The following is a 133,791-nucleotide window of genomic DNA, read 5'->3' on the forward strand; positions in this document are numbered from 1 at the left end:
CCAGGGGTGGTAGGTTTGTTCTATCTCCCTCCAGCTCTACTCTGGTCTCAAGCAAATCGACTCCATGTCCAATTCTTCAGCTTGAGCTAAAACTAGGACCCCTGCAACAAAAGTATTCATCTTTACACTTTATCAAAGTTATCTTAAATCTAATTTGATTCTCTCCAATGCCTCAGAGATGGAGGTATTGATTTCTCTGTTATACAGATAAGGACACAGATTTAGTCGCACAGCGTGTTAAAGTAGGAGATGGCAGGAGCCACAAATTATTTTAAAGTTGTATTGATACATATATAATAGACTCAGAGCTGGTCTCTGCAGTGCTAATCCAGAGGCACTCTAGAACCAGGGGTGATTTAATTGCAAGACTAGGAGACACTGGGGGGAAAAACATTATAAAAGATAAGAGAATTCAGTAAGGTATCTGGGTTTAATATTAATATATAGAAATCAAAATCTTCCACATATGGAAACAACCATTTAGAAATAGGAAGGGAAGATTATATTTTACTAGCAATAAAATATATTAAACATTATGGGAAAAGCTTAATAAGAAATGTACAATATCAACATTAAAAAAAAAACACCACAAGAAAGTTTAAACATCATTAATGCTACAAAAAGAAAAAAAACCTGAACAAATAAAAAGGCATATCAGCTCTAATTGGTTTGACTTAGTGGATAGAACATAGGCCTGTGGGCTGAAGGGTCCCCAGTTCCATTTTGGTCAAGGGTACATGCCCGGATTGCAGGCTCGATGCCCAGTAGGGGGCGTGCAGGACGAAACCGATCAGTGATTCTCACCATTACTGTTTCTCTCTCTTCCCCTCTGAAATCAATAAAAATATATATTTTTTAAAAGGCATATCATATTCAGGGTTGGGAAGACCTAATATCTCAAAGATGTTAGTTCTCTCTAAAATAACAGACAAGTTTAATTAAATCCCAATAAAAATTTTAACAAGAGCTTTTTAGAACAGACTAGGTAATTCTAAAGTTCAGAAGGAAAAATAAGAAAAGCTTAGAAAAATTTGAAGAATAGTAATGATTAGGGGTAGGTAGGAACAAATCCTACAATATATATAAAAACTAGAGACCCAGTGCACAAAATTAATGCATGGGTAGGGTTCCTAGGCCTGGTAGGCGATCAGGGCTGATCGGGGCCTTCTGGCTGCCAGCTGGGGCCTTCCTTCATTCCGCACTGCCCCTTGGTGGTCAGTGCACATCATAGCAAGCAATTGAACTCCTGGTCTCCCAGTCAAACTCCCAAGGGGACACTTTGCATATTAGGCTTTTATATATATAGATATGTAAAGTTACTACAGTTGAAACACTGTGTACTGGTATAATAGAATTGAAGACCAGATTAATGGAATGCAGTAAGAGATATAACAACAAGCTCAGTGTATTAAATAAATCTTGGTAATCCATATGACAGAATATTATAAATACATTTTTAAATATAAAGAAACTTTTGCCCTAGCTGGTTTGGCTCAGTGGATAGAGTGTCGGCCCTTGGACTGAAGGGTCCCGGGTTCGATTCTGGTCAAGGGCACATACCTGGCCCAGTCCGGGGCATGTGTGAGAGGCAACCAATTGATGTCTCACATTGATGTTTTTCTCTCTGTCTCTCTCTCTCCCTTCTACTCCCTCTAAAAATCAATGGGAAAATATCCTTGAGTGAGGATTAACAAAAATAAATAAATAAATAAAAATAAAGAAACTTAATGTACTGATATGAATTGATTTTTCAATATATATCATCCAGTACAAAAAGAAAGAAATAAAAGTAAAGAAAAACAAGGTAGAAAACAGTGTATGGTTTATGTGTTTAAAAAAGAAAAGAATATGCCCTGGTTGGTGTGGCCCAGTTGGTTGTAGCATCATCTGGTACTGAAAGGTCAAGCAGGTTCAGTTCCTGGTCACAGCACATACCTGGGTTTCAGGTTCATCCACGTGGGGTGATGTTTCTCTCTCACATGTCTCTCTCTCTCTCTCTCTCTCTCTCTCTCTCTCTCTCTCTCTCTCTCTCTCTCTCTCCTTCCTCTGTCTGGGAAAAAAAAAAAAAGGAAAGAATATATGTCTGAATAAATATATGTAATAAGCCCTGGCCAGGTAGCTTAGTTGGTGAGAGCGCTGGGGGAAGGAGAGGGGTAGGGGTAGGGGTAGAGGAAAGAAGAGGTCATTTTCCTGGAGGGAGAGCACGGCTGGGTCCTCTGTCCTAAGGATTTTAAGGGTGGAGATTTTAGGGGAGGTCCCAGGGGAAGATCTCAATAGAATATTCAGCAGCTTTCCAGGTGTGTCCTTTTAGGGTCAGGGTCTCCACTGATTGATTGGTCTGCACCAGGGCAGGGGGTCATTGGTCAATGCTGCTGATCCTGAGGTCATCCTTGGTGTCTCTTGTCTGCTTTTGCTGCTTTCCTGGGCCTGGAGCTGAAATACAGCCAAGGCCTAGATGATCTCTAGGGAGGAAAGGTCAGGTGGTCCAAACTGCATGACCTATTAGGGGAGGAAAGGTCACCCTGGCTGCAAGGTCCCACCCTACAGTTGTCCTTTGCTAGGCACCTGGAGCTTTCTACCCTGGCCTTCTGTACCTAGCTCATTATCCTTGCTCTGCTCATGTCTAACTGCCTATCTCAGAACCAGCATATCTGTGCTAGGACCCATTCCCTCTTCTCCCCTCCACCCAATGCATTGGTGTTTTTATTGAGAAAACACTACCTTTTCAAATTATGTTAGTGTTCTCTGTTATACAGATGAAGACACAGACTTGGTGATTAACAACTGGCATTTATTGACAAGCCAGGCACTTTAATCCATTCTCTCAGCTCCTATTCGCATCCTCTACGAGGTAGGCATTATTATACCAACTGGACAATAAAATTGAAGCTTAGAAAGATTAAGAAACTTTCACTCCACTATAATAAGTGGAGCCAGGATTTGAACCCAGGCGGGCCCCATTCTCAGTTCTGCACTCTCAACCTTAAAGCTGAGCTGAGCTACTCAGGCAAGGTGAACAGCTCCAGCTCCGGAGGCTGGGCAGAAAGACTGAAGAGACATACTATATATGTTTGCCGAATCAATTCCGGTGAACCAAGAGCACGGCTGTTGCAGCTGGTATCACAACCGATCAAGGTTGCAGCCTCTGCAGTGATCCATCCGGTCTGGCACCCCGGCTGCGGAGACACAGAATGGGCAGGTAAAGAAAAGCACCATCCCAATGTCTCCCGGGTCTTTGTCAGTAAGGGAGGAAAAGCTGTGCTGCCATCATGGCCCTTGATCCTGAGGTCAGGGAGCTGAGGTGGGGGTTCTGGAAATATCCATCCCAACCATACCCACCACCCTTTTTCAGGGAAGATGCCTGCAGGGGAAGTTCAAGGTTCTATTGGGCAGGAGTGATGCCAGAGCTCCTTCCCTCACCTGGCCTCCAATGAGCCTCCAGCTTATCCCTGGACCACGTGGTGCGGAAATTAGTCTGTTCAGACACCTAATCATCCCCTAAAGCTTGAGTGCTCCCATCTCCCCAGGGCGTGGACCAAGTCAGAAGCTCCAGGCCTGTTGGGGAAGGCTCACAGGGCACCCTGGCTCTCAGGATACCAGCTTTCATCAAGGCTTCTCAACCTCTTTCACAACGGTTCTTGGTCAATAAACTGATTAAATTTTTATCAATCACTTGAGGGGTCAAATCTAGGGTAGTGGCTCCCCATGTTGGGGTGTCCTGGCCCCCCAGGGAACATTTTTAAATGGCTGGAAAACTATATGGTTGTCACAACTGGGAGCAGGGAGAGGGGTTCTATGGGCATTTGGTGAGTCGAGGTCAGGGTGCTACTAAGCATCCTACAATTCACAGAATTATCCAGCCCAAAGCTGGGAAACCCTGTCTAGAGGGTTTCAGTAGCATAAGAACCCTTGGGAAACTTGAGTCCCAACTCTAAACCAGCAGGATCTGGAGTGGGCCCAGGAATCTGCATTTTCAAACAGTCCAGGTAATTATCGTATAGGTGGACTATATTCCACCCTGAGAAATGCCACTGCCTGATTCCAAAACTCTGATCCCTGGGACTGTGCCAGCCTGGTAACCATCAGGAGCACTTATTAAAAGTCTGGGAGCGGGTGAGGCCGCGCGCCCCTGGGTCCGGGGGAGGCCACGCGCCCCTGCGTCCAGGTGAGGCTGGGTCCCGGACCCGGGTGAGGCCGCGCGCCCCTGGGTCCGGGCGAGACCAAACCAGAGGGAGTCAGACCTGCATTACCACCATTTGTCCACCATCCAGAGCTGAAAAGTCAGTGCCGACATGTACACATAAGGAACTGGTGGACATTGAAATTGGGTCTCAAAAGAACTGTTGGTCCAGAAAGAAACTCACTACAGACTGATTCATTTGCCTGTCAGCATAATTATTATTGCTCGTCTCACATTCGGTTCTTGTAAGTATATTTCTAGTAACATATGATCTCACTCATCTAGGGGAAATGATGAACAACATAGACTGATGAACAAGAACAGACCCAGAAACAAGGAGGCATCGATCGGACTGTCGGGCCTCAGAGGGAGGGTAGGGGAGGGTGGGAGTAGGGGGGAGAGATCAACCAAAGGACTTGTGTGCAAGCATACGAGCCTAACCAATGGTTAAGGACAACAGGGGGGTGGGGGCATCAGTGGGGAGGGGTGTGGGATGGGAATGGGGGGATGAGGACAAATATGTGATACCTTAATCAATAAAGAAATTAAAAAAAAAAAGTCTGGGAGTCTTGCTCCATCCCTCTCCATTCTGTCGTAATGGATCTGGTCCAGTATTCTATGGGTTTGTTTTGTTCTGAGTGATTTTTATGCAGATTTAATATGCAGTGTGGTCATGTCAGTTTTCCTCACTCTTCTGATGGTGGTTGTCAACTGACTTTGTTCCTGGAAACTCCAAGGTTTATAAACAAAGGTCACTTCCAGGTGATTGAGGAGCAACCATAACCACCCCCATGGATTTCACATACACACACACCCTCACATTCCCATTGTTGTGAATGAATGATTCTATTTCTGTTCAAAGCAACTACAGTTCATCAAGGGGCCTTGCTTTAGGGGCTTCCTCAGGGTTGTGATGCTCCCCTCCCCATTGAGAATCTGGGCTGCTGGGTGTCCCTAGGACAAGTTGGAACTTGTCAGATCTATCAGGATGTTGAGGTGGGAAAGGTCAGAGAGGATAGTTGGGAAGCCTGGCATCAGAGCATCAAGTTGGTAAGGCACCTCAGCTCTTTGCCCTTTGTTTTCCCTAAGCAGTGGCTGGCACCTGGGAGACATCAGTTGTGGTTGTTGATGTTACATACGCTTGAAGGAAATTTCACCCAGGCTGTGGAATCATCCTGAGAACTGTCCCTGCTCCCTGCTAACAGGTCACTAAAGCCCCAGAACCTGTAAAATCATGCTCCCTTGGGTGGCCAGGTATAAACTGGTCTCTGGAGGCTTCCATCCTGCGTTTGGGTGCTGCCCCCTGCTGGCCATCTGTGTGTCTTACCTCACAGCCTGTCTTCTCCAGAGTCCACCATCCATCCTGGCCTCCTCCTCTCCCACGGCCAACACGCTGGTCATAGACCTTCAGTCTGCCCACTCGTCCTTACCACCGCTCACCTGGGCCCCTAGCACCAGGCTCCTGTCCATTATGCACCCTGTAGAGATTATCCCAGAAATCAAATTGGGTCATAACCCTCCCTGGCTTTCTTTTGTGGCTTTGCATTGCCCTTTGGGTGCACCCAAGCTCCTCAGCCATGGTCAGGTCCTCAGCGGTCTGGTCCCTCCGCTATGCACCTCCCCACCCTCAATTTCTTGTGCTGGCTCCTCACTGGTCTTGAAGTGCTAGTTCCTTCTGCTTGCTGTTTCCCTGCCCCATGCAGGATGTTCTCGCCCAGGACAGGTGCACAGCAGGCAGATTTGGGCCCTCGGGTATTTGGGAATGAGGCAGGCTACACTCCAGAAAGGTTGGAAACCTGCTTTATTGCACAGCCCAGGAACTGTTCACTCTGCAATCAGGGGCACAGATGAGTGGTGGTCAAAGTTCCACTTGAGCAAGTCTTCCACTTTTTCCTCCTGCCAGGCCTGGTTCTGGCAGAATCCAGACCGGCTGCACTTTCCTTCAGGTCTCAGGAAAATGTAGTTCCGTGTCCACATCCCAGAGCTGCAGCTCCAAGCCACTTCGAGCCCTCTTTCCTGTCCCCAACCTCACCCCCACCCTCTGAGGACATGGAAATCAGGTGGGCAGGGAAAGGGTGGCCAGCAAACTTGGCCTCAACCACCAAACAGTGATTTCCCATCACTCGTGAGTCACTAGATACAGATCGGGTTTTCTGTACAACCCACACGCAATACCCCCACTCCCGGAGGGCCACAGGGGTCAGGACAGGAAGGGAGTTTGAAAGGGGCCTGTAGGATGTCCAGGGGAGGCCCAGCCTGAGCTCTGAGCAACAGGCCAAGCCCCGACCAAGAAATCCAGGTGAGACACCTCACACCCTACCACAGGTCCAAAAACAATGCCCACTACGTGGGAGGAAGGCCAATCAAATAAATAGTCAATAAATACATGAAATTGGCTTCTTCCTCCAGGGAGGCCATGTGGCAGAGAGGAGACCCTGATTGGCTCTGAGGATGAGGGCAAATGTCTGAGATCTCAGCCTCAGCTCTCCTGGGAGTGAGGGCATGGGCTGGGGGTCCCAGGATCTCACTGGTCTGCTGCCTGCTCAGCCAGTCAGGGCCGATGCCCTTCCCTCCCTCACCATCCCAGCCCGCCCTCCGAAGCCCACAGTGCTGCCCAAACCTTGCCTACACCTGTCTCTCTTCACCCTCTGCAACTCAGGTGACCTAGAGGCTGCTGTGAGGGGCTCTGAAATCTGCCCTCACTGCAGCCTAATGAGTGGAGTCCAAACTGGGGTCAGGAGCTGCCTCGTTTCTGAGCCTCTGGGGAGGGAGGGGTGCTTATCCACAGAGTGGGGGGCAGGTACAGGAGGAGAGTGCAACAAGATATTCTGAGGAGGTACAACTTTCTGAGCAGGCCACTTAAGTGACTTTACAACTATAAGGAACGCTAAATATACAAGTTTCAATCTGGACCCAAATTACTATGGTGTTTTGGGTGTGAATGATTTTCCATTACTTCAACACAGAGGGATCACGAAACAGCTGTGGGGGTGGAACAAAGGGGTCTTCGGGGAGAGTTGAGCCAAGGTCATCCGGAGAGCTGGGGTACCTGCAAAGCACATCACATGAAAGGGTCACCTCCTCGCTGTGGAGACCCCCTCTCTCCCACCCCCTCCCTGCCTCTGCCCCAGTCACTCAGCTTATCTCAACTTCCTCTGTCCAGTTATTGCCTCAACGCTCCTGGGCCCCAGGCCTTCCTCTCTCAGGACAGGTTCTGTATCCCCGGCCATGCCCTCTGGGCCCTCTGAGGAAGCACCTCGAGGACTGTGGTTTGCCATCCATCTGGTGCCCAGCACAGTGCCAGGCAGGCAGAGAGTAGGTGCTCACCACTTTTTTTTTTTTGGTCTGATAAATGAACATCTGAATCCAAATGTAAACTCGTAAAACGGTCCTGCCTGTTCTCTTCCTCCACGCCCGGTGCCCCCTAACCACTGCCTGAGCCCCAGTACCTGGGCTGAAGCAGCAGCGGTCACTCCCACAGGAAGCGCACGTACCAGATGGTCTCGTTCTTCAGCTGTGGCCCAAACAGAGGGTTCAGCTGGGCCAGGATGGCGATGAGCCAGCTGCCAGGGACAGCACACTGAGGGTGAGCTGGGACACAGCAGGAACCTCCCGGGTATGTCTCCTGCGAGGCTTGTGGTCACATGACCCACCCAAACACCAGCTGCAGGGTCTGTGAGGGGCCCACAGAGCCACCCACACTCCAGCCGGCAGGTGGGCTGGGGCTGGGGTTCGTGGATTTTGGTTTAGATTCGGTTTGATTTGATGTTCTGTAGATTTATTAGGTCTCTGAGTTGAGGCTGGACTCTGGGATGAGGGAAGAGGGAAGACAGCCTCCTGGGCACATCGGGAGTGATTCCCAGCTGTGCCCCAATACATCCCTGGTGTGGGCCACTCCAGTCTGCACCTGGGAGCAGGACAGGGCTGTTCTGATGGGAGGCATGTCAGAATCACCCCCTTTTAGGAACAAGATGAAGGAACTACCCCAACATGAGGAAGTGATGAGCAGAATGCCCCACTCCCAGGCCTGCTGGGGACAGGACAGGGCCTGTCCCTCAGGCCAGTGAGCTTTCCAGCGACCACAGGCTGCACAGATGGGGTCGAGGGTGTCAGGCCCCATCATCAGGATGTCGTTTGCCCACAGAAGCAGCCCCAAAGACCCTGGAGGTGCACCACTTCACATGCCTCAAATGCTGGTACCAATGGGGCTCAGTCTGGTTTTGCAGGAAGGATCCAGCTCTTCCACCTCTGAATCCCCACGGCAGCCAGTCACCTGCCTGATGCCCAGGACACTGTCAGAAATGGTTGCCCACTTATCATTGGCATTACCCCAAGTTTATGTTTTGTAAATATAATTTCTAGGCATGGCATTTGCTTAAGTTGCCCCACCTTTCTGCCCATGTGCATCTGATCTGCAGCCCAGGTTACCTTCCCATATGCTGATTTGGTGTTTGCAATTACCCACACCCTGCCTATATTCTGTCTCCCACGTTCCCAGTCACTATCCTCTGTCCTGGTCTCTGAGCCTTCAAACCTCAGCCCCCACAGGCCCTCCCTGGGAGAGATGAGGACATCTGTCCAGCCCTCAAAGACCAAGAAACAGCACAGAGAAAGGGACTTAAGAGATGCTCTGTCCAGGGAGAATTCTGGAAAACCATATGCCTCATGTATTTAAACTAACCTCTGAAAGCCAGCGTTATTTTTTTAACAAGTTTTATTTTTTTGTTAATAGGAAGTAGAAATATTAAACATTATATAAAGTGAAATTAGAATTGACTAATATGAATAACTAGCTCATGATCTCATTAGACAAAACAGGTTTTAACTATGTAACAGGCACCAAATCTGAAATCAATCATGCAAATTTTTAAAAATGTGGGTATTAACCTATGCATTTGAAAAATTTGGCAGTCCTGAGAAATATCCTAGTTACTTTCAATAGAATCAGTTACCTTTTTAAAGAATCAGCATTTTATCATGCTACCTGTCCTACCCTGAACACCCAACTCACCAGTCTTAACCCAAAAAATAGTGTATGAGACCCAGGAAGATGGGAAGCCACAGAGGCCTCACATGGGCTTGATTGATAATGAGACAGGCCTCCCTAACACCAGAACGTGGACTTACTCCTCAGTTTGGCAGCCAGGATGATTTAAACATGAAGCAAGGAAACACTAAAGGATTGGAGATGGATGGAGGGGTGGGGGAGGGGCTATCATGAATAGCAGTTTTAGAAAGAGACCATCTAGGTGTTGAGGACCTGGAAATTGATTCCCTTGAACTGTCCAGGTTCTCATATCCCTCAGAATGCTCTTCTATGTACCTAGGGCCCCCTTTCCAAGTTTGGAGACTGCATCTGGTGGCTCTAACTGGCTGCATCACAACCACCCAGGGACGTGCATTATAAATTCGGATTCCGGAGAGCAGACCTTGAGCACTGTGATTTAGTGGGTCTCGGTGCAGCCCTCAGAGCCGTATTTCACAGTTTCTCCAGGTGATTCTGATGCCAAGTTGGGCATGAAAAGCACTGAGCTGGCCCAACTCACTCATTTCACACATGAGAAAGCCGCAGCCTGTGGACATTACAAAGCTTGTCCAGGTGACACATTTAGACCCAGAACCGGAGTTCATGACTTCCAGCCTATTGTTCTCTTTGCCATTCCAAACCACCTCCTTTCCTGTGTGTTACAGATCCAGCCTTTCACTATGGGAACAGAAGGGAGGGGAGGGGGAGGGGAGGAGAAAGGCACTGGCTGATTTTGAGCTGGGGAGAGAGGTACTTACAAGAGGTAACAGCAGACAGCAGTGGCTACCAGCATGGTGATGATCACTCTGCAATGGAAGAGAATGTCAGGTCAGGGCCAGGGATGGATCCATTGCCCTCAGAAGGCCAAGCCAGAGAAGGAGCTCCTGGTGTCAGCCCCTTTCCCATTGGTCTTCCCCATGTCACCTGAACACCGGAGGCTGAGTTCTCAGATGGAAAATAAAAATGCTAAGTGTCACCTCATGGGGAAGTGACATGAGGGAAGACCCAGTCACCTTATGATTCCTTCCCTTCATCTCCTTTCTCTATCACCCAATATGTCTCCATCTTAATGCAACCATGTTGGGACTAGACACTCACAGAGCTGCATTTGCAGCAACCCAATGTGGAGGAGTCTCTGCAATTCAAAATTCATTGGGCAAGGGGAAGGAAAACAGAAGACTAGAAGAAAGGACAGGAAGCAAGGAAACTGTGCGGCATCCCTGAGGCAGACTGAGTGGCTATGAGAGCAGAGGGGTGGCCACCTCGTGTCCACTCAGACCACTGGAGACAGAAGCTTATAATGCAGCAGGGGAGACTTCTGTTAGAAGAAAGATCTCACCAAGGTTAGCAGAGAGGTGAGATACTAAGAAGCTGTGGGTCCTCAGCCCTGCAGATCTTGGAAAACAGAGGTAACACCCATGTGTCCAAAACTCCAACCAGAGCTAAACTGAATCCAAACCAGACCCTATGACCTCTGACCCAAAGCACTTGAAGTCTGCACCAGAGAAATTAGCACTTGATCCATTCTTTTAACATTAACAAGCACAGTCCTGTGCTGGGCAATGGGGTCTACAGTGGCCAAGAAGCCCATCTGGAGCATGAAGGAACGTGTAATCAAGGGGAGACAGTACCTTATAACTGACAACAACATGAAGCAGAACCTGGTGAATGGTGTAACAGGCACAGAAATCTGCTCTGGGACCTCTCAGGCCAATGATACCGACCAAAACATTCAATACATAATACCAGTGATGCATCGTTAAGAGTTTTATAAGCGTATTTCGTGTGATCCTCACAGCAACCTTAGGCAGCCATCGCCCTGGCCAGGTGGCTCCACTGTTGGAGCGTCCTCCCATACACCTCCAGGTTGCTGGTTGGATTGCCTCAGGGCACATACCTAAGTTGCGGGTTCAGTCCCCCATAGGGGCGGTAGGGGAGGCAATCAATCGATGTTTCTCACATCATCTCTCTCTCTCTCTCTCTCTCTCTCTCTCTCTCTCTCTCTCTCTCTCTCTCTCTCTCTCTGTGTGTGTGTTTGTCTATGGAAATATGTCCTCAGGTAAGGATTAAAAAAAAAAAAAAAAAAGGCCGTCATCATCATCCCCATTTTACCTATTTAGAAAGGGAGGCTTGAGCGGTGACATTCGCTCAAGGTCACAGCCGGTGCGGTGTGAACAGCGGCTAGCCACAGCGTGACTGGCCAAAGGGGGTGACCCTCCAGCATCTCCCGCGACAGTCGGCTCTCCGCCTTCCTAAAGACGACCCTCTCTGCCCTTCCCGCGGCTGCACGGGGGCCGAGCGCAGACCCAGGAGGCGGGGCGGGAGCCGGGGTTCTCGGACCGCAGCTTGCGCACTCGCCCCTGGAGGGGTCCGCAGGGAGGCTGGGCCCGCGCGTCCCTTACCCGCGGTTGGGTCCTTTCGGCACGAACCAGGGCCCGGCGATGCCGATGAGGCCCCAGAACGTGGTGAAGATGATGACCGGGAGGGCGAAGGAGTGAGCCGTCATGGCGGGGCGCGGGACGCCCAGATCGGGGTGCTGGGTCAGCTGCAGATGCTCCCGGGTCCCGGCGGCTTAGTGGGCGTCCAAGCATGCGCACCAGGACCAGGCCGCCTGGGGGAGCGCACTCGGCAGGCCGACCTGCGCAGGCGCGCGCGCGCGCATCCTTAGGGAGAGGGGCTGGGGAGATGGGCTAAGGGCGGGCTTTCCGGGCAGCCAGATCTACTTAGCTTTGATCAGCTTCTCCAGTTTCCTAGTTCTGGCTAAAAGAATTTATAGGGCAGAGGCCTGTGTCTAATATGTTTTATTCAGAGCAAAACAGTGAGAATCAATCGTGGTTTTATAAACCTCATTTGCACATATTTGAAGGCGAGAGGACATTCCTGGGCCGTCATCCTCTTCCCCCACCACCCCGGAGTCCTTGGCTGACAGACACCTGGATGAGGGAATTGGCCAGTCTTCACACTGTCCTGCTAAACACTGAGCACGCCTGGGCTTGGGAGGGAAGCAATAGTCCGGTACGCCTTCTGCTCTCTAATGTATCCCGCGGGCAGGGAGAGGGGCGGGGCAAGGCTGAGGTCCCTCCCCCGCCCCCCAACCTGGTCTTTGTGGCTATCACCTACCTGTCAGTTACAATGCTGGCTCTTCAGGTCAGTCATGGGGCGCGGTGGGTGGGTGGGGAATGCCAGGATGGGTACATGGAGTTGCCATGAAGATTACAGGTAGGGGAGGAGGGTGGCGGCTTGTCCAGGACCCTGGGCAAAGACAGAGCACTTGCTCCTTCCATTCCCAATGCCCTTCAGCTTGGTTGCTTGTGAGGCAAAAATAGGAAGCCTCTCCAATCCAGGGATAGCCAGGCCCTGGGGTCTGAAACACAGCAGCTCTCTTGAAATGAAATGAGCTGGCCAGGCAACAGGTCTCCAGTAATGGCCTAAAGGCGCTCACCACATTTCAGCCCTGGGGCCCGCATTTCCGAGGGCTCCAGCTTTTTCATAGGCTGGCACTGGAAGCTTGTTCAGAGCACAGAGTGGCAAGGCAGGGTGTGTCCCTAGCGGGCCTCCACGCCAGCATCTAGACCTGCATCAGGAAGTAAGTGCATGGAACCCACATGCAACATTGCCCGCAGGACTAAATCTCGCTCTGAGGATCCTTAGAGGCTGGAAGACACCATGGGGAAAGTCCTTGCAGGAAAGTCCCCTCAATTTGGAATTCCTATGGATAAGGTGGGAACTACAACCCCCACTTTAGAGGGCCTCTCTCTCTTCCATCCTACCAATTCACCCCCACAGTACCTGGCCTAGGGCAGATTCCTGAACTGCACACAGAAACTTGTGTGAGTGGGCTCCCTCTTGGCCGTGTAACACACTGCCAAAGGTCCAGCCCCGAGGGCCTGTGGTACACCGCAGGGCAGGAGGAGACATGTCCACGGCTTCAAGGCAGAAAGTGAGCGTCAGAAACCCTGGGAACCAGGGGTCAGCCATCTAGTGAGCCTCTCAGCACCTTTAAGGAGGGGGAAGAGGGCAGACTGCTGGCTGAGGGTCAGACCACCTAGACTTGCAGCACAGAGCAGGGACCGGCAGCAAGGCCAGCAAGGAGCACTACTTCCTGCCTGTCTGAACAAGCCAGGCAGGGGCAAAGAAGCCCTGCCCCTGGTTCCCAGCAGTGGTTAGGTAGGCAGGACCGGACACACCATCTCCAGCCAGAGAAGCAGCCGAGGAGCCTGCTGAAGGAAGCTGCCCTGGAAGGAAAGTGTTTCACTTTGGGGTAGAAGGGGAGATGGGCAAGAGCACACAGGAACCTCACAGTGCGGGTGCCCTTCTGTGCCTGGAGTGGGCGCACGAAGTTCCTGGGGGACCTTACCGCCAGGCACTGAGCCCCAGTCCTGGGGGTCTGAGCAAGCAGGTCTGGATGGAGCATATTTCATAAGCACCATAAGGAGTCCCAGGCTGAATCCCCAGAGCAATGTTGGGCAGAATGGACTAGACCAGTGGTCGGCAAACTCATTAGTCAACAGAGCCAAATATCAACAGTACAACGATTGAAATTTCTTTTGAGCGCCAAATTTTTTAAACTTAAACTTCTTCTAACGCCACTTCAAAATAGACTCGCCCAGGCCGTGGTATTTTGTGAAAGAGCCACACTCAAGGGGCCAAAGAGCCACATGTGGCTCACGAGCTGCAGTTTGCCGACCATGGGACTAGACCATCATGCTGATGGCACGTCTTAGGAGCACCTCTTTCCACAGTAAAGACATGGGTGACAGGTGACGGGGGACGAAGGCTGAAAGCAGCTGAGTCCCCTCTGTAGTCTGAGGTCTGTCTTGCAGGTAGGTGGATGCGCTGTCATTCGTCTGTCCTGTGGCAGGCTGGGAACCAGCAGGCACTTGGACTCTCTGCTACTTAATGGAGAGGGAAACGGAGGCACAGCAAAGAGGCGTGGTTAATCATGGTTGAACTACTGCCTGTAGTAGAGCAGGGACCAGATCCCAGCCTCCTGAGGGCAACTTGGTCCAGTTTGCTCCTTAGGAAGGCACTCCAGCATGATGCCGGTCAGACTCAAGTGCCACAGCTGTGGGACTGGGTGGGACGCATGGGCTTGGCTCGCTGGCCTGGAGCTGCAGGAGAAGCTCTCTGGAGCGCTCTGTGCAAAGGGCTTTGCTTGTCTCACCCTAAAGGACGGTACTAGGAGGAGGTAGAGAGATTCTCTGATGAGAGTTTGCCATTTTGAAATCAGGCTGTACCTGCTTCTGTCATAGAGCCAGGGTGACATCCCAGAGCTAGGCCAGCTGAACCTGGAGCCTGGTCATCCTCTGCCCCTCACCCAGTGTCATCCCCAGGCCACTGGAACGCTCCCAATGTTCCAGGGGGCTGGGGTGCTCCTTTAAGTTCCTACCCGCAGTAGTCTCTCCCACTTCAGAAAAATCCTCTTGCCACTAGAATATGGGGTGAAATCTTTCACAATGGGATTATTTCCTGAAGCACCTTAAACATGAACTTGAGGTAAGAGCCTCTGCATATGTCAGTGCTGTGAGTCCCTGCTCCATTTAGAGGTGAACAAGTTGTGCGCCCCCTGATGGCCCTGCCCTCTGGCGTGTGGGTGTAACTACCTTGTCACTGCCCACTTCCTGTTCTTAGAGTCCCTACCAAAGGAAGATTCTAGGGCACAGAGCCTGTCAGCACAACCACAAGGGGCAGGGTAGGGGTCTCCAAGGCAATCCTAGGATTCCTGCTCCTGCAGAGCCTGTATCAGGACAGCACAGGGGCCTCCTGACTGGTGTGGGGGCACAGGAGTCTGTCGGGAGGGTCCATGAGGCAGTCTTCATGATCTCCACCCGTTCCCATAGGATGGGTGGGCGGCTTCTGGGTCACGGCCTCCTCCACATGGAGCACTCCCATCTTCTCCTTCCTGAGCACCGCCCCTCAAGTGGGAAGAAAGAGAAGGCACCATCAGAATTGGGGAAAACACATTACATGAGGATCCCCTTCCCATTGCCAACTGCACCCTAAGGTATATTCAGTGGAAAAAAACTGTGGCAGCACAGACTGGAGACATGACTAGGGCTGCAGGCTGATCTATGCCCACGCTGGGACACAGGATCTCCCCTAGGAGCTGTTGGTCCCTTGAAGTCTGAAGATACTTGGTTGCTACAACCAGGAGGGTACTACAGGTATCCAGTGGGTATGTAATGGGTAAAGGCGAAGGATGCTGCTGAAGACCCACCACCCACAGGACAGGCCCTCACAAAGATTTATTTGGCCTCAAATGTCAACAGTGCTGAGGCTGAGAAAGCCCGCCTGGGAAGGCTTGATCATACAACATCTGGTGGGGTTCACTGTTTGCTTCAGATGTACAAATTCCTTTGTCCCCAGGAGAACAACCTGCAAAAGGGCACAGCTGGTAGCATCTGTGTCTCCTCCCCCACAGGGCTGGACACGGACAACAAATGCTGGGATGAAGAACTCCCCTCCACCCAGCTACAGGTCAGGGCCACCCTACTTCCTACAGAGCCTCTGTCACCCCTGAGACCCATCCACTGCTGCTGACTATAGATGCAGAGGTGAAAAATGAGAGCAGAAGCCCTGGCTGGTGTTTCTCAGTGCTTAGAGCATCAGCCCATGCACCAAAGGGTCACGGGTTCAATTCCCGGTCAAGGGCACGTACCGTGGTTGCAAGTTTGATCTAGGGTCTCAATCAGGTGTGTATTTGAGGAAACCAATCGATGTGTCTCTCTCACATCAATGTTTCTCTCTTTCTATCCCCATCCCTCCCTTCCACTCTCTCTAAAGTATCAATGGGAAAAATATCCTCAGGTGAGAATTAACAGAGAGAGAGAGAGAGAGCGAAAGAGAGAGAAAGAAGAAGAAGAAGCAATAGGCAGGAGACCAGCTGGAAGAACAATCAAGAGACAAATCACAGCTCTTTCTCTGTTAAATAAGCCATGAAGAGCTTAGGGAACCTCTGTAACTATCATGTTTACTTCGGTTTTCAGTGACCACCTGCAAAGAAAACAATTTCTTGCTTCGGACTTCCAGTAAGTTGCCTCCCATATAATGTAACCTCCCCCTCAAGCCTTGTCCCTGGACTGGCCTCCAGGCCAGTAGGCAGTGCCCTCAGGACTGCCCCCCTGCCTGGACCACCCCCACCTTCTTCCCCAGCACCTTCGCAGCCCTCTGACCTGCACTGACCTCCTCCCTCTCCAACACCTCAACTCTGCATAGCCCATCCAGAATGTGATGTCACTGCCCCAACTGGTCCAATCATCTAGTTATACTCACTGGTCACTGTTCTAAGCACTTTACAGATGAAAACCAAAGCACAGAATGATTAACTTGCCCAAAGTCACACACTAGTTATCGGGCCGGAAGTTCGTGCTCTCAGCACTGTATATGTGCTTGAAGTGAGTGCCTCTTGCCCCTCTAGCTGGATCATAAGCGCCTTGAGGGCAGGGGTCATATCCCAAGCAGCCACTGGTTAGTAAATGGTTGGGCACACTACAGCAGCTCAACAATACCTCAGGCCAAGCCCACTGTGATGGCTGATTTTATCAGATGCTCCTGCTCACAGGGGACTGGGAAGATGAGATTCCCTTCCTTCGTGTGTCCCCATCCAGGAACTCTACCATGTAGACTTACTTGCATAGGAATGGGGTGGCACCGGGGCACAGGTGTAGACGTGGCTGAAGCGCCGGCCCGAGGAGGTTAGGTACCAGTGCTGGATGGCGGGCTGGGGGTCGTACTCGGTGACTGCCACACCATTCACTGCTGTCATCATGAGCATGTTGATCACCTCATTGGATAGCTTGGTCCTCTCGTCGGTCCTGATCCGGTTCATGGCACTGAATCCACGCTCACAGCAGGAGGTGGAGACGGGCACACAGACCACCACTGCCACCAGCCTGCTCAGCAAGGGGAAGCGGCCGTGCTGGGCCAGGGCGTTCTTACACAGCATGGAGAACGGCAGGTTCTTGGCCACGGCTTTCAGGCCCAGCCACTCCTCCAGGAGGGCTTGCTCGCTGTACCCTGGGGGCATTGAGAGCTCAAAGTACCTGGCAAGGGCAAGGATATCATCATTCCCAAAACTCGCCAGTTCAGTGCCACTTGGCCAGGTCGTGGTGTCAAACACCTCCATGTTTTTGAGTTGTGGGGAACCGTCTGTGTCAAACCTCTGCCGGAGGTACTCAGTCCCTGTCAGGATCACTCTCTCCCTGTCTGCCCGGAAACGCTGCTCTGCCATCTCCATTCTGTCTAAGGAAATGCCATGCAGCTGCCCATCCTTGAAGCAGGCATTGAACTCTTCCTCTTTGGGCCCCGCCTGGTGGCGGAGGGTCTCCAGAGCTACGTAGGCCTGTCCCAGCGTGGAGTTCACCTCCGTAATCAACACCATTTCTTTCTGGCACACCTCAGACAATGGCCTGTAAATGCTCAGGAAGTCCAGCAGGAAGTGGCAGAACTTGATGAAATGGAAGTTCTTCAGGAGCTTCAGCATGCCTTTGGCCCTGTGCCCAATCTGGCCCCCGGCCTCTGCCACACTCTGGAGGTGCCTAGCCAGGGCAGGCCAGCTCAAGATGAGCACATTCAGTGTGCGCCTCCTACTGGCCACCCACTTGACTGCATTCAAGTCCTTGAGGCGGGTGATTTCCTGCTCCAGTGCCGCAGCACCTTGCTGCAGCTCTGTCAGCCTTTTGTTTGAGGACTGATAAAACTTGAAGATGGTTCGGATGTGCCGGTCACACTTCTTCACCAGATCAATGCCCCCACAGGCATCCACCACAGCCAGGTGCAGCCGGTGGGCCACACAATGGACAGGCAGCAGCTGGGGGACGATCTCCTGGAACTTTTCCACAAGGCCTCCTCTGTGGCTCAGCATGGTTGAGCCATCGGTTCCCAAACCCACTACCCAACCAGGCTTCCGGAAGGGGATGTCCAGTTCATCCAGTGCAGAGACAATGGTCTCAAAGTACCCATCCACTGTCTCACTGTAGAGCGGGGCCAACATGATGTAAGACTCTTTCACCTCCATCCCCTTAAAGTAGCGGATGTAAATGCCCACACAGGCCGGGTCTGAGGTGTTGGTGGAGTTGTCCAACAGCATGCTCATGCAGGGGGAGTTCCGGACGTCCTCGAGGATCTCCTTCTTCAGAGTCTCAGAGATATATTTGATGAACTGGGTGCATGCAGTGCGGTTCCGGTACTTGCTCAAAATCACGGTCCCTGTGCTTTGGAGGAGTTCCAGGATCTTCTCAAAGTCATTCAGTGGCCTCGAGTGGTAGGCGATGGAGTAGGCTGCATTGAAGAAGTGCTCCATGTTGGCCATCAGGTCACTTGAGATCTCTGGGACTAGGGCAGCCTGAGGGGTGTCCTCCTTGATTTTAACAGTGTTGACGCAGAGCTTGTGTGCTTTGCTGACTTCATGGTATTTTAAAGTCTCCACTTTAAATGGCCCCGTGTAACCTTGGACTAACCGCGATGACTTGTCGTGGAGATTCGGTCTTTCTTTGCAAGCTGAGCAGAAGAGCTTGGTCTCTTCGGAGTCAATGATTAACCATGGGAACTGCCCAAACCACGACCTCTGAATGGAGCGGGGTCTGTAAGTCCTCTTGATTTTCCCAGGCCCATCTGCTTCCACGTCACAAAGGCTGGACCTGCAGTAGGAAGCACACGTCTCCACAGGAGGAGCTAGAAGCAATGCAGATTCAACAGCCGAGGCCTGCGGGTCTGCCTCTCCTGCAGCCACCATCTTCTTTTTCCCTTGGGAGCAAATCAAACTGTGCTTGATTTTGCTGCCCAGAACTCTGCAGTCCCCCATCAGCTAAGACACCCAATGTAATAAGTACCCTGATGCAAAGCAGAAAGGATGAATGTGATCCACCTTTCTAGAAAGCATTACTGGCTTCCCCGTTACTATCTATGGAAGTCAAGAATTGTTTGCTAATCCCTGTGGGCTCTTTAGCCAGCTTCCCCCTCTCTATCCACATAGTGACCCAGGATCATGTGACATCAGCTACTAATAAGCTTAATTAACCACCTTGGCCATAGATGCTATTGGATAAACAGGTGGCTTTAATCCTCTTCTGAGGCATCACAAAGAAATGAGGTTAAACATCCATAAGTGCTTATGAGCCTTTGAAAGAAGGGAGGCACAGAAGTATAAACAGCAGCTACTAGCCAACAAGTTACTACCGGAGATATGCAAAAAACTAACTCTTATAGGCTAGCAGTGCTAAAATCCAGAGGAGGAGGGAGAGAGTAGAGGCTCACAGGCCTGTGGACACATTGTTTATCAGAACCAGCATCTCCCACACCCCTCCTCCCATCAGCTCAATCACAGGTCCCTTTAGCACTTCTGCTCATCAAAGTTCCTTATTATTTCCATACTGTCCTGGTTTCCCAGTATTCTACACTCTGAGGGCAGGGTTAATTTCATATTCATCTCTGTTTACACAGTCTAATATAAGGCCTGTGCACAATAGGCTCAAGTTAAATATGGCTGAACTAACACGGTGTGACTTGCCACAGCTACCTGGGCCCCTGGACATGCCCTCCAGAACTCAGTAGGTCAATACTCACCTGGAGAATGACCTTTTCCCCACTTCATCCGCTTTGGATCCTTGATCCAGGGTGCAGCTCTATGCTCCAGTTTTGATATCAAGTCTGGCTTGGTAGCCACAGGCCCTATTGCAAGGACAAAGAGTCATACTGATGTCACTACTATGAACCATCAAGTCAAGTGGCCCGCCTAAAGCTATTTATGGTTTCTGAAATATTCAGGGATGCCTCCGGGTCTATATCTTAATAGTCTATTCAGCCAGGGGCATGATGGATGCACATTCATCTAGGGTGCCAATTTATTCTTAAAACCCAAGAGGTACCCAGATTCGGGTGTATCCATTAACCAGGATAAATAACTTCCTTAGATCCATGGGCCATGGGCCACGGGCCAGCCAAATGCATCTAGAGTGGAAAGCATGAAAATAGGAAGAACCATGGGGGGATAAAGTAGAGAGAAGACAAGGATGATAAAGAAAGGCAGCCGAGAAGTGGAAGAGTGCCCCATGCACTTGAAAGGCCCCTTAAAATGTCCACCACCTGCCACGAAACCTGAAATCTGACTAGAAGAGGTTCATGTCTTTGGGTTAAGCACTGCCCTTTATTTAAAATGTGAATATCCCTCATGGGTATATAAAGAAATCACTTTTTAAAAAAATATATTTTTATTGATTTCAGAGAGAAAGGGAGAGGGAGAGAGAGATAGAAACATCAATGATGAGAGAGAATCATTGATTGGCTGCCTCCTGCATGCCCCCTACTGGGGATCAAGCCCACAACCTGGGCATATGCCCTGAACCGGTGACTTCCCAGTTCCTGGGTCGACACTCAACCGCTGAGCTACACCCGGCCGGGCAAGAAATCACTTTCTTGATTTAAAATAAAATCCATTACTATATACTTACATGCTTCTGTATGTATCTATGTGAATGTGTATATAAACTTTGTTTGGATGGACATACAGACAACTGATGACTGTGGGGCTACTGGGAAGAGCAAAAGGTGAGGTTACAGGGAGCTTACTTTCACTAATCACCTTTTAGATGATTGAATATATGTATATTTACTATATGTGCATCTTTGTATCCAGATATTTACTATTAATAAAAATATAATAAAATATTAAAATATGGTGGGTTGAACACATATCCTTCTTAAAACAAGGCATAAGCCCAAGAGAAACACTGGATTAGAAATGTGAGTGTACTTTTCAAAGACGGAAAGATAAAAGAGCAAGAAAAATAACAGAACTGAACACTAAATGCTGGCAGAGGGGGTGAAGGAGAAGGATATGAATTTGGCCATAGAATTCCTGGAAGGTTTAGACCCGGAGGCCCCAGGTACAGTAAAAGGTAATGGGAAAAGGATGGGAGGACACGGGGTCAACTCAAAGTCTATACAGACCAACTCCACCCCAGGTCCTCTTACCCATTGCAGGAAACCAGAACACACCACCACCCTCACCCAAGGAGAAGAGAGATCGAGTCTATAGAAATCTTAACCAGAAAGGCTCGGACCCTGGGGTAGTGGGGAGAGTGGAAGAAAGGTGAAGAAGGGCTGCAATGCAGACAAGAGATGAAGACAGTCTAGCTTCTGGAAGGTGTGTTCCTCGGCTCCAAGACCATTGGCTCAGCTTATACCCTCCAAGCAGGGGACTGTAAGAGTTTTCTTTTAAGAAACTGAATTGCCCCTCCGCACCCTCTTCCTCCTCCAAACACCTATGCAGACTGACTTTTGTGGGCACTTCAGTGAGACATCCAGGTTCACAGCTGGTCGCCCTACAGTGAAGCCTACCCCTTAATGAGCCCCAGCCATGCACACAAAGCTTTCCATCAGTTTTCTTTTAAGGCTTTACTCTTACATATGTATGAACCTAATGATATCTATTTAAGACAAGTTTCTAACATAAAACAAGTAGGAAAAAGGATGGAAGAAAGTAGAGATAATGCAAGGAGCAAAACAGAACTTCAAAAACAAACAAAACAAACAAAGCAGAATTAATAATCCCAAAGAGAAAATACATGATAGTCATCCATGAAAAGAGCAATAAGGGCTCTTAGACTTAAAATGTGATAGAAGAAATTTAAAAAAATTAAATGGAATTGTTAGAAAATAAAATCGAGGAAATCTCTAAGGAAGCAGAACAAAGAAGTTCGAAACAGAAAATGGGAGAAAAAGAGAAAAATAAAACAAAACTAGAGGTTTAACTTAAAAAGTGTAATATCTAACAATTAGGACTTTTTGGAAGAAAGAGAGAAAATAGGTAGGAAGAAATAATAAAAGAAATTTTCCCCAAACTGGAAAAAGCGAGTTTCCAACACTTCAGAAGCCTGGAATAGATCTTAAAAAGAATATAAAAACAGGCTGTGTTCAAAGATTTAGGAATAAAAAGGCATTTATACGTCTCAATAGCACCTGTAAGACCTAAAAGCAATGCTTTCAAAATGCTGAGGAAAATTATTTCCAACCTGAAATTCTATACCAACCCAAATTATCAATTGTGAGGGCATTTTCTGATATGCAGAGTCTTAAAATACTTCTTCCCATGCACACTTTCTTAAGACAGTTACTGGAAGATGTGCTCCAACAAAGCAGAGATCTCACCTGAAAGAAGAGACAGATCCAGGAAACAGGGGAAAGACAAAGGACAGTGTGAGGCCACGGCTATACAGCAGGCCTGAAGGATCACCAGTTTAGACAGAGCAGAGGCAAATGGAAGACCCATGACCGAAGTCTCCAGACCAAGAGTGAAGCTGATAGGTCACTGGAGTTTGATCATGGGGAAAAGACTCTTCAGAGGAGTTGTGGAATTTCACTGGAGAGTTTCAGAAGAACTGGTGACAGGACAGAAAACTAGCAAAAGAAAAAATAAGAAAAAAATTCAATTCCAGGGGAAAATCCTACAACAAAGGAAATATCATAATATGCCACTTTGATCAGAAGTAAATCATATATAATCATAAACAGTTTACACTGAATTAACCAAAAAGAGTGGTGTACCTGTTCTGAGAGGATGGAGGGAAGAGAAGTGGGGGCCGGGGGTGAGGTAAGAGGACCATATCTTCATCTTCCACAGTAGGAATCAATAGATAATATCTAAAATCAATAAATCAGGAAGAGCAATAAACATATGCAACAGGATAGTCAAGTGTGATTCTGTCTGCCTGTTTTGGCTGAAGGCCCCCCCCTCCCCCCCCAAAATAGAAGCCAACTATCCCCATTCCAAAGCTAGACACAGAAGCCTAACTGGGAAGGAGGGTAACTAAAACACTGAGCTGTAACCCAAGCCCGCGCCTCAAAGAGGGAATCAAAGCACTTGGAGTGACAAGGTCAGGGAGTTCGATATTGGAGATGTTTCTGGAAAGAGCTGTCAAGTGCATTGTGAGCCTCCTTCACATACTACCATGGGGAGGGGGAGGGCGGGCTACTTTCCCCTGACCTTAAGCCTAGTGGGAATGACAACCTGACCTGTGTCTCCTGGGGCTACGGGGCTACCCATGAATCCAGGCCTGAAAAAGACGAACGGCAGAAACTGGCTGATGGGCTCCTTTGTGGTGGCCATCCTGGAAGAGCCTACTTTCCCAGGGTTTGTTGGAGCAAAGGATGTAAATGTTTTCCATGGTCCCTGCAGACGTGGGCCCCACAGGAAAAGAGAAGAGACCTGAGCCACTTAAAGGGACTTTGCCCACGGCTGTTTACATGGGAGCCAGGTAAAACCTTCATTGTACCTCTCCTCCCACCCACTCACCAGCGTTCCCACCCAGGTAGTGGCAGAGGTCCTGGAACAAGCTGGAAGGTAGGAGAATTCCTTCCTACTGCAAGATTCAGTTCCAGACCTGAAGCAGGTTCAGGTAGGAGAGGCAAGAAATTTTAGCTTGAAATGAAGTCCAAATTTTTGACTACTACACCAGGAATGGACTTTTGTTTCCTCGTCGTTTTTTAAGATTTTGCTATCATTTAAAACTTATAGAAAAATTCAACAATAATACAGGAAACTCCAATCATTAATTTTGTCCCATTTGCTTTATCATGCTCATGCATCATAGCTTAGCTAGCCTACTTTAAATGTGCTCAGAACACAATATCCAGAAAACATTGGCTACACAGCATACTGTATTTAGGGTATCCACTGTTTACCCTCATGATCAGGGGCTGGCTGGGAGATGTGACCGCCCAGCATCATGAGAGAATATCTTACTGAATATCGCTCACTCAGGAAAAGATCAAAATTCAAAATACAGCTTCTACTAAATGCATATTGCTTTTGCACCACCACAAAATAAAAAATCATAAGTCGAACTATTGTAAGTCGGGGACCATCTGTATATGTATAATATATAAATTATATGTATAATATATATACAATATTTTTCTGAACCATTGAGAGTAAATTGTTTTCACACCCCCTTTATCCCTAAATACTTCCATGTGTATTACTCAAGAAAAAGGACATTCTCTTACAGGGTAGGCAAAATTCTAAGAGGAGCTCCAGTGACCCCTGACCCTGCCTAATCTCTGCCCCTGGGAGTGTGGTGGAATCTGTGAACACAATATTACACTCATGATTATGTTACGTTACCTGGCAAAAGACAGGTTATCTGGATGACCTACCCTGATCACATCAGCCCTTTACAAGCAGGGGAAGTAAGAGCTCCAAAGTACCAGGAGGATCTGACACACTGCTGTTGGCCTGAGGATGGAGGCCACAGGTAAAGGACCTGACTGCAGCCTCTAGGAGCTGAGAATGACCCCTGGTCAGCAGCCAACAAGATAACAGGAACCTCGGTCCTACAACCACAAGGGATTGGATTTTGCCAGCTTGTGCAACCCTAAGGGAAGAACCCAGCTGAGCCCAGGTGAACGTCTGACTTACACAGCTGTGAGCCAATAAAAGGGTGTTTTTAGCCACTAACTTTGTGATAATTTGTTGTGTGGCAACTGAAAACTAGCATGTCTTATATAACCAAAGTATAAAGATCAAAATCAGAAAACAGAACATTGATATAATACTACTATCTAATCCACAGTCCACAACTACCTTTCTTCAATTGTCTCGAAATGTCCTATATAGCTATCTATATGTCTATTTTCCCCAGGTCAGCACCTATTCCAGGATCATAAGCTACACTTAGTTGGCACGTATCTTAGGTCCCATTTGTCAGCCCTTCTTTGTCTTTAGTTATCAGGGCATTCTTTTCTTTTTTTTTTCACTGTGGTAAAATATATGTAACATAAAATTGATCATTTTAAGTGTTCAGTGCAGAGATATTAAATATATTCATAATGTTGTACAACCATCATCACCATCCATCCCTAGAACTCTTTTTATCTCATAAAACTGAAACTCTATACCAACTAAATAATAACATCCCTATTCCCCTCAAACCAAGAACCCCGTACCCATCATTCTACTTTCTGTCTCTATGATTTTCACTACTCTAAGTATCTCAGCTAAAGGGAATCAAACAAATATCCATTTTTTGAGACTACCTTATTTCAACTAGCATAATGTCCTTAGGGTTCATCCACATCGTAGCATACTACAGAATTTCCTTCCTTTTTCAGGCTAAAATAATATTCCATTGTATGGATAGACCACATTATGCTTCTCTGTTCATCCGTTGACGGGCACTTAGGTTTCTTACATGTTTTAGCTATTGTGAATAACAGTGGTATGAACATTGGTGCACAAATATTATCTTCAACAACCTGTTTTCAATCCCAGAAGTAGAACTGTTGTATCATGTGGTAATTCTATTTTTAATATTTTTAGGAACTCCCTACTGTTTTCCACAATGACTATACCACTTCACCTTCCCACCAACAGTGCACAAGGGTTCTAATTTATCCGCATCCTCACCAACACCTGTAGTTTTTTATTTTTTGGCTAGTAGCTATCCTGATGGGTGTGAGGTAGTATCTCAATATAGTAGTTTTTATTTGCATTTCCCTAGTGATCAGTGATGTGGAGCATTTTTCATGTGCTTATTGGCCATTTGTATATCTTCTTTGGAGAAATGTCTATTCAAATCCTTTGTTCATTTTTTAAAAATCAGGAGAAATGTCTATTCAGGTCCTTTGTTCAGGTTGTTTGGCTTTTTGTTGCTGAGTTTTAAGAGTTATCTATATATTCTGGATATTAATTCCTTATCAGACGTATGATTTGCAAATATTTTCTCCTACTCTGAGTTGCCTTTTTATTCTGTTGATAGCATCTTCCAATACACAAAAAATTTTAATTTCATGAAGTCCAATTTGTCTACTTTTTCTTTTGTTACTTGTGCTTTGGCATCATATCCAAGAAATCACTGCCAAATACAATGTCATAAGCATTTGTCCTGTGTTTTCTTCTGAGAGTTTTTTATGTCACACATTTAGGTCTTTGATACATTGTGACTTAATGTTTATATGGTGTTAGATAAGGATTGAATTTCATTCTTTTGCATGTGGATGTCCATTTTTCCCAGGACCAATTGCTGAAAAGACTATCCTTTCCCCATTGAATGGTCCTGGCACCCTTGTCAAAAATCATCTGACCGTATACATGAGGTTATATTTCTTGGTCCTCTATTCTATTCCCTTAGTCCAGTGGTCGGCAAACTCATTAGTCAACAGAGCCAAATATCAACAGTACAACAATTGAAATTTCTTTTGAGAGCCAAATTTTTTAAACTTAAACTTCTTCTAACGCCACTTCAAAATAGACTTGCCCAGGCCGTGGTATTGTGTGGAAGAGCCACACTCAAGGGGCCAAAGAGCCATATGTGGCTCGTGAGCCGCAGTTTGCCGACCACAGCCTTAGTCTATATGTCTGTCTTTATGTCAGTACCACACTACTTTGAGTACTATAGCTTTGTGGTAAGTTCTAAAATCAGGAAATGTGAGTCCCTCAGCTTTGTTCTTTTTGGCCTAACATGTGGTCTATCCTGGAAAATGTTCCACGTGTAAGTAAGAAGAATATGTTTGCTGTTGTTGGGTAGAGTGCTCTGTATATATCTGTTAAACTAGCTGATTTATTGTGTTACATCCTCTATTTCCTAATTTATCTCTGTCTGGTTTTTCCATCCATTATTGTAAGTGGGGCACTAAGGTCTCCAACAATTACTGTAGAACTTTCTATTTCTTTCTTCAATTCTGTGTTTTATTTCATATATTCTGATAGTCTGTCATTAGGCACATAATAGTTTCTAATTGTTCTATCTTCTTGCTGTGTTAAACTTTTTATTAACATATAATGTTATTCTTTGTCTTTGGCAACCTTTTTTTATTTAAAGTCTACATTGTCTGGTATTAGTAGAGCCATGCCTGTCTTCTTTTGATTACTATTTGTATGGAATTATCTTTATCCATCAGTTAATTTTCAATCTATTTGTGTCTTTGGATATAAAGTGAATCTCTTATAGATGGCATATAGTTGGAATATGCATTTTAATCCATTCTACCAATCTCTGTCTTTTGGTTGGGGAATTTGATCTACTTTTACTTTTAAAGTAATTTCTGATAAGGAAGAACTTGCTTCTGTCATTTTGCTATTTGTTTTCTCTATGCCTTATAGTTATTTTGTCCCTTATTTCCAGGATTACTGTCTTCTTTTGTGTTTAGTTGACTTTTTGTAGTGAAATGTTTAAATTCCTTTCTCATTTTCTTTTGTGTATATTTTATAACTATTTTCTTTTTGGTTACTATGGGGATTCCATTTAATATCCTAAAGTTGTAATATTCTAATTTGAATTTATACCAGCTTAACTTCAATAGCACACAAAAATGCTGCTCCTTTACAGCTTCATCTCCTTTACCCCCATTGACTACTGATGTCACAAAATTACATCTATGTACATTGTACGCCCAAAACATAAACTAATAATTATTTTTAAAGCTTAGTCGCTGCTGAAATGCCTAAGTTATGCACAGCAGCCTGTTCTGTAAGGCTTCTGTTACTATATGTGCTAATATAAAAAAAGAAGTAAGTAAAAGCTTTATACCATGAAAAGTTGTCTTTCTATTTTGATGCATGAGAACCTTGGGTGCTTGACAGAAAAAGAACAGGAAGCAGATGGAGGAGATAATGATCTGGGAAGGTAAGAAACACTATGACCTTCATCATTCTCCCGTGCCTAATCTAGTGACACCTGGGCCACTCGGCCACCAACCCTTGGGGCCCCTGGAAAGATAAGGCAGCCTGGGCACAGACGAAGTGGAGGACACAATACACTTGGAGGCCCTTTCTTGCCCCCATGCCTCTGCTCACGCTGTCCCCTCCCTCTGTCATGTTTACATGCCCTTCCACCTCCCTGTCCAGCTAGTTTTCAACCGTTAAAACATTTCATACTCAGTGAAGACTTTGCTGATCTCTCCCTCTGTTGCCCAGGAAAATTAAGTCTCTCTCTTTAGCAGCCCTGGACACTTTTCCTGAACCTTTTTTTTTTTTAATCCTTACCCGAGGATAGTTTTCCATTGATTTTTAGAGAGAGTGGAAGAGAGAGGGAAAGACAGAGAGAAATATTGATGTGAGAGAGAAACATTGATTGGCTGCCTCCTGCACACGTCCCAACCAGGGCCCAGGCCAGGGAGAAGCCTGCAACCGAGGTACGTGCCCTTGACCATGCCCTTTGGTCCGCAGGCCAACACTCTATCCACTGAGCCAAACCGGCTAGGGCCTGAACCGCTTTTATGGAGCTTGTGTTATTTTATAGTTTCTTATTAAAGTATCTGTCTCTCCCAAAAACCTGCCAGCCTCTCGAAAGCAGAGACCTTGCTCAAGACCTTGAAAGCAGAACAAGTTCAGGTTCACCAGATACATAGTAGGTACTCAATAAACGTCTGGTGGAGGACGGGTGATAGATGGGTGAAGAGGGGATAAAGTACAGTATATCCCAAAGCAAGGCGAGTTCTGAGGTGCAGAAGACAGACTCATTCTCTGCCTATGAATACAGAAAGGGTGGAAATGGGAAGATGACCACAACCACAGTGCCCTTGTGGGTTTCTCACGTCAAATGATGGTGGTGAACAAAGGTCTACATGAACCTTTACCCAGGGAGGCCAACAGCTCATAATTCATCCGCATCACGTCTCTGTACAGCTCCTTCTGCTGCTTGTCTAGCACGCCCCACTCCTCCCGGGTGAAATACACTGCCACCTCCTCAAACACCACCGGGAGCTCCTGCAACAGAGAGCAGCAGTCACTCAGTGCGCCTCTTAACTCAGACACTGGCATGACACTTTCGGGTGCCTCTCAAGGCCTGCGTTTCCTAGGAAGCTCACCAAGAGGTAGATGTGCTCTGAGGAACTAATTTATCCATCGAACTAAAGCAAATTCATGAGGCCTGGAATTAGTGGGTAAAAACCAAATGAGCCTCAGTGGGATCCTAGGGTCTCCTGAGAGGAAATACGAACATGCTGGAAGAATAGGGGTCTTGGTAGAGCCCCATGGCTCACCCTGTCTCCTCCAGTCCTGAGAGGTGCCCTCTACTCAGCCATGACTACTAAGGTGACCTCTGCCTCTAGGAGCACCTGCTGAAATTTCCCACTGGGGTGGAAAGGAAGTTGTAAAAATCAACTAAAGATGTGACTAGGTTAACACATGCCTTACTGCTATAGGAATTTAGATTATAAAAGGTTTGGCCTGTTTATTAGCTTCCAATCTAAAAACTAGAAGGAACATGAATGTGAAGAGAAATAAGCCTTGTCACTTTTCTGGATTCTGGAAAAATTCGAGCTTACTAACTTAGCTGGGCCCTTCCAATGTTAGGTAAGAGGAACATCTGAGCTATTCTCCTTGGGATACTAGAGGGGGTACTCAAAAAGATTTGTAGCAAAATCCTACTTATATGGAACAGTGAAAAATGGGGAGGGTTCTAGTTACTCAAAGATTCCAGTTAACACAATTTTCTCACAGGCCAACCTTCCAAAGAATTAGAAAATTACAAAATAAACCTGAGAATTAGTCTTCTAGGACCCATGAGCGCTGCAGGGAGTGGAAGGAAAGCACTGCACTGGCGGTCAAGGCCTGGGGGAAGGTCAACCCCACGAGAGCCCCTGGACTCTGGACATGTCACTCCCAATGATGCGTCCAAAGAGGCTGCTCCCCCAGCCTCAGGGCAGCACTAAAATCACAACATGAAAGAACATGTGTGAAGAATCGGGGCAGTGTTTAAAAGTACTACATGAATCCAAGTTGAAAAGGAGATGTGAATTGGATGATTGAAGCATGCTGCAGTGTTGTTTTGTGGTTGTGGATCACTGACGGTGTTTTGTGGTTGTTCTGGATTCTGGATAAAGATTACTATTCTGAGCCTAGGTGTTTCCCTTCTATCAGAAGTTAGAATGTTCTGTTCCACTAATTATGTTTTGTTATCTGCAAAATGGAGATGATAATAATAGGGCTGTTGTCTTAAATAAATGAGAGCACATGTAGAGCACTTAAAACAATGCCTAAGACATGACAAGCATCTTAGCTTATGGTAACATTAGTAGCGGGTAAGCTAATATAATTTTTTCATCATCATCACGCAATATATGTTGTTCTCAGTATGGAATCCTCCCCTGGAGATATAGCAACCATTCTGAACATATTACCTTGCTGCAGGATTCAGCAGAGTCATTACGCACAATGTTAGTGTCTGAGGAGCTGCGGACGTCACCTGCGGTTTCTTTATGCCTCAAATGGGAAATGCAGTCTACATACAATGCAGGAAGTGCTCCATTCCCCCCAGGTTCCTCCAGTTCAGCTCGAGAGCTGGGCAGGAGCTGGGCCACATCCCCACAGGCTCCCAGAGGCACCGGGGGGTGCAGACTGGGATAATCTGCAGCGAAGAGATGCTCCGGGCTGGCATCTCCGATGTTCCGGAAATGGGCTGCCCAGATGTGGTCCTGTGCTGCCAAGGAATTAATGCAGAACAGGTGAGCTTTGCTCTTGGCATGATATTTGAGAGTCTCCACCTTGAATGGTCCTGTATAGCCTTCTATCAGTCTGGACCGTCTGTCCCTGGCAGAGGAGTGTTCTCGGCAAGCGGAGCAAAAGAGAGCCGTCTGCTCCTCATTCATGACCAGCCACGGGAACTGTGCAAACCAGGACTTCTGGATGGACCGGGGTTTCAAGGGCTTTTTGCCTTTTTCTGTACAGCCTTCCTTGATGGTGCCGCTCTCTGCTCTGAAGTGGGAAAGACAGGCTTTCTTCTGAGGGGGAAGGTACGGTCCAGCTCCTCTGGCTGGCCCGTGCATGTCCATTTCTTCCATGTAGCCCATCTTGTTTTTTCCTTTAGATAAAAGAGACAAATGGAATTGCCCTGAAGTCCTATAGTCAGAGCCACTGCCAATCATAGATACATCAACTACGAAAGCTGGAGATCACACGTACCAAAGTGACACAGCCTCTCCCCGCATTCTCTTCCTTCAGTCCCCCAGCTCCCAGGCCCACCTTACTGCCTCCAGGAGGAAATCAAGTTGGTTTAAGCAGATCGGGTTTTTTTTTGTGTGTGTGTTTTTTTTTTGTTTGTTTGCTTGTTTTTAAATATATATTTTATTGATTTTTTACAGAGAGGAAGGGAGAGGGAGAGAGAGTTAGAAACATCGATGAGAGAGAAACATCAATCAGCTACCTCCTGCACACCCCCTACTGGGGATGTGCCTGCAACCAAGGTATATGCCCTTGGCCGGAATCGAACCTGGTACCCTTGAGTCTGCAGGCCAATGCTCTATCCACTGAGCCAAACTGGTTAGGGCAAGCAGACCGTTCTTTGTTTTTTTCATTTAAAGGATAGACACACCTGACCAAAAGGAGATCGGTGCAATTTGATCTCTGCAACCTGAGACAGTGGCACAATCCTCAGGACTTCAAATCTGTTTATAGATAAGAAACTGAACTAATAGAACATAGGGTTAAAAAAGAGATTTAAAGCCAAATATAGCTGTATCTCAGACATAGTGTGGGTTCGGTTCCAGACCACCACAAGAAAGTGAATATTGCAATAAAGTGAGTCACACAAATTTTTTAAATTCCCAATGCATATACTAGTAAAAGTTATGTTTACACTATACTGTAATCTATTAAGTGTGCAATAGCATTATGTCTAAAAAGTGTATGTACCTTAATTAAAGAATACTTTATTGCTTAAAAAAAGCCAATCGTTCCCCAGCCAGCTTGGCTCAGTGGTTGAGCATCGACCTATGAACCAGATCACAGTTCGATTCCCAGTCAGGGCACATGCCCAGGTTGTGGGCTTGATCCCCAGTGTGGGGCATGCAGGAGGCAGCTGATCAATGATTCTCTCTCATCATTGATGTTTCTCTCTCTCCCTCTCCCTTCTTCTCTGAAATAAATAAAAAGCCAACCATCACCTGAGCCTGGAAAAATGAGGCTGATAGATCTGCTTGATGCAGGACTGCTATAAGCCTTCAGTTTATTTTTTTAAACAAAGCAGCATCTGTTAAGTTCAAGAAAGCAAGGTTTGCCTGTTCTGCAACTCCATACTCAGCAGGAGTCCCCTTCCACAGGATTCTGACAGACAGGCATCTGCACTTTGCTCAAGTGCATTTGGGATAAGAGGACAACCTACCTCCTGGGCAGACAGCTTTGGCCCGAGTTTCCTTAAGCTCTATCCATCTTTGTATAACTCCCACCTTGGGTGGCTGTTTCAGCCCTCAAGAGAAACAAAGTCCATTCCTCTGTTACACCACAACCCTTCAAAGAGGTGGAAACCCTCATAACCTCACTAAGATTTTCCTTCTTCAAGTTTCTTTATTCGCTCCTCAGTTGAAATGCAGCTTAGACAACTCAAACTCCTCTGGAGACATTTTTTTATGCATCAGTGTAAGTTCTGATGCCCAGTGCTGGAGGCTAGGAATAGTAGTTAGCATAATAAATGCAGGAGGTCCATCAAAAGGTTGATGGACAGCTTCAGCAGGGCTGAAAATTTGCTTTATTATTGCCTGCTGCCAGACAGCTGAGGGCAGTTTCCCCCAACCTGACAGTCCTTTATTGTTTACCAGGCCTTACCTTTGATATGTATATCTGCTTTGCTTGAGGGCAAAATGTGTGAATAAAAAGCCCTGGGTTCGGAGATTCGAAGAACTTAGTCACTAGAACTAAGCTTCCTCTGGCTCCCCCAAAATGCCTTTTAAATTTATATTTCATGTCCAGTCTCTTTATTCAATGTACTCGCAGCCCCTTCTCCAGATTCCTGAACCCTCCTAGATGCAGCAGGACGACCCCGTCAGCCCAGGGCCAGGAACGTAAGAGACCAGTCTACAGAACTGTAGCTAACCCAGGCGTACAAAACTACAAATAAGAGCAAGCATGGAAAAACAAAACAAATAGTATAAATAGTATCAAGAAGTCTAGGGCTTGCCCTGACCAGTGTTGCTCAGTAGTTAGAGCGTTGGCCCAAGCACCGAAGGGTCTTGAGTTCAATTCCAGGTCAAGGGCACATACCTCGGTTGCAGGTTCAATCCCCGGCCTGGGTCAGGGCACATGCTGGAGGAAACCAATTGATGTGTCTCTCTCACATCAATGTTTCTCTCTTTCTCCTCCTCCCTCCCTCCCTTCCACTCTCTCTAAAAGTCAATGGAAAAAATATCCTTAAGTAAGGATTAAAAAAAAAAGAAGAAGTCTAGGGCTCCTGTGGTCCATCTGAGAGAGATCATGAGAGAGAGCAAACTTCTGTGATTCAATTCACAGAGGAGCTTGTTCCCACCCCCTTTTCCTCCCTCAGGAGGGGCTGGGTTAACTCAGTCTCTTACTCAGTGACAGGTTACCACAAGGCCTGGCTCTGCTTGAGCCAAGCCAATACCTGGACAGGACAGGTTTATCTAAGGAGTGAAACATAGCTACATCCTTAGAACTTAGTAAATGGCTGTTCATTCATTCATCCATCCATCCATTATTCAATGGTTATCTACTGTGCAACTACTATGTGCCAGGCATTGTTCTTGGCACTAGGAATACAGTAGTAAAGAAGTGCAAGTCATGCCTTCATAGAACTTATGCCAGGGGAGGTGTGTGTATTTTAGTTATGGTGAAGTTGGGGCGGGGGTGGGGGGTGGGGAGCATTCATGTGTAAGTTGGTAGAGAACGGGAAGAAGCAGAGGATGAGACAGGAGTCCTCTCTCCAGCTAAGACCCCTGCCCCCGGTGCAGGTCCACACTCACCTGGGTGGTGGCTCAGGAGACTCCTCTGGCCCTGGACATTGCCTTGCCATGGTTCTGACCCTTGCTCAAACTTATAGAACAGCTCTGGGTTGGCAATAGTTGGTCCTGAGTCAGGAAGAGAGAGAGAGAGAAGCACTGAGATCTTGGATCTAGATTGCAACACTAAGGAAAGATCCATCTGTGACATCCTCTCAGCATTGTAGGGTAATTGGTTAAGGAGGCAAATATAAACCTCAATGTTTTAGCATAACGGTTTAGAAATGCAGGTATCCATGAGGCCCCTAAAAGAATGGGGAACCAGTGAAAGCAATGAGGGGCACAGCAAGGTATGAAAACTATTGGTTCAGAACAGAGTCTCAATCTCAAAGGCTGAGAAGGAGCAGAGTGATAACACAACTGGGAAAACTGTGGCCAACCGGGTACCAGGACAGCTGCTACTCCACTCCAGGAGGAGGCCACCATGCGGACGCAGGGCCAGCACTGCCTGCCGGTCCCATTTTTCAAGAGAAGCCAGAAATCCATAGTTTTATGTGAAAACTCCCAATGGTTAAATACTGATAACTTATATAGTCTTTTTTAAGAAGCCAAACAAAAGTGTTGAAAGCAAAAAAATAAAATAAAATAATCTGCAGACCAAATCTGGCCCATGAGCTACTACTTTGCCACTTCTGGTTTAGAAGAATTAGTGGTTTTCAAGCGTTTTAGTACAGGAAGAAGACCCAACCCAGCAACAATCCCCCCACCCACAGAGAGTGAAGACTGTCATTCTCATAACTCTTAGACACAGGCCAAGATGAAAAGAAGAAAGGACAGGCATGACAGATGGCCATCAAATTGAAATCAGAAAATAGTACCTATGCGAGCACACACCTGAAATACAATTGCCGCTGTCCATGGTACACAGAGTCTACCCATAGAAGCAGAGAAAGGACATTCAGAAAATAGAAAAATACCCACATGAGCACAACATTTTAAGTTGTTTTATCTTATTCAACCTCTATGACAATCCTTTGAAGAGGGAAGTTAAGGCTGAAAAAGGTTAAAGAGCTTGGTCAAAGGCACACCAGTATCATATGGGAGAGCTGGGACTGAGAACAGATTTCCACACTCCAGGTCTGACACTCTTTCTACCTCGTGTCCTGTGGGCAACAGAATTCACCTTGCAGTCAACACAACACAGGTAGGGCTTCCCACCTGGCAACTTGGGATATCCTGAAGCATCATGGTCTAGCCCCATTTTTCCAAATTCTCTTGGCCAATTTAAAGTAAGGGTAGTAAGTGACCATGACCAGGTAGAAAAGGTAAGTTAGGTAAGTTAGAAAAGGAACTGAGCAGATGTATAGTAAATAGTATGAAGATGCCTGGGAAAAAGTGGTAGGATTCCCTAAAATTGTCAAGTATGTCACAGTCGGATGCAGTTGGGAATACCAATCCAGACTCACTCAGGTGGGGGGAGTGAACCCATACCCTGGGGTGCCACCAGCCTGTCAGAACCACAGATCGCCTTCTGTTGCTGACTCAGCAGCATCCATTCCTCCTGAAGCAAGTACAACGTGATGTCATCAAATGTCACAGGAGCCTGAAAGGAAAAATTACACCAACTAAGGACCAACTTCATCCTTAGATCCGTCTTTCATACCTGTGTTCATGATTACCTAAGGTCATCTCCTACTCTGAGAATGTATCAGATTGGAGGAGGGGGCACTGTCAATCAACATACAAGACTATATCCCATGTCTCACCACCTGGGTTCAAGTCACAATGTCAGTTGAGGCTCAGTCTTCTAGGAAAGGCAATGCACTGAAACAAGAGTCATAAAGAATGCTGAATCGGGAATTCCATAATCCTTTCCCTGTGTGTTCTTCAAGGACTTCCCATGGGAACCATTAGTTCTCAGCCTCAGCAACAACTCAGGGCACATTCTAGTTAAAATTTTATTTATTGATTTGAGAGAGATGAGGGGGGGAGAGAGAGAGAGAGAGAGAGAGAGAGAGAGAGAGAGAGAGAGAGAAATATCCATTTTGTTGTTCCACTTATTTATGCATTCATTGATTGATTATTGTATGTACCCTGACCAGTACTCAAACCCACAACCTTAGCATATCAGGATGATGCTCTAATCAACTGAGCTACCACGGCCTCAGGGCATATTCTTTTGCAAAATCTTGAACCATGTAAGCTTCTCTGAGGAAGATGTACCTGAACCTAGAACTAATTGAAAGTCATGCAGAATTATGTCTGAATGAAGTTGATGATCAAGACAGGAAAAGCTTTAGAGCTGAGAACCACATCCTATCAGCTTATAAAGCAGCTTTGACCCACCAAGAAGAGGCGACAGAGAATGCAGGCAATGATTTGGGGATTAAGAAAGAGCAATAACTGCCCAGCTGGTGTTGCTCAGTAGTTGAGTGTCGACCTGTGAACCAGGAGGTCACGGTTTGATTCCCAAACAGGGCACATGCCCCAATGAGGGCATGCCAGAGGCAGCTGATCAATGTTTCTCTCTCTCCCTCTCTCTGAAATCAATAAAAATATTTTTAATTTTTTAATAAAAGAGCAATAACTAGCTGATCCAAGAAAATGGAATCCTCACCCAGCAGTGGGCAAAATGAGAAACAACTCAATTTATACCACCAATTTCTCAAAAGACTCAGGATCAGGCAGCACTGAGAACCTCTGGCCTGGGAACGAAGGCAGTGAGGCTACAATTTTAAGAATTTCGGGGAAATCTGTTTGCCAACAAATGCCTACTCAGAGTCCCCTACAAGAGGCAGTAAGATGACAGAAGCTGACAAGGCCCTCCCCCCCTACTACATGCTCAGAGCTTCCAGGTAGAATTTTGTTTTTCCATTGTGGAGTGTTAGCCAACAACTGGACTTCCAGAATTCTAAGGATAAACTCTAACAGAGACCAAAACAGGTTGGGATAGGAGGTGGGAGGACAGGAGAGGAACCGAGGAAATGGAGGTGAGACATGGAGAAGAAAAACTGACACACACACACACAATATATATATATATATCATTAATAGCCTCAGAGAGCTAAGATATCGCAGCCATCAAACAGTTATAAAAAAATAATCAGAAAAGGAAGTAGTCAGATAAATTTGCTGTTTATCCTTCTAAATTTTATACCATGAACATCTATCACCTAGTCAAAGAAATAAAAAATAAAATTATCAACAAAAAATAATTCCTCACCCCCAAATAAAAAGAACATTTTGGGAAATAGCTCCCTTGGTATAAGTCCTTCCATAGAAGTGACTCTGAGGGGGACACATTCATTTTCATTTATAACAAGTTCTAATAGGTTTATTTAAAATTGCCTTGTAACTTTATACTCAAATTTTAAGCACATGAAATATCTATTTTAACTTCAAAAGTAAAAGCATCTTAAGAAAAACAATACAGATAACTCTTATCAGTCACTATTGGATTGTATATTTAAAAAACAATTTGAGTATTTTCCTTATAAGTCAATACATGTTCACTGCAGAAAGTTTAAAAATAAGCAGAAAACGTGATTTAAGATCACCCACAGTCGCCTTGGAGCTCTAGCAATCCTGCCAAACCCACTTAACTCTAACTTCAAGCATTTTTCCCCACCTTTCTTCAAACTCACAGCCTCCTGCCCAAAGCCTGAAGCAAGATTATGGAATATGATTTTGAGCAATGCTCAGATTCTCCACTGAGTAGAGATAAGCTAGAAACAGAAGTCGGCAAGAAATAAGCCAGATGCTTTCTTTTTCTTTTCAGCCCTTTCTCGGGAACAGGGAGCCAGGCAGGTCCAAGCCCTCACCTGCCTCTGGGTGATCCCTACCCCTTGGCTCCCACAGGCGTCTGTCTCATCCAGCCTCAAACCCTTGTAACAAGCTGGGCCTCTTCCAAACGCCAGAGCTGCTGTGGGAAAACAACGCACTTTTCCACCATTACCCTGAGCGGGTCACCCACCCCCAACGTCAACCGAGCGGCCACTGGGCAGCGGTGGTTTGGCTGGAGGAGAAGGAGGGGGCGCTGGCGGCTGCGCGGGGCTCGCAGCGGTGGTGTCCGCAGATCCCGGCGCAATCCGCCCAGAGGCAGCGCCAGTGGCGTCAGAAGAGGCAGCGGGCGAGCAGGCGAGTCCTCCCCTGCAAGGCTGGCTCACCGGCAGGGACTCCGCCCTTGCCGCCCGCCTCGCGGGCGCCCAGATCAGGGACTTACGGGAGGGGAGGGGGCAGCTCTAGGGCCCTTCCAGGCCTACCTTCCCCGATTCCCTGGGCTCCATGGCCCTGCTTTCGGTGGCCCGTGCGGACCCCGCCACTGCCTCCGGGCCGCCTCCTCCCCCCGCGGGCCGGCCAGTGGAAGCCACCGCCGCGGCCACCTAGGGGACAGGGCCCCCGGGAGGGGCGGGCTCTCCAGTAAGGAGGGAGCGCGTGCCTCTCCCACGTCTGGGTCGTGGTAGCGCCCTAGGATCCTAGAGGCCCGTAGATGGGCCCACAGTCGTGCTGAGTGAACCACTTTACGGCAGCTGCTTAGGCCAAGGCGGCGGGGCTCCCGGGATGCGGGGTCCTGATTGGACGCCGAGGAGCTCGCTCTCTGCCCTTCCCGCCCTCCTCCTGCATACTGGTTACCAGGTAACGTCTCCAAGACGCTCTCTCAAATCCTGCAGTAAAGGCAAGGCGCTCTGATTGGGCTATGAGATTTCCTGTTCTTTCACCTGTTTCCCTCCCATTTTTAGGGCCAATGTCAACCTTGAAGGTTCTAGACTTTATTTAATCAAGGAGGGCAATACTTTTTCTTACATTCATTCAAAAAACATCACTGGTTGCTTACCAGGCACTGTGCAAGGTTAGGGAATACATACTAGAATAAAACAAAACTCATAGTCTACTAGGGAAACAGACTACAAACATAATTACAAAATAAAGAGACAAGTGCAATGAAAAAGGTAAGGTGAAGACCCTGTTAAAGCAACCTTTGTCACCTTAGAGTGTGCTGATTCCCGAGGAGGTGGTGCCTGAGGTGAATTAAAACAAGAGGTAGGAATTAACCAAGTAAAGGAGGTGCTATGGATGGATTTGCTCCCCACCCCCGCCATTCATAAGTTGAAGGAAGTACAGTCATTAAATTTAAAGAGGTATAAGGGTGGGGCTATAATGATGGGATTAGTGCCCTTATAAGAAAGAGACACTAAGGCAGCTGCCTGTAAGCCAGGAATAGAGTCCTTACTAGACCCTGACAATGCTGGCACCTTGTTCTCAAATTTCCAGCCTCCATGACTGTGAGAAAATTAATTTTTGTTGTTTAAGCCACCTGATCTATGGTATTTTATTATGGCACCCCGATCCAGGTAAGACAGGAAAGGAAGAAAGGTGTTGCTAGGGAGGGTAGTTGGGCATAAGAAACAGCATGAGCAAAAACAGAGAAGTGAGCAAATGGTGTGTGCATGGACGGTGTGTAAGACAGGAAGTTATGGGAAATAATGCTGAAGGGATACAGGGGGTGCTGGATGTGGAAGGCATTGTAGCTGCCTTAGGAATTTGAAATGAGTTTTAAGCTGGTGACTAGTGTGGGCAAATTTGCACTTCAGTTGGATCCATCCTATTGCAGAGTAGAGGATGAATTTAAAGTGGAAAAGACTGGAAGAGAGAAGACCAAACTCTATAAATATATACCCATTGTCTTTTCTTCTCTCAAGTTCTTTTAAAATTATAAAATTATATAAAGTAATAATTATAACTATGTATTATTTAGTTATATATATGGATATAGTATGTTTAATAATAGTACAAATAATGTATAGTGCAGAAATCTTAAGTATACAACTTGATGTATTTTTTTTATTGATTTCAGAGAGGAAGGGAGAGGGAGAGATAGATAGAAACATCAATGATGAGTATCCGCATTATTAACCGGTATTGGCATTTTTAACCGGTAAACAAACTGGTTAATAAATAATGCAGATCAACCCTTTACTGGTTAAAAATGCGGATTAACCGGTATTGGCATTTTTAACCGGTAACAGGTTAAAAATGGGGATCAACCCTTAACCGATTAATAGTGCGGATTTTGTAATCAAAGAAAACACAGTAATTTCAAGAGAAACATCAAAAATGCTTTATTCAAAGTAATGTCCATCGCTAGCTACACATTTCCCCCATCTTTCAGGTAATTTGTGGATACCGTCCCAATAGAACTTTTCTTGTTTTGAGGCAGACCATTCAGAGACCCAATTTTCCACTTCTTCGTACATTTTGAAGTGCTGCTCAGAAAGTTCGTTGTGCCATCGATCAGAACAAGTGGTAATCTGAAGTAGCAAGGTCGGGTGAATACGGCGGGTGGGTTAATACTTCCCAGGCAAGATCTTTTAACATGTCTGTAACTGGTTTTGAAGTGTGTGATGGTGCGTCATCATGAAGTAAAATTACTTTGCTGTGTCTTCTGGCCCATTCTGGTTGTTTTACGATCAAAGCGTGGTTCAAACTGATTATTTGTTGTCAGTAGTGATCAGTATTAACGGTTTTAACTGGTTTTAGAAGGTCATAATACACCACACCTTCCCGATCCCACCAAACGCAGAGCATTGTCTTCTTTCCGAAGCAATTTGGCCTTGTAGTAGATGTTGATGGTTGACCTGGATCAACCCATGATTTTGTGCATTTGGGATTCTCAAAATAAATCCACTTTTCATCGCCAGTCACAATTTGAAGCAACGTTTTACTGATGACTTTTTGGTTTTCCATTTGTCTTTCGTTCAGTTGATGTGGCACCCATTTTCCTTCCTTTAAAATCTTTCCCATTGCTTGTAAACGATCGGAAATTGTTTGCTGAGCAACGCTTAATCTTTCTGCAAGTTGTTTTTGAGTTTGACATGCATCTTCATCCAATAATGCTTGTAATTGTTGGTCTTCAAACTTTTTTGGTTGACTTGGACATTCTTTGTCTTTCACATCGAAATCATCACTTTTAAAGCATTTAAACCAGCGTTCATAAGTATCTTGAGATGGAGCATGTTCACCATAAGCTTCCCGAAGTATACGATAACTTTCAGCAGCACTTTTCTTCAAAATAAAGTCATGAATTAAAACTTCCCGCAAATGCTCTTTTTTTGGCACGAAATTTGACATTTTTAAGCGTAAAAATATCTATGATGTTAACACCTTCAGAAAATTTGACATATAAAATTTTGAAGCTTGTTGTCAATACAACAAAATAGCATACATATCAAATCGCATATATATCAACATATGTGTAACTCCATCTATTGAAAAAAACCCGCATTAACAACTGGTACACCTAGTAGGTGTTCAATAAATAACACAAGAGAACAGACTATTCAATCAGGCATGAAGCCTAAAGACCTTCTAGGCCTACGACCATTTCACAAATGGAAAAATAGAGGCGTAGGGAGGCATGAACGTGACTGGCCCAAGCCACCTGCTGGCTGCTGGCAGAGCTGGGCCACCACCCCTGAGTTCAGTGCTCTCTCCTCAGCCAGCTGTACTGAAGACCCTCTCAGGATCTCCCTGTCTCTAGCCCCATACCCTTGGCTCTGTCTCTGCCCAGGCCCCACCTGTCTTCCCAGTCCCCAGGGAGGTCAGGCAGGGAGGACGCTCACCAGCAGGAGGATCCCGATGGGGCAGTAACAGCCAGGCAGGCAGCTCTGGTTAGTTCTTCCAGGGGCGTTGAGCTCTGCACAGGAGGCAGGGCCCTGGGCACAATCCAGCCACTGCTTGTCGCTGGGACATACACCAGGCATTGGGCCTGAGGACACAGAAATTGACAGCCCAGCCCAGACTCACTCAACTCTCCCCCGGGCTCCCAACCTGGGAGAGGTACTAGCTCCCGGTACAGCCGGGGAGGTCACAGGGCTGCACAGGAGCTCAGGGAGAGGGGTCCCTGGGGTGACAGGGAAGGGTTGACAGGGCCCTGGGTCAGGTGGGGATGAGAACATGGGTGCAATGGAGAGGTGAGTCCCCAGGGCAGCCCTCACCTGCACAGGGCTGCAGGCCACAGGTGGAGAAGTCCACAGGGCTGTTCGGGCCGCTGCCTCGGGTGCGGTTCCGGAAGCCACCACCACAGGGCATGGAGCACCGAGACCAGGGGCCCCCCTCCCCACTGGGACCTGGAGTCGCCCCTGGTCACTGTGGGCCCTGCCCTCTGACAGCCAGCCCACCTTCTCCTCACACCTACACACCTGGGCACATTCTCCCCCTGGATCCCAGACACCCTAGGGCACCCCCTACCTTCCCACATCCATCCCTAGGGGACCTCACACCTCTGGGATTCGGCCTGGAGCAAGGCTGGCCTCCAGGGAGGTCCCCTCTCAGGGCTCCCTGGGGACCACATCTTTGTGGCATCTCTTAGGGGGGGCCCTTGTACCTCTCTTGGGGTGCACAGGGGGTGGGGGGATTTGACTGGAAGTGTTCTCGTCTCCTCTCTGGGGGGTTCCTGGACCTCAGCCCCAGCACTCACCTTAACATGGCCGCAGGCTACAGAATTCAGCCTCCATATTGGGGCCCTGGCATGCAGCACCCCCAAAGGCTGCCGGGGGCTCAGTGCCTGCCCGGAAACGCCGCCGGATCCCTACGTTGCAGCTGTGGCTGCAGAAACTCCACGGGGTCCAGGGGCTCCAGCCACAGGCCACTGCCAGGGTTGGAGTGGGGCGAGGGGCACAGAGGTGTGAAAGCAGGTCAAGCCATCCCTGCACACCCACTTCCCTGGGGAATCATTGAGGAAGCCCAGAGTTGATCTCTGAATGGGGTCAGCATCCCCTCTGGTCCCTGAGGGCCCTGCGGGTACCTGGGCAGGGCTCCGAGGTTTATGCCATCTCGCCAGAGACACAGGTGCTGCAGAGAGAGGGCCCATCATGGCCACAGTCAGTCCCTGCCCCTGGAGCTCTGGGTAGCTGCCCCAGGGGAGGCGGCTAGGCTACCATGTCCACCGCAGAGGACAGAAACTGGGGGTCTGGGCAGTAGCGCGAGTTGCCCATGTCCTACATGAATTTCACGTATGACCCAGGATTGTCACTAGGAGCAGCAGCCCACCTTCTGTGAGCTCCCAGACGCCCTGGCACCGGGCAGCCCTTGAACTCGTGATTTTATCACGGCGTTACCTTTTCATACTCTATATCCATTTGTATTTATTACACAGTGTTTAGAAATAACTTTGAGTGACTCTCCAGGGCCAGGGAGGAGCAATTTAGAGAGAGCAGGTCCTAACTTGAATCTCCTGGGGAGGAAAATGGTGTACTTTTCTTCCCTTTCACTTTTCTCCGGTAAATGTTTTAAAGCCCACTTGTCAAAGAAAAACAGTCTGAGAGAAAAAATCAAAAAGGAACGGGGCAGGGGAAGGAAGGATGAAGGAGGAAATTGAGGGAGGAGCGGGATGATAAAAAATAAAAAGGAAAATGAAGAAAATGACATGACATTGAGAGAAAGGAAAATGAGAAAAGAGGGAACGGGGTTAGCTTGCCCTCTGGTGGCAGGGCCTGGTATACGCTTTGAATACAGGGTGCTTCTAGGTTTCTGATTGGAAATCAGTGGAAATTCAGGAAAGAGAAGCAAAAGTAACTGGAGGAATAGAAGCCCCTACCCAGACGCTAGTCCTATCATAAATCGCTTCACTTATCTGAGCCTCAGTCTTCCCATAAGTCAAATGGGCATGACAATTCCTTACAGACTCCTGCCCCTCCAGGCCAGGCAGCATCTCATTCACTCTGGTATTCACAGGGCCTAGGCCTGGCACCATGGAGGCATGCTGAACACACTCTCCCACCCCCATCTCCAGTGCGTGTGAGTCCACACCTGCTCATCTCTGGAACCTCCAAGCCCCTGTCCCTCCTCTGCCACCTTTTGCCCTGACTCTGGTGGCCTACCAGTTGTTACAGGAGTCAAGGTGAGCCACCGCTCCCGGTTTGTAGACACGCCCATGCATCTGGCAGGGGCACCGAGTGCGGGGTAGGCAGCTGGCGTTGTGCAGGAAGAGGCCGGGGCGGGGGGGGGGGGGGCAGGTGCAGCCAGGGGCACAGAAACTGGTACATTCCACCCCTGGGCCCTGAGCCAGGCACAGCCGAGAGCACGGACCCCCCTCCAGGTGACATTGCTCGGCTGAGCGGAACACCATGTCCCCTGGGCACTGGGCTGGATGGGAAGACAGAGCTGGTCTCAGCAGGAGTGAAGGCAAGGGCTGGGGAGGGAAGGACAGAGAGGGACCTGCATGCAGGTGACTGGTGAGGGCCTGTTGATAGGATTGAGAAGCCGGAGGAGGCCCCCTCCCTTGGGCCACAGCTGGTACCTGGTCTCCAGTGGGTAGGAGCTGGAGGAGACACAGGAAATCCAGCAAAGTCTCTTAGCTCAAGAGAGGTGTGCGAAGGTGGGGCTAAGGAAAGGTCAAAACCCCAGGGACTTGCGGGAGAACATCTGGGAGGGGATCTGGCACCTGTGCACGGCTGCGTGTTGCAGTCCCTGGTCTGGCTGTGGGGTCCCTGGCATTCGGTGTCCGCAGCAGCCGAGCCAGTAGCCGAGCCAGAGCAGCTGCGCCCACGTGTCTGGATGCCTCCATCACAGGGGGCTGAGCAGGTGGACCAGGGGGCCCACAGACCCCAGGCCTTTGGCACTGTCAGGAAGAGGCAAGTCCGCCATCAGGACAGGACAGAGACGTGGCAGGGAATGAAGCACGGGAGGGGCTGAAGCTGTGTGGTACGCAGGGTCTTCACCAAAGCTTCACCCCACAAACACCCACACCTCCCAGGCTGCCCCAAACTCTGTTTCAGGCCAGGCCCACCCTGTTAATCTCATGCTGGGCTTCCGGGGTGGGGGGGGAGGCTGGGGTGGGGCGAAGCTTTGGGACTGTCCCCTCCCAGGTTTGCCCCCTCCCGCTCCAGGTGCTTACACCCTGCCCACAGGGTCATTCTTCTCCTTTGCTCCTCACCCGGCCCTGACGCCCAGGCCACCCCCGGGGCAGGACATACCTGGGCACACAGGGGGACTGCAGGGCTCCTCCTGAGTGGCCTCTCCTGGGCAGGATGTGTTCCCCAGGCTGGGGCAGAGCCGGGACCGACTACGCCGGCCTGGGCTCCCTCCAGGGCACGGCAGCTCTGGGAGCAGGTGGACCAGGGTGCCCAGGGCGCCCAGCCCAGCGCCTCTGGAGGGGGCGGGGCTGCTGCAGAGAGGTCCTGGCAGGGCTGGGGAGGCTTGGGGGCCTGGGTCAGGTCTGAGAAGCTACAAGTCAGACAAGGGCTGCTCTTCTGAGACCCCCACCTCGACATGTCTGCTCCCCATCCTCTTATTCCCCCCATCAACTCTTCCAGAGCCTTCTAACCCACTGTCCTTCATTTGGCTTCCACGTTGGAAACTGTAGCGTCCCCATGGACCCATCAGTTCACCAGCAGCCACTTTCCACCGCCCCTCCTCCCTCTCCCTGTGAGAGCCTGGCCCAACCCCCCCCCCCGGGACCTATGCCTGCCCCCCCACTCTCCTGCCCTCTCCTCTGCCCCATCGACTCTGTACACAGCGAGGCACAGAGACCTCTGCTGGCCCAGCTTTGCCTGAGCGGGTTCAGTCTCACCCCCACGCCCTGCTCCCCCAGGCAGAGCTGCTCGTGGCCCCTGGGCTGTGTGGCAGAAGGTCGCTGCTGGGCCCTGGCCTCCCACCCAAGCCCACACATCAAGGCCAGTAAGTTCCAGGGCTGCCTCTGGGACGGATGGGGAGCCTTCGCTGATGCCCATGCCAATCCCGCCATGTTCCCAGGACAGGAATTGGGAGAGAAAGGTCGGCATCGGGAGGGGGTGGCCCCTGACCTTACCCGTCCTGCACTCGGTGTGGCAGGCCTGCAGCTCCTGCGTGTCGCCCTCACAAGGGGCACCCCCGGAAGCAGCCGGAGGGTGGGAGGGAGACCTGGGGAGAAGGCCCGCCTGGGCAGCTGCTCTCCTGTCCCTGCCCCTCACTCCTGCCTTCTTCATCCGTCCATCCACCCTCCCACCACCGCACCCTTCCCTGCCACACCCCTTCCCTTCCCTCTCCCTTTTCCTCCCTCTCTGCCCGGCACACCTGAACCGGGCCCTCACTCCGGAGCCACAGGAGCGGTCGCAGGGACCAGCCGCTGCTTACAACATACGGGTTCTGCAGGGCAGCAAACATAGCGTGTTTGGCTGGGCGTGGTGGGACTGGGCATCAGGGACTGAGGGCAGGGCACACGCACGGCAGAGCTCCTGGCTGCGCCAGCGCACCTGGAGCCCGTGTGGGAGCATTCGTCTGCGTAGGTGGCAGTGGCCGAGCAGAGACACTCACAGTCGCCTCCTGAATCCCAGCTGTGGGAGGGAGGGGTCCGCCTCAGCAGCCGCCCTCCACCGCCACACACCCCTCCCACCCTGACCCCAGGCCTGGTGCTCTCACCCTCCGCTTGGCACCAGGCACAGAGTGGCTGCAGCAGCACCCCGCAGCGGAGCGAGCCCAGGCGGCCCGGTGGGCATTCACCTGTGGGTCCAGCACTGTGGACCAGATCCCTCCGCAGCGCCCAGCCTCCGTTTCCCCCAGCTTTCTGCAGCTGCACCCACTCCCGTTCCCGTCTCCCGTCCTTGCTCACAGTGCAGGGGTGTGGCAGGTCCCCTGGCCCAGGGCACAGAGGACTGAGGCGCCAGGAGTGGGCGGCCAGCTCGGCAGTGGGCTCCAGGACTCCCTGCGGCTCCGCAGGTCCTCACTGGCATCTGCATCAAAGTCTCCACACAGCCCAGCCACACGGCCGCGGAGCTGCGGGGACCGCTGCACCAGGACCCGGGTGCCTGAAAAAAGGCAGCAGGGGGCCGATTGTGCAAAGAAATGACCCGCTGGCCTTCGTGGGGGCCCAGAGGAGGGAAGGACCAAGGACGCTATTGTTTGGGCCGCCTGACCATCTGCGTGAGTACCGCCAGCCAATAGGAGGCGCTGCTTCACTCTCTTTTTGGCGGGGGGAAGTGGGAGCCTACTTCCCTAACTGCACCCAGGTTGGGGGACAGGAAAATTCTCCAAATGGGCAGATTCCAGCCAGGCTCCAGGGCAGGCTGTGACACCCTCCAGCCTTAGGGGACTGTGGCTGGAGGTCAGATGTCACCCGCTGTGCTGACCACCAGACTCCCTCCCACAGGGGTTATTTTGGTTTCCAATTTCTCAGTAACAGTCATTTCTAAAACACCAACCACTTCGTTTGGGTGGTGGACTGTTAGGAAATTTGGTATTTTCTAAATGTCTCTTCAGTGAGGAGGTACTGATTTCATAAGTAACAGGAACACAACTCTGACCACTGAAAACTCCGACCACTTTGTAGGGAGGAGGAGTCTGGGGGAGTTAGACCCCTGGGAAAGGCAGGAGAAGGTCAGAGGGTTAGGGATGGGGCCTGACCTCCATCCCAGAGCAGAGTGAGGCCCAGGCGGTGGTGAGCAGCGGGAAGAGGCCAGCCCGGCCAAGGCTCAGCCCAGGGCCTGTGTAGACCATGGGGGGTGTTACGCGCACCCCATTCACTCTCACTGCCCGGCCTGAGGAGGAAGAGGGAGGCCATCAGGCTCGGCCTTGGAGTAAGGGGCCTCCCAGATCCCCCTGGGGTCGTGCCAGCCTCCCCTCCAACCTTCCTTTTGCTTCTCTAGCTATGTGACCTTGGGCAAGCCATTAGCCCTGTCTGGGCCTTAATTTCTTAGAGCCTTCCAGAATGATGATTCCCAGCCAAGAGAGGAGGCGCCAGCTGCAGGGCACTGATACAAGCAGGGGAGACATGGAGAGCCCGGGGCCTCAGCCACCCCTGTAGAGCTGTGAGGCCATCAGCGTGCCCCTCCCTGGCAATGCCACCCTTCAGTGTCACCGTCACCTCTGAGCATGTGGACACCGGTGCTCTGCAGCCGCACAGTCAGTGCCTTGGTGCAGGGGAGGGTGCAGGGGAGGCCGCTGGCCCCGCAGGGCAGGCTCTGGGCCGAGACTGTGAACTGGCCACTGGCCTCTCGCACCAGCAGGTATTCGCAGGCCCCGGGGAAGGTGAGGGTTAGCCCATCAAATGTCACATAATGGGGGGCACCCGATGCCTGGCACCGTCCACCACACCGCTGGCCCGCGCAGTGCCACTGCCTGCCTGACACACGCCGTGGGCAAGGGGAAGAGGGGAAACAGTCACGAGGACGGGGATCGGCAGCTGTATCCAGGGGAGACAACTGGTCAGGTTCCAAGCAACTCCAGAAAGACCCTCAGCTTGGGGATCCTGGAGGACTCCCATTGCCCAGGCAGTCTGGTTCTCCCACCCCACCCATTGCTCCAGCCCCAGCCAGGGGTCACAAGGTCAAAAGCTACAGGTCACAGGGCTGGGCATACCAAATGTTGCAGTCCTCGTGGATGGTAGCATTGGGTGGATACCACCTGCCGCCGTGACGGCTCGTCCTGGGCAGAGGCCATGGACAAAGGGGCACCTTAGAGGACAACCCAATGCCCCTCACACTCTTTCAGACAGCCAGGGGAGCAGGGCAGTGCCCTATGCAGCTCCCCCCCCCCCAGACTTACCAGCAACACGGTGCCTGGGGGACAGGCCCAGTCCCCTGTGCTGCCTGGGGGCAGGAGTGGTTGGCACTGGGGCCTTCACAGGTGAGGAGGCAGGCACCAGGGACATAGACAAGCTCGTGGGGACAGAATGCCCGCTGGGGGGTGCAGCGGCGATCGCTGCAGTTCCAGAGGCCCCTGTCCTGGCACACACTGCGGACACAGAAGGAAGTGAGAGGCAGTCCAAGGCTGGCCTCATCTCCAGGGGCCCGGTCTGACCTAAGAGAGGCTCAGGATCCCAGGGGTCCCCAGCCCCTAACGTCTACTCCGGAGATCTGAGTGTCCTCCCCCAACACCCCAGTTGTTACAAGCACAGGGATTGGGGCTGTTCCCAGTTCCCAGCCATACCTGGGCTGGATATTGTCACCCTTTCCTGCCCCGGATCCAATGGGGCCATTCTCTGGGCTCTGGGGAGGGGCAGAGATAGTGAACTACGCACTCCCAGCCCAGGTAGGAGGGGGATTTCACTGAAGTCTCACATTCACCCACCAAGCCCTGGCCCCTGGCCCCACCTCCATAGCTATGTAACTTGCTTTTACTTCTCCCTAACCCTTGGAAGAGCCTCTGGACCACACTCAGCTGGAATTCAGAGGTCTGGGTTCTAGATCTTCATCATGAACAAGCTGTGTGACTCTGCAAGCCATTTACCCTATCTGAGCCTCAGTTTGCTCGCCTGCAAAATGGGAACAATTCTTCTACTTCCTACTTCACTAGGTTATTGTAGGAATGAAGGACAAATGAATAAGATCATGTACATTAAAGTGCTCCACTACTGAGTAACAGTTACCAGTGCTATGTCATCCCCACGTGCATGCCATGCTGAAACCCACCGGGCTACAAGCCCTTTTCTCTAAGTTCCATCTCCTCACCCCCAAACCTTCACCCCCCACAAAGGTTGCTGCCCTCACCAGCGGTTGCAGTCCTTCATGGTGGCACTGCCAGGGGCATAACGATGGGCTTCAAGCTGGCAGGGGCACAAGCTGGGGGGCACACACTGGCCCGAGGGGTCCCACAGCAGCCCCAAGGGGCAGTTACAGCCAGCCACACAGCCGCCCAGCTCCCCACCGTCCTCTGGCTCCCCACATTTCTGACCGCACACTGGGGCACACTCCTGCTACTCCTGGCCCCCAGGACACAGGACAGCTGGGCACAGAGACACAAGAAGGTCAGGGGCATAGCCACTGCTGCTCTGCCCACCCCCCTGGACCCCACCACCACTTCCTATACCTCTGAAAGAAGGTAAGCCAGCAGCCCTAACCGGTTTGGCTCAGTGGATAGAGCGTCAGCCTGCGGACTCAAGGGTCCCAGGTTCAATTCCGGTCAAGGGCATGTACCTTGGTTGTGGGCCACATCCCCAGTAGGAGGTGTGCAGGAGGCAGCTGATTGATGTTTCAAATCTCTCTCCCTCTCCCTTCCTCTTTGTAAAAAAATCAATAAAATATATTTTAAAAAGAAAAAAAAGGTAAGCCAGCAGTCTGCCAAGGTCAGAGGTCCTCCTGAGGCCCCACCCCCAACTCCCCTCAAAGCTCTTGGATCCCTTCTAGCTGGGAGGAGGAGACTGGAAATTGGGGGCTGGCTGAGCTGACTCACGGCAGAGGGTCTGGTTCCTCCAGGGAGCTGGGGCATCCTCCTGGGCACGGCAGTCTCTGCCAGGGGCACAGCCACACGGCTGCCAAGCAGCGCACGTGGAAAGGCTTCCTGTCCACCAGCCTGTGGCACTCCTTGGGGGAAGGAGGGGAAATGGATCAGCTGCTCGCCCCCAGATTCCCCGTTCCCTCTTGTCCCCACTGTCACCTCCCTGCGCTCAGAAGCCCTGTCAGAGCAGGGCCTTCCCAATAGCCCAGGAGGAGGACAGGGAAGGTAGTGACCCCATCTTACAGGTGTGAACAGGAGGAGAGCCCCAACCAGCTACCTGGAAGACTGGGCCATGCAGGATGGCACAAGCTGCCTCTGCGAAAACGTGGCGCTCAGTGTGGGTGCTGCAGGTGAGGGCTGCAGGGGGAAAGAGGGGTGCTGTCCTCTGAGGGGCACCTTCCCTTGCCTGCCAGCTGGAACTTCCTAGCAAAGGCAGCAATGCTGGTCTCCACGTCACCGGCAGGTGTCAGGAAGTTGTCCTGCTGGTTCCAGGTGAAGGTGCCGCATAGCCCCTGCACCTAGGTCACCCGAGTAGGCAGAAATGGTCAAATCCGGCCCACTGTGGCCTCGCCCAGCCACTCACCTGCCCCCTGGCACACCTGGTGGGCATGGCAGGGGTCCAGGGTGATGTAGGCTGCAGTGTCAGACACCCCCCAGAGGACCTGGGCGCCAGGCCAGCGCAGCAGCAGGAAGGTGGAGGAGGCTTGGGAGACGCTGAGGCCCTCGGGGCTGCTCCAGGGCAGGCCCACATCCTGCCCATTGGCCAGGACAGCTCCTGGAATAGGGGGCCTGTGAGGGGGCTGCCACGCAGGGCTGGGCTGGGCTGATAAGGTTAAGGGGACAACATATGGCAGGATGGGGCTGTAAAAAGGGGAAGGACTGGGCAGGAGATGGGAGGCCTGCCCACACTGAGTGAGGGGAGCCCTGGGCGATCACCCATCCCCCCCTGAGCACCCCCCACGTGCGCTGAGGACCACCCTCAGCACCTACTTTGCCTTTGAAGTCAGTTCATAGGAGGAGCAGATGCAGGGAAGGGAGATGGAGAGACTGTTGGCTCAGCATCCGAACTGAGAGGGACCTATCTGGCCTGGTGTCCGACTGCTCAGAACTTGCACTCCCCACCCCCAAGGATGGAGCGGAAGATGCCTTGGAAGTTTCCCAAAGGACTGTGTCTGCTTCAGAGATGGGGAGTTTAGGGGAAATGGAAGCAACGAGTTTGGTTTGGGGAACCTGAGGGGAGGTTTGGGATTCAGAAACCACAGGGCAGTGTGGACAGAAAGTGCTGGAATGAGCCAGAGTCTGCAGGGTGAGGAGCAGTAACAGGAGGCTGCTAGTGCCTGGGCCACAGTTCTGAGGGCTGTCGGGAAAGAAGGCCTAGTAGGTAGGTACCCTGTGAGCCGAGGCTACCTGAGTCCCTGAGCTGGATGTGGGCGTACCCCAGGGAGACAGAGATGGCGTGGAGGCAGCTCCCAGAGTCGCAGGCTCCATGCTCCAGCACCATCAACAGCTGCTCCTTGGCCAAGTCCTGGGGCAGATGGTGAGGAATAGGGGGAGAGGCACACCTGAGAACAGGTGTTCTACAGGACACCTCCAGTACGCACCTGGAGGTAGATCCCACTAATGTGTGCTGACCACTTTCCAGCCAGCCAGACTCACATGTGCATTGGCACATGTGAATGTGTGTGTGTACACACATACGTGTTAATACATATGTCTGCATGTTGGGGTGAGATGGCTCCCTTCTTTACTCCCCCTGGGTATGTATGCTCATGTCTGTGTGTGTCTATGTGTATACACATGCTAAATCAATCTATATGCATATGCCTGAGCATATGTCATCTGTGTACACCTGTTTGTGCTTTTGTGTGCAAGAACATGCCTAAGCCTGAACTTGAGATGTCATTCAGTTTTACTAGGGGACCAAGAAGGGCCCTTATTGGCCCTAGGATTATTTTGCACGAAGTAGCTTGTGACAAACCCTCCCTGTCCAATTTGTGAGAAAGGACTGTAGCATGGATTTTGCTTTGTGCCCCCGGATTGTGGTGGCGATGACAGCAGTACGTTCACAGGAACCTCAGGAGGAGGAGGAGGCGAGAACCCAAAGGGGAGGCTTCACGGTGTCTGCTGCAGCCATCCTCCCTCCAGAATCGGTTCTCCCTCAGCTTTTCCCTGGACAACTGTGTGCGTTTGGTTCACTTATTTAGTGGTTTCTTGCAGGGGTGGGGAACCTTTTTTCTGCCCAGGGCCATTTGGGTATTTACAACATCATTCTGGAGCCATACAAAATTATCAGTTTTAAAATTAGCCTGCTGCCCTAGCCGGTTTGGCTCAGTGGATAGAGCGTCGGCCTGTGACTGAAGGTTCGGGGGTTCGATTCCTGTCAATGGCACATGCCCGGTTTGCAGACTCGATCCCCAGTAGGGGGCGTGCAGGAGGCAGCCAATCAATGATTCTCTCTCATCATTGATCTCTCTCTCTCTCTCTCTCTCTCTCTCTCTCTCTCTCTCTCTCTCTCTCTCTCCCCCCCCTCTCCTATAAATATATTTTTAAAAATTAGCCTGCTATGTTTGTTCAAACATTTAATTAACTCACCTCTAATGCCCTGGCAGGGACAGGCTAAATGATTTAGCAGGCCCTATACGGCCACAGCCCCACCCTTGCACGGTCACTTTTCCCTCACAGCAGCCCTAGGAAGGGCCCAGCTCTAGTCAAATTCGCCAACCCGCCTTCCCCGCCCCCAGTTAGTCCCCCTCTCACCTGCACCAGGATGGAGCGGCAACCTGGGTGGCCGCGGAAGGAGAAGCCCCGCCCATCCAAGGTGTGGTAGTGCCCGTCCCCGCCCACTGCGCACTCGGAAGGGCAGAGCCAGCGGCCGTCCTGGCACACGCTGTGAGCACAGGGGGTGAGAGGGCCCCCTCTGGATCAGCCCGGGGGAGCTGGAGACGACCTCCGGTCCCCCAACACCCAGGTGTCTCCCTCCCCCGGCACCTCCTCCTCCCATCAGACTTAGAGTCAGCTGGGGGAGGTCGCCTGCTAGGTCTTGAAGCAGGGCCACCACTGATGCCATGAGAGGGCGCAGGTCACTGGTGAGAGGTCCCCAGAAGGAAAAGCAGGCTGAGGAGATAGCATATGGGAGGGAGCAGAGTGGATCGGGCGGTCTCCAACCCCAGCGGAAGGGCCAGCAACACCTGCGGACCCACCACGGGTTGCACAGCTGGCGCACGGTGTCCCCGGGGCGTAGCGCTGGCGTGGGTAATAGCAGGGACATCGGGAGGCAGGCACACAGGGGGCGCCGTCCCAGAAGAGGCCGGCGGGCACTCGCAGCCGCTCAAGCATTCTCCGCCAGACCCCGCCCCTCCCTCGCCCCCCGTGGAGCCGCTGGGCGGGCAGGCCGAGGCGCAGTCAGAGCACAGTTGGTCTCCGGGGCACAGGCGCTCTGCAGGCACAGGAGGGGGCTGTGAGGCCCAGGAGCCCCCCTCCTCCCGCCAGACACCGCTGGGCTGAGGAGCCTGGAGGCCACGCTGGGGGCTCAGCGGGTGCCAGAGCACTCAGAAGTAGGGGTCACACGACGGCCCTCCCTCAATTCCTAATCCTGCAGGGCGGGGAGGCCTGGAGGCACAGGCAGGAACCCTACCACAGAAGCCGGGCTTCCTCCAGAGCACGTGGATGTGATGCGTGGCACAGTTCTGGGCATAGTTGGCCAAGGTGGCACACACAGCCTCCTGGGGCCCTCTCAGCCAGGGCCTGCTGGGGCCCCAGCACAGAAGGCAAAGAGGCGGGCCTCATGGTACTCAGCAGGGGAACCTTCCAAGAAAGGACAGCCCCTCAGCCAACCAGCATCCCCCTCCTCTTGCCTCTATCTCGCCCACCCTGGTTTAGAGCCAAACAGATGAGGGCTGTAAAGGACCTCACAGATCATACATATGAGCTCTCTCATTTCCCAGAGGTAAAACCCAGGACAGAGAGTAGGATGGCTTGACCAATGGCCCAAAGCACTCTAAAGGCAGGACCAGATTCCCCATTTGGCACCTCCCCAGCACCCCCTCTTTTCAGCCCCTCTGATGCCAGACACTATCTCCACCCCCACCTATACCTGGACATGGCATTCTCTGAATGAGCCATCCAGCAGCTGGTGGCATACATCTTGGGCTTCGGCCCGCACCTGGCCAGCCTCCATGCCCACCTCGGTGCCCCTCAGAGGCTCCTCGCAGCCCTGGGCTGCCTCCGCCGCATCCAGACACCCAGGCTGGGGACACCTGGAGTCAGGACAGGGGGCAGGGATGAGGCACATTAACAAGGACACCAGGAAAATAGCCACTGCTTTCATAGCTGCTTCGGAGCTCCACTGTCATGACACGCAACCATCCTGGTTATGATGGGGAGGGGCAGCAAAGTGGCAAGCCAGGGGTTGGGGCAGGGGAGCTGGCGTCACTGTCAACCCACAGGCAGGAGGTTCGATGACTAGCTAATTAACCAAAACTGGTTGGTAATCAGGTCAGTGAGTGTGTCTCCTGGGTGTAGGCAGCCGGGGCTGTGGACAGCACCTTACACTGAGCTCCTGTGGGACCCTGAGCCTGCCTTTCCTTCCCTGAGGGTCTGGGAGAGGCCCAGGAACGGTCTCTTGCAGGAGACAGAACAGAGGCTTGAAGGTGTCAGAGAAGCCAGGCGTGGGTGGGCAGGTGGAGAGCAAGGGAGCCCAGGCTCCCTGAGGGCTGCATCTCACCTCTGAGTCAGGCAGCTTCCAGGAATTCCCAAAGGTGGCAGCGAATGCAGCCAGCCCCCCTCCTGGCTCCGAGAAGTCATCTGGGGGAGGGAGAAAGCAGAGGTCTGAGGCCTCAGGTCTCTCCTTCCCTCCTACACCAGCCACAACACCACACCCACTTACCTTCATGCTGACCATGGTAGAGCCCACAGAGGCCTTGAGTCTGTCCCTGGAGCTCGTGGTCCACAGAAACGGAGATCGACCTGGCCCTATCCAGCCGCACGACGACCCCCAGGCCCCCTGACAGCACCAGCCAGTCCCCTTGCCACTGCAAGCTCAGCCCTGGGCAGGGAAAGTGGGGGTCACACTGCCCACCCCTCCCACCATCACACTAGGGCTCAGACTGCCCAGGGAAGGGAGAAATGAGGGATTCTCACCATTCTGGAGAGTTCTGCACTTTATATTCTTTAAAGAAACCCCACTGGTTTCCCATCACAGCCCTCCTTGGGTTCATGAATGCTGGCTTTGGTGCTAGGAGATGGGACAGTTTCTTACCAGAATTTTTGTCCTGGTTGGGGTCCATGGAGTGAGATGGGAGTGGGGTTGTGTGTGTGTGTGTGTGTGTGTGTGTGTGTGTGTGTGTGTGAGTGTGAGTGTGTGTCCCATCTCCTAGCACCAAGGCCTTCCTCACAACACTGTGGGAGGCAGGTGGGGGAAACTGAAGCTCAGAGAGGTTAAGTGGTTAAGTAGAAGGACTCGCCCCAGGTCACCTTGTGAGGGAGCTGGTGGGGGTTGGTTGCAGGTGTGGGGGCGGGGACTAGGTCCTTAACACCTGGCTCCTCAGCTGGCTCCCTCATTTCCAAATGCCTCCCAACAACAGTGAGGGTTGAGGAGACAGCAGCAAGCTCAGTCCCCAGCTGCCCCTTCTGAGCCCCACCCTGGGGGTGGGCAGACTGTCCCTCACCGGAGAGCAGCTGAGACGCCCCATCAGGTACCAGCTGCCCAGTCACAGAGACAGTTCCGCCCTGAATCAGCACTTCCTCTGGCCCCATCATCACCCGGACCTGGGAGGAGACCAGTAATGGGTGAGGTGGTCAGCAGCTCTCCTCCTCCCACACCCAGACTCCTCCCTGTCTCCATCCCCATCTCCCTCCCTCACCTGCTGACAGTGCCCAGGCTGGGGGCAATGGCCCCTGGGCCTGATGTGGACAGCCCAAGTGGAGTCAGCAGCACCTGCCAGCAGGTAAGTGCAGTGGCCCAGGAAGTGGTAATGGCGCCTGTCAAAGGTGCGGTAGTGGAAGCCGGACCAGGTGGCACAGGTGGCCGAGGGACGCTGGCTCCAGCTCCAGAGTTGGGCCACAGTCCCTGCCAAGGGCTGCAGCAGGGCTGGAGACTGGGTGCTGCCTGGGGGAGAGGCACCACCGTGAACCTCTAAATGTGGGGGCAGAGGGTGGAGGAAGCAGGTGGACAGTCATGGTCACTCTGGTGGGCAGGGGATGGGAGGTGACTCATCTGAGAGGACAGAGGAGTGGACTTGGGCCCTGTGGAAAGGTCCAGAGCTCAAGAACTCCATGTGGGAGTGCCTAGGGAGCGGGTGACAGCCGGGACTGTGCTGTTGACAGGCTTGGGACCCACCTGGAAGCCGTTGGCTGGAGCAGCTGAGGCAGGCTGGGAGCATTCATCCCACCAGCTGTGTCCCCAAGGCTGGGCACAGCATTCCTCCAGGCTTCCAGCAGATGCATTAGCTGAGCCTGCCCAAGGCTGGCACTGCCATGTGGCAAAGCAGTAGCCCTTGGGGCTGGCTTCTGCAAGGGCTGTGGTGGATACAGGGAGAGAATGGGGTGGACCCAGTCAGTCTGGACCCAGCTTCCCTCCCCAAGCAGCCTGCTACCTCCATGACACTACAGATCTGGGCTAATCTCAGGCACTTACCCAGGGTGCAGTGGGTGCCTCCCCAGCCTGGGCAGCAGGCCCTCACTGTCCTGTTCCATGCCATAGGTCATGTTTCCCTGGGCCTGGGTCCATGGAGCAGGCAGAGGGAGGAGATGTTAGTGTTCAGCCCATCCCCATCCCTGGGAATGGCCTGGATGGTCATTCAATCTGGTCACCTACTCTCTGAGTGAACTTATCGTGTGATTTCCCTTCTTGGTCTTCATTTCCCCATAAGATGACCTTGGGGAGGCCAACTGGAGGGTAGACACGGGCAGGAGGCATCAAGCATCTCCATGGGCTGCTCTTAGTGGTGTCCACTCATCCACTACCCCCATCTCTCACGCTCTGCCCTTTGAGAGCCCCCCCAGACCTACTTCCCAAATGCCTGCTTCTCCAGATCACCACCAGCCCTCCCCCAGTCTGCGGATGTGGCCCCTTCGCTCTCTCCTGCTGGGCAGCCAGCCCAGACTCCGACCCTCACTCACTTGTAGATGGGACAGAGCCCTGCACGTCCACTCCAGGACAGGTCCAGCCGCCAGCCCAGGCGCCGGTAATGATAGAGGCTGGTGCAAGGCACCAGGTCCTCCTGACGTGATGTCACTTCCTCCTCCACCAGAATGGTGTCCCCGTGCTCACACCGTCGCCTGCCCCAGGATGGGGAATGAGAGAGCAGCTGCCACTGTCCCTTGTCACCAAGAAGCCCTGTCCTGAGATCCCGTTCCTGAAAAAGCCAACTCCCAGGGAAGTTAGTGAACTGAGGAGGAGGCTGAGGTGGGGAGGAGGTCTGGCTGCTCCAGGGGGTCCCAGTCATGGGGCAGGAGGAAAAGGACCTTAGTGGGAGGGTCCCTGGGGTGGGCGGCTTACCCATTAGTAAGTGCCCATGCCATCCCAAAGAGGAGGGCAGGGAGCAGCATGGTGCCTCCACAGCTCAACTTTGGGGGGACTTCGAGGCTTGGGCTGATGGGAGGCAGTGTGCAGCAGGTGAGCAGAGGGGCCAGGACTGGCCTCCCCCACCACAGGGCAGTCGACTGCAGCCCAGCCTCAGTGTGTCCAGCCAGCTTCAGAGCACTGGAGCTGGGAGGCTTTATCTCATCTCCATGCCCCCAGGCACCAGCTGCTTGGAACTGGATTGGACCTGCCTGCACATCTCACAATCCCCTCAGAGGCTCACTCTCCCTGGAAACAGTCCCCTTCCTGCCTGTCTAGTGCGTGTGTGTGTGTGTGTGTGTGTGTGTGTGTGTGTGTAAGTAATGAGGGGAGAGGGGGAATGCATGTGTCCCAAGCCACAGTCAAACACTCTGAGCCTCTGATATTTCCACACTCTCAGGCCCTACCACAAGTTAACATGAACTCTGGCAAGCCACCCTCCCTCTCTAGGCCTTGATTTCCTTACCAGTAAAAACTCCAGGGGCCTCCCAGGGATGCTCAGGTGGGACTCAGGGGCCGCATGAATGGTATGAAATTGTGTGTGCGCACATTTTTCTGAGGACAGTTCCATAACTTCTATTAGATTCCCAGGGGGGCCATGGCCCCACAAAATGTTTACAGGACCAAATGAGGAATATGGTTTTCCAGCCCTAAAATTCTGACTTCATGATTGTCTCCTGTTCCCTTTCCTGCCTCCTCCAGCCCCTCTCCCACCAGGAACTATGGAAGTGAGGGTCAGTAAGCAGGTGGAGCCATTTCCAGGGAGGTTGGATGCTGTGGGGACAGAGGAACGACCTGTGCCCTCCCCTCTGTGGTCCCACTTCTTACTGGGGCTGGTTCTGTATGGCTGCTTGGATCCACTCTAGTTTCCTTCTGAGTCTCCTAGGGTTCCTGAGGTCCAGAACCAGGAAGCCCTGGCCAGGGGATGAGAGCAAGCCTCAGGGAGGAGTGCCTGGGGTGGGAAGTAGGGGAGGGGGGCGTGGCAGGAGACAGAGGGGCCCTGGGGGCAAGGCAGCCAGATGGAATAATCCCAGCATCCATCTGGTTGGGAGGGGGCAGCAGCAGGTGTTCCAGGGGTAATCCTGGTTGCATCCTGGTTACCAGCTCCGAGGACACCCAGGCTGGAATGTGGCCTCCACCCTCTAAACCTGATGTCCCTCATGCATCCCACATAGTCCTCCCCCCACCCCCACCCCCGACCTGGGGAACCAGAGCCTCACTAGGCACTTCTTCTGGGCCCACCGCTGGTCCTGGGACCAACAGAGGGTGCTGTGAGTTCCTCAGGGAGCTCCCCAAAGGGGTCCTCGGAAAGGGCATGGACACTCTGCCAGTCCCAGTCTCACACACACACCCGGATGCTCTCTCCCGCACACCTCACACTTCCACTGCAGGTCTCACGAGGAGACACACAGGTGCTGGTGCCCCACCCCAGCACACAGCGACACGCTCTGCTCCCAGGCCACGAGGTAGAAAAGCCTTTCACAGATGATTCCTAGGAACACCATGCCCCCTCTTCCAGGTACCACCTGTTCCATCCAGTGTCTCTCCTCCCGTCCTAAATATCAGCAAATATGGATGGCACCCCACTGTGTGCCCCTTGGGATGAGGTATGTGCAAAGGCTCCTTGCTCTGCTCTCCACGGGCCACCCACCTGGCCCCAGCTCTGGATTCTGGATCCAACCACTGCAGATAAGGCAGCGCTTGGACTGGGAGAAACTGGAGTCACAGGCGCCCTTTCCCCTAAAGGCGGCAGGAGGGAGGAAGCTGGAACCAGGGGAGATTGGAGGAAGAGATTAGGGAGAGGGGCCTGGAATAACCAGCCCACATTTCAGCTCAGGACAGGACGTGGGGAGCTCCCAGGTGCCCAGGTGGTAAAGCGGAGGAGAAACATCCTAACCCCGGACGGGGACGGGGAGAAGCCGGACTTGAGGGCTGAGAGCAGCCAGACTGGGAGAGCTCTCCGGAGCTGTCGAGAACCCGCCCCTCCCCGGGCCCAGGGAACTCCCTCCCCGCAGCCCCCTCACCTGGACCCGCCCTCAGGCTCCGCCCAGTTCCCCCCAGGCCTCGCCCCTGGGTGCCTCCCCGCCAGCCCTGCCTTCTTTCCAGTGACTGGACCCAAAGCCCCCACCCAATTTCCTCCGGGGAGGGCCCTTCTCAGCAGACACCGAGGCCCCGTCCTGGCTCCTCCGGCCTCGCCCACGGTCCCCAGGGACCCGGCCCCAGAAGCAGGTCTCAGGTCGCCCGACTTAGGGCCGCAGGGTGTGGGTCGGGGTGGATCCCGGTGGGATCGAGGTTGAGAGCGGGGAGGGGATGGAGTTTCCGACCCCGAGTGGAGGCTGGATCCCACCGCGGAAACGTGGGGCAGACACGCTCCCGCGGGCACTCGCCGTTCAAAGAAAGCAGCCCCAACCCTGACACCCCTCCCCGTCCCCCCAACTCCTCACCCACCCCCAGCCCCCGCCCCGAGCTCCACCTTTCCCCTGGCTCCGCCCACGGCTCCCGCGAGCACCCTCCCAGGCAGCCCGAGCGCCCGTCCTCCCGGCCTCCTCTCCCTCCTCCATCTCCCCTCCCCTCCCCTCCCCTCCCCCCTCTCCCCTTCCCCGTTCCTAGCTCCCCATTCCCAGCACCTACTCCTGCCGACGTCCCTCCAACCTTCACCTGCCCACCTGCCGCTGCTGCTGCGCCCCCCCCCCCGCGACCTCCCTCCAGGACACCCCTGCCCCGGCCTCCCCCGCCGGTGTCCTCGCTCCCCTTCCCCTGCCGGGCGCGGTTCCTCCTCCCGCTCCCCCCCCCCCCCCCCGCCCCGCGTCTTTTCCTCTCCCCTCCCCGCGAAGTTTCGGGGCTGTCAGTCTGTCAGTCAGTCCGCGCCAGAGCTGCGGGCAGCGGACGCCATTGAGAGCAGAGCCGCCCGGGACCGGAGGCCAGGACGCCGGGGTCCCGGCAGCAGCGGGGAGACCCGGCCGGCTGGCCGCCAGGTACAAGCCCTGGAGGCGCCCCGCAGCCGGCGACTCCGCCCGCCCCCCCGCCCCCCGCACGGGCTCCGTCACAGCCCGCTCCCCGCAGGTGATAGCCCCGGGGTGGGGGCGCGCGGGAGGGGGTGGGGAGGGTGGAAGGGAATGGAAGGGCAGGGGAGGGGCGGGCGCTGGGGGAGGGAGGACTTGTCGGGGGAGTCAGGGTTGTCGAGAGGAGAGAAGTGACCGGACCCTGGAGGGAAGGGCAGGGGCCAGGAGAGGGGCGGGGCGGGGGGGGAGTACTCAGGTGGGAAGGGGTGCAAGGCTCCGAGGGGAGGGTCCTAAGAGGGAGGGGGAGTGAGGGAGGGGGCGGGGGAAGGAACCCCCGGCTCAGGGATCGGGTTGTTGGGGGGAGGGGCAGGAGGGTGCTGACAGGTGAGCCGGGAACTGGGGAGAAGTAGGGGCGTGGAGTGAGGTCAGGGTGCAGAGGCTCGGGGAACGAAGGAAGCGGGGAGGTGGGACGGGAGGGACCTGGTCGGGAGGCAAACTTGGGAGCGGGTGGAGAAGTCACTGGGGTGCAGAAATGGGGAAGGGAGCCACTGATGGGAGGGGAGGGGGAACGGAGGTGTGTTGGAGGCAGCGGTGGGCAGGGCAGGGCCGAGCAGAAGGTCCGGAGTGAGTGGCCAGGGGGACGGGGGCTGGGGGGGCGGGGGACACGGGGTAAGCTTGGGGACTGGACTGGGAGGGGGAGGGGAAGAGCGGGTCTGGGGACGGGGGACCGGGAGGGAGGGGAAGCGAGAGCCTGCTGGGGAGGCCGAGGGGGAGGGGAGCCGGGGGCCTCGGAAAGGAAGGAGAGCGGCAGGAGGGAGGGAGGGAGGGGAGGAGGGCGGAGCGGGTGTGGGGAGAGGGGAAGGGGGGCAGGGGAGACAGGAGGAGGGAGGGAACTGAGGTGAAGAGAGGAAAGGAGAAGGAAGGGAGACCAGAGTGGGGGAGGAGAGGGAGGAGGAGGGGAGAGCGGAGTGGCGGGGAGCCGCGGGGAGAAGGGCAGTGTAGGGAGGAAGGAAAGAGGAGGGGTAGAGGAAGGGAGAGGGTGTGCACCGGGGAGGGGGATGGAGTCGGGGAGAGCCGGAGGGAAGGGAAAGGCGGCCGGGGGAGGGGGAGGGGAGCGCTGCGGAGCGGAGTCGAGGGTCGCGGGGCGGAGGAGGGGCGGGGAGGGGTTGGCCCGCAGGCTGTGTGCAGGGGGAGGAGCCGGAGGGGCGAGGCAGGGGGCGGAGCTGGGAAGCCAGCCAGATTCAGTGGGGAGAGAGGGCGGAAGGCAGAGGGAACCGGAGAAGGGAGGGGAGAGGGATGGCTGCCAGAAAGATTTCGGGGGAGCGCAGTCTGCTGGGAGGGGGCAGGGCGCCCGCAGGCGGAGGAGCGGGGCTGGGGGCGCTAGGGCGGGGTGGCCCTGGGGGGGGGGGAGGGAAACCCTGCGGGGGAGGGGCAATGGTTTGAGGTAGGGTTTTGGGAGAGGAAGCAAGAGCCATTTCCTGCCTTCAGCGAGGACCGTCCTCGAGGGCCTCCCCACCAGCTGTCCAATATGACACTCACCTCCGCCCCTCCGCTGGCTCCTATTCCACCAGCTCCCGCAGTGACAGCTGGAGGGCTAGGGGGTGTGTTCTTGCTCCCCAGTCTGGTCTCCCACCATCCACCCTCCACTCTCTACCCAGAGAATCGACTTGTCTCTGACACCCCTCCTCCCGGGCAGGATCACTGAGGGGCTGAGGCTGGCCTTGAGAGACCCGCCAGGTGAGGGGGTGCTGCTCACTTCTGGAACTGACTAGAGGTTGCAGCAATGGCTTCAAGATCTTCTCCTTGGGCCCCCTGTAAAGATCTCTTTACTGTCTGAAATCCACCTCCCCGCTTTTCCCTCACCTGTGCCTGGCTGGGGACATCACATTTGTAGCTCCTGGGGATAGCTGATGGGGAGAGGTTGGGCAGAGCCAGGGCCCAGGTAGAAGCTGCCATGAGAAGAATGTGAGCAAGGATGTATTTTCTCCTTAGGGTGTGTGGCCCGAGCCCCAGAAGAAGCTACCTGGGGTTGCCATGAGAGAGACCTTGGAGGCCCTCAGCTCCCTGGGTGAGCCAGCAGAACCTGGGAGGAACCTGGGGTGGGGGTGGGGATTCAGAAGCCTGTTGGGCTTGTTGCTTCTCTACTATAAAGAAAGGAGAGCCATCCTCAGAGACTGCAACCCCAAGACTCCTGAGGCCCCTGGAACCTTTAGGGCAGTATCCTTCTGGGCTTCTTCAGGGTGTTTGTGAATACCTGCCTACGCTGGAGGTTGTGCTAGACTGTACGTGCACATGTGTACTCACAGAGCGTCAGGATATTGAATCCACCGTATCCTTCCTTCACCTGTGCTTTCTTTACTCAACTCAAAGGCGCTCAGGTTGACACCTGGCCAGACTGCTGGGAGCCTGGCTGTCCCTTGCCCATGCTGACTAGGGACCCTCCCTTCTGGAGCAGGTTGGGGAAAGTCCCCTGGGTGGGCTGGGGGGAAGGGGAAGAGCCCTGCCTTTGGTCGCCGCTCTCTACTGGATGCTTACTTGGACCCATCCTTCTACCTGTAACAGGATTCTCTGTGGGACAGCCGGAGATGGCCCCCCAAAGTGAGCCTGGGGAAGGGTCCCATAATGCCCAGGAGCAGATGTGCCCTCCCAGGGAAGAGAGAGCGCTGGGCTCCTCTTCATGTTCGGGTAAGTAAGTGGGGACCCTGGATGGTGGCTCAGGGCGGGAATCATCCTTCATCTTCCTTTCTTCATCAAATATGCGTTGAGCACCTGCTTAATGCCAAGTGCCATTCTAGATATTTGGCATACCTCAGTGACCAAATGGACAAAGACCCCTACCTTCCAGGAGATTAGTCCTGGTGAGGGCAGGGAGTCCAACCAATGTAAAAGCAAGTGCACTTACAAACCCTGTTAGAAGAGGATGCGTGCCAGGAGGGGATAAAGCAGAGTGAGAACTGAGACTACTATAGGTGGGTGGAGCAGAATAAGCCTAAATAGGGTGGTGACAATAGGCCTCCTTGGGAAGCTAAATTTTGAGCAAGATTTAAAACAGGGAAGTGGCTAAACAGATACCAAGAGAAGATACCTAAGAAAGGGATGTGCCTGGCTTTTTGACACCACTGTCTTCTCCAATGATTTGCCATGGAACAGGGTCCATCTGGTGGCAGGGAGGTCCCCAGCCCTCCTCCGAGGAACCTCATGGAGCCTCATGTAAGCTGAAGGGCAGGGCCTGTACTTGCACACACACACACACACACACACACACACACACACACACGTATATTCCCGAAACTCCTCACGGTTGTGGCTTTAGCAGCCATGCAGTGCCTAAGCAGCTGCCCTGCTTGAAGGAGCCTGAAGCTGCTCCAGGCCGCCGTGAACTCAGCCCCTGCAGGTATGAGATGGGCTGGGTGCAGTCCCTGCCTATAGGGCTGGGACTGGGGTTTCAGACTCCCCTGCTTCCTAGCATCAGTGGGGCTCTCATCGGTGATGTCGGCAGTGGCTTGAGGTAGCTTGTTCTCTGCCAGGGCACAAGGCCCCCAGCCCGGAGGAAGATGCCCACCCTGAACAGGCCAAGGCTCCCTGCAGAGGAAGCCAGGCACACACACCACGGAAGGCTGAGCCTGTGGGCTCCTGCCCAGGTGAGTCTTCCCTGTGAAGGGGACCAGGTGGAGGGAACAGGGGCCCTGCAAGCTCCAGAGCTGCTGTCTGATGTGGCAGCCACTCCAGGCCCTTCCAACACAAGATGAACCAGGCCCTGGCACTGCTGGTAGAGCTTCAGCACCCAGAGGGAATTCTGCATCCACAGACAACAGGAATCAGAGAGGCCGATCCAAGAGAAACACACCATCATGTCAGCGTACTCTAGAAGTCCTAGCTTCCCCCATCTCTGCCCCAGTCTAAGTACAGACTTGTAGATGGCTTGAATTATAATTTCCATGAAAACATACGGTGCGTTGATCAACTTTTTTATTGTCTCTGCCCAGACTTGCTCCCTCCCCCACATCTCCACTGATCTCAGTGGTACCCAACTGCTCCAAATCTGTTGTGTTTGACTCATCTCCCCCATACCTAGGGCGATGGAACAGTTGATTCTCTCTCTACAATCCAGCCCATCACTTCCTTCCACGAGCACCAACCTTATCATCATTTGCCTGAGTGATGTCATTTATTCCACAAGGATTTATTTAACGTCTACTAGGTCTAGGCTGTTAGGTAGAGTGGAAAGAGATGGGCTCTAAAGCGATGCAGACCTGTTTGAATCCTTGTTCCACATCCCCCAGCTGAGTAATCTTGGATTGGCTATCTCACCTCTAGGAGCCTCAGTTTGTTCATCTGTAAACAGGGTAATTTAATGTTTGTTGTGAAGGCTTGTGATCAGGCATACACAGTACATCTATAATTGGCATTCAATAAATGGTGGCCATCCTCATTTTTATTAGACACAAAAGACACATTTTTATTCGATACATAGGAAGTAGAACACAAGGTGTCTGCCCTCCAGAAGCTTAAACCTAGTTGACACTAATATGAGCTACAGTAAAGAATTAACATAACAATAAAGCCTTGTCACAATGAATATTAACAGTAAGTGCTACAGGCATTTATATGGGATCCTCACGCAGTGGATTTGTGGAAGATTTTGATTTGTGCTGCATTTTGAGAAAGGTGTAGCCTTCAGCTCTGATGAGGGTGGGTGGAGGATGGGAAAACATTCTAGACTGAGAAAAGGCTTCAAGGCAAGAAAGTTGATGTGTGACTAGAGTTAGAGCAGACCAGCCTGGCTAAAGTAAAGGGCTTATGTCTGGGAGTAGTAAGAAAGTTGCACCTCAGAGGCAGCTAGAACTTACTTTATCCTGTTAATAGGGAGTTACTGCTGGTTCTTGAGTAGAAGAGTGGCACAATAAAAAAAGAAAGCAATATCACAACAGGAAAAATAGTTGTTTGGAATTGAGGGGTGGATAAAAGAGACTGGGAATAAATGTAATTGTGACAGTCCATGTGTAATGTAACCAAGGCTCAGGCTATTACAGACTTTTATAGCGAGACAGGAACTCAGATAATCTGGTTCAATGGTTCTCAAACAAGAATCACTTCAGGAGCTTTAGAGAGAACAGATTCGCCCTCACCAGTGTGGCTCAGCGGATAGGGCGTCGGCCTTCGGTCTCAAGGGTCCCAGGTTCGATTCCGGTCAGGGGCATGTACCTTGGTTGTGGGCGCATCCCCAGGTGGGGGTGTGCAGGAGGCAGCTGATCAACGTTTCTCTCTCATGGATATTTCTGACTCTCTATCCCTCTCCCTTCCTCTTTGTAAAAAAAAAAAAAAAAAAAAAAAAATCAATAAAATATATTTAAAAAAAAAAGAGAGAGAGAGAGAGAGAACAGATTCATGTGCTCTGCTCCCATAGATGCATTCTGTAAAAGTTCCCCAAGAGATTACGATGTGGCACCAGGTTTAGGAACTATGAACTAGTCCAACCCTTCCACCTAAGCAAACTAACAAACTTAGCTCAAAGAGGTAAGTTAACCAGGGTTACATTGCTGGTTAATGGCAGAGGAGAACCCAAGGGGACACTGGGTCTTGGGCCTTGAGCTCCTTCCTCTCGACTGGGCCATTCCATTTCCCAAGAGGGGCCAAGCTCCAGGAAAACCCACCTCAAATCTGCTCCCCAAGAGGCCCTCCTGCTTCTCCAGAGGTTAGCACCATTCAGTGGTTCCCTGTACACACAAACCTCTTCTAAACTGGGACTTGTAGAAGCAAGAATGAAGGGAGTTGGAGGGAAGGGGACTTGAGAGACAGCAGGAAGGAATACAAAGTCCACTGTGGAAAGCTGAGAGTAGGGGAAGCTCAAAGGTGAGAGTCAAGGTCTCAAGGTTCTGGGCCCAGCATTTGGGAGAAGGAAGCTGCAGTTCTCACATCAAAGTAAGCGGGTCCGTCTAACAGTGATGGCGAACTTATGACACGCGTGTCAGCACTAAATATTTAGTTTTTGGTTTATTAAATACAATTATATATAACAATTATACATTTATGTTATTTAAACTATAAATATCGCGGAATAATGTTTTTTCCTCAAAGTGACACACTACCCGAGTTATGCTCAGTTTTTTGGCGAAGTTTGATATACCAGGCTCAAAAGGTTGCCCATCACTGGCAGAGAAGCTGTTTGGAGCAACAGCCAATTTTCAGGATTCAGGAGCGGAGCTGCTCAACCGAAGTTGAGAGACTGTGGTTCCAGAAAGGAGCCTGCCAGACAGGAAGGTCTGGGACCGTTGCCATGGGCATATGAACCCAGAGTGATGCCTGAGGTCTGAACCTTGAACAACATTCATGTTCAGAGGGAGGGAAAGTGCTCTTATCAGCGTTCTTATCGACGTGGGAGAAAGCCCCCTGTAAGGGAGGCGGGGGAGGGGGGGGCGTTACCAGGCGTCCTGTCTGCAGAGAGGGAAAGATATTCGGATTGGTCATTCCCCAGTGGACAGAACAGAAGCCAGAATGCGGGGCTCCAGGAGGTGGTGGTCTACTGGCAAGTGAACGTTGCATAAATAAACGTGGAGCTTAAGAGACTTGTCTTGTTTTGACTTTTCAGGAGAGGAGTGGATGATTCGGAAGGTGAAGGTGGAGGAGGAGGACCAGGAGGCAGGAGACAAAGTCGAATGGCCCCAGCATCTGTCATTACTGCCCGGCCCCTTTCCCGCACCTGACCTGGGGCCTCTGGCCGCCGCCTATAAGCTGGAGCCGGGGATCCCAGGGGCACTGGCTGGGCTCTCGCTGGCCGGGTGGACTCCAGCCTCAGAGAAGCCCTATGGCTGCACCGAGTGCGAGCGACGATTCAGGGACCAGCTGACCTTGCGGCTGCATCAGCGGCTGCACCGCGGCGAGGGCCCGTCCGCGTGCCCCGACTGCGGCCGCAGCTTCACGCAGCGCGCGCACATGCTGCTGCACCAGCGCAGCCACCGCGGCGAGCGGCCGTTCCCGTGCTCCGAGTGCGACAAGCGCTTCAGCAAGAAGGCCCACCTGACCCGCCACCTGCGCACGCACACGGGCGAGCGGCCCTACCCTTGCACCGAGTGCGGCAAGTGCTTCAGCCAGAAGATACACCTGGGCTCGCACCAGAAGACGCACACGGGCGAGCGGCCCTTCCCCTGCCCCGAGTGCGAGAAACGCTTTCGCAAAAAGACGCACTTGATCCGCCACCAGCGCATCCACACGGGCGAGAGGCCCTACCAGTGCGCGCAGTGCTCACGCAGCTTCACGCACAAGCAGCACTTGGCGCGGCACCAAAGGGTGCACGAGGCGGCCTGCCGCGCCCCGCTGGCTCCCGATGTGCCCGCCTCTCCAGGTTCTCCTGCCCAGACCCTGACCCCCTCCCCTCCGGGACCTAAGCCTTTCGTCTGCTCTGATTGCGGACTGAGCTTCGGCTGGAAGAAGAACCTCGCCACGCACCAGCGTCTGCACGGCAGCGAGGGGCGCCCCTTCGGATGTGACGAGTGCGCTCTGGGCGGTGCCACCGAACCCCTGGCCTGCGGGCATCGCTGCACACAGGCGCCCCAGGGCGCTCCCGCCAGCGAGCGGTCCTTTTCCTGCCCAGACTGTGGACGCGGCTTTGCCCACGGGCAGCATCTAGCGCGGCATCGGAGGGTGCACACGGGCGAACGCCCCTTCGCCTGCGCGCAGTGTGGCCGTCGCTTCGGCTCGCGGCCAAACCTGGTCGCCCATTCCAGGGCCCATAGCGGCGCCAGGCCTTTCGCCTGTGCGCAGTGCGGCCGCCGCTTCAGCCGCAAGTCTCACTTGGGCCGCCATCAAGCGGTGCACACGGGCAGTCGGCCCCACGCTTGTACCGTCTGCGCCCGTAGCTTCAGCTCCAAAACCAACCTGGTCCGCCATCAAGCCATCCACACGGGCTCTCGCCCCTTCTCCTGCCCGCAGTGCGGCAAGAGCTTCAGCCGCAAGACTCACCTGGTGCGGCACCAGCGCATCCACGGCGAAGCGGCCCCCCTGGCCTCCGACGCTGACCTCCCGGCCCCAGCCTGGCCCACTCCCGCGGAGGTGGCAGCGCCCCCACTCTTCTTCTGAGCCTCCTTCTTGTCCAGGCCCTTGCTTTGCCTTCTCTTGCTTCCTGGTTGGAGAGACCCAAGTCCAATCGGGTGAGCACTGTGGCAGGATGGCCTAGGCCCCTGACGGCTGTTTTTCTTCCTTCTCCATCTTGCTGGGGAGATGGCTGGAAAGGTTAACCGGCTTTAACATTCTGTAACAAAGACAGTGCTGAGTGAACCCTTGCTGGGAGTAATTCCTGCCTGAGTCCTTGGAAGGCCCCACCGAGGGAAGCCCTGGAAAGTTGACGTTTCCTGGACCCCCCCGTCCCCCCCCCCCCCTGGCCAAGGCGGGAACCTCTACAGGGGGAGGGAAAGAATGGTTATCTGAGTACTTACAGTGTCATTAAAATTTAAATCTGAAGTTTCCAGGACTTTTAAATGAGCTGGGGGAGGGAACCCCTGACTAATCCACACACAGAGGACCTTCCTTTACCTACCCTGGGTGAGTTCCGCTTATCCAGCTGCTGGTAATCGCGCTACCAAATCAAAATAGAATACAGCTCATTTCCAAACCACTCCCCTGCTCCCTGCTGCTAGCTCAGAAATATGACGAGGAAGAAACATTAGCATACATTTCCCATGCCAGGTGTTGAAGGCTGGAACGTGGGGAATACACAGAGAGGGGGCAGGTGCCCTTTGGCTGGGCTGTCCCCGCTGGCCTCTGGAGCTCTAGAACTTCTGCTCTGTCTGCAGCTCTCCCAAGGGGCTCTCAGAAAAGCAGTCCCACCTTCCACCCTGCCTGGCACCATGAGGAAGGACCTTAATGGTATATGAAATTTCTTTCCCATCATACTTTTAAGTTCTGTCTTTATGATGGATGCTTGATCCAGAGGTCTCTGTAGCTGTGCCTCCCCAGCCTAGGCAGCTAGGAGAGCTAGCTGTCAGTAAAGGGAAGGGGTGGGGTGATGGGGAACAAGTTGAACCTGGAGTGAGGAGTCTTGGGTTTGACCCCTCCTGTGCCTCTTGTAGACTTGGGGCAGCACATTCATTTTCCTGGGCCTCTGCTTTCTCATTACAATAAGATTACAGATGTTGATGAGGGGCAAGGGAGAAGGAGAGGGGGGTTTGAACGCAGTGAGTTTTAAGTTTCCTGGTCACGCGTAGGAGTAGGTGGTCACAGTAAATATGACAGTGTGGCTATAAATAGGGGCCATTGCGTTGCCACAGCAGCATTTTACATACTTGGATATTTCACATAAAAATCTGGACTTCCAGCTTCTCTCATGAAAAGTCAGACCATCTGGCAGCTCATGACTGGGGCTGAGCAGAAATTGGCCTCATTCAACCAAGGGACACTGACCCCCAACTGGAGGGGGCTTCCACCCCTCACCCTCCACTCCCTCCCCTGAGGTCCCTCTCCCTGTTCCACTCATTACAGTGAACTTCTGATATCTGATGGAGGTGCATGAAGCCCACCTGGGGCTCCCGGCACAGCAATGACACTCTGTATATCAATTTGGAATTAAATAAATACTTGAGATGCTGCCGGTTGTGGGTCGATGCAGAAGCTCTTTGTGGTAAGTAGAGAGGTTGAAGGGAAACAGTGGGAAAGGCCCACTGTTTGTTCTACAGTTTTGCCAACAAGAATGGTTCGCAACACATTAGAATCTCCTGGAAATGTAAAAATATACCAATAGACATGTGCACTTTTCTGTATATTTGTTATATTTCAACAAAGAGTTTATATATGTCTAGATAGGTAGATATAAAGATGGATGGATGGATAGATATAGATAGACAGATGACAGACGCCAATTAGAATCTGCATAAATGGGGCCCGAACCTGATTTTCAAAACTTGCCCCAAGTGATCCCAATGTGCACCCAGGGATGAGGACCACGGCTGTAGGGTCTGGTCCATCACCTTAAAGTCCAGGTTCAGGCTACCACCAAGCCAGAAACATTTAAAATGGAAAAGATGGAGTGTCTGAGGACATGCTGGGCAGACACAGATGCTCGAGAATAAGAAAGAACAAACACTTTTCTAACTTCCTTCCTGTAGTAATGTCTGAGCAGCCTATTAGCCCAAGAGAAACAGGCACAGCGCTGAGCCCCAGATGTCAATGCACACAGTTTCAATGAGACTCCAAGGGTTCTATGAACACTTGGGAAATTTCAATAAATTTATTCGAACAGCCTCACTCTTTGGTGTCTCAAATCCAAATAAATGCACTATTCATTCAGATATTCAGTTCATGTTTGTTGAACGCCGCCCCTCTGTCCCTGACCCAGTGCACAGATACAATATGTATCTGCCCTTACTCAGAGCTTACAAGTGATTGTTGCAGGTAAGTAAATTTAAAAATAATTTTTTTTCTGCCTCAGACTGCACACACCTACTTTGAGGGTGCAGCTTTCAGTGTCCTCTTGCTCTGCGTGTTTAAGGGCCTCACTTTGCTCTGAAGCCAATTGCCCCCGTCCCAAGTGCAGTTCAATCCCCTACAGGCTGTGTGACCTGGAGGAAGCTTATTATGCTCTCTGTGCTTCACTTTCCTCATTTGTAAAATAAGAATTATAACAATAGTATTAACATCTACCTTAACTGTTATGAGAAATGAGTGAAGGAAACTATTAAAAAGTGCTCAATAGCTTTCTCTATATAAATATTTTCTGATTTATTCCTAGATTATTGAATATTTTTTACCATAAATGACAGTTTTTTATTTTTAAAAATTTATTTTGATAGATTATAGATTCCTTTCAGTCTATGTGTATGGTCATATCAGTTGTAATGATTCCTTTCCTCCTTTTGGATTTTCATGCCTTCTCTTTCCCTTGCCTTACTGTCCTGGCTAGAACATCCACGCTAATGCTAAGTAATAGTGAAAGTGAATTTCCTCTCCTTGTTCCTGATCTGAAGAAACATTCATATGTCACCACTAAGTATCATGTTTGCTCTAAGTTATTTTTTTGGTAATATCTATCAAATTAAGAAATTTCCTATCATCCTAGCTGGTTTGGCTCAGTGAATAGTGTCAGCCTGTGGACTGAAGGGTACTGGGTTTGACTCTAGTCAAGGGCATGTACCTCAGTTGCAGGCTCAGCCCTAGCCCTGGTCTGTTGGGGTGCATGCAGAAGGCAACCAATCAATGTCTCTCTCACATTGATGTTTCTCTCCTTCTTTCCCCCTCCCTTCCAGTCTAAAAATCAATGGAAAAATATCCTCAGGTGAGGATTAACAAAAAAAGAAAAAAGAAGTTCCCTTTCTAACCCAAATTTAGAGTACTTATGGATGTTGGCTCTTATCAAGCCATCTTTCTGTGGCTATTGAGATGATCAGATGACTTTTCTCCTTTATTATTGTGGTGGGTGACTACTAGTGATTTTCAAATGTAAAAACCAGCCTTGAATCTCTGAGATAAACCCAATTTGGTCATGCTGTTTTATTTCTCTTTATAAATTGCCAGATTGTTTGAAAATACTTATTTAGGATTTTTGCTTCTTTGCACATTTTTGGAGGTTGGCTTCTGGTTGTCTTCTTGTACTGTCCTTCTCAACTTTTGGTATTCAATATTTTTCTGTCCTCTGGAGTAGTTTGTGTATTACTGAAATGATCTCCTTAAATACAAGGTAGAACTTATCAGTGAAGCTCTCTGGGTCTGCAGTTTTCTTTATGGGAAGATGTCCCATTCTATGTAATTTTTCTACTTCTTCTTGAATCTGTTTTGTCTTCTGAGAGTTGTAAAGTTCAATAGAATTTTCAAATTTTCGGCCAAGTTGCTCGAAATATCTTTTTTTTACATAGTCCGTAGCAGCATCTACAATGATGTCACTTTCTTCATTCCTGAGATTGGTTATTTGTGCTTTTTTATACTTGTACTTAGCCAAAAGGTGTGCCTACTTTTTTTTATTGATGAATTATACCACAAGCTGGTTAATTTCATTTTTTGTTAAAGAGACACTTTTTGGTTTTCTTGATTATATCTAATATATGAATGCCATTTCACTAATTTTTGTTCTTATATTTGCATGCCTTCAACTTTCATCTGGATTTCCTTTGCTGTCCTGTTTTTACCTTCCTGTAGATACTCAGCCATTTCTTTTTCATATACTCATTTATATCCACACATTTCTGAGTACTGATTTAGCTTTATCCTCAAAGTTTGATATATGGTACTTTCTTATAGCTCAGTTCAAAATATTTCTTCTTTCTTCATTGACACGTGCTTTATTAGGAACATAATTCTTATTTTTCCAATATATAAGAATTTCTCATTTTTTATTGGCTTCTGGTTTAGTATGGTCAAGAGAATATAATCAGTATAATACTGTCAAATTTGTTTAATCTTGCTCCAGGGATTACTATATGGTCAATTTTTGTGGCTGTCCTGCATATACTTGAGAATATATATTCTGTAGCTTATGGCCCAGTGTTGTATATATTCATCAACTGAGACAACTTTAATTAGCTTGTCCAAATTTTCTGTATCCTTCCTAATTTATTATTCTATGAACTTCTGGAAAAGGCATGCCAAAATCTCCCAAATATGACTGTAAATTTGGATGCTTTAAGTTCTTTAAACATTGAGGCCAGCAGAGGGAAAATGGAATGTATAAAAACAAACAAAACCCACAACATTGTCAACACAACAGAAGGCAGAAACGAAGGGGGAAATCTCCAGGACAAGTGGGACAAACATGAGAAAATAATGGTATATTCAAATGTTAGAAATTTTATTACATGTAAATGGATTCAGGGCTCCAATGAAAGAACAGAAATTTTGTCAAGCTGGATTAAAAAATAAAATCCAACTATAGGCTGTTTACAGAAGCCACATCTAAATCACAAAGACACACACAGTTGAATCAAGTCTGATCTGCCAATGAACCAAGCTCCTTACGGAGGCAGCAATGACATGGAGTATCATAGGCAGAAGACTGGCAACCTCCCATCCCCATTGCAGCTTCTCTTCCATTGGACCCCTCTGGGCTAGCCTGGAGCCCCTGGGGATCCCACTCTGATTCTGACAGGTTGAAATAGGACCTTCCCTTTCCTGCCTTACAGTGGACTCATGCTGGCAAATGGCTGATGGAGCAAGGATGGAGGGAAGTTCAAGCCCAGGTCAGCCAGGAGCCATCCTCCAGGCTACTTGCCAGGGTGGTGACAGGCCAAGCTAGAGCCTTCTGTGCCCCCCACCTCCAGACCTCTGGAATTCCTGAGTTAAAAAAGGCCCCTCAGTTTCTCCCACCAAAGTGACATTTCCCCATAAAGTAGGTGAAAGTGTTGAACACACTCCCAAAATCCTGAACTGCGCACAGATTTTTTACCAATGTAGATTCTAGAAGGCTTTCAGTGAACTGAAAGTTTCTGGTATGGCAGTGGACCTGTGGGACAAATGTAATTGCAGATGATGAAGCATCTTACCATTCACTTTATTACTTATTTTCCACACACAAAAATATTTGAACTTCCTGTAGGTTCTGATTGGACATGGACCACCTAGACTGGTCTGGGTACAAGCATTCTTGTCTGCCAAGCTCACCTGTCCCAGTACTGATACAAACCAGTCAGCCACGCCCTGGTGTGGACCCACCTAGCCCCCTTCTGTAGGCGCCAAGGGCCTTTCCCTCAGCAATTAACTTTGTAGTTTTAGAATCTAACTTAGACCAAGGAGTGGCATTCTCTCCAAATGAAATCTCTGCGTATTTAGCAGGAAAGTGAGAGCCACTGCTTTCCCAGCACTGAGCGCAGGAAGGTGTTAGACAGAAGGGCTCTCCTAGCCTCTCTGCAGCCACTTGGAGCGCCCGGGCACACGTGCTGTGTACAGGTGCGTATGCCACCATCTGCCTGAGTTGTGGCAGTTATGATGGCAAAGACGGGAGGGAGCAACATCTGAATGAACCTGAGCCAAGGAGGACAGAGGCGTGGCTGAGGAGTGCATCCCAAGCAATGCCCCCCCTGAGCAAACACATCCTGGAGTCTGGGGCAGTCAGGCCAAGAGAGATGCCTAGCTCTTCACAGCCCAGAGATGGGGAAAGTTTGGTTTGAACGATGTGCAGGGGCTGACTGGCCCCTAGGAGAGGCAGCCAGGGGCAGGGCATCCTCAGGGCGGAGCTGATGAAGGTGGTTAGAGACCTCCCACCTCGGGTCCCTATGTTCTCCACCATCCCAGAGTTCCTCCTCAAAGCCTCTCTGGACTCCCACCAATAAGCGGTTTGGGTCCTTGGGCCAGTTTCGGGGCCCAGTTGGAGCAGCTGCTGCAGCTGGTGGCTCTGCATCTGCACTGGTGGCAGGAGAGGCCATCTGCGGGGGGAAGGCAGCAGGCACTGAAGGGGCAGGGGGAGTCTGGGGGCCCCCAATGTGTCCAAGCAGGGGATGCACAGTGAGCACAGCACGGCTGCATGCTGAGGATGGTGGGTGCTGGGAAGGGCTGGAGCTGGTTCCAGAAGGTTCTGCCTGGGGGGCGCCTGGAGGCAGCTGAGGCACCAGGTGGAGCGTCCCAAGGGAGAGGCCTGAGGCCTCGCCAGCCCTGCAGCCGTCTGTCTGGCCACGCAGGATCTTTGGTTTTGGCCTGGTAGGGCCCTTCTGTCTCCAGTAGGGCAGGCGTCTGCGAGCAGGGCCATGAGCCCAGGGAGGTCCCCGGGGGAGGGCCCACGGCCAGGAAGCCTGGCCTTTTGGTCCAGGGCCCCTAGGGCACCTCCCTAGCCGATCCACTTGGGTCCTCATGGTGGCCACTTCCTGAGACAGGCCTGCCAGGGCCGAGGCGAGCTGATCCAGCTTCTCCGAGAGGGTGGCGCTGAGGCTGTGGAGCTCCTGCTGCAGAGAACTTCCACAGGGACACGGTGGCCGTGGGGAGGCAGGTGGCAAAGCAGGCGGGACGGTGGCCGTGGGGGGCGGTTCAGGCAGGCCTCTGGTAAGTGGCCTCCCTTCGGTCCTGGCTAAAACCAGAGCAGGAATGCAGGGTGAGAGTTCTCAGGCTATCAGGACCTTTCTCTCCCACTAGCCGTCCCCTGGATCAGTGTATTCAGCATCCTGCCCCACTACGGCCTGGCTTTAGATGGGAAGGAAGTGACTCAGGCTTGAGAACATCGATGACAATGTTCGTGACATCAACAGGGCCACATCCCCAGGCTGATTCCCAAATCATGAACAGGATAAACCACAGATTGGGTCTCCATGGTAACTAAGATTTCTTAGGACATAGGACTTTCTAGGAAAAGGATCAATAGGCTCTTGTGCCATCTTTGGGACCAAATGGCCCCTGAGGGCACCTAACCATGCCCTAGGGAGTCAGAGGCAAAGGCCTGGAGAAGCCTCAGCAGACAGCATGAGGCCAAGGCCACAGGCAGCATCTGGAAGAGGGCCCAGGAGGGCCAGTCCCACCTGGGACCTGGTGCTTCCAGTGGGGTGACCCAGTGCGAATGGTCATAAGCAAACCACCAGGGATCCCCCAATCCCAACTTTTGTCTTTCATATTCACAAGTTACAGATTCAGAAGGTCTTAAGTCTTTTTTTTTTTTTTTTCCACCCTAAGTTCTCTTAGAACTGGTCTCCACCTCAGGCAAACCTCACAAGAAAGCCCTGTTACCTGCTGTTCCCCAGCCCCCTGAGCCCTAGCCTGGCTCCTTCCTCTTATCAGCACCTCCAGGGCTTCAATCAGAAGAAAAAGTGAAGCTGGAGTGGCTGCAGGACCCCATCGCCCCAACCATGGAACCACCATGGGCCACACTTCCAGTCTGGTTCGAGGATCTCCGTGCAAATCCTAGAATCAGGAAACGCAGCCCATGTCTTAACGTGGTTAGGGAGGCGCTTCCTCTGGGCCAGGTGTGATGTGGAACCACATCTGCTCTCTCTCAGGATGCCCACGGCCAGATCACACAATGTGACTAGGCCTGTTTCCTCATCTATTCTCTAAAGTCCACTCAAACTCCGAACTTTGACTCTGGGTGTATCCATTCTGGTATGTCTTGATTTCTGTTTTGCCTCCGAAAGGTATCTATGCTTTTATGAAAAAGCCAGCTATTTCTGTAAGAAAATACTAAAATGAAATAAGCAACCTGAAGTGAGTTCAAGGTGAGACTCTTCCTACCTGTGACTCAATCCATCATGGAAGAGTGTTAACAAAACTTTCCCCCCGTGACCCCGCAGAAAGGAGCTGAGCAGCAGGAAGGGGCTGGGTGGCTGTACAGATGCTGACCCATGCCCACCCCTCTGCCCGGGGTTCCTGACAACTTGAGGGGACAGGGAGGCCACCATTTCACCTGCAACACTTGGTCCTCTGTGTCCAGGCACCAGCCCCCTGGATTCTTCACTAACCCTGAGCTTCCAGGACAGGGGCTGAGCGGGTGACCCAGGAGGCTGGCAGGGCCCCGGCACGGGCCTTTTCTCTGGCCGAGGGGCAGGGCAGATACTCCCAGCTGCCCCTGCAGAAAGAGCACAAAACACTTGGGGTGCACATTTATCATTTTGACAGGGTCATTCCAACATGGGAATATTTGGACACAACTTAAAAAAATCAAGCTTTCAACTCTCAAATATTGATTAAATGAGATGCAAGATGGACACACTTGGCCCACCAGGAAGCCCAACTCTGGTCTAATGGCTTGCTGGGGCCTGTGTGACTGGGGTTGGGAACCGGACTGTCTGGGGTCCTCTGCTGCTTGGGCATGACACCTCTGGCTCCACCAGGGGGTGGGGGCCGGGGAGAGCAGGTGGAAACGACATGATCTGCAGGTCCCACCACCAGTGAGACTCCACCAGGGACATGCTGGGGGCACCCTGTGGGCCATAAGAGACTATGGCCCATGCCCAGCCCACTGTGCTCTTTCCCACCAGCCCTACTGGGCAGTGAGGAATGTGGGGACAGCCTGGGCTGAGAAAGGCCAAAGACTTCCTGGGGCCACCAGCCTGAAATGGAACGATTCAGTGTCCCCAACACCCACCCCCTCCCCCTGCCGCCTTCCCCAACCAATCACCCCACCCGTACCTCCTTGGGTGCTGCCCAGGGGGCTAGGCCGGCCCAGGGTCTCCAAGCACACTTCTGTCCGGGGAACCTGGGACCTGGCTCCCGTCTTCTCCTCTGCTTTTCCTGCTGGTCAAACACTAGGTCAGGCTTGGACTGAGAAGCGTGGTGGCCTGGGGTAGCAGGCAGTGTTTCCAGCTTTCTTGGCAGGACAACCTCGAAGTTCTCCCAGGTGGAGTCCCACTTTTGACACTTTTATGTTTATTGCCAAATTTTAAAAATGTTTATTATTTACATGTAGTGTAAGACCCTGACATGAAGCTTTGGATTGCGGAGGCGTCCATTTCAGAAGACGTCCATCTTACATAAACATGCTGTGAGGGGTAGGACAGCTCCTAGCCAACAACCAGGAAGCAGCCAGGCTGCCCCACCCCCAGGAAGGTCCCTTTCCGAAAGCCCTGGGTGACCTAGATAACTGACCATCTGAGAGACCCTGCTTCTCCCTTCTTGCGTCCTGATTCCCACTCTCATGTTTCAAATTAGCCAACAAAGAGTGAACCCACCAAACCCTAGACGCCCACCACGACGGTGACCAAGACAGAGCACCAGGCCCTCGTGCTCTTTCCTCTCTCCTGTGACCTGAGTAATAAATCCTGCTCCTTAAAGTTCTCTGATGGTTTTGCTGAAGTGTGTCCTATGATCGTAAGAAGCACAGGGTGGCCCAGCCAGAACACTCGCCCACGTGGGGAAATGTCCATGGGGCTTGTACTGAGAAATAAGGCTGGGTGAGCGCCTCAGGCATTCCTAGTGAGAGTATCACTATCCACAGGCTGGACCCACACAACAGCGTGTGTGTGTGTGTGTGTGTGTGTGTGTGTGTGTGTGTGTGTGTGTATGCGTCTGTACACACATTAAGTGTATACAATGCATACATATTATAACACTAGAGGCCTGGTGCACAAATTCGTGCACAGGAGTGGGGAGGAGGGACTGAAGGAGGTTGGCCACAGGCTCCAAGGAGGGAGCCAGCCCTCGATTCCCCCTGGGAAAGGGGCCGCATCTGCCGCCACCCACCCCCAGTTCCTTGTCCCAGCCCGGGGTGGGTCGGGAGAGGAGACAATAGTCACCGGATGCTGACACCTACGCTGCCCCGCTACCATGCGGTTCCCTGCCTCCCACTTCCCCCCTCCTCCTTCCCTTGCTGCCACCACTGTGGGCAAATGGTCCCTGGGTAAGAGAGAGGACTGATGGGAGCGAGACAAATCCTTGTGTCCTTGTGTCGAGGGCTGACTTTCAATAGATCGCAGAGGGAGCTGCTCTGCTACTACGAAACCCCAACCCAGAGGTAGGTCGTTGGAATGGTTTAGCAGCAGGGGCAGATGCTAAACCATGGAGGGGGGAGGAGGGGTGGGGGAGAAGGGGAGGGACCTCAGGCAATTGGCCAGCCGCAGGAGGTTGGCTGTGGGAGCGCACTGACCACCAGGGGGCAGCTCCTGCATTGAGCGTCTGCCCCCCTGGTGGTCAGTGTGCATCATAGCAACTGGTGGCCCTCGTTCCTGTCATAAAGGTCACTTACGCTTTTATACATATAGATTATAACATATATATATTAAGCTCATTGCTAGGCTTTCTAATCAAACATACTCATTTAACTCCTGGAACCCTGAGTGCCTCAAAAGCCCCACCTTCTCTCTCGGATACAGTTCATCCTACAGGGAACTCAAGCATGACAAATTAGAGAATTTTCTGGCAAGCGTCAGACAAAGAGACAGGTGGGACTCAGACAACCCAGCCTCTGGACAGTGGTCCTCCTGGGGCCATGCCCCACTCAGGAGACCCCAGGCTCACCTGTCCTGAGACCGAAGTGGTCCCTGGGCTCTGTTCTCCTTGGGCCTTCACCAGGGCTTGGGGTCGGAGGGCCAGGACTCTTGCTGCTGGGAAGAGGGTCCCTCTCTGCATCACAAAGCTGGTATCAAGGTGGGGGCCCCAGCCTGGAGCATAGCTTCCTGTCTCCCTCTCCCCCACAAGCTTACCCTGCAGGAGCGGCTGCCAAAGCTCAGGCTCCAGCCTTGGGTCTTCCCCTTCTGAGCTGCTGAGGCTGGAGCTGGAGCTGGAGCCAGGGACGGTGCCGGGGCCGGGGCTGGGGCCGGGGCCAGGGCGGGCCAAGCATGTGAAGCGCAGGGGCCTCCCCGGCAAGATCCCCTTCAGAGAGTTCTCCAGGCAGTGAAGTGGGGAGGGCGTGGTGGCTGTCCCTGGGCAAATGACAGAAGAACCTTCGGACAATCAGCTTGACAGGTAGGCGGACCCTCTGCCTGAATGAACAGGCACACTGCCCAGTCAATGGCCCCAGACAAGCTCCGGTGGACCTGAACATCCTCTCTGCCATGATAGTGGACAAGAGTGAAGCCAGAGCCTGGCTAGGCCCCCACCCCTATGGAAATCCAGCTGGGGAACTTTCTGGAAGACTCAAGTCACTGAAGCCACTAGTAGTCGGTTCCAGCCAGGCCCTGGGTCCTCCTACTCCACTCCCTCAGGACCAGTGTCCAACAGCAGAGACTCAGTTAAGCTCACAGGAGGCCCCCAGAACCAGCTCTTGCCTGGTGGGAGTGTTAGACACACCATATTTATTCAAACAAGTCAGAGCCTACCAGCACTTCGGCAGGTCAAGAACAGAATTCTGCTGCAAGTTAAACTAGTGGCCACAGCAGCAGAGGGAGCCCCCTGCACTCACTCACGTGCTCAGCTGGCAGCCTGGGGAATGAATGGGTGTCTGACAGGGAAGGAACAGAGGAACAGAGAGGGAAGGGAAATCTATTCCCTCCTCAAAGACTTTGTTTGGAGCAAAAACTTCCCAGGAAGTGCTGAGGGCAGATGTCAGCTCACCATCCTGGAGCCACCTCCATGGTCCTGGCCTGGTGGCCACGTGGTCTTTGAGCCCTCGCTGGCAGCAGGCAGGGACACTGCTAGAGGTGAGTGCCTGTGGGCTGGCTGGCTGCAGGCTCCTGGTGGGCACGTCCGCCCTGAGGTGGACTGGTTCACACGCCTCTCTCCTCAGTCCTGTTTTAATGAGAGGCCCAGAGGCCTGTCTGCCCCAGGGCTCTGTGTTGGCACCAAGGAAAGGAAGTTAGTGGACAGAAAACTGTCATCGTTGTGTTCTCGGGCACACGTGCTCCAGGTGTGGAACACTCACCAGCCCTGCAGATGTTCCCAGGGGCGCCTAAATCCTCTGGGATCTCTTCAGACCCAGCTACATGGACTCCTGGGAGCCCCACAGCCCAGTGACTATGCCGGACACCAAGCACATGGGGCCAGAACAGCCACAATCGAAAGACACTCCTCCACGGCCAAGGCCCGGCTCAGGCCTGAACTCAGCAGCAGAGAGCCCTGCCCCGACTGCACCCGCCACGCAGAGGTGGGCAGTGCTCTCTGGCTTTCTGGCCTCACATTAGCCTCTGCCCAGGTCGTTTCCAGAGGCTTTTCTTTTTTAAAAAAAATATTTTTATTGACTTCAGAGAGGAAGGGAGAGGGAGAGATAGAAACATCAATGATGAGAGACAATCATTGATCGGCTGCCTCCTGCATGCCCCCTACTGGGGATCAAGCTTGCAACCTAGGCATGTGCCCTTGACCAAGATCAAACCCAGGACCCTTCAGTCCGCAGGCTGACGTTTTATCCACTGAGCCAAACTGGCTAGGGCCAGAGTGTCTTTTCATCTCAGGGATGGATGTGGCCCTTTTCCTACTCCTAGACCTCCTGACAACCATGCTTTACCTTCCTTGTCTGCCATCCAGTTCTTGGGCTCCACTCTCTGTGGTTCTCTGTCCCCTGCCGAGGACCAGGACCAGGTAGGCTGTGACCTGGGCACAGATATCTCTCTGAGACAATTCTCCAGGCCCTGGAGTGGGGCGCTACGTATTGGAATTCCTGTGAAAACCCAACATTTGTAGTTGTCAGACAGTCAGAGCTCAGTTTCTGCGAACCCCAGGGACCTTGCCTGCACCCTGTGTCCAGGGCAGCTGAGCCCAGGGGAGGAGGCACAGAGCACTGGACCTGTCATGGCAGTGCAGGGTATCTGAACTGAGACCTGGCCCCAAGCATGTGTCAGTCCATGTCTGGGTGGCCCTTCTCAGGGTGGACCAATGTGTCTTAGCCGCCTACTTGGAAGTCAGGTCAGTGGGCTGTGATAAGGGCACCCCAGGTCTGCTGCCAGCATGGGCACGGGGACCTGACTAGGATATGTTGGACACCACAGTGGGCTGGGACGCCTCCTGCCCTTTCCCGGGGTTGATCCCGAGCCTTAGGCCAGCCAGCTCACCTTTTCCAGGCCTACGTCCCTGGCTGCCCTCAGAGATCTGGAAATCCAGGTCCCCATCAGTACTGCTGGATGAGGAGAAGCTGGTGGGGGTGCTGTGGGGACCTGGGGCGAGGGCAGGGCCATCTCTGACAAAGCCCTGCAGGCCCAGAGCCGGAAGAGGCCCCACAGTCAGTCCTGCAGGAAACAGCACAGTTGGCATCACGGGAAAGCCACTAGGAAGAGGTCCCTGGGCCTGAGCTGTGGGAAGACGCCCAGGAGCCCTGCCCCAAGGATCTTCCACTGTGGTCTCTCTTTGGTTAGGGAGCTCACAGCACTGATTAAAATACCACAGCATGTTAACCCACATGACCCCAGCCATTGGTCTCATGGGGCTAGAGTAAGTAAGCTCTTAGAGAAGGCAGTGGGCAGGAACAGTTTAACTGACTTCCATCCAATTCAGGAGCTGTTTGGGGGCAGGCATGAAAGGGGGTGGGGGTGGGTGGGAGGGGAGAAGAGCTTGCACTTTACGAGACCCAGAGAGGAGAACATAACAGTGTCCTCAGCAGCCCCCCACCCCTACCCCTGTGCGCGTGCAGGGTCAAACGCCATCCCCAGGGCATGGCCAAGTCTACCTTGACTGTGTGATCCTCGGGGGCTCAGCTCAGGCCTCTGAGACCCGGGGTCTCCTGGATGGGGGCTCTGGAACCAAGAGGTGGCCGGCGGCGGCGGCTGGGGAGGTAACGACCCACTCAGGGGAATGCCCTTCAGACAGGCCTCCAGGGCTTCCAGAGGTGAGCTCGAGGCACTGCTGGCTGGGACAGGGGAGATGGCCCTATCACCATCTCTGGCAGGGCCCCTGGCCTGGCCCCAGCTGGCTGCCCCGCCCACTTCTGCTGGCGTGAGAAGTCCTGCACCAGGTATGGGAGCCTGCCAGGCAGGACACCCTCCTGTGGGGGACTTAGATCTGCTCTGTTCATACGGGGAATGACAGACTGTCCCCCAGGCTCTGGGGCAGGTAGTAGACCCATATGTATGAGTAGCCAGCTCCCTGACAGTCAGGAAATCTCTGCAAGTGAAGGTCCTTAAAAGGGAGGGCTCCTGGGCAAGGCTGGATTAAGGAGGGAGTGGGTAAGAGAGGGCATTAATTGCTCGAGGACAGTGGGCTCTTCCCCTGTGGACGGGCATAACTATTGGGGGCTGAGAACCCCATCAGGACTCAAGCAAAGGACCCAGGCCTCACCTTGAGCTGCGGGGCCCCATCTGAGTACTTGGTCCCCACTGGTGTCTCCATCAGCCCCGGGACTGCTGGTGGCAGACGGTCTGTGGGTCCGCTTGCGGAGCCGACAGGATGCAGGCACTGGGGGGCTCTGGGCCCAGCCATCCTCCATCTTCACAGAAAGCATATGGCCAGCGCCAGCACCGGAGCAGGAAGGAGGAGTCTGGAGGGGTTTGGGCCCTGCGGGAAGCCCTCCATGAGGCCTCATGGGTTAGGACAGGGCTTCCAAGGCCCCTGGCCTCCACAGCAGTCCCCCCTCTGAGGTCGTCACACTCAGTCACCAGCAGATGGACCAACTCACACTTCCTGTCCTGCCACCAGCCTCCCCTCACCGCCCTGCCCCCCAAGAGGGGCACCTCCAGAGGTTTCCACAGAGGCGCCAGGTCAGTTCTCCCCAGGAAGCACCTATCAGAGTCGTTCCTCCCAGGCTAGCACACCTGTCTCAGTTAGACTTTCTCAACGTCCTGAGAAGCTGAGCACAGGAGAGCTGAGAGTGTGGAAATACTATCCCAGCCTACAAGGACGTGATGAGAACCCCCACATCCAAATTATGCCCCAAATGTCTGCTGGGCTGAGCTCTGTCTCTGTTCTCAGTCTCCCTCCCCTACACCATCCCTTCCTTCCTTCTGGAACTCCTGGCTCCTACTCTAAGAGCCGATCTGGACTGATGAAGCACCTCCTGCGTGACCAGCTCCATTTATGGTGACAATTCCCAACATCTGGGCACTCCAACCAACACACAGAAACATGGCCTGAGTGTCTTAGAATGGACGGTCACCCACGGCCCTGCCTAGAGCAGAGGAAGGAATGGATGACGTCCAAGGCCCTCCCAGCCCAGTCAGTGCCTTTACCTCCAGAATTCCTTTTCCAGGCCCCCGGATCCTCCTGCAGCCGTGGTTCCCCTGCTCCTGAAGGGCTGGGGTGCGTGTCCTGGGCCATTGGGATCTCCTTCAGACACTTCAGCAGCCCCTGGAGGGGACAATCCCCGGACGCGGCCTCTGTTTTCACTACTGGAAAAAGCAACACATTTCCACCCTGAGCCCAGTGTCCTCAGTCTTTGTGAAAACAACAGGTGGACAATCCAGGTAGGCAGGTAAAAGAGTTCAGGGCCAGAAATCTGGAGGTGTGGGTCATCTGTAACTCATTCGGTCTTGCACAGGCCACTGTCTTAGTGACAGGTTTAAAATATCTGTCTCCATACCTCCCAGAACTGGACAGAGAAGAGAAGGGAAGATAAAGGCAGAGCACCCGGTGTGACTCTGAACACAAATGGAGGAGTGGGCTGATGGGTCACTGCTTGTAGACAGTCTCTGGGCCCTGAACAGGACTTACATCGAGGAGGCCAAGCCTTTTACACACACGCATGCACGCACACGCACACGCACACGGACATTACTGTACCTAAGCCTCACACAGCCCTCTTAGGTGGAAACAATGACCCTCTTTTACAGATGGGGAAACTGAGGCTCAAGGCTTCAGGAGTCTTCAGTCTGCACAGTTAACATGTCAGACTCCAGGACAGGCGTTCCTGGCCCCACCATGCTGCCCTAATCCCCCAATTCCACGGTAAGTGTCCAACTCACTCAGCACCTCCTCCTCTGACATCCCACAAGTGGGCGAGTAAAGAACACAAAAGAATCCAGGGTCTGCTTTGAGTTGTCTTCTACTAGCTGCCTACATGCTATTCTAAGAAAGCCACCTGGCTCCAGAAACATGAGCCTGATGATATGGAGCAGCCAAGTCAAGAATGATCCTTCGGGAAGACACTCAATTTAAAGGGAAATAGCTCTAGAAAGTCAATTCGAGTTTTAGGGGCTTCAGAAACCTTGGCCTGAGACAGGTCCATAGGACTCACCTCCCCAGGGTGGGCTCCCAGGTCTCAGCTCCACCTGGGTTAGTCGTGACATGCCCAGGCCTGGGACAGGAGGCGGTAAGCTCGAGGATGCATCAGGGTGCTGGGGCCCAGGCACAAGGATTTCCTTCAGGCAGTTGATGAGGCCTTGCAAGGGGCTGCTCCCAGGAGAGGTTCCTGTGGGACCTGAAAGATTGGCCAAGGTCAGTGCAGCCCGGATGGTGGCAGCTGTGAGATGACAGGGCATCTGAGATCTCCCACCTGTGAGAATGGGATGGCCCCTGCTCTGTTGGGTTGTCTAGAGGCTGAGAGGGGAGATAACACGCCTCCATTTCCCTATCCCACTCAGCTCCAGGATAGACCCACTCTCAGGAAAGCCAGCCTCTCACCTGCTCCTGAAGTCCCTCTCTGCTGTTTTCTGTGGCTCTTGCTTCTGCTGGGGCTACAGGCGAGAGGACTGCACTTCCCACCTGGGGCTCCAGGGCCTTCCTTCTCCATAGGCCCCTGGGTGTCTGCAGTTTCTGTAGTAAGAGAAGAAGGCCTTCGCAGCCCTGGCTCCTGACCCCAGGGAATTGCCCAGATCAGGTACCCACAGAGGGAGAGGCCTCTCCAGCCCCCAAATTCCCAGGGGGCAACCTGAACTAGTCGTAGAGCCTGCAAGGCTTGTCCCCGCGGTCTTGCCTGGGGAAGACCTCAGTTTCCTCCTGGTATGACTGTAAATACCAAGACTGTTCACTCCAAATGCCTGGGACTCTCCCCCAACTCCAGCCTCTGACTTTGGATCAGCAAGTGATACCAGCAATCTCAACATACAGGCCCTCATTCTGCACTCATGCTTGTCACCTGTGGATACTTGGAACCCCAGAGCAAATCTACCAGGTAACCCTTGAATCCACGGGCCCCTAAAACTCGAATTGGCTGTCCAGAGCTATTTCCCTTTAAATCGAGTGTCTTCCTGAAGGATCATTCTCGACTTGGCTGCTCCATATCATCAGGCTCATATTTCTGGAGCCAGGTGGCTTTTTTAGAATAGCATGTAGGCAGCTAGTAGAAGAAAACTCAAAATAATAAAATTAATTTTATTCCATATTAATTTAAAGTATTTTTAATGAAAACAGATATCCAGACAAATGCAAAATTTGCAAGAATTTAAAAAAATAAAGTGAGATTCCACAGAGAAATTCTGATGACTACCCTTGCCCTCCTCTGCTCTTAGGGTTGCCTTGATGAGAAGGCCTGAGAATCAGGTCAGGTGTGCAGCTATGTTACCTGATGATAGGCTTGTATGTCAGCAACTGCCCCCACTTATGTGCATGAGCAGCGTGAGCACACAGAACTCCATGAGCAGGGCTGGGTGACCGGCCACCCAGGCACTGAGCATCACACCTCCTCTGTGGTTCACAGACAGAGGCTGAGCACTTGCCCTGCTCTCCAGGGAGCTTGTCCCCATTTAGCAACAAGGGAAACCAAGTCTTAGAGAAATGAACAGGGCATGGGGTCCCGTTCTCCTGAATCCAGAGTTGGAACCTGCCCCCACTGGGTCACACTCACTGATGGGGAGGGGGCTTCCCTGCCTCCTGGCTCCGGGTGAACTGCTGGACGATGAGCTACTGCTGGGCTGGTGGACAGGCGTGTCTGGAAGGCAGTTGGGCAGGCCTTGGAGAGGGCAAGTTGCCACCGTCACAGCTGCTGTCGGGAGGAGGGAGAGGACACTGGAAGCCGAGATTTAAGCCCAGCAGGTAAAGTGCTCCATTCCGGCCCTTCCTTGCCGTGTTCCACTAACAGGACATCAGTAAGCTCTGCCTTGTCACTCCTGAGCTCTAAAATGTCAACTCACAGTCACAGTCTTGTTCTGATTAGATCCCTCCCATCCCCACTTTCTATTTCAGTTACCATCAACAGAGCGGACGCAAAGGAACCCTATAGGCTCCGGCTGATGGGGACAGACCCCCTGAGGAGGTGAGGCCTGAGCTGAGAAGGGCCAGTGAGAAGGAGAGACTGGTGAGGTGGGAAGAGCAGAGGCTGGGAAGGGGACCTTTGTCCCCACTGGCCATTCAAACAAGCTACCGCTTAGCCTTCCTCACCTTAGAACAGGGACTGGCCTCACCTGCCACGCAGGGCACAACGTGACGTGGCCACAAGGATGTGGATGAAGCCGTGTAGAAAACACTGTGAGAAGAGTCAGAAGCTGCTGTTTCATCAACTATCCTGTCTCTGAGGCAGGCACGCTGCCAGGGCGTTCATGAAATGGGAAGACACCACCTAGGGTCTGGCAGCAGCTAGGCAGGCACACAGCACACACGGCACTGCTCACGGCTTAAACTTCACCTTGTGGAGTGCAAAGGCTGCCCTGCTGTCCGACTTACCTTCGGGGTTCGCCTGTTCCCCATCCAGGCCGGCTCTCCCGCTCTCGGGGCCGATTTCCCCAAACAGGAACCCCGGAATCTCCTTCACCAGCTGCACCAGGGCGGTGAGGTGCAGGCTGTGCTGGGGTGCTCCTCCTGCTGGAGAGGCCACAGTGAATCCCCACCCCCTACGTCAGCTCAGCACTCACGCTTCTGTACACGTTTCATGTGGTCCCTCAACCACAGAAGGAGCGGCAAAGGAGACGGATGGCTATGAGATAAAGAGGACCAGGGCTCAGGCTGGTGACCTGCCCATGCGCACAGCCAGGACTGGGAGCTGGGACCCCGGGTAACTGGCCTCTTCTATATGCTGTCTTCATTACCTGTTACTCCTCCGAGGGGAACGCCAAGGCCTGCATCCCCATCCCCTCTCACCATGGAGCCCTCTGCCTTTCCTGGCACCCCCCCTAAATCTCCCGGCCTTGCCCAGGCTGGGTCCTGGATGCCAGCCCTGTGGCAGCACCTTCAGGAACTTGAGGTGGGCTCTGCTTGGGTGGTGGCAGGAAGGGGGCCCACAGAGGTGAGGCACTCCAAGGGCGACCCAGGTTTTTTCTGAGTAGGTCACTCAATGGGCAAGTGTTCCAAGCTCCCAGCCCAGAGGGACGAGGGGTGAAAGGTCAAGGTGGGGAGGAGAGGATTGATGTCACAGTGTCTCATGAGAAGTGGAGATGGGAGCTAAGGACCACGTGGTGGGAGGGACAAGAGTGAGTCCACTCGGGTTCAAGCTGCCCAGGGGGACCAGGATACCGAAAGGGGCCTGGCCTTCGTCTACCAAGATTACTCACCTAGGGCACCTCCCTTAGGAGGCTCCTGTTCCTCACCAGCTTTGCTACAGCTCATGGCTCCTCCAGGCTCCGCGGGAGACAGGAAGGCAGAGAGGGGGAGCAGGTCAGCTGTCCCTGAGAAAGAAGAGGGACAGTTCCCCTGGAATGGAAGCTTGCCTTCGCCCCCTAAGCCCAAGCATGCAGGCGGCCCTGATGCCCGTGCATCCATGCATCTGTTTACCCATGTGTTCATGTGACCACCCAAAGCCCAAGAACCAAAGAGTGTTAGGACCTACGAAACCACCTTGCTCAGTGTTTTGCCAGCCTTTTAGCACCCCCACCAAAGCATACCCAGAACCCTAGTGTAGTCCACAGGAGCAACAATGGCGTAAAATATCAGTGAGGCCCCCAGCTCAGAACACCACCTCAAACAGTGTTTCTTTGGTAAAGGAAGATTAAGGCCTCGGCCTGGGGCGCTGGATCTAGCCCCCTTCCACTTTCAGCTCAGGCTCTTGCTCCACCTCCCCAGAAAGGCCCCAGGGCACTGCCACTCCTTACCCAGGGACACCAGCGCCTGGTAGTTCTCCTGCATCACATCCCTGTAGAGCTCCCTCTGCCTTTCCCCGAGGAGCTGCCACTCCTCCTCAGAGAACCGCACGGCCAGGTCCTGGAAGGCGATGGACACCTGTGGGCACAATCTCGGGGGAGTTGGCTGGTTCCATCCCATCAAGGTCAGGTACACACAAAGGAGTGGGGAGCAGCAGGCATGTGGTGGGCATCTGGCACACGGGAGCAGGCAAAGGAGCAACAGCAATCAGATGGGTGTAGACTGTGTCCCCAAAATGCTCTGCTGTGAATGTGGCCTTATTTGGAAAAAGGGTCATTACAGATGTAATTAGTTAAAATAAGGTCATACTGGATTAAGTTAGGACCTTAACCCAGTCTGACTGGCGTCCTTATAAGAAGAGAGACACAGAGAAGGCCATGTGACAACAGAGGCAGAGATTGGATTGATGCAACCACAAGCCAAGGAACATCCGGGGCCACCAGAGGCTGGGCAACTGAATCCTCAAAAAGCAAAACCGTGGATAAGGGGAAATTACTATACATTAATGCGGACCAGTCGTTGTATTGCTGGCTTTACCCAGTGGCCAAATAAGTTTCTACTGAACAAGTACAAAAACGTTTTACATAAATGTTAAAGGCACGCTTTAAAATTAAATACCCATTGCATGTTGAAGTTATTTATTACATGTTCTTACAAGCTAATATCTTTTCAAAGTATGATACTTTGTAAAACACTGTGTAATATGAAGTGAGAATTCTCGTGATCCATCTGCAATGTGTTAAGGAACTGGCCTAGTTGATTTATCTATCTGTCCTCTGTGAGTTTGGTTAGTAAAAGTCAATTCCCCTGAGAACCATAACCTAGGGGTGTAATGATCAACATCAGGCTCTGCCCCCGCAAAACAAGTTCCACCCAGACACACAGTCCGGAGGCCAGTAAGCAGAATCAAGTCAGGACGGCCTTGGATGCTCATTTCTTCTCCAACTTCTGGTAGCTCAACACAGAGCTGACTCGGCAAGTCCGAGTTAGATCCAGGGAAGAACATGCTGAACATACTGAGTTATGGAGGGTCCTCCTTTCTATCAAGGCCACTCCCTGGACCAGGGATATTAGCTGACCTGGGCTCCTCTCTAGGTAACACATGCCATGCTGTGAACAGCGGCCAGCCTGGACACCTATCTGACGATAAGAGCTGGGATTGTGGGCATGTACGACTGCCCCGACACACCCATCTCCATGTACCAGGTGCCCCAGCCACCCAGCCAGCCTCTCCACTCCATCTGCCTCTCTCCTCTGCCCTCTCTAACTTTAACACCCACACACTAAAGGCACCCTGCTGGCTGCTAAGTGGCATATGTCACACAGAGGCTCTGTTCTCGAGGGGCTCACAGATCAGCAGAGGCATGATCCTTACATGTTTCAGAGCATTTCAGATCTCCTGTTTGATACAAAACAGCCCTATGCTGGTGACACACTTATCCTGTGTGAGGGGCACAGGTTCCAAAGTGAGGAGGAGTGAAGCAGCATGCAGAGTGAATAGACAGCATCAGGGCCAAGTCTAGGGCTCAGGCCTTTGGACTGAAATTTTGGTGTCCCTTCCCTGTGCTTGACTGTGACTATATCCTATATAATAAAAGTGTAGTATGCAAATTGTCCCCTCGACCGGGAGGTCGCCCGGGAGTTTGACCAGGGGGCAGGGCTGGCTGGGGAAAGGAAGGGAGGCCCCGGCCCGCCGACAGCCCCTAGGAACCTTACCAGTGCACGAATTTCGTGCACTGGACCTCTAGTCCAATAATAATAAGATCCGTAAACCTTAAGAAACTAAGCATCTAGCATCCAATTTTTAAAATTATTATTACCCAGTAAAGTCTGCAGGGATCGACATGGGGGTATCTGTATCAGACAGTCCCATTCCCAGTAACCTCGTAATAAAAGCTGAACATTGAAACAGATTTGTTCAAGTTGGTGATGGGGAAAGGGTACGAGTCCTAACTACAACAAATACTCCTGTAGCCACTGCTAAATGGCATGACCCGGCTGGAGAGGGGAACGGGGTGTAAGGCCCAAGCAGAGCCAAGCGGTAGTTCTGCCGGAGAGCTAGTTCAAGCCAGCAGACAGCATCTGTTTAGTAAACCAGGTGGAAAATACTCTGTATCCTCAGCTTCTCTCATCAGAAGCTCTTACAACATAACAACTGACAAAACAAAAGGGCTTTGAGGTTCAAAGGATGTGCTTCACAGTTTCCTTTTAATCGGGGCTGATTTACCAACGCATCCTAGATCTACTAAATCATGATTTAGTGCTTTCAGGGTTCAGAAATCAACATTTTCAAATATCCCAGGGGATTCTGACATGCAGTCCAATCACAGGCTGGAGACTGGATGGAACCTGCCTGGCTCCCTGAATATGAAACTATGCTGGTAAACAGGCCCCCTGGCCTCTCCCTTCTCCCCAGGCACCAGCTGTCCAAGGTAGCATGTTGGTGAACTAGAAATCACAGACAACTGCTGTGGACCTTTAAGGATCAGTGAACAGTTCATGCCAATTTCCACCCAAACTGGGCGGCTCATCAATTTCTACTTCAGTGCCTTCAGTAACGGGTACTATCACACTCCCAACAGCTGGTCCTATTGCTAGCCTGATCTGGCAGTTAAGAAGTTCTGGACATAGACAAGGCAGATCATGGGGGTTAGGGCTTGACCAGGCTGCTGGCATTCCAATCCCTGCTTTGCTTCATATTAGCTATGGCATCTCGCCAAATCCTATCTAATAATAGACAAATATGCAAATTGACCGCACCTTCGCCACACCCACCAGCCAAGCCACGCCCACCAGCCAATCAGGCCGGGTATGCAAATTAGCCCAACAAAGATGGCAGCTAATTTGCATATCAAGACAGCATCGAAAGAAGCCAAGAGCTGCAGAAGGGAGTAAAGCTTCGGAGAAGCAAGCAAGCCGGGGGGGAGGAGAAGGGAGGAGCGAAGGCAGGGCGGGGGGCGAAGGGAAAAGCAGGCGGGCTGGCGGAGAAGGCGGGCCGGGGGACAAGGGAGGAGCGGAGGCGGGGCCGGGGGAGAAGGGAAAAGCAGGCGGGCTGGCGGAGAAGGCGGGGCGGGGGACAAGGGAGGAGCAGAGGCGGGGTAGAGTGCAGCAGGAAATCCTATTGCAGGATTTTTCCTGCAACGGGAACGCTAGTTCATCTATAAGACTGGGATCATAACAACCTACGTTGTAGGGATGCTGTGAAGACTAAATAGATTGATACAGGAAAAGTGCCCAGAACAAATGCTGGAACTTGTAAGTGCTATTTGTAGTGTTACTGCAGCCAAATCTGCCTGCATAACACCCACCTGGAGATCACAACCTGCCACAGAATGAACGGACTCTTCCACACACTCCAAGTGCCTGTTTATCTCCTGGCTAATATACCCAGCTCTTCTAGACACCTGGAAGACATGGTTCCCAGGCCTTTCACCACCCAGCCTCAAAACAAACTCTTCTATGACTAAGTTCTTACAAAATAGAAATGAAACTGACTGTGGCCAGGGTAGGCAGTCCCATCAGTGGCTTCCCCCTGCCCAAAAAAGCAGAGGAAGAGTGAGGAGCGTGTGTATGTGAGGGAGTGAGCAAGAATGAGTGTGAAGCCCTGGCCAGTTTGGCTCAGTGGACAGAGCTTGGCCTGAGGATGAAGGGTCATGGGTTCGATCTCCACGAGGGGGCGAGCGGGAGGCGGCCGGTCAGTGATTCTCTCTCATCAATGTTTCTACCTCTCTCCCTTCCTCTCTGAAATCGATAAAAATATATTAAAAAAAAAAAAAGAGTGTGAAAATGTGCAGGCCACAAATACCTTCAAGAGAGGGAAACCCACCTCTGGCTTACAATCTGGACCCACCACCCTCCCCGGGTCCTACGTCATCCCCTTTGTGGCTCTCAGACCACCACCCTCCCTCAACCAATGGGAGAAAAGCTTTCTCGGCTGATCCAGGATTGCTGTAACTAAGCAGCCTACTAGCTCACTGCTGCCATGCTGGTCCTCCTGAAACACTCCTTCCATGGTGTTACTAGCCCAGCATGAAAACCGCGGGGTTAATGCCCATCAGACTCATCCATCTTTCACTGTCCTTCTCAGCCTGACCCATTCTCCCAGCATGCCTCAGGCTTGGGCTCCCAGATCAGACCCTGCTGCCCCTCACCTGTAGGCTGGGCTCACAGGCCCCTGGGCTTTGGGGATTGGCACTGGACAGGAAGACAGGAGGCTCACCCTGTTCCTCTCCATCTGATTGTGCCCTATTCCTCCCCAAGGCCACTACTGGCCACCATCTCTCTATGAAGCTACACAATGTAAGCACACACACATCCCAGAACATCAGGTCTGAAAGATCAGTGGTCCAACCTCTCATTTTACAGAAGAGGAAACTCTGGAATGAGGAGGCCCTAGAATGCGGCCAGTGGGCATATCTGAGTAAGAGTGCTACTAACTAGACAGCCAGAACTGGCAAGAGAGGCTGCCCCTGCTCCCACACGTCCAATAGGCCTGGCTGATCCTTCCTACCAAGAGCTGGTGAGGCATTAATGACACCAAGGTCCTGGCACAGTGACTGCTCTGCCTGGACACAGCCTGCTCCAGACCCAATCCCCACCCCACCCCACCCCAACAATGGAGTCTACAGTTGCTTGAGACTGGTCCAAGCTCGTGAGCCATCCCAATTACAGAACCAGCTCCAAAAGACGCCGAAGAACGTGTGGCGACTCCCCACCGGTATCACGTTTTCCAAGTACCTGCACACACTCGTCCGAACTGTACCCAGGCTCTCCCCGGCCTACACACCTTACCTAGAGGACAAAACCTGGGAGTGGTGGGCATGAACCTAGTTTCCTGTCTTCCCCGCCGCACCCCAAGGCAGATGGGGGGCTGGGAGAGGTGTGTGTCCAACCCCCTACCAAGAATAAAAGTACCAGATGTATTAATTCCCCTGCGGCCTTCATGCCTACCGCTCCCAGGATAACATAATTAATTAAAACTAGCCAAGCCGAGGGAGAGCGACGGTTAACCCAAAGGGCCGACTTGGCAAAGGGGGAGAGAAGCCCTCGTACGAGTATACTGAAGGCGGGAGTGGGTTGGGGTGGCCGGAGGAGGGACACAGCGCACGCAACCCTGCGCACGGGCCCGCGCGGCCCGTACAGCCCGATCCCCAAGTTGGAGGGTCCCAGGCTCTCCCCCGGCCCCGGGGGCCGCGCCCTGCCCCGCCAGCCGACCCGCTCAGGCGTGCGTGCGTCCGTCCGTCCGTCCTCCCCGCGGGGTCCCCGCGCGCCTTACCTGGTGCGCCATCCTGGCCGCAGCCCCCGCTCCAGCTTCCGGCCGCGGTCCCCGGCGCCCGCTCCCCCCGCCCGCAGGTTGCGGCGCGACTCTCTGCGACACGGGCGGCCGAGGTCCAGGGGTCGGCGCGGGAGAAGGCGGGACCGGGCGGGGCGGACCCGAAGGAGGGGCGGGAGAGGGCGCGCCCGGCCGGCCCCACGCCTCGCTTCCCAGGAGGGGTGGTCCCGCTTCCGCCCGGAGACCCCGGCCTCGGCGGCTTGCGGGGCGCAGGCGCGAACTACACTTCCCAGAGGGCGCCGCGGGCCGGGCGGCCTGGTTGAGCCCCTCACTCCGCACCCCGGACCCCGCGAAGCTGCCAGGAGGGGCTGGGCGCTTGGACCCGCCTGGTGGCCAGTTTATGGTGGGCCTGCCCGCGTGTACGCATCATCCGTCCGTCCATCCATCCATTCTTGCATCCAACATTTACTGAGCGCATCCTCTGTGCCAGGTGAGGACGCTCGGATGAAACGTGACCCGCCTCTCCCAGAGGGCCCATCTCTTAAACCGACCTTGGCCGAGGCCCCCCGGGGCGGCGTTGTGCGGGGGCGGTCGGGGAGGGGGAGCGGGTCCTTCAGGGGTGGAGAGGGGCCGTGGGCGGGCGGCGCAGGATGCGGTTGTAGGCGGGCGGTAGTGGCTGCCAGACCTTGGCGCATCCTCACCCGTCGCCCCGCTCCCTCGCTCACCACAGCATTGACCGCGCGTCATTATATCTTGGGTGACTGTTTTCTGGATAGGACTGAGTGAGGGAGATGGATTGGAGACAGTGGTGTGCTTTAGCTGGCTTGCACCGGGGAGTCACTTGGGAGCATTATCGTCCCAACTCCATATTCAGTGACTTTATGGTTTGTAGCTTAAAATGGGCCATGGTGGGATTATTTACACCATGAAATTGGGAAAGATTAAACATCAGCAATGCCCGTCCCCCAAGAGCTGGTTGTTAAACATTTACCAGCACACCACTGATTTGGGGCAATGAAAACATGTAGAAATGGGGATAAAATAGCTATTTCACAAACAGTTTTTTAAACAACAACTTCATTTTAACCTTGGGGAGAAAAATATAGAAAAAGTGAACCTGCCCTAGCTGGTTTGCTCAGTGGTTAGAGCGTCAGCCTGCAGACCGAAGAGTCCTGGTACTATTTCAGTCAAGGGCACTTACCTAGGTTGCAGGCTCCTCCCCAGCCCGGTCCCTGGTCAGGGCTTGTGCAGGACAACCAATCCACTTCTCTCTCTTTCCCTCTTTCTTCCACGCTTTCTTTAAAAAAAAAATCAATGGAGGCCGAAACCGGATTGGCTCAGTGGATAGAGCGTTGGCCTGCGGACTGAAAGGTCCCATGTTCGATTCCGGTCAAGGGCATGTACCTTGGTTGCGGGCACATCCCCAGTAGGGGGTGCGCAGGAGGCAGCTGGTCGATGTTTCTCTCTCATCGATGTTTCTAGCTCTCTATCCCTCTCCCTTCCTCTCTGTAAAAAATCAATAAAATATATACATATATTTAAATCAATGGAAAAATATCCTTGGGTAAGGATTAAGAAGAAGAAAAAGTGAGCCTAAACTAGCCTATGAAGAACAAGACCTGTGAGAAGTGAAATAAAAAGTCAGAGTTGGAGCAGCCTATCATTCTTGGACTGTGGTGTTCAGTGACAGGGTTTTAAGTTACCCCTGACTTTTTTCCAGATTTGAGAGGGCTCAGTATCCTAAGGCTGGACTGGGGAAAGATGTTAAATCTTCAACATCAGCTCTCGTGAGCAAAAGTGAGAGCTAGTAGGGGGTATCTGAATTTGAACCAGGGGCCTCTTGGTCTGCAGTCAAATACTCCACACTGGAGCTACAGACACACACCTAAGTAATGCCTTCCACCTATGCAGTCATGCCCAATATTCCTATAAAATTCTGCCACCAGAGTTCACTCAGGTTGGGCCTCCTGAAAGCTACCAAGCTTGCCTCACTGCAATTTATCTTCCGGATACAAAGCAAGCACCAGGTCCCCCTTGCTGTCGCCGCCCGCCTGCCCTTTCTGGAAGAGCTCTGACCATTATAGCTGGAAGGGGCCTGTCCTCAGATTTCCTGTCCTCAGGAATCGTATTGGGAACTTGTCAAACGTGATCTGGAACAAGCTCCTTATGGAGGGTCAGGAAACCCCACTTGGAGAAACACCTGTCATGGATCTACATCTGCTTCCTTTTTCGCCACCTGCTGGAGGACTCCAGTACTGAAATACCCAAGTAGGGGACAGGCTGAGAATTCTAGCACCAGTATCAGGACTAGCCAGAGCTGGTGGGGAGAGCCAGGATTGAAACCAAGGACCACAGTCAACTGCTCATACTCTGAACTCCGCGGTAGACGAGTGGTCCTTAATTTCATGGTGCATCAGAACCCTAACATTCATCTGGAAGGCTTCCTAAAACAAAGATGACAGTCCCACCCTAAAAGTTTCTGATGAATACATGTTCAGGGAATGCTGCTGCTGCTGGTCCGGGGCCATACTTGGAGAGCCACTGCTCTAGACCTTCACACACCTGGGACCAGACACTCACACTGGCAGCCCCACCAAAGGTGCCTGTTCACCATTGTCCCTTCTGCATGCCCCGGCTCCAGCAAAGGCCAGTGCCTGCCTGGGATCATGGGGGTGGTTTCTTTGTCCTCAGTTAGTCCTCTTTCCATTTTACCATTTAGGAAGCTAAAACTCAAGAAGCCTTTTGCCTGCTCCCCAATGTGGAAAAACTTTGTTCAAGTGAGTCAAGGGGATCCATGGACCTTTTGCATCTAGAGCAGCCCAATGTAAATTGAAAAGCCCAGTTTGTCTCAGAAAACTTGGAGGGTTTATATTGTTATTCCAATGTTACAGGAAGGGAAACAGAAGACTAGAGGGCATCTTTGTCCCCAGCAAGGAGAGTATCCAGGTTGGAACATGTTTTCCTTCAGAGGTGCATTTGAATATCCTTGGTTTTTGGAGGTTTCTTAGAGCTTCTGTTCAACTTCCCTTTCTTAAGGTCTGCTGGGCACTGTGGGGCACTGAGCAGAAGCTGAGATTCAGTGCAGTCTGAGATTAAGTGGGCACAGGCTCATGAAACAGACATCTTTGAGCATTTACCACGAGCTAGAAGCTGCACTGTGTTGTGAGGATACAGGGTGAGTAATACCAGCTCTGCCCTTAAGCATCTTACAGCCTAGTAGGCAGACAAACCAGTAGACAACTAACTTCTGTCTGATGTGTTGGGGGGCCTGCTGGAGCACAAAGGAAAGGTGAGGGACAGGTGAGCTGAGGCTGAAGGAGTGGGCCTGGCTGGAGGGGGATCACCCCAGAGGAGGGATGAGCATGAGAGGGAACAGGGATGGGGGAGAGCAGAGTTTGGCCAGGTGTTAGGAGTGTTGACCAAGACATCTATATACAGGACACAGGGCCTGGCCTGGGGTGACTGATCAGATGTGAGAGTAAGGGTGGGCTGCGTTCACGCTCAGGTGTCTGACTTGGGGATTTGGAGAGCTGACAGTACCACTCACTGACACAAAGGAGGAAGAGGAGGAGGAGGAGGGGAGTGTGGGTGTGGAACTGTGGTGGTTGGGGGCATATATAGACATGGCCATCACAGAGGGACTAACTGAAGCCGTGAGTGTGGATCATCCCACAAGGTGAAATTAACCCATGGAAGTCAGTGGGAAATGATAGCAAAGTAACTGGTAACATCCCTGGCACACAGTATTGCCTCGTAAAGTTAGTTTTCACCTATTCCTCTTTCACATTCCTGTACAGAAGTGAAAGTCATCAGTGTTTTTTCTAGCACTTACCTGGGAGGAAATACTGAATCGAGGGGACCCAGATGTGCAGTCACTGAAGGGAGAAGTGTTATAGTGGAGCAGGGAGAAATCTCCAGCAACACCACTAGGTGCCAGACCATCCAGTTCCCTGCACCAGCCTCCAGATTCACCCATAAGCTTCTCCCTTCACGCCTCACTCTCACACAGAGGAAGCACCTGAGTTTGCCTTCTACTTTAAAAAACCTGGAGCCTATGGCCCTTACCTCGTTCATTTTTGTAACTAACACTCAAGTATTTCTCACGCACCAGGCTGTGCTATACCCTGGGATAGATCAATAAAGAAATTAACCCCTACCCTTGGCCTCAGCTTCCTCAATGCCCCACATTCCCAAAGGTTTCCATGGCTTTACCCATCCACACTCCAGATCTCCTCCCCCTATCATCCTTTCTTTCTTAAAGAAAAGCCCTTCCATTCTCACTCCTGCCCCACTCAGGGTGGTCATCAGACCTCCTTCAAGCTCCCTCTATCTGCAGTCTCTTCCTCTCCATAGAGACCTGCTAAGTCGAATCCTTCTCACTCCATGAATTCTGGGTGAAATTATTGGTGTGCAGAGTGCAAATCAGCCCTTGGCATATGTGTGCACAGATCTTTATTCTGTTCACCACTGACAAGTTCTGCCAAGGGAGAAGACACATTCCATTTTATTAACTCGTATTTCATGAGCCATGTAGATGTGAGAAAGGGAGTGTCGGGGTTGGCTCAGCCTCCCCCAGCTGTATGCAGCAAGGATGGGCAGTGCCACACAGCAGAGCCTGCTCCTGCTGAACGCTAATCCACATGCTGCTTCAGTTGGAGGAAAATTAGGTTTCTTAATCACTGTGGAAGGAAATAGCAAAAATTGTCATTGATAAGTGGCAGCCACGAAATATACATTATTTTAGTATCCTGGCCAAAGAAATGTGGAGCAAATCCATAATTCTGCATTTCCACACTGATGTGTATTGGCTGTTAGGAGTGCTTGCATGAGTTTTGGAAATGAAAGAGAAGATAAAGCATTTCTTCTATGACACAGAGGCAGGGCTCAAGTGAAATATCTCAGGTGTACACATCTCTCATCATTGAGAGACAACTGTTAGTTACCACATTTAAAATAACAGTTTACTTTTTATCCTGATGGAGACAAATCAATCTAAATGTTGTTTGTGCCTCTTGTGTTAAGAAATCCTTCCCTTCCCTGAGAATATAAAGACTCATATTTTTAATTCAAATAGTTTTAAATTTTTCATATTAAGGTCTTTAATTCATCTGGAATCCACCATTCTGTTTGGTGAGGGTTCAAAAATTTTTTTCAATATGGAAAACCAGTTATTTCAGCACCATATGTTGAATACTTTGGTACTTTCCTCACTAGTTTGTGACTCCATTTTCAATATATATATAGGGGGACCATATATTTATCATCCAGGAAACTTTTGAGGGTGAAAGGAAATGCTATTCATATTTATGCTGGGACCACAAGCATAAACTTAGCACTTAATGTCCCATGGCAGGAGAAAATGGATATGTCCCAGCTCAACAGAGAGCAGATTCACCCTTCCTCAGCCTTTCTTCTTCTGGGCCCCTCAACAGGTCAGATGACGCCCACCCACATTGGTGAGGTCCATCTTCTTTGTGCTAATCTCTTCCGGAAACACCCTTACAGGCACACTTGGAAGGAATGTTTTACCAGCTCTCTGGGCATCCCTTCTTCCATTCAAGTCGACACATAAAATTAATCATCACAGTTTCCCTTTTCATATACCAAGTTCCCACATACGCATGGGCCACATGTCCTGTTCCGTTCATTTGTCTATCTATTCCTATGCTCACTAGTTTAATTACATTCACTTTGTGAGTCTTGCCATGTGGCAAAACATGTCCGACCTTGTTTTCATATCTTAAATTGTCACCGCTGGTCTTAAACTTCTGTTTTTTCAAGATCTAATAGAGTCCTTTTCAACCTTTGCTGAGATTACAGTGAACCACATGATTGAATTGAAGAGGATTGGCATTCTTACAATATTGAGTTCCCCATCCATGACTATAGAATCATCTCCATTAATTCAGGTTTCCTTTATAGCCTTCAGCAAAATTATTTTATAATTTTGTCAATAAAGAACTTATGTTACTTTATTTCTAGTTACCTTATGATTTTTGTTTTTGTTATTAAGAGGGTTTTTACCCTAATTCATTATCTAGCTGGTTACTGCTGGTTTATGAGGAATGACATTCATTTTTGTATTTTGATTTTGCATTGAGCAATCTAGCTGAACTATCTTGGTTCTAATGATTTTTCTCTACTTTTAGTGTTGGCAATCATAGTACCTACCAATAAGGACAGTTTGTCTCTTTTCAATCCTTCCTTCCTGTCTTTTTATTTTCTTGTTTTCTTATAGAGACTAGGACCCTCCATACAATATTGAGTAGTAAGGGTGGTGATAGGCCTCCATGTTTCTGAATCTAACAGGACTGCTTCTCATGTATTGTAATTGCTGGAGGTTCATGGTGGGTCCTACGTATCGAGTTAAGGAAATTTATTTCTATTCTTAACTTGCTATGAGTTTTTTAAAAAATCATGATTTGATATTGAATTTTATCAACTTTATCCTTACCTACTGAGTTGATGTGCTTATTCTCCTGTAATATACAGGGTGGGGGGAAAGTAGGTTTATAGCTGTGAATATTTGAAACAGTTTATTCTTGAATTATTATTTATTAATTACTGTATTGTTTTCCATACAAACTATTGCATCTCCTAATAAAAAGGTGTTGTTTTACAGGCTGGACAAGCAGCCAGCAACATGGTAGCAGGTTGATTATGTTGGAAACATGATGGAGGGGGCAGCGATTGGTTCTCACTGGAATAAGTACTTATTTAGAATTTAGATTATATTTTTAAAGTGAAATCTGTTCCCTGCATAACAAAGTAATGAGATAAGCAAACTGCACAGGAATGAGAAAAGAATCCGCCTCCCCTTTGCCTTGGTCTTCCATTGCGTAGCTCAGTGCCCTCGGTGGTCTCCCGAATGTGAATATCACGGGTCTTGGATGCCATGTAACATACCCCTGAGAACACTGTCCTTCTTCTAAATCCTTGGTGTCTTTAGGGCCTGGTGCCTTTCAGGAAGGACTGGTGTGTGTCCTCACCATGTGAATGAAGATCTGCGGAGAGAAATGGGCACGTGGACTCCCCTGCTGTGGGGCAGAGGGAAAGAGGGACCTCTGACCACAGACCATGGGCTGGTGGTAGGAGGCTGTGGGCCTCACCCCCGTTCCTGGGTTGGTTTCCCAGGATCCAGGGGTTTCTGCTACTCTAGTGCTGACACTCCTGGGTTCAGCCAAGACCCTAGGAGATAGCCCCGGCAGGGACTAGGCCAGGCAGAGGAGGCAGGAGTGCAGAGTGAAAGATGTGAAGAAGCCAGGAGGGAGGAGAAGGAAGGGGTGAAGCGAGGAGGAGGAGGAGGAGGGGGTGAGGCTGGGAGGATGGGGCAGAGCTGAGGGAGGAGGGAGGGAAGGCAGGATCTGGGGACTCAGGATCTCAAACCTGGTGCTGCCCTACAGGAGCTAGAGTGAAAACATGTCTATGAGAAAAGGGAGGGGGTCTTTGGGGAATGGACAGGTGAAATCATGGCCAGAGAGGGATCTCCAGTCAGTCTGCGATGGGTCTGCCATTTTCATCAGCCAACCAGGAATGGCTGATTACTGTACACTATGGAATGTTTGGGTTACACAGGTGAAGTAAGGTAAGGAGGACTTTTTACTATGCAAGGGGGTGTAGCTCAGGGGTAGAGCATTTGACTGCAGATCAACAGGTCCCCGGTTCAAATCCGGGTGCCCCCTATGGCAACTTGCTTTATTGCCAAATACAGATAAATGGCCTTGATACTACATTCTACTAAATAGCAATGTCTTTAGTGGGTGCAGAGCTACCCCTTTGCTCTGGGTTGGGCCATATGTATCAGTCTGGGCCAATCAGGAGACAGAAACCACATTTTAACAGGGGAAGTTTAATATAAATAATCGTTGTGCTATAAAAGGAGAGTAAGTACAAAGGTTCAAAAGAAAAACTCTAAAGGAACCTCTGAAGTGAGGGCCCCAAGCAAGAACAAACTTAGGAGAGTGACCCTTCCCCAAAGCTAGGATTCAGACCTCATCAGGGAGGTGTGGTTGCTGCTCACCTGCCGGTTGTCCCACCCAGACCTGTTCACAGTTGCCAGGCAAAAGCAGCCTTCAGGGACACAGGTGAGCCACTTGGAAGTGTGAGGACTGGAGTGTGCAGTGTCCACACCTGGAGGGCATGGGAACCAGGTCTTGGCAGAGGCAAGCCCAGGCTGACACGTGGGAGTTGGGGTGGGGAGCATGGAGGTGGTCAGCACTCCAGTGGGGCTGCAAGGCCACAAAGGGGCTTCCTTCTCCCGGTGTGTGCCTGGGTCAGGGCATCACCATGTGTCCTCACACACCTGCACGGCAGACCAAGCACACAGCAGAAGCCAGGGAGGATGGCAAGATCGTGCAGCTAGAACTGGGAGAGAAGCCCCCTCTTTTGTGCAGCATCCCTCCAGCGCCCTCTACTGACAACTGTTAACATTGTGCTCTCTTAAAGGAGAAATAGTGAAAGAATCAGTCTGTTATCCCAGAGCCAAAATGAAAGGGTGAGCTTAGAGAGGAGAGTCAGTACATTGAAACTGGCACACCGTGTGACTCGTTTTGGCCAATAGGATGTTAGCAGATGTGATGCAAGCAGGGGCTTGAGATCTACTTGCAGAGTTGGGTTTGCTCTGCATACTTCCACCATTACTATGCGATGTGCTTACCCTGTAAGCTGCTGTCCTTCAGCCGGGGCCTCAGCCTGGAACATGGCACAACCGAGCCCAGCTCCCCAAGAGGAACCAAGGCCAGTTAGACCTGCAGCTTGTAGCCGACCCACCCAGGCAAGCCCAACCTAGATCAGCTGATTCCCATTCAACCTGCAAACCCACGGGCATGAGAACAAATGCTTATCGTTGTGTCATCAGTTTTGGGGGTGGCTTATTATGCAATGTTATTGTGAATAAGACTAATAAATACTAAAATTGATATGTAGAAGGGGCTCCTGAAGTGACAAAAATACTAAAATACATGTAATGGCTTCATGATGAAGCAGTGGGTGGCAAGGAAGCTGTTAGTCAGCAGGGAAAATAACAAGAAAAACAGCCTCATGATAACCTAGCAGGCAGCAAAGATATTGTAGAGTTGGGCATAAGCTATTTCAACGCAAAATGTTGAATGCATGAGCTATTTGGCACAGGCTGATTTTGATAAGATGCTACAAAAAAATCTGAGTTCAGAAGAGAACTTAGTGGTTTGTAATTAGAATTTAGAGGCAATATACATAGCTCAGAAATGGAGTAGTTGGAAAACTGAAACCATCCTCTTCAAAACAAAGGTAAGGCCATTCTTATATCATTTTAGGAAAAAGCCAAAATCCAGAGCCTTCCAGTAAGACATAGTCTAAGACCAAATCAAGCTTTAATGCTCTCATAGCTTTAATGCATTTTATTAAGAGCACTAAAAGCATTAAGGTGGTGCCAAGTATATCCTCTCAGTTGGACAAAAGTGTTCCTAGAAAGATTAGGATTGTAATCTTACAGAACTGTGATGTGTCTAAATAATTATGCCTGAGCTGGAGGGAGAGCATATGTCAAAAAGAATTGTGGTCATGGCTTTTGATACATGGAGTAAAATAAATAAGAAACCCACACATTTCTTGAGAAAGCTTTATTGACAAAGCATCAACAGCTCGGGCTAAAAGATACTGAGACTGGGAAGTAAAAAGAACTCTGGCCAGGTGGGAAACAAGTTGAGAAGACTGCTCAGTCAACAAAAAGGACATATTTTCCTATAATCTCTTCAGAAATTACAAAGGAAGATGATGGAAAAATAAGACCTCTGAGAGGATGGAGCCAGGAATCATGTGGAACAATGGACTGGGAGCCAAGGCCTCAGCAAGGAACATTCCCTACTCCTGGAATGCTTGTTGTGTACCACTGACTTTTGGGGTGTTTTTTTATGTAACGTGCTTGTGAAAGGCTGTTGAATACTGAAATTGGCATCTAGAAGGAGGCTCGGGCTGTACCAAACGGTAAAGAAGGCATGGCAGTTTCGTTTGCATACCCAATTTCTATAACTGAATGTGCTTCCCCTTTGGTCCAGTGTAAATGTTGATAAGTCTGCTCCTGTACCCCCTTTCCTTGTTTTGAGGTTCCCCAATTGTGTAAGCCTTGGCGATGGCTCTGCTGGCAGCCGCAGAAGCCAAAATGAAAGGTTATTTTCTCCCACTACCCCACTGGCACTTCTTTCCAAACAGGTGCCCCGACTCAGACTCCACTCAGAGACGGGGTGGGCAGCGCTGTGGTGTTGTCCAGCAGCTCCCTAGCAAGTGTACGTTGTCCAGGAGCCTGGTGGGCTGGGTTCCGTTGGATCGATCACCCCTGCTTTGTGACCCGCATCTCAGTGCCATGAGCTCCCTGACACGCAGAGGACTGTCTCGTCTTTCTCAGTACACAGAGCCACTTCCTGTGTCTGTGACAACGTACCTGGGCTTCTGCAACTGGAGTGGGTTGCAGGCAAAAGACCTGAAAGGAGAGGGAGTGGTGTGAGATTGGTTTTCTGTCCTATTTGGGACTGAAGAAAGTGGAAACCAGCTGATCCTTCAGGGCTGAGAATCTGGGAACTCAAGGCGCTCAGTCATAAAATGGCTGAGTCGTTGATCATATAGATGGCACTGCCCACATGGGTTGGAGGCAGTTTATTCATCTGGTAGGCCCTTAATGGATGTTTACGGCTAGCCTCCATTCTGACTGGTGAATGTCTGTGCTGTAGCAGTCATTAAATATTTTGAGCATCACTCCTTCTTAGCATAAAGTTCCCACCGAAAGACAAAACTTTCCAGGACCAGCTGTTGTTACACAACAGGACGAAAGGCTGAGCCCAGTCTGACAGCATTGGGAAGCTCAAAGACATACAACAGAAAGCTCAAGTGTCCACACACTCTTCTGACACAAATGGAAATGGGCAGACTTCCCTACGACTACTGAATGACAGATTGTCGGAAAACAAAGGCAGAATTGTCAAATTGCGATCCTAGTTGGGTTCACAGTCCCCCATCTCTTGTATGAATTGCCACTCCAGTGACAGCCACTCCAGTAAGTTTCAGAGGATGTCAGGACACCTCCTCAAACTTCAAAGACAAGTTGCTACATCTTGCCCTCACCTTAACCTTTATTGAGGTTTTTTCCTGTTACCCAGGTAATGGTGTGAGGGATGGTAAAATACTTAGATGCAAAATGTCTCTCTGAACCCTAGCTGGTTTGGCTCAGTGAATAGAGCATGGGCCTGCAGACTGAAGGGTCCCGGATTCCGGTCAAGGGCACATGCCTGGGTTGAGGCTTGATCCCCAGTAGGGGGCGTGCAGGCACCCAATCAATGATCCTCTCTCATCATTGATGTTTCTATCTCTCTCTCCCTTTCCCTTCCTCTCTGAAATAAATAAAAATATATTAAAAAACAAACAAACAAACAAAAAACACAGGGAGCCCTAACCGGTTTTGCTCAGTAGATAGAGCATTGGCCTGCGGACTCAAGGGTCCCAGGTTTGGTTCCGGTCAAGGTCATGTACCTTGGTTGTGGGCACATCCCCAGTGGGGGGTGTGCAGGAGACAGCTGATGGATGTTTCTCTCTCATCAATGTTTCTAACTCTCTCTCCTCCTCCCTTCTTCTCTGTAAAAAAATCAATAAAATATATTAAAAAAAAAAAAAAACACAGGAAAAAAAATGTCTCCCTGAGTAGTCAGGTAGAAGATGGGGGTGGTTTCTAGTTGCCAAGTTCTACCTATATGTTTATATGTTTTTATATTTGTAGTAATCCCCAAAGCTCTTTGGTAATGTTTAGCTCATTAAATATTACACACTTAGACATCTCTCACTTGAATGTCTGTGATGGCCTAACCTTTCTGCTTTTTATCCACTAAGTTGAGATTTGTAATAAGAGAAACATCCTTGATACTGAGTTCAAAGGGATATTTGGCAAGTGCAAAGGATAAAGAACAGGAAAACACTGAAATCCTGAAGTTCCCATTCTCTCATACATCCAGTTGTGACAATAGCTATTTCTATATTGTAAACACAGCAACCATTCCTATACATTTCTTTTTTTTAAATATATTTTATTGATTTTTTACAGAGAGGAAGGGAGAGAGATAGAGAGTTAGAAACATCGATCAGCTGCCTCCTGCACACACCCCACCAGGAATATGCTCACAACCAAGGTACATGCCCTTGACTGGAATCGAACCCGGGACCCTTCAGTACGCAGGCCAACGCTCTATCTACTGAGCCAAACCGGTTAGGGCCCTATTCATTTCCTGATGCAAGCGTCTCAGTAATAGCCGATGTTGTAAACATATGGGAGGGTTTGGGGGTTTTTTTTGGTTTGGCTTCTCAATAGCCATATCCCCCTCACAATAACATCCCAGTTTTCTTTGGCTACCGTCTGTTAGGACTGGAACCTAAGATCTTTTGTAACTATGAGGTGGGCACACCTAGACACTAGTGGCTCATGCAGATGTTCTCTTCTTGGAGTTTAAGCCACGAACAAGAGGCAGCACCAGAATGGCTAGTGCTGATCATGCAGCTGCAGTTCCTGACCACTCTGGCCTCATGGTGACATTGCTGTGGCAATCTCTGAGGCGGACTTCAGAATCTCTGAGGCTTACTTGGTCCTGTCTTTCCCAAGCCATGTTCTCTGCTGCCTAGCAATTCGGTGATATGTTTTCAATCAGTTCTTTTCTTAAACCAAGCAGAGTATTTTTCAGCACTTTGCAAAAATCCCCAACAACGGATACAACTGTCTTCACCCTCTTTCTAGTAATTGGAAGAACAACATGATGACAAAGTACTTGGAATGTCCAGTGAAGTAGGGACAGAAGCTTTGTAAGCAAATCTATCTGGTTCTGTGGAAATGCGAAGACTTCCCCAAATAATAAAACCATTGGTGTCACCAAAATGAGGTCAGAGACCCTGAGTCAGCATGTCTCTGCCTATGATACCACCAGCCTGGATTCAGGGTTCTCCCTGCAAAGCACTGGGAAGAAAGCAGGTGCGATACAGGCAGTCAGGACCTGTCTCCACTGACCCATTTCAATTCTTGTTGGAATTAGTTTATTTTTAGATAAAAGCACTTCTTGTGTAAGTGGCATAGGCAACTGGAATTGTTTCTTTTTATTTTATTTTATTTTATTTTATTTTAGCAAAACTAAATTGTCTGGAGAAAAGCAAATAGGTCATTTCAGGGATAATATATGTTTACAAAGTGCATATAATTTTCTTACAAAAATGAAAGGATTCTTCCTGTTGTATTATGTCTTTAACATTAAAAAGCCTTGATTACTTTTTTATGCAAATAAAAATAAACTTTTAGGACACCTTTCGTAGTGGCTACATAGTATTCTCCCGTACAGCTGTACTACAATTTATTTAGCCAACCCTCCTTTTTTGGACATCTATGCCGTTTTTAATTTCCACCTTTGCAGACAACTTGCAAAGGGTCTTGTTAAAGATGCATCTCTGTTTTTCATCTGGTTTTGCTTTTAGCATAAGTTCCTGGACATGGAATTTTTACACATACATATTTTAAGCCTTTATTTGCCAAATGTCTCTCCAGAAAAGATACATGGGTCTGCATTCCACCAGCAATGTCTGAAATTTTATATATATATATATATATATAAAATATACTATATTTTATATAGGATACTAGTGTGTGTATATATATGTGTGTGTATATGTATATATAATATATATATATACACTAGTATCCTATATAATAAAGAGCTAATATGCAAATGGTCATCACGCCCTTGTGCCCTCGTACCCTTGCTCCAGGGCCGGGGAACCTGAGGCTACGCCCCCTACCAGGCGGGGCTTGACAGGGGATCTGAGGCTGCGCCTCCCCCCCCCAGCAGGGCTTGACAGGGGACCTGAGGCTGCGCCCCCTCCTGGCACCAGGCCAGGGAACCTGAGGCTGTGCCCTCTGCCCTGCGTGTCTTGACAGGGGTGGGGCCGGTTGGGTCTGGGTCTCGTGTGATTTTGCGGCGTGTGCGGGTGGGCGGGGACTTGACTCCGTCCCGCGGTGTGCCCCAGACTCTGACAGGAGGGAGATTTTCATATACATTTTACTAATTTTCTTTCATCTCTGACATTTCTATTATAGAGAAAGGGCAAATAGCAATATTAAAATATTTCCTCTAATTAATTCCCTTTTGACGTGCACAGATTTCGTGCACCGGGCCACTAGTATATATATAATTTAGTACTTTTTAATAAATACTTATAGATACCCATATATGGGTCATCAGCTCAAAAATAGAACACCCCCACCCCCAGGATCCCTTTGTATCCCCCTTACTTTAAAAAAGTTTTTTTTTTAGCCCTAGCCAGTTTGGCTTGGTGGATAGAGCATCAGCCTGCAGACCGAAGGGGCCCAGGTTTGATTCTGGTCAAGAGCACATGCCTGGGTTGTGGGCTCGGTCCAATGTGCAGGAGGCAACCAATCAATGATTCTCTCTCATCATTGATGTTTCTCTCTCTCTCTTCCTCTCCCTTCCTCTCCCTTCCTCTCTGAAGTAAATAAAAATATATATTAAAATTTTTTTAATCCTCAACCAAGTAGTGAGAATATTTTTTCCATTGAATTTTAGAGAGAGTGGAAGGGAGAGGGGTGGGGAGAGAGAGAGGGAGAGGGAGAGAAACATCGATGTGAGAGAGACACATCTGAGAGAGACACATACATATGAGAGACACACATTGATTGGTTGCCTCCCGCTCATGCCCTAATGGGAGGGCAGGGATCAAACCTGCAGCCCAAGTACATGCCCTTGACCAGGAATCAACCTGTGACCCTCCAGTGCACACGCTTGTGCTCTAACCACTTAGCATACCAGCTAGTCGGTGCCCCCTTTCTTATCACAACATCTTTTCCTCTTGCTTGTATCCTGGTTTTTGTGAAAATAACATATATATAATCAATTAGGTCATGTTTGCTGGTTCTGTTATTCAGATTCTCCACATTCTTACTGATATTTTATTTGCCTGTTTTATTAGCTATTGAAAAAGTTGTGTTATAATCTCCCACTATGGTTGAGGATTTGTCTATTTCTTCTTTTAGCTCTGTTCATTTTTGTTTTATGTATTTTGTCACCATGTTATTGGGTGCATTTAGATTTAGAATTGCAATATATTCCTGATGGATTGACTTCTTTATCATTTTTTAAAAATATATATTTTTTTATTGATTTTTTACAGAGAGGAAGGGAGAGAGATAGTTAGAAACATCGATGAGAGAGAAACATCGATCAGCTGCCTCCTGCACACCCCCTACTGGGGATATGCCTGCGACCAAGGTATATGCCCTTGACTGGAATTGAACCTGGGACCTTTCAGACCTTTCAGTCCGCAGGCTGATGCTCTATCCACTGAGCCAAACCGGTTTCTGCACCTCTTTATCATTTTAAAGTATTCCTTTTATCTGTAGGAATGCTTACTGACTTAAATCTATTTTTCATAATATTAATATTGCTATACCAGCCTTTTTTGTTTAGTATTTGCATAATATATCTTTATTTATACTTCCATTCTCCACTTTTCTGTATCCCTATATTTAAGGTGACATTCACATATGTAGCTAATAGTGTTTTCTCATTCAGTCTGAAAATCTTATATTTTAATTGGAGTTTTTAATAAATTTGTATTTAAAGTAATTGCTGCTGTAAACAGTTCTAGTTGGGCTATTTGTTTTCTTTTACTATAAAAATCCTTTTCCATTGTGACCTGGATACCATCACTTCTATTGATAAATCAGCTGTCAATTGTAGAATTCAATTTTTTTTTCACACGTTGCTTTTTAGATTTCTCTTTCTCTCTCTTTAAAGCTAGATCAGTTAGTCAGTCAGTTCCCAATAGTTTACTAGAAATGAAGAAAAATTACAATACACATTGGATCCTTGGGTGGGACAACACAGGTGAAATGGTACTAATCAGGAAAGTAAACAGAAAGGAGCTATCTGTGGACAGGGGTGGAGTATTTGACTGCATATCCAGTAGTCCCTGATTCAAGTGTCACCTGTTGGCACTCCCTTTTGTTCTGACCACATGTTGACTCTGTCCTGTGTCTATGCTGCAGTGACCATAAATCTCTCTCATTGTCCCTTCATCACTTTTCCATGTATTGCATACTTCCATCTGGCATATAGAAGGACTCCGCAAGTGCTGAATAAGGGGGAAGAAGAGGAGAAATCAAGAGGGTCCCAGTGTGTTTAGCACAAAAAAGGCTCTTGAAAATAAACATAGATTCTAGTTGTGACTTTGTCATTAATCAGGTACATTTTGTTTGGGGATGATTTTAATTTCTGTCTTTTTTTTTTTCAGATCTATACAAGTAAGGGCACAAATTAAACCAATAGCTCCAAAACTGTATGTGAGTCAGAATCATTGGGAGCTTGTTAGAAGCACACATTGTCCCATGTCCCACCTGGATGTTCATTACGTTGCTCCTGGGCTCGTATTTGGACTGGAATTTCTCAGGCTGCATCATGACCAACTTCTCTGGGGAGACTTTCAAGAGCTTTGCAATTTCAGTGTTGAAAGTGTGGTGGAATTTGTAATCTTCTCTCGGGTTGTTAGCTGAAAAATGAACAGAATGATAAGTACACAATTTATTAAATTGCTTAAATGATCTAGATTAAACTCATGACCCACATCAACCAAAGCAAATGCCCAGAAAATAGTGTAATGACCACCGTGAGTTCTGTGTGGATAGCACCTTGAGCTTAAATGTTGGATTTTAAAACTTGGTACAGGCCCAATACCTTAAAACCTGTATCTCAGAATTTGTATGTTCACGGAAAAACTTAGAGCTATTCTGTCAGGCATTGCAGCAGACTGCCATCTCTGATGCTGGGAAGCACATTGATTCCAGACAGACAGCCTATTACGAGGTGGCAGTGAGCATCACACACTGCTGTGTGCACATGGTGAGTTTGCACACGCAACACCTTCTGGAGGTTCAACCTCCCCTTGAGGTGCTGGGAGGCCTGTTAGTAGGCTGGAGCCCTAAATGTGGTTCTTTTACTATATAAATCTTGTCAAACTCCCAAGATAAAACCCGAGTTTGCAGGGTATATGATGACATAATACTAGCAAGAACACATCTCAAGGTGGTGACAGCCAGGGTGTGGCTTTATAGGTTTAGAGTACTTATTAGGCTTAGGCAAGCAGGTGGGGGTATAGCTCAGTGGTAGAGCATTTGACTGCAGATCAAGAGGTCCCCGGTTCAAATCCGGGTGCCCCCTAACCATGTTTTACCCACTGAACACAATGTTCTCCTTTCAGCTTTTCCCACCACACTGATTCAGCCTGCAAGGAGAAAAGAAGGCCAGTTCTTTATCAGAAAGCCTCCCCTGACAAACCCAGTTTCTCCCTAGATAAATTCAGTTTATCCAAGGTTGAGTCAGTTCTGCTAGTTTTGTGATGAACATATTATTCTTTTTTCTTTGCCCAGCATCTGAACCCTCTGAACTCCAATTCAGGAATTTACAATTGTCTCAGTCTTGGTGGAAGACGAGTCCTGTCTCTGGCTGAGGAAAACTAAAATGCCAGGTAATTCCTCCCCTTGAATGTTAGGAAGATCTCTCTCTCTCTCTCTCTCTCTCTCTCTCTCTCTCTCTCTCTCTCTCTCCCTCTCTCTCCCTCTCCCTCTCTCTCTCTCTCTCTCAGTAATCTGGCTTTATTGGACCTGAAGAAAATGAAAATCTACGTAGCTTGAAGGATGCTAATCCAGGAGCCCATATCATACAGTAGAAAAACTTGAGTGAATTTCTGCCTAAAGTTCTCTAGGGATCAGTTGCGTTCCCATGAAATCCTAGAAGTGGTTACAGAGCTGGATGGCTGATCCAAGCAGTTTAAAGAGAGCAACTAATTAATAGCTCAAGTGTCACTCTATATGGGCAGGGAACCCAGGACTTTCTCTGACTGGACTGAGATAATCTCTTATCTCCTGTCACAGAATACCTGAAATAGCTGAAATTAAAAGTAAAGGTTGATCTGCCAAACTAATGTCAGTGGAGCCTACAGCTTTCAGCAGTCTCCTTGCTGAAATAGGTTGTGATTAAGAAAGAGTGGGACTTCACAAATTGTAATGTGGATTTATGAGAGCATTTGGGAAACTCAAATTATCCTTACACCAAAACTCAAAATAACCTGCACCAGCCTCTTCTTCCTGTTAGAAAGCTGAATGGCTCAGATTGAGGAGTTTCCATTGCAAGATATCAGTTGCCCCACTCCTCACTGTCTCTCCATCTAGAGCAACAGAAAGATCTCAGCTGAGTACCAGTTGCTGAGAGGTGAAGACTCACACACCAAAATAATTTCAAACTGGCTAATTTATATCAAGGAAATCTTGAACACATGTTTATGTGGATTTTTGAAGTATTTTATGAAGTAGAAAGAGTATAATTTTAAGTCTGAATTTATTTTTATGAGTGTACCCAATTAACATTCTAATTAAAATACCACATCTACAGCAACTGGGATAAACCTGTTTGCTCAGTTGTGGACTTGAACCAGGATTCACAGTTGGCCAATTCTAAATGCATTTTACATAACAATACCAAGGAATTATTAACACTCTGTGGTAGAGAGAATCCACAGCCCTAGCTGGAGAGAATTTATCAAGTGTGACTTGCCTGTCCACTCAACAATGACTCCCTTCACTAAGGTTTCGAAAAATGCATGAGTTTGTGGAGCTTCTACATCTTTGAAAAGCATTTTAGTAGCTGTTTTCCACAGACAGGAATGCTAGCCCAAGCCATCCTATCTAATAAAAGAATAATATGCAAATTAACCATCACTCTGTCACAACCACCAGCCACGCCCACCAACCAATCAGGATCAAGTATGCAAATTAACCCAATTAAGATGGCTGCAGCCACAGAGAGAGCAGGAGGGAGGCTTGGGTTTCCCTGGCGATGGAGGAAGCCAAGCTTTCCGCATACCCTGGCTGGCCCAGGCCTCTGTTTAAGGCTACAAAGTTTCAATTATAGAAGATAAATAAATTTCAACAGAAATGGCTGCCGCCACTGAGCAAGCAGAAGGCTTGGCTCCGCTCCAGGATACAAAGTTTCAATTATAGAAGATAAATAAATTCCAGATACCAGGGCCTCCGCTTGGGTCGCCAGGGGGCTTGGCCGGCCTGCAAACCACCACAGACCCCTCGCCCAGGCTGCCCCACACCCCAAGGGAACCCCCACTCTGATCTGGGACACCCTTCAGGGCAAACCAGCTGGCCCCCACCAGTGCACCAGGCCTCTATCCTATCTAATAAAAGAGTAATATGCAGATTTACCATCACTCCAACACACAAGATGGCTGCACCCATGTGGTCAAAGATCCTGTTCCCATGTGGACACAAGATGGCCACCACGAGATGGCCAGCAGGGGAGGGAAGTTGGGAGGGACCAGGCCTGCAAGGGAGGGCAGTTGTGGGTGATCAGGCCAGCAGGGGAGGGCAGTTGGGAGGGACCAGGCCTGCAAGGGAGGGAAGTTGGGGGCGATCAAGCCTGCAGGGGAGGGCAGTTAAGGGGTGAACAGGCTGGCAGAGGAGGGAAGTTGGGGGCAAACAGGCTGGCAGGGGAGCAGTTAGACATCAATCAGGCTGGCAGGGGAGTGGTTAGGGGGTGATCAGGCTGGCAGGCAGAAGCGGTTAGGGGCAATCAGGAAGGCAGGCAGGCAAGTGGTTGGGAGCCAGCAGTCCTGGATTGTGAGAGGGATGTCGGACATCCCTCGAGGGGTCCCAGATTGGAGAGGGTGCAGGCTGGGCTGAGGGACACCCTCCCCCCTCGTGCACGAATTTCATGCACTGGGCCTCTAGTTATAGCATAAAGGATTCCCTGATTTCATTGGGGATAGGAAAATCCTAGGATGTCAGAGTTCAAATTGCAAGTCTGGAGATTACTTCACGTGCTCAGTGCCACATAGATCTTCGCTGTGGTTGATTGTCCATGAGGTCCTTGGGACTGAGAATGGCAAGCCCACCCCTGTCGTAGCTGATTTGCAGATCTGAGCTAACACAATAGCACAATAGAGATTCCTAACCTCATCCAGTTCCCAGATCTGAATCAGTTCAGAGACCCCCCCCATCCCTTGAAAGGGAAGTCTAAGTAAGCTTCAGTAAAGGACCTACCAAAATGTCCAACCTTGGCTGTGGATCTTCCCCCTGATTTCCCCAAAGGGTCTTTCAGCCATTTACCTAGAAACTCTGGGGAAAGGCAAATACCCACATATTTTAAGGCACATTGGTGATTTACTGCCTCTGTTAAAACTTTTAGAGCCGAAATCGGTTTGGCTCAGTGGATAGAGCATCGGCCTGTGGACTCAAAGGTCCCAGGTTTGATTCTGATCAAGGGCATGTACCTTGGTTGCGGGCACATCCCCAGTAGGGGGTGTGCAGGAGGCAGCTGATCGATGTTTCTAACTCTCTATCCCTCTCTCTTCTTCTCTGTAAAAAATCAATAAAAAAAAAAAACTTTTAGAGGGTCAGTATTTTGGGGAACAACAGAATATCCCAGGAAAAAACTACATCTTGCACCTTGCCCTGTTTAACAACTACCACCATCAGAGCTGACAGCCTCCCTACTATCAGCCTAACTCCTGGAGAATCCTAAGAAACCCAAGGGCCAGGCCATAAGCAGAGGGAGGAAGAGCAGACAGATGTGAGGAGAAGCCTAACTCCATTTAGTGGAGCCCAGGAGGAGGCTGTGGGGGGAGACAGGGTCCTAAAGAGGATTAGAGTAGATGCAACTGGGAAGGAGGGAGCTTTCATGCCAGCTACAAGCCATGGTTTAATGAGCTGGTGCCTTTAGCCAGGAATTTGAAGAAGCTGAAAGATAGTAGGGAGAAAAGGCTTTGGGGTGCCCCAAGGAGGAGTCTCTGGACAAAGAGAGGTGAGTTCTTGGTCAAAAGAGGGTCATTTAGCAGCAAGATCAGTCAGCCTGATCTATGGAGATGAGACCAGGTTGTGTTCCTCAAACCTGATTTTGCATTCAAATTATTTGAGAAGTTGTTAAATGTTCAGATTCCCCAGGGATCTTGATATAATGTCTGACAGGCCCAGCCTTCTTTTAATCCTTCCTAACTTCCAAAGGTTGTGAGTGACAGCCAACATTTATGGGCACCACAATTCAGAATGATTCTAAAGGCACTTCCAGCTCTGTTAACCAATGCTAGTTTGAAATCATCTGTCGTGTGAGTATTTACACCATGGAAATTGGCAAACACTATAAATCAATCTACTGATTGTTTACTCTGTCCCCTAGAGATCCAATTTACCATCGTTTCCCTCAGTAAGTCAATAGGCATAGATGACTGCCAGGGTGTAGAGGTGGGACCCGAGGAAAAATAGAGCAGGGTGGTAGGAGAGGTCATTTACAGTGGCACCATCTGTCAAGTAGCATACCAAACAAGAAACACTTCTTAGTATTGAAGTTGTGGATTTTGTTCAGGAGGCAAAAAGTGCTCATTAGACTAAATTCATTTTTCTTACTTGGGAAAGCAGGTCACACCATCCCAGGTTGAGATCCAGGGTCTGAGTGTTGGGACTCGAGCTTCCTCTCCCATGCTGAGTTCCTTGATAACGAACCTGTGCACAGTTCAGATCTACTAGTATAAGAAAGCTACTTTGCTCCCTTGCAGCCCTGTTCAAGTAGACTGTGGGGGACATTTGTGTTTTCTTTTTCTTTTTGGACTGCCTGAACCTTATTGATATGTTTTGGCAATCTGCAATTACATGAACACAATTTATTAAAAGGCATACCCTCATCTCTTACTACATAAACCAAAATACCAGGTAGTTCATCTCCCATTGTTTGGCAGTGAGGGCTTGGACACATGCCCTAAGCTTAGCCACTCCAAGATTGTACATCAAGAGAGAGAAACCCAGAAGCAGGAATTTAGACTCCCTTCTGGCACTGGCTCCAGTGGAAGACACTTCCTCACGGACTGGGGCTCTGTGTGACCTTGGCTGAACTCCGGTTGCTTGATTCCCCTTGGACCCGGCCCCATTTCTAAGCTTCTTTCTCCAGCCTTCTCTTCAGGAATAGGTTTGCCTTACCTGTTTCAGGTAGCCAAAGTTAGTTCCTGTTTTTGCACCCAAATTTCCTAACTGGTACATAAATTGGTATTAGAAGTGGGTTTCAGGCAACAGGATATGCATGAAAATGGTATTGATGGTATTGATTATCCAGACTAGTTAAAGGCTAGAGTTAGAGGAAATCTGACTAGTTCTTTAGTTCTGGGCATCTGACACAACAGCTAAATAAATTATTGCTAATGGTCATCTGCAGTGCAGTGCCCACGAGGCAGGGCTTCCAGATACCCATTTGCTTTTTGTCATTGCATTGGAAGTGTTATGGAATTGGCACAAATTTCCATATCCTTTCTCAGGAGCAGACAGTAGTGCTGACTGGTGCCTAAGGCAGCAGAGAGCCCAGGGACACCATGCAAAGCTCAATGACAAGAACTAAAGCCTCCAGCAGCCATATGACTTAGCAGACAACCAAGGGCACTGTTTGATTCTGCAAGACGGTTGAATTAGAAAGTCAATTTAATTCACAGCTTCCCCTGTGTGAAAATTTAGGGCTCTGATGCAGAAAGAGTGAGTCCCCCAAGACTTGTCATAGGCATTCACAGCATTTGTAGAACCCAAACTGTACCTAAGCACAAAATCTTTGGAACCTCCTTTTGTCCACTAATGAAGCCCCTCCTCCCCTCACCACACCCCTCTTTTTATTTCGATCTGTAAACTTCAGGAAATCCCACCATGCCCTGGGGAGCCAATTACAAAGTCACACCTTGCAAGGAAGGATCATACACAAAAGTAATCTGCAAGACTGCTGATTTACAACAGGGGATTGTGTGTGGAAATGAATTCTTGACCAGGGAAAGAAAGATACAGTGTTAAACTTGGCTGAATTCTGGACCCACTGTCTGCTAGGTCTGATCAAATAATAATTGAATCGATACCCCTCCCCTGGGAACTGGCTTTTCAGGTCATTTCACTGTGGACATTCTCTTTGCTGAGACCATAGTTCATTTTCGGTGACCACATTCCATTATCTCCCCTCCGGGTATGAACAAAGAAGTCTCCGCCCAGAAAAAAAGCCCGACAAAAGTCCTTTAAAAGCAGCTGACTCCCGTCACTGGGTGCTGGGGCCATCCAGTCTCAGCCACCTGGTATGCGGATGATCGAATAAATTCGTAATTTCTCACCTTTCTGGCCTCGTGCGTTCCTCCTTCGGCGACGTAACACTGTCCTACCTGGAATATCTGGGGATTAATTTGATTGTTTGCTTAACTTGTTGATTAAAAAATAGAAATCAAACTTGTTCAAGAGTAGATAAAATTGAAATGCCACAAAATCTTGAAGACTAAATCTAAAGACAGAGATTGGAAGGATGGAATGTACTTATTATGTGTGACATGCGCCCCCCCCCCCCCCCCCCCCCGCCGACACACACACACACATCCCCACTCCATATCATCAACCAACACAATGGTTAGAAGACAACCCCATCAATACAACTGTAACTGGAAAACCAAGGGTTCTGGGCTGCCTGTCACTACTTGAGCCAATTAAGCAGCGACAGGGTTGAATCATATGAGCGTTTATTCCAATAACGTCAGCAGTAAGGGAGAGCAGCAGGTCATCCACAAAAATCTGCCTTGCACCCCAGCAAAAGCCAGCTGCTTATATTGGGTAGAAGGACAAAGATTACTTGGGGAAGTAGGCCAAAGGGATAAGAATGTGTATGCAAAATGAGCAGTTTACAGGTAATATAGGCTGGAGGTTTGCAAAAGCCAGGGGTGTACAAAGGGCTGACACCTTAGGTTTCTGCAACAAGGTTGTTAAGCTTTCCATGATAATAGGCAGCTCCCGGATGTAGGGGATGGGCCGCATTTCCAGGTGAGCTCCCAGGTCTCACGTGCAACTCCCTACCAGGTTAGAATGTGCATTCTTTCATCAGAACAAAACAATCACGGTTAACAGAGCATGTTAATATTTCTTATAATTATAGCTGATCCCCAATATTCTATTTCTGCCCTAACACAACCTTTAGAAATACATTATTTACTGAAGCTTGAGCATCTTTGAAAACCATTTCAATCCTATCTATGTCTTTGTAGACTGGAAATGTTGAAAGATGCTGTCATGGATATGTGTTTTCTAATTTGAATTGAAGACAGAAGGTTCTTAGGAAGAGGCTAAAGGTTTCCCTTGACCACCTCATGCTAGACGGAAGTGACTGCAGATCCAGAGTGTTGATTCCAGGTGTCTGTCCCTATGGAGTTCTTAACGCCTACATAGAATGCACTGCAGATTATTGTTCCAGTTTTACACATCACTTTGCAATGACCAACCATGTACATACATCTTTGCACATCCATATAAATAAAGCAAATACAGCCCTAGCTGGTTTGGCTCAGTGGATAGAACGTTGGCTCTCAGACTGAAGAGTCCCGGGTTCCATTCTAGTCAAGGGCACATACCTCAGGCTAAATCCCCAGCCGGGCGTGCGCGTGGGAGGCAACCAATCGAAGTCTCTCTCCACATCGATGTTTCTCTCTCTGTCTCTCCCCCTCCCTTCCACTCTCCCAAAAAAATCAATGGAAAAATATTCTCCGGTGAGGATTAACAACAAAAAGGCAAATTACACATTTATGTACAGTGGAACCTCGTTTCTCGAACTTAATTCGTTCCAGAAGGCTGTTTGAAAATTGAATCACTTTTCCTATTAGAAATAATGTAAATTGAATTAATCTGTTCCAGCCCCCCAAATGATTCCCTGTTTCAACCTTTCTTGTATACAGTACTTATCTACTGTACTGTTTAATCTATAAACAAACACTTTTCTTAAATTTATCGAGCCATCCCCTTTCACGGCCTCCGAAATGCTATCACAGGCTAACTGCTTTTCCTGTATCCATTCAACAACAGTTTTTCTACTTATTCAATTGCCTGTGATTGCTGTTTTGTGAGCACTTGAACACCCTTAGCAACATTAGCATTCTTAATGGTGTCTTTATGTTTTAAAATTGTTCTAATCAACATCAACAAAAGCATTCTCTCTTTTGTTTATAGCCTGCAAGATGCTTTTTGTCACGCTGAGGCTGAAGTATCAGCATGAAAGGGTTGTTAGGTCAGAAACTGGTTTTGGCCCACAACCAAGAAATTTTCCTCTGTGAACAACTTGATCGAGAACCAAATTGTTCAAGATGGAAGACGTTCAAGAAACAAGGTTTGACTGTATTTTGATTACCTAGTAGCTGGACACCCATAGCAGCAAGAAGTTAGATCCCAGGCTGTATATATATATTTTTATATATATTTTATTGATTTTTTACAGAGAGGAAGAGAGAGAGACAGAGAGCTAGAAACATCGATGAGAGAGAAACATCGATCAGCTGCCTCCTGCACACCCCCCACTGGGATGTGCCCGCAACCAAGGCACATGCCCTTGACCGGAATCGAACCTGGGACCCCTGAGTCCGCAGGCCCACGCTCTATCCACTGAGCCAAACCGGTTTCGGCTCAGGCTGTATATTTTTAAGTTTGGAAAAATAACAACCAAACTGTTAACAGCAGTGATTTACTGGTGAGATTAATTTTTATTTTCTTCCTGGTGCTTATTTGTAATTTTTAAATTTTCCTATATATTTCCAGTCAACAAGTATTTGTTGAAAATCTATAATGCACTCAACAACAGACAAGATACTGATGTGAGATTTTTTTAAAGCAATATTTTCTTTCAGCCTCCTTTTTACCTCACTGAACTTATCTGTGTAAAAAGAATAATTGAATCCCATTCCTAACAGGTCTTTGCCCTGGTCCTCCATGCCCACTGAGTGGCTGTGATTGTGAGGTGGGGACATTTTAGAACAAATGGGAAAGAAGCAGTGGGGTGAGGGCTGTCCCAATGAGGTGTCTTTCACCCTAGTGCAGGGGTGGGGAACCATTTTTCTGCCAAGGACCATTTGGATATTTATAACATCATTCTTGGGCCATACAAAATTATCAACTTAAAGATTAGCCACCTGCTATATTTAGTCAAACATTTAATTAATAAAAAAATATATATATATTTTTTAAAAAGCCCAGCCGGGTGTAGCTCAGTGGTTGAGCGTCGACCCAGGAACCAAGAGGTCACCGGTTCGATTTCCGGTCAGGGCACATGCCCAGGTTGCTGGCTCGATCCCCTGTGGGGGGCCTGCAGGAGGCAGCCGATCAATGATTCTCTCTCATCACTGATGTTTCTTTCTCCCTCTCCCTTCCTCTTTGAAATCAATAAAAATATATTAAAAAGAAAAACATTTAATTAACTCACCTCTAATGCCTTGGCAGGGCCAGTCCAAATGATTTCTCAGGTCTTATATGGCCTGGGACCGGATGTTTCCCACCCCTGGTGCATCAGCTAGAGACAGAGGAGGGGAACGTGCTGGGCAGGGCAGAGGAGACTGGGCACTCAGATGAGAGGTCAGTGGGGAAGGGGAGGAAGCTTATGGCCAGGAGAGGGTGAGTTAGCCAGGACATGGGGCTGACCCGCTGTGTTACTGGGAAATCCCTCCCAGGGGAGGCCACAGTTGTGAAATGGTGTCAATTAGGAAACAGTTGGAAAGGGACTTGTGGCTCAGGGGAAGAACATCTGACTGCAGGTGAGAAGGCCTGTGGTTCAGATTCCCACGCCCAGTGAACTTATCTCATTTAATAGTGATACAGGATTTTTGGACTGGAACCCGTGGTGTTCCCTGAGCAGGATGGCTCTTCCCCAGCTCTTTGTCCATCGGAGTCGAAGAATGAAACCAGGGATGGAAGATGGTATAGTAAAGGTGGAAATTTATTGAAGAACAAGTATAGACTCCCACGTGGGGAGGGGGAAAGAGTCCCCTCGAGTCCCTTTTCCCATGGTTTTCCACAGGCTGCAGATCTGTGTGCCTTGATATCCCCTCTGATTGGTCACTATCCCCTTCTGATTGGGTCACTATAGTAACTCCTGAGCTCACATGGGACACATGAGGCCCTCCTCCCCTCCTTCCTTATTATTTCCCTGTTCCCTCTGGACTTTCTTTCTCCTTCCCTTTATTCTGTAAATGTGTACCTTTTGCAACTCCCTGCTCCCTTGTCTTATGGAAATGTACCCTTTTGCAACTCTGTAGCCCTGTGTTTTTTCCATGGACCCCTTCATTTTTAAAATTTCCTAAACTTGCCTATTTCACCACCCCCCCAAAAAAAATCCTATTTTACCCAAAAACTCATTTTAGTAGCACATGTGGAGTGGAAGCCTTTGTGGTCATTTCCTGGGAAGGTCTATCTCCTCTGGCCGAGTGAGGGTGTAGTTGTGGGAATGGGAGGCAGCCTAAGGCAAAGGGCCAGGTCATGCCTGCTGGCGGGGTGTGACTGGAGGGAGGTTAGTGGAAAGAGCCCAAGAGCAGTAATATGGGATCTGGCCCAACCCTATCCTTAATCAGGTGTGTGTGCTTAGGCATGTCTCTAATTATGGCCTCTTTTCAAGCCTGTAACATGGGGCACCACACTAATTGGTGGTTCCCAATTCTGACTTTCCATTGCAATCCTCCAATGAGCTTGTTAACAATAGAGTCTCTGTGGCTCCACTCCCATCTATCTGATTCAGGAGATTGACCAAGGCTGAGCAGATGCTGTGATGGGCAGCCCAGTTAGGTTCATCCAGAAGCCTTCCATGGATACAGCTTTTACACTGATGTCCTTGGCCATGGCTGGCTGGCTGCTGTGGACAAAAGGGGCCACATGCTGACCTGAAAAGCTCAGGGAAGGCCTGCATGGCAGTCTTGCAAACTCAGAGACCTAAGTAACCACAAAGGATGTCTGAAATTAAACTTTAACTAAAAGCAGTTATGGTGGGCTGTTACGTCCTAGGTTGGTATCTTCACTGACAAGGTCAACCTTTACCTTAACTGAGCCTATCTGTCTTTTTGCATCTATGATAACATACCCTTGAAGTGTCTCAGTAACTTGTAACTTCCCTTTTTCTGGAGCCCCTGGGGCAAAACCAAATGTGCTGGGCACCAGGACAGATACCACAAATTCCTTCATTATCATGTTAATTGTTCCTGCACCCACCTAAGTATGTGTCCATCATTTTACTTTTTATCCAATCTCAGGGGTTCCTTGCCCTCTTTTCAATATTAGAAGGTGTCAATAGGGGAAGGGGAGACAGGATAGGAAAGGGGCAAGCCACCAGGTTCTAATCCAAAGTTCCAAGTGTTTATGAAACTGGAATTACAAAAGCAACCTCTTAGAGGAAAAAAGTACAGCCCAAGTGTCCATCAGTAGATGAATGGATAAAAAACTATGATACATTTACACAATGGAATGCTATGCAGCTGTATAAAAGAAGGATCTCTTACCCTTTGAGACTGCATGGAGGGACCTGGAGAGTATTATGCTAAGCGAAATAAGCCAGTCAGAGAAAGATAAGTATCACATGAGCTCACATGTATGTGGAATCTAATGAACAAAATAAACTGATGAACAGAGTGGATCCACAGACATGGAAACATAGAACAGACTGACGAATCTCAGAGGGAAGAGGGGAGGGGTGGGGGAGGAGAAATTAACCAAAGAACTTATATGCGTACTAGAGGCCCGGAGCATGAATTCATGCACAGGTGGGGTTCCTTGGCCTGGCCAGCAATCGGGGCCAATTGGGGCTATGGGAGGTTGGCAGGGGGAGGGGCTGCAGGAGGTTGGCTGGTGGAGGGAGGGGCAGTGGGAGGTTCTGATCTGGGCCATTGGGGCCAGCCAGCTGTGGGGAGGGAGGGGCCGCGGGGGGTTGGCCAGCCTGGGGGAGTGACCTCGGGAGATTGGCCAGCCGACCCGATCAGGCCGATCAGGGCCAATGGGGCCGGCCAGCCAGGGGGAAAGACCGCAGGAGGTTGGCTGTGGGAGCACACTGACCACCAGGGGGCAGCTCCTGTGTTAAGCATCTGCCCACTATAGTGACCAGTTGTTCGGTCGTTCGGTCGCTTAGGCTTTTATATATATAGATATGCATAATCCAGGGACACAGACAATAAGGTGAGGGGAGGGAGGTGAGGAGTAGATGGCATTAAAGGGGGGAAGGAGCCCTAACTGGTTTTGCTCAGTGGATAGAGCGTCGGCCTGTGGACTGAAGGGTCCCAGGTTCGATTCCGGTCAAGGGCATGTACCTGGGTTGTGGGCACATCCCCAGTAGGAGGTGTGCAGGAGGCGGCTGGTCGATATTTCTCTCTCATCGATGTTTCTAACTCTCTATCCCTCTCCCTTCCTCTCTGTAAAAAATCAATTAAAAATATTTTTTAAAAAAAAGAATAAAGGGGGGAAGGAGACATCTATAATACTTTCAACAATAAAAATAAATTTTTAAAAATTCGAGTCTTGATAACAAAAGAAATCAGCTTTAATGAAAGGGAAACTGAAGCACATCCCTGAAGATAAAAGAAGTTTTGTTTTTTTCAGGCACTATGCCATATGCTGATAAAAGAACTCAGAGGATACAGAATATTTACAACCCAGGGGGGTAGACAAATATTTATTTGCAGATTTGTCAGGCATGTACCTCCAGGAAGACTAGACTTGCCTGTGCTCTGTCTTAAACAGCTATTTCTCTGCTGTGCTTTCCTGACATTCAATATAAAAAATGTAAGACTTTCTTGCTGTCAAATAGTTTTATTATAAGAACCTGTTTTTAGCCCATATATATATATATATATATATATGTATATATATATATATATATATATATATATATATATATATATATATAAATGCCAAATATGCAAATTGTCCCCTCGGGAATTCGACCGGGAGTCTGGAAGTTTGATCACTCACTATGATGTGCGCTGACCACCAGGGGGCGGTGCAGAATGAAGGAAGGCCCTGGGCAGCAGCTGGAAGGCCCCAATCAGCCCCAGTCACTGGCCAGGCCTAGGGACCCTGCCTGTGCACGAATTTTGTGCACTAGGCTTCTAGTCTAAAATATAAACCTGTGTGTGTTTTTTCTATAAACCTGAAGGATCGTGCAATGTACCTTAGGTAGTTGTGAGAGGGGTCATAAAAGATTAGTATAAGGGATGCTGTGAACTGTACTTCTGAATTACATGCTCTCTCTCTGAACCCACAGCTGATTCTGAGGTTGTCTACCACATACTCAGCTGTTTGTTCCCCACACCATAAAAAGCTGGCAATTTCTTCAGTTTTGAGATGGTTGATAAAATTCACTCGTTCCTTCTGCAGAAGTTTGCTGATAAAGCTCGAATAAGACATAACGTTGTCTTTAGTAGTTACACAGCCTAAAGTTACACAGGTTGATATTTTATCTTCTGCAAATTCTCTCAGCCCCACAAGGGCTTTCTCCCTGAGCTACAGATTTGGCTGGGAAATGGACCATTTCCTGTCTGTCCCAGGGAGAATGCCTGGACTGAGAAGGGGAAAATTAAGAAAACTTAGACATGTTGAAATGGCAACTGTTTGTGGAAGATGCTGTTAAGGTCAAGTTACAAATGATGTGCACATAGGATGAATGAGAAGAGATCCAGAACACAAGATGCTGGGCAAACAGAGTGGGAAGAGGTAACATGGGTCTGGGAAGGCTTCCAGGAAGCTCTAACACTGGTTCTCAACTTAGCTGTAGACCAGGAGCCCTGGGGAGCATTTACCATCCCTGGGCTCCAACCCAGACATTCGGATTTAATTGGTCTGGGGTGGGGCCTGGGAAATGGCACTTTTATGAACTCTCTGGTGATTCTAATTTATATTTGGAGTTCAGAACCACCAACTATCACATTAAAATTTTACCATTTGCTGGTTTCTTTACATTGATGTCTTGTAAGGAAGATGAAATTGAAATACAGAATTATTTCAAAGATAAAAATTAGAAATAAATAGGGGGCACCCAGATTTGAACTGGGGACCTCTTGATCTGCAGTCAAATGCTCTACCCCTGAGCTATACCCCCTTCTGCTATAGTATGACTTAATTAATACCTTTATTCTCTGTAGCCACACCCAGATTACCTCTAAACTTATGAGTTGCCATTGTAGGATGAACCTCTCTTGGGAGCTTCCAGACCTGCTTCAGTGAAAACTCATCAACCTGCTGTACAACAGGAGACAGGCTCTCTCCTCAAAAGGCCTACAGCCTGTATCCTGGGCTACAGTCCCTGGATGTGAGCAGCAACCTGGGGAAGCATTGACATTGGCTGTTAGAATGGCCTTCAAGTCAAACACCTGTGCCATCATGGTGGGTACCTGAAAAACAGAAACTCCACCTGATGGAGGTGTCTGTCCAAACCCATTTAATGAGGCTGACATTCCATTCCGGGTACTTTCTACTGAACTACACTTCCACTTCTTCAGTTAATATAGATAGAGAATGATCCACTTCAAGAAATACAAAGTATGTGGTTGAATAGATTTAGGAATCCCTAAAAGTGTTAACAGTCATGTGTTAATATAGTTATTTGATTTACTAATACTTTTGTTTATGGTTTAAAAATCTATGTCAAGCCCAGCTGGTGTGGCTCAGTGATTGAGGGTTGATCTATGAACCAGGAGACCACGGTTTGATTCCTGGTCAGGGCACATGCCCAGATTGCAAGCTCCATCCCCAGTAGGGGGTGTGCAGGAAGGAGCTGATCAATGATTCTCTCTCATCATTGATGTTTCTATCTCTCTCTCCCTCTCCCTTCCTCTCTGGAATCAATAAAAATACATTTTAAAAAATATCTATGTTAATAAGTGAGATTGTACTATTGTTTTCTCTTCTTTTACTGTCTTTGTTATTTTTTATATCAAATTTAACTAATCTCATGAGTTGGGAAAGGTACCATTGTTTTTTATTCTCCAGAAGTGTTCACGTAAGATAAAATAAAAATAATAATTTACATTATTTCTTAAGTGTTTGGTATAACATACGTTGAAACAATCTGTGCCTGGAATAGTGTTTTTTTTAATGGTAAAATTTTTCATTATGAATTCAGTTTCTTCAGTTGTTAAAGGATAATTCATGATTTTGATTTCTTCTTGTGTCAATTTTGATAAGACTAAGCCAGAGGATGGGGACAAATACTAATAGTGTAAGTGTAAAGTCAGATTTATTAGCGAGAAATTATAAGCAATACATTAGGATGTATATAATTACCCAAATTTTCTCTATCCCAAGAAAACATGTTCTTGGGCTGGAGACAATTGGATACACCCTCCTGAGTATTCCAGAAGACATTCTACCTCTGTACCACAGCATATATTTACAGGGAAGTTTGGAGGAACTACCTAACAGTGGAGGCTTTTTGGTAAAGGAAATGACCTCGCTAGAAGACAGGAGAGTATGGAGCTTTGCCATTAATTGCATAGGAAATGGGCATACTAGGACAAGTATCAGCTATAATCTTGTATTTTTCCCTTGAACCAGTTTAGTCCTGCTAAAACAACTAGAGGAGGAAGAGAGAACCAGGACCCATCTAGCAGACAAAGAATTCCTCTCTATTTAAGTAAGTTATATTTTTCTAGGAAATTTTCCATGCCATCTCAATATTATATTAAATTGGCACAAAGTCACTCATAACATTGTCTTATGATCTTTTTAATAGCTTTGGAAATTGTAATAATGTGTCCTTTTCAATTCCTTATATTGGTTATTAGTGTTTTTTCTTTTCTCTTTGTCAATCTTGTCTGGGTTATTTTCATTATTTGTTTCAAAGAACAATTTTTGCTTTATTGACCCTATTTTACCTAATAATAGACAAACATGTAAATTGACTGTACCTCTGCTACGCCCACAGCCAATCAGGAGTGAGTATGCAAATTAACAAGACAAAGATGGCAGGTTAATTTGTATATGCAGGCGTGGAATGGCTGGGAGGGGCTGGACACCTGCTATGAGGGAGAGGGGGGGCGGTGGAGGGAGCTACAGGAGTGGTGCTCTGCTGGGAGTGAGGACTTGCAGGCTCCTGGGTGGGCGGGAGCAAAGCCAGGGGAAGGAAGGCCTATTCTTGCACGAATATCGTGCAACAGGCCTCTAGTCTAATATATTTGTTTTCTATTTCATAAATTTATGCTTTCATTAATTAATCTTTATTATTTGCTTCCTTATTTCTTTGGGTTTATTTTACTGTCCCCTTCATGCCTTTTGGGGATAGATGCTTAGGTAGTTAATTTTTGCCTTTTCTCTTCATAATATTGTAGATACAGTAAGGCTATAAATTGCCCTCTGAGTACTGCTATAGTTGCAACTGAAAAGTTTCAATATCTAGTGTTTTCATCATGATTTAAATAAAAATATTTTATAATTCCTATTTCAATTGTAATTACTGCTTTGCTCCATCCATTATTTAGAAGTATAATTTTTATTTTCCACACATATGGGGTTTTTCTAGTTATTTGTTGGATTTTGTAATTTTTTAAATGTTATTGATTTCTAGCTTAATTTTATTTTAGTCAGAAAACATAGTCTTTGTGATTTAAACACTTTGGAATTTGTTAAGACTTGCTTTATGTTCAGTATGTAGTCAATTCTGTCAGTGTACCATGTGTACTTAGGAAAAAAAGACAAGTCCTGAAATTGCTGAGTGTAAGGGTCTTTACACATTAATTAGGTCAAATTTGTTAAAATATTCTATATTCTTCTGTTATTATGTATGCTTGTTCTATCAGTTCACAGGAGAGGGATTTTGAAATATCTCACATGATTGTGGGTATACCCACTTCTCTTTTTTAATCCTGTTAATTTATTTTTTTTTAATTTTTTTTAAATATATTTTATTGATTTTTACAGAGAGGAAGAGAGAGGGATAAAGAGTCAGAAACATCGATGAGAGAGAATCATCGACCAGCTGCCTCTTGCACACCCCCCACTGGGGATATGCCCGCAACCAAGGTACATGCCCTTGACCGGAATCGAACCTGGGACCTCCCAGTCCACAGGCCGACGCTCTATCCACTGAGCCAAACTGGTCTCGGCTTAATCCTGTTAATTTATATTTAATACGTTTTGAGTGCATCAAATTTAGAATTGCTATACCTTCGTGGTGAATTGAACTTTTTATCACTATAAAATGACTTTCTTAAAATCCTTTTTCATCTCAAAACTATTTTCTCTGGTAATAATATAGCCACACTATATATTGTTGTCATTAGTGTATTTTTTTCTGTCCTTTTATTTTTAATATCTCTATCCTTATGTTTTATATGTGTCTCCTGTGAACAACATATAGTTAAGTTGATGTTTTTTAATCCATGACATTCTTTGTCTTTTTACTGTGGCATTTTATACATTTATACTTAATATTAATACTGATAGTATTTTGGTTTAAACTTTCTACCTTCGTTGTCCTGCAAGTTCTAGTTTCTTTTTCTTTCCTTTTATTGTCTCCTTTTGAGGACTATAGGAAGAGACCCTCAGAACTGAGACCTGAGCTCCCTGCACCCTGGATACAGCTGGTAAAACCCAGAAGTATATATTGAGCTAATGGATTCCTCTGCAGAGCGGATCACTCAAAAGATGGTTAGTGTGTGGCTGACAGAAAGTGGAAACAGGATGTACACAAGGGAACCAATAACCTTGTCTACTCCTGAGAGTAACCTGGACTCTTTGTGTTGGGCTTTGCATAGAATAAAAAAATAAGGAGCTAGAGAATAAAATCATTGGCACATTTCCTGTGTTGACCTGGGTGGGGACAAGTGTATGTGGGGGAGAGCAATGTTCTCAGTGCCCACAAAAGGTGGACTTCGGAGAGGTGCAGAACCAGATCACAGCTCCAGTCACACTACACTCCTCTCCATCACAGACCATCCAATCCCTTTGTCTGGATTGCAGCCTCATCCATGACTTGCTCACCCACTTCTGTCCCCTCACAAGACATTACCTCTGCTTAACAGAGAATAGAAGCAGCTAGACCTCAGCTCCTTGACACCTGTCTTCAGCTGTCCTTACCCTTTTTGCTTCCATCTCAGAAAAAAACCCAAAAAACATTCCTGCTGGAGGCTTTACTATGAGATGAACCATCAGTAAAAAATTAGTTAATGCTCCACATTCCCCTCCCACTTAGTCTATATTGTTGACCCATAGCTGAATTCAGTTATTTCTCAATCCTGTTCCTTCCCCAGCCAAAAACACACTAAAGTTTCTATCCTAAATTATAATAGGTTTCCCACTTTCCTCTTAGCCACTGCTGTATTTAACTTTGGACAAAAGTAATCATTATCTAACTCTACTTTCTCACATCATTCCTCATCCAATCCATCTTTATCAGTTACGAAGTCCTATCATTTTATTCTAAAATTTTCTCTGGAATTTCTTTTCTCTTCTGCATTGGGTTCCTTGCTCTGTATGCGTCATTGGGCAAATTCTTTAACTCTATAGGCTCCCGTTTCTTTATCTTAAATAGGGACAAGTTTCTTGTGACAACTTAAGATAAATTGCCCAGCACAGTACTAGCACATAGTAGGTACTAGCATAGTAGCACATAATATAATGCTAGTTCCTTATCCTTGTCTTTCGGCAAATTCCATTCTCTGTAATGTCTCCTCTAAGTGATGTTCCCAAATAAAGGAACTGACCTTGTTGCTTCTTTGCAGTGTGCAGGGCTCCTGTTGCCCACAGAACAAAGTCGGAATTCTAGCACATTCCTCACAGACTCTCTGGTCTAATCATGTGCCTCCAACATTAGGGGACAGGCACGCTCCTGCTAATGGGTGGGAAACAGGCTCTTCCATGGGAATTCTAGAAAAGCATTTCAAGGATCCACGCACGGGAGATGGTGATATGGCAAGGTAGTTTATTGGTGAGGCTGCCCCTGGGCTTCCAATGTCCCATTTCCATCTGTCCCACCCTGGGAAAAGTCCAACCATGTCTTCAGCAGGACCAAAATAAAAATCAGTGAACAGTTTCTGCTTCATAGTCCTCAGAAGCCTCTGTGGTCTGTGGACCCTGGTGGCCGCTAGACCTGCACTGTGGGGGTCCTGAGAAAGAGAGAGATTCATCTAAAATTATGTCGTCTCAGGCTTGGGAGGAACCAGAAGCTTTTAAAAATAGCCAATCAGCTCCCCAATCTTTCCCAGGCTTCTGATGGTGTTCACACCCTGATGAATGATCCCTTTCCCAGGTTATGCAGAAACTGAGGCACAACGAGATTGAGCAGTTTATCCAAGGTGACACACGCTAACACCCCAGCAGGCATCTGGGCACCTCTGACACTTAGAATCAAAACTTGATGTTCCTGGGAACTCTGAAGTGCTCCAATTGCTGCTAGGGGTATGCAGGGAACAACTCATCTTAACATCTAGTGTGTCCATCAGTATGACTGGGCTGTAGCTCTCCTGAAGTCCCCAGCCTCCTTCAAGACTTCACCTCCAAGTTGTGCTTGTCTAGGAATGAAGGTTGGAAGGTGAGCTGTGAAGGAAGCTGGAAAGACTATTCAAAAATTACACATAAGGGGGCACCTGGATTTGAACCAGGGACCTCTTGATCTGCAGTCAAATGCTCTACCCCTGAGCTATACCCCCTCAGATACTAATATAGCCTAATTGATGCCTTTCATCTGAGTGGTAACACTGGGCTCTGCAAAATTAAGTTACTGCTCCCTTCCAGGACTGACTTCATAGAAGCTGTCAGACAAGCTCATAATAAGACACCTTCCCTCAGTTCTGCAGCTTCCAAGCCTCAGTTCCTGGGTGGGGTCATCAGAGAGGAAAAAATGAGAGAAGCGGCCTGAAGAAACCCCAAAACATTTCCCATTGCTTTTTTTGTTTTAGCCCAAGAGCAGCCCAGCCATCTACAAAACTACTCACCTATCTGGACTCCCAGTCCTTCACGTTTCTTCCTTCAGGGAAGATAGAAATGGGCTCTAATTGAGACAAGTTCACGGAGCTCCAATACTTGGGTTTTGGAGGAACAACACCACAGAATCTAGGTTTCCCTTGGTGGCAGAGCTAAGCCGGCCTTTTGGCCATTGAGGCTGAAGCAAGTGTGCGAGTGAGTTCTGGTGTGGAGAAACCAGCTCCCCAGAGGGAAGTGTCAACCCGGCGAGAAGAACCTGGATGCTATGATTTGTCTCCATAGGTCTGACCACCACTCCACTGGGCCAAGCTGTTTCGGTGGGAAGGTGAGATAATAGTTTAGGTTGCCCATTTACTGTTTGTTCCTACAAAATCTGCTGTATCTACAGCTCTCTTCTGCTGCCCTGGAAAAGCCCAGCAAAATTCTGCAGGAGAGTCCCTGCCTTCTCTTTGAGGCCCTATATAAAGAGGGGGAAACACCGGATGTCAGAAAGCAGTTGTGTGCAAGGGCTAATTTCAGGAAGGATCTAATTGGAAGAATTCTAATTTGAGGGAGGATCATAACTGGCAAGGCTGAAAGGAAACGAAATATGAGCAACAGCTATGAATAGGAAAACCAATGGAGTAGGGGGCACCCGGATTTGAACCGGGGACCTCTTGATCTGCAGTCAAATGCTCTACCCCTGAGCTATACCCCCTTACCTGTTATGTATTGTAATTAAATACCTTTTCACCTGTGTTGCAACTCCCACATCTATGCACTGAAATTTCTATTAATTCTTGGAAAGTTCTGGAGATGTGAAAAATTTGCCTTACAGCAAAACTAGTCAGTACCTTTTAGCCTCCAGAAAACTTCTCTGCTTACAACCTTTCAATCTCATCTTTCTTAGTACCACTTTAAAGGCACCTGTTTGGAAATATGTTGCTAAGAGATGGAATATCCTTCCTTCCTCTCTTGGCAAACTCTGTCTATTTTAAACTTGCCTGCAGCACTCTCTCCCTGCCCCTCTCTCCTCCCCTACACCGCAGGTTGGATTGGGAGTTTTGTGGCCCATCTCCTTCTTTGTTCTTTTTTCTTCTCACTACATCTACTTCTTGGCTTTTGACAGTGTCTTCCATGAATCCAGGAAGCCCAGGCAAATTATTACTATTTTTATTATTATTTAATCCTTACCCGAGAATATGTTTTATTAATTTTAGAGGGAGAGAAATATTGATATGAGAAAGAAACATCAATCAGTTGCCTCCTGCACATGGCCCAACCAGGATTGAACCCGCAACCTAGGTATGTGCCCTGACAGGGAACTGAACCCGCAACCTTTTTGGTGTATGGGGACGACGCTCAGGGCTCAGACAAATTATTTGAGTAATTTGGCCTCAGAGGCCACAACCCCTATCCTGGAGCCCAGGAAGCCACCCAGCTGTCCCAAGAGACCTCATTCCAGAGGGTCAGCACAGCTGAAGCAGCAGGGACTGTGGAGGATCCAAGACCGGAGATGTCTCCGCTGGACGAACGCTGGTCTGAGGCGCAGCAGTGCAGACCTAGAAAGTGAGCCAAGCCCTTGCCAACTGGCAGGAACATGGGAAGGCATCAGTGAAATAAAAAGGCCACATAGACCCCAAAGGGTAGAGAAAAGATACCCGCCCAAAGGGGCACACGAGGCCTACGTCCTACCAGCTCTGTCCCTCAGTGGTTCCAGTGCAGCCGCCAGGTACGTGGCTGAGGACCTACAGAAGTGGTAGCTAAGCAGACTGGTAGTTTTCTGTCAGCTCTTTCACCAGCCCCTTCATGGTCCCACACCAGTGCTGAGATGGAGATTCCCAGATTCCGTGTCTCTGACTTCATCACCTTGCCGTGCTTGGGGAAGGTTCCTCAGTGACTGTTCTCTGGACTCTTACTTCTCCCAGCTCATCCCACAATTGTGCAAGGTCTTATTTCTGTTAATAATTCCCTTTATTCAATAATACTTAGAAAATAAAACACCTGTGTAACCTCACAGCCCAATCAAGAAATGGCACATTACTCAGAGGTGGATGGAAATGAGATAAGCGATGGAGGAGGGAGTGTCTCTTCTCTGTGCATACACATTTCTATAGCCTCAACCTTTGAATCATTTTAATGTTTTACATTTCCAAAAATAAAGCAACAAGTAGGAGGAGGTAAACATAAAACTAAATACAAACAAAAACCCTAACATTGATAATATGACCACAAAGAAAACATAGTGGTGTACATTCTAAGGGAGAAAAAGAGATATTGTGTTACAATGAGAGACGGAACTTGAGTTAAGTTGTTTTGGTATAACTTACAAAAACTATTTTTGTGCAAATGAGTACATATATTGATATTTTGGGGAGCCAGGATTCTGACTGAGTCAGGAAATGTAAATAAGGGATGGAGAAAGGCAAGAGAAAACTGTGGAGTTAGACTTGGAATTGTAAGTAGCTGTATGACTACACATGCGCGCGCGCACACACACACAGAGTTCCTAATTCTGTCCTCCGAAAGGAGCTAGAAGCAACAACTCAGTTGCAATGAGCACTCCTAATGTCTGTATCGTGGTTACTAAATGCCATTAAAAGAAACCAGGAACTCTTAGAGAAATAGCTGATTCCAGGGCTGGGCAGGAAACCTATAACATTAACAATGAAACATCCTGTGCCAGAAAGTTAAAAAGTGCTCAGAATGTGGTGGGGACATGCCAGCTGAACACTGGGCCGGCCTGAAGAGGCTCACCACAGCTAACTTTGGGACAACTTGAGCATCAAAACAAATAAAGATAAGATTGTGTTAAATTAAATTAAAGAATTCATGAATCCATATTAAGTATTTTTTTTAGGTGGAGAAAAGGAAGCTCTTCGTTACAAGAAGTAAACTAACAAGTGTAAAAGAAATGATGAAAGTATAAAATCACCATTTTATAA

General features: G+C 49.8%; 5 protein-coding genes across 28 annotated transcripts; 1 reads left to right on the top strand and 4 right to left on the bottom strand.

Moving 5' to 3' along the window:
* Positions 1 to 6,535: 6,535 nt before the first annotated feature.
* Positions 6,536 to 11,842, bottom strand: ATP6V0E2 (ATPase H+ transporting V0 subunit e2). The gene is made up of 4 exons (XM_079785911.1): positions 11,609 to 11,842; positions 9,965 to 10,012; positions 7,630 to 7,743; positions 6,536 to 7,229 (listed from the first exon to the last, which is right to left on the bottom strand). The coding sequence occupies exons 1-3, from the start codon at positions 11,710 to 11,712 to the stop codon at positions 7,650 to 7,652; spliced, it is 246 nt and encodes an 81-aa protein (XP_079642037.1). The 5' UTR covers positions 11,713 to 11,842; the 3' UTR covers positions 6,536 to 7,229; positions 7,630 to 7,649.
* Positions 11,843 to 14,916: 3,074 nt separating this feature from the next.
* ZNF862 (zinc finger protein 862) lies at positions 14,917 to 38,336 on the bottom strand. Of its 3 annotated transcripts, none has more exons than XM_079785909.1 (8): positions 38,132 to 38,336; positions 35,361 to 35,472; positions 33,894 to 33,998; positions 30,324 to 31,003; positions 28,779 to 28,908; positions 19,770 to 19,874; positions 16,836 to 18,950; positions 14,917 to 15,121 (listed from the first exon to the last, which is right to left on the bottom strand). In XM_079785909.1, exons 1-8 carry the CDS (start codon positions 38,153 to 38,155, stop codon positions 14,949 to 14,951), a joined length of 3,444 nt encoding a protein of 1,147 aa, XP_079642035.1. In that variant the 5' UTR covers positions 38,156 to 38,336; the 3' UTR covers positions 14,917 to 14,948. The 3 variants fall into 3 exon arrangements, with proteins under 3 accessions (XP_079642035.1, XP_079642034.1, XP_079642036.1); XM_079785908.1 differs by having other exon boundaries at positions 28,773 to 28,908; XM_079785910.1 differs by lacking the exon at positions 38,132 to 38,336 and having other exon boundaries at positions 28,773 to 28,908; positions 35,336 to 35,468.
* A 1,672-nt stretch (positions 38,337 to 40,008) lies between these two features.
* On the bottom strand, positions 40,009 to 59,269 carry LOC307107912 (SCO-spondin-like). The gene is given in 41 exon segments (XM_079785465.1): positions 40,009 to 40,931; positions 41,489 to 41,634; positions 41,864 to 41,995; position 42,346; positions 42,350 to 42,516; positions 42,673 to 42,691; positions 42,695 to 42,719; positions 43,748 to 44,012; positions 44,311 to 44,487; positions 44,843 to 44,962; positions 44,965 to 45,184; positions 46,161 to 46,180; positions 46,266 to 46,316; positions 46,319 to 46,346; positions 46,456 to 46,553; positions 46,556 to 46,651; positions 47,247 to 47,279; positions 47,282 to 47,380; positions 47,707 to 47,964; positions 48,187 to 48,295; positions 48,387 to 48,436; positions 48,439 to 48,575; positions 48,771 to 48,853; positions 49,359 to 49,402; positions 50,013 to 50,089; positions 50,091 to 50,143; positions 50,335 to 50,437; positions 50,439 to 50,575; positions 50,657 to 50,832; positions 51,465 to 51,582; positions 53,258 to 53,585; positions 53,692 to 53,861; positions 54,151 to 54,303; positions 54,781 to 54,860; positions 54,943 to 55,101; positions 55,724 to 55,823; positions 56,395 to 56,573; positions 56,692 to 56,774; positions 57,177 to 57,425; positions 58,447 to 58,532; positions 58,992 to 59,269. Coding segments are annotated over 38 exon segments (4,839 nt in total). The 5' UTR covers positions 56,756 to 56,774; positions 57,177 to 57,425; positions 58,447 to 58,532; positions 58,992 to 59,269; the 3' UTR covers positions 40,009 to 40,367.
* Positions 59,270 to 60,222: 953 nt separating this feature from the next.
* On the top strand, positions 60,223 to 70,102 carry ZNF467 (zinc finger protein 467). 10 transcript variants are annotated; one of them, XM_079786378.1, is made up of 6 exons: positions 60,223 to 60,593; positions 62,192 to 62,357; positions 62,613 to 62,688; positions 63,183 to 63,305; positions 64,148 to 64,261; positions 67,210 to 70,102. In XM_079786378.1, exons 3-6 carry the CDS (start codon positions 62,655 to 62,657, stop codon positions 68,694 to 68,696), a joined length of 1,758 nt encoding a protein of 585 aa, XP_079642504.1. In that variant the 5' UTR covers positions 60,223 to 60,593; positions 62,192 to 62,357; positions 62,613 to 62,654; the 3' UTR covers positions 68,697 to 70,102. The 10 variants fall into 10 exon arrangements, with proteins under 10 accessions (XP_079642504.1, XP_079642505.1, XP_079642510.1 ...); XM_079786379.1 differs by having other exon boundaries at positions 62,279 to 62,357; XM_079786384.1 differs by lacking the exon at positions 62,192 to 62,357 and adding an exon at positions 62,991 to 63,075.
* Positions 70,103 to 73,354: 3,252 nt separating this feature from the next.
* Positions 73,355 to 94,259, bottom strand: KRBA1 (KRAB-A domain containing 1). 13 transcript variants are annotated; one of them, XM_079785855.1, is made up of 18 exons: positions 94,093 to 94,259; positions 88,769 to 88,895; positions 88,232 to 88,345; positions 87,408 to 87,545; positions 86,593 to 86,730; positions 85,431 to 85,562; positions 85,045 to 85,227; positions 84,041 to 84,199; positions 83,154 to 83,369; positions 82,546 to 82,725; positions 81,935 to 82,108; positions 81,391 to 81,543; positions 80,502 to 80,717; positions 79,652 to 79,870; positions 79,467 to 79,571; positions 77,643 to 77,744; positions 76,918 to 77,079; positions 73,355 to 75,594 (listed from the first exon to the last, which is right to left on the bottom strand). In XM_079785855.1, exons 1-18 carry the CDS (start codon positions 94,102 to 94,104, stop codon positions 74,672 to 74,674), a joined length of 3,453 nt encoding a protein of 1,150 aa, XP_079641981.1. In that variant the 5' UTR covers positions 94,105 to 94,259; the 3' UTR covers positions 73,355 to 74,671. The 13 variants fall into 13 exon arrangements, with proteins under 13 accessions (XP_079641981.1, XP_079641980.1, XP_079641974.1 ...); XM_079785854.1 differs by lacking the exon at positions 94,093 to 94,259 and having other exon boundaries at positions 88,232 to 88,339; positions 88,769 to 91,533; XM_079785848.1 differs by lacking the exon at positions 94,093 to 94,259 and having other exon boundaries at positions 87,408 to 87,542; positions 88,769 to 91,533.
* Positions 94,260 to 133,791: the final 39,532 nt, after the last annotated feature.

This window comes from Cnephaeus nilssonii (genome assembly GCF_951640355.1).
Source record: "Cnephaeus nilssonii genome assembly, chromosome: 12".
Taxonomy (NCBI): Eukaryota; Metazoa; Chordata; class Mammalia; order Chiroptera; family Vespertilionidae; genus Cnephaeus; species Cnephaeus nilssonii.

Coding starts and splice junctions, on each gene's coding strand:
- ZNF862 (XM_079785908.1), bottom strand. CDS start 38,155: ATGGAGCCCAGGGAATCGGGGAAG. Junction 31,004..33,893: donor TCTCCTGAGCCACCACCCAG/GTGAGTGTGGAC, acceptor TTTTATCTAAAG/GAAAAAACAAGATGGGCTAC. Junction 28,909..30,323: donor CTGCTGAATCCTGCAGCAAG/GTAATATGTTCA, acceptor TCTCTGTTGCAG/GAGCTCCCGGTGGTGTTTGA.
- ATP6V0E2 (XM_079785911.1), bottom strand. CDS start 11,712: ATGACGGCTCACTCCTTCGCCCTCCCGGTCATCATCTTCACCACGTTC. Junction 10,013..11,608: donor CCGAAAGGACCCAACCGCGG/GTAAGGGACGCG, acceptor CTTCCATTGCAG/AGTGATCATCACCATGCTGG. Junction 7,744..9,964: donor GCTGTCTGCTGTTACCTCTT/GTAAGTACCTCT, acceptor TGTCCCTGGCAG/CTGGCTCATCGCCATCCTGG.
- KRBA1 (XM_079785848.1), bottom strand. CDS start 88,937: ATGGGATGGAACCAGCCAACTCCCCCGAGATTGTGCCCACAGGTGTCC. Junction 85,563..86,592: donor GGGAAGCCCCCTCCCCATCA/GTGAGTGTGACC, acceptor CTCTTACTACAG/AAACTGCAGACACCCAGGGG. Junction 84,200..85,044: donor TGGGAGCCCACCCTGGGGAG/GTGAGTCCTATG, acceptor TGCTTTTTCCAG/TAGTGAAAACAGAGGCCGCG.
- ZNF467 (XM_079786380.1), top strand. CDS start 62,655: ATGAGAGAGACCTTGGAGGCCCTCAGCTCCCTGG. Junction 63,306..64,147: donor GGGCTCCTCTTCATGTTCGG/GTAAGTAAGTGG, acceptor GTTCTCTGCCAG/GGCACAAGGCCCCCAGCCCG. Junction 64,262..67,209: donor GCCTGTGGGCTCCTGCCCAG/GTGAGTCTTCCC, acceptor TTGACTTTTCAG/GAGAGGAGTGGATGATTCGG.